The sequence below is a fragment of the Gallinula chloropus genome (assembly GCF_964237585.1).
Source record: "Gallinula chloropus genome assembly, chromosome: 1".
Classification (NCBI taxonomy): Eukaryota; Metazoa; Chordata; class Aves; order Gruiformes; family Rallidae; genus Gallinula; species Gallinula chloropus.
The window spans coordinates 50,417,506-50,555,387 of NC_140085.1; the positions used below are offsets into that span (position 1 = coordinate 50,417,506).

The 137,882-nt window shown below is 43.7% G+C and overlaps 1 protein-coding gene across 1 annotated transcript; it reads right to left on the bottom strand.

Annotated features, from left to right (window-relative positions):
* Positions 1–66,869: 66,869 nt before the first annotated feature.
* GRAMD4 (GRAM domain containing 4) lies at positions 66,870–120,210 on the bottom strand. The gene is made up of 18 exons (XM_084261436.1): positions 120,034–120,210; positions 108,636–108,756; positions 93,447–93,567; positions 85,656–85,717; positions 83,514–83,646; positions 83,031–83,056; positions 82,154–82,245; positions 80,563–80,654; positions 79,503–79,551; positions 78,595–78,666; positions 77,202–77,245; positions 76,968–77,077; positions 75,521–75,675; positions 71,538–71,685; positions 70,993–71,086; positions 69,803–69,887; positions 68,136–68,204; positions 66,870–67,115 (listed from the first exon to the last, which is right to left on the bottom strand). Exons 1-18 carry the CDS (start codon positions 120,193–120,195, stop codon positions 67,014–67,016), a joined length of 1,737 nt encoding a protein of 578 aa, XP_084117562.1. The 5' UTR covers positions 120,196–120,210; the 3' UTR covers positions 66,870–67,013.
* Between the last annotated feature and the right edge of the window lie 17,672 nt (positions 120,211–137,882).

Sequence of the window (137,882 nt, forward strand, 5' to 3'; positions counted from 1 at the left end):
TGCAAGGGACAGGGCATCTGACCTTGGCACGCTCTGCGCCGGTCAACCTTGACATAACATGTAAAGCCTTTCATTTCTGATTAGTGTGTAGTCATGTGCACACCATCGTTTACACTTTTGAGAAGATGCCATCCAATATTGGGAAGCAGTTCTGCAGCTGGGTAATTGAATTCAGAGCAACCCATTCCTGAATGGAAAATTAATAACTTGGCAACCTCAGACTTTACTTTTATTAACTCTTTCGTTAACACTCAAGAACCAATCCTCTTAAATTTTATGGAATAAAGAAGCTTCTTAGGCTTGTAAGAATTATGTTGCTTGTGCATCTTCTCCGTTCACACTCATATCCATATTTCATATCCAGCGTATTTGCCCTGTAAATGGCCCAAAACACCTGCCTTTAACTCTAAAATGAACGATACCACTCACAGTGAGCACTGTTTGCTTGCAGAATGCAGAGATATCATCCATCAGACCTGGGTAATTTCAACATGGCCTGGCCATATAGAAGTTCACACAAAAAAAGTTGGGAATCATGTTGGATTAATGGGCAAAGTGGGTGAATACACCCCATTAACACATTAACTGCGTTGCCAGTGTTGTCGCTAGTAGGCAAGTTGCTCACCATCATAACTTCTCTTCAGGACAGATGAACAATCTGGATATCCTAATAGGGATATAGTTTAGCATAGGATGCGAATGGTTGGACTCAATGATCTTCAAAGGTCTCTTCCAACCATGTTATTCTGTGATACTGTGAAGAAAATCAGGGTGTAAAAAACCCCCAAACCCTCACAGCTCTTACCCCAGAAAGTTAATGGAACTTAAGAAGTTTTATACCCGGAAAAAAATGTTTAAAGCTCTTATCTCAGCATTCAGAAATGTTGTGCAGTCTTGCTTGTGCATCATTTTTGGTTTTCTCTGAGCAACTAGAGCTGGTGTAGCAAAGGTACATGGCAAATAAGTAGAAATATGTATAAGGGCAGTAAAAAAGAAATAGCTTGATTCACTCTCTTAGAATTTATTCCCTGCATTTATAGCAAACTGAATAATCAAGTGAGTAAAGCTGTACTTCAGACTCGGTATAAATTCAGCACTAATCTGATTATACAAGTAATTCTTTTGCAGGGGGAGGTAATATGTTGACTGAGATATAAAACCTGAATATACTGGGAAACAGAAACACAGCACAAGAAAACATATATCTGTGGTACAAATTAATTACAGGGAAGCACGTGCCACACAAAAAAAAAGCCCACCTCCCCTTTCTGGAATAAAAAAACCCCAATCCAAACCCCAGGCATTCAAACTGAGCATGAAATGGAAGTAATCCTGTTTGTCTGGGAAGTATCGCAGCAGGAACTCCGGAGAAAATGGTTGACATGGTTGTCTTTGCCGAGCACTCGCACAGCCAGGGATGCCTTGCAGCCTGTGCACGTCACCCCACTGCAGCAAGATTACCCCTTATGTCTTCTTCAGTGACAAAGGAGAACTGCACAGAAGGCAGCAGCTTTTGTTTTTAGGATTTCATCTCTTTTTGATTTTATGTGTTCAATGGATTTTTTTTTTCCTGACTGCTGTTTTAAGAAACCTCAGACTTCACTCAAAACTTTTAAGGGACATGGATTTGGGTCAGTCCTAGCTGGGATGGCAACCCCACAGGGCAGTGGGCCGGTGAAGGGAGAGGTGTCACTGTTCAGCTGGGCAGTTTCCACCCCAGGGTGAACAGTGCTCTCAGCTTAGGGCACAAAGCCAAACCCCATCGATGGCCTTTTCTGCACATCCCACACTGCCTTGCAGGTGAGCAGGTCCACCCACTCTGGAGGATGCTGTCCTTCCATCAGAACACACTCCTGAAAACTTCTGACCCAGGATTTTTGGCTATGGCCTCACACTTAGTCCCTGATGAGCTTTGGGTGGCAGCAGCACCTTCACAATTTGAACCTGCCACTGGTACAGGCTGGGCAGTGAAAGAAACAGTGTGGGTGGACTGTGCCTTCTGGTCTTGTGGGCTAAAGAAAGAGCCCACCTGCTGAGACCCTTTATTCAACACTTCCTTCAATCATGTACTTCCTGTACGTTCTAACAACTTAAACATATATATGTATAAATACTCTGTTGAGTATTGCCCTTAATCCCAGTTATTTTCAGTCACTACAGTGTTGTGAATCAAAAGAGCCCTATTTGTAGGCTAGGAATAGCTACAACAGCCTGGGGGTTTATATGGAAAGTCCAGTCCAGGGTGGCTTGTCAAGGCATGGTGTGCCTCATCTGTCTGACCCAAGCACTGCTGTGTTACTTCTGCATGGAGCACAGCTTGTCTCCGATGTGCGCTGGAAAATGGTCCTCAGACACCTACCAAGAGACCGTCACAGACCAAAGGCTGGGAAATCAGAAAAGCAAATCAGAAGGAGGATAGCTCTGATCTCAGGTCTGCCAGCTGACAAGAAGGCAGCGGAGCTGGTGGGAGCGTACGAGCTTAAAACCTCAACCCAGTTAGACGTTGATAGACACAGAGCGATCTCCAGAGAAATTGGAATGGTTGGATGGGTGGCAGCGTCACTTGAAGACTCCCAGTCTCACTACTGATTTTCTCAGCCCCTCAAAAAAGAGGAGAAAGTAATACAATAGAATAGAGGAGGCAGCATTCATTAAAGCATTTCTGTATCTGCTCTGCATTTTTCAGGCCTCAAGGAAATCTCTGTCAGGGAAATCTGAGACTCTCAGAAAGTATATCTCATGTAACAGTGGAAACGAGTCTGCAGTTCCACAGAAGGGCTGGATCTGATGATCTCGTATTAAATGTGATTTAACATAAATTATCTCATTAAATGCTCTTCTTATTATTGCCGATCATTGAGCGGCAGCAGATATCTGGGGCACTGCTGGATGGTTCCCCAGGAAGAGCTCAGCGATGCAGAAAATCTGCCTATGTTTTCCATATGTTTTAATGACACATTTACAGTGGTCCTTGTGTCCAGGATCACAGCACACGAACCAGGCTCGTTTGACTCTGCTTCCTGCCTTCTGTCTTGTCCTGTACCTGCCTGGCAGGGATCACACCTGACTCAGGCACTCACTGGTCACAGACCCTCTTCAGAAGACTGATCCACTGCTGTCAGGAACCCACATTACCAAAATAATCATTCACAGCATGACTTCCCAGGGCATTTAGACCTTTGCTTACCAACCAAGGAACCACACTGCAGTTTATCCTAAATTCAAGTGCTATCTAAAGCTCTGAGATGCCTCTATGTTGTGTAAACACCGGTGAGCTTTAATGGCACCTACTAGACAGGATAGGAGTCAACCATTAAATGTTCTTGCAAAATGCTTTCTTGTACATTACTGAATGTCCTAAAAGTTATTTAGATTTCGGTTAATTAATTTTCAAGGGTTTTTTTTAATCTCCCTAATACAAATGCAGTGCCTGTTCAGGACTAGGAAATATATAGGGCTTTATTTTAAACTCTCAGAGGGTTTTTTTCTGTCTTCTGCATTACTCAGAATATCTCTGTTGTGACTAGGATTAAACTACAGCTGAACTGTGCAACAAAATACACTGCAACAAAAATAATGAATGTTTTACTGTAAAAAAAGTTTAAAACCTGTTTGGAGCACCAAGTAGCATCTGCCCAGGGCCCTGTTTTGTGCTGCCTCCTACCTGCTCATCCAAAGCACAGACTAAAAGAGCAAATTGGGAAGCACTCAGTTTCTGCAGTGGTGATGTCTCGCTGGGCCACCACCCTCCTTCACACAAGCTACACAGCAGAACTCAGTGATTTCACAGAGAACCTGCAGGGAGGTTGTATATTAAAATTGTGGTTTCTATTTGTTGCCATTAGTCCTGTTTTGGGCTGTCTCCCTGGGACAATCCCTGTCCCAGGTCCTGCTCTTCATCCCACTGGGTTGCTCAGCCAGGTGATGGGCACTCTCTGGCAGCCCACATAGCCCAGGGTTGCTCCCTGATAGGAGCTCCAGGGTAAGAAGGAGAGGGCACAGGGGTGTGAAAGACAACCTCACATCAGTCCAAGTCAGCTCACAAGGAAAGGGCAACAAGGGCAGATCTCCTCCAAGATCCTCCAAAAACAAGCACTGACCCAAAATCAAAACCAGACCTTGGCTGTAAGGGCTGTTTTGCCCTCAAAAATAATAAAAAATAGAGAAGTCCTCAAGCCCCTGTACAAGCTGTTTGCTCCTCCAGAAGCCAAAGTGGGAAAGTGAGCTAAGCTGCATTGCATGTTGGAACAGAGTTTTCCAGTGTCCTACAGGGACCTGTCTCCCAAACCAAAGGCTTACTGCACCTGACATACACAAGTGTTTCCAGCCCTTGCCAAAGCCCGGTGGGCAGCTCTTCTCCCAAGCAGTTGTGTCCTCTGACTCAACAAACTGGCTCACAGGCTTTGGCATGTGCAAGACATACAAAGATTAGCTTGGTAAGATTATTTGTATTTCTTTACAAACAGGTCAGAAAAGTTAAAAACAGTTACAAAAAAATACCATGACAGTAAGTGAGCTAAACAATTCATCACATTATGTTTTTACATTTATACAGCTCTGCTGTAGTACTACAAAGAGGACCATTAGAAAGCAGTTCATGTCATTCACATGTTAGCATCCCACAAATTCCAGAAAGGGGAATAAAAAGGGGGAGGAATATCATTGGCAGAGCACAGACATGCAAGATCGAGGCAGACCAAGTTGCTGGCAGTCGCTGAACACAAAAGCAGCACTGTAGAAATTTGTGTAATAAAAAAGAATAAAACAGCAATAAAGAATTTGAATGAAAACCAGGCAAGCGTTTCGTTCCCCTGAATGAAAAGTGCTTTTCAAATGTGTTTGTCCTCAGATAAAAAGAAGAGGGAGAGCAAATAAGTGTCATGCCAGCAAAACCACATCAGAGCTCTGAGAGCAGTGCTGACTTCAGGAATAAATGCTGATGTTTTGCAGGATAGAGGCCTGAACCCCTCCACCTTCCTCAATTTTACCTGCAACCTTTTGCTCACATTCCTTTTTTACATAAGGTACAGAAATCCTCCGTGGAGAAAACCAGAAGCCGATGGAGACTCACTGCTGAGTCATTGGGACAACCTCTGCCTCTCTCATCTTTAAAACCTGATTTTTGCAGGGCTGTGTCCAAACTGGCATCATTGCTATTCATCTCACGGCTGCGCTTCAGAACTTTCACCTGCAAATGGGATTACAAATGCAATCATTAGTACAGATTCCCCAAGAAGCTTTCACAGTATTACAATTAGATTTCCCATTCTAGCAGCATCTAAATCAATATGATATGATTAGTTACTCTCGTGGATTACATGCTGCTGTACAAAACCTTCACACACAGAAATCTGGGTAATTTAATCAGGCAGTAATGGATTCTGGGAATGCTCCCACTGTCTAGAAACTTAAAATCATTCTGTCTCTATAATAATTTGCCATTATGTACCTGAAGCTAAATTGCCTGACATACCTGACAGTGGACAGCAGTGATTAAAACAGGTCACATCTCATCAGCAAAAGTGGCAACTCCCGCTGAATTTACTTTGAAAACTGAATTTAAGGGAGAAAAGAAAGAAAAAAAAATTTAAAAATCAAAAAAAATCACCTTTAGTTGTTTTTTCCTGGGGTATAACTTCAGTTTTAAGCTGTCTCTTTAAAAATGTCTGCGTGTGTGTTTGTGTGTATGTGAGAGAGAAAGACAGAGGGTAAGCGCTACCCATTTCTCATCGTTTTAGTCAAGGCGAGAGGAATATATGAACTAATGCTTCTGAGGAAACGCAGCCGACCAAGGCAGAAACGAGCACATAATTTTATTCCTCTGAAGGTTCTCAGCACTGCTGAGCAAGACATCAGAAAGCAGGAACCTTTCTGCAAGGGTCTGGAGAGCAAGGAATCCTTGGCTGCTGTTGTCGGGAGCTCGCGGGGGAGAGAGCAACGCTGCACCCGAACTGCTGAGAGATGCTTTTCAGGAAAGCATTCGCACCTCGTGGCTCCCCCTCGCCTCCCCTGAATCGGGTAAAGAGCTCATCTCTGCATCTCCTTGCTGCAGCAGCTTTCCCCTTCAGCCACCCCAGGATTGCAAACAACCCTGAGAATCAACCCACCATGTTCGGGGCTGCAATGGGGTGGCTGGCGGCAGCGTGGGGACAGCACACAAACCTGCGCGTGGCCGAGCGGCTCCGGCGGGGTTTGACACACTAGGCCTGCGTATTTTTAGGTAGGCACTACTCAGAAATGTGCTCCAGACCATCATTTATCCTACCAGCCTGCAACAGCTTGTGTCTAAAAAAAATACAAGATGTTATGTTACTGTCCAGGACGGCCTTTGGTCTCGCAGCGCTGTCCCATTGAAATATTCCTCACCCGCGGTGCCTGGGGACTCCTGCTTTTGAGGAGGATTTGTCCTTTGGTAAATTGATATTTCAAACAGCCGGCTGGCAAGAAAGGGAAGAAAAATAGCTGTCTGTGGAAACTTTCCTCGGCAATAATTGCCAGTGAACTCTGCCCTCATTATAAAACACTACACAGCTCGCCATAAAAAAGCCCCATGATACACATATACTTTTCACCTCTATATTCTCCATAATGCAGAGGTTCTCCGTCTTGGTTATATTGCTCTGTTCAGATATGCTAACCAGCAGCAGCAGTATTAATCTTCTTCCTTTCCTGGGGACATCATGGTCTCTGTGCTGAGCCAGGTGCTGTGTGCTGCAGGGCTCCACAGTGCCTGGAGGTACCACAGCACTGTCAGAGCCCACACGCCAGACCCGGCAGCACCGCCAAAACCTTGCCAGCACAACTAGGCATGTTAGTCCTCCTGACAAGTGCCTGTTAGACAAATCCCTTCTTAATTCCCTGTTGGAGGCACTGAAGGAAATCCATGGAGGTCATTAATCAAAGGAATTGGTGCCGGTGGCGTTTGGGCAGGAGGAGGAGGGTGCTGCCAGGCGCCCGGTCGTGGCCACCCACCCGCCAATCCTCCACAGCCCGTGGCTGCTGCCGAAGGATGGGGCTGACATTTAATGCAGGCTGGAGATTGGAGCCCTGCATTACTATTAATAAACAATAAAGCTATTAAGGCATATTAAAGCTTGGCGATGAACTTGTCAAAATGGATGATCTATAAATCAATATAAACAGCAGTGACAGGCAGTAATTGAATTCCAGTGGTCCCTCAGCACATGCTAAATATGAAGGGACATGACATGCTGAAAATAAAGTAGGAAAGCTGAAAAATTGATGGCATTAACATTCTCCTGGCGAAACGTGGCATCACTTTGGCTCTTAATGGGGGTCAAACTGTGAATACGTATTGACTTCTTTTAAAACAAGAAAATAGCTACCTAAATCTGAGACTTCACAAATTAGAAATTGCCGCTCAGAAAGTTCACAGCTTCTCTGGATGTGGTTGCCACAGAGCGGCAGACGCAGCCCTCCTCAAATGGGTTCATTAGCAGGACTTGTTGCTTTACTTGGGTAGCAAGAAGGACGGGTTTTTGTGCAATCCAGAAAGCCTCTGAAGTTGATTCATCAGTTTTCATCTTCCATAAAGGACTGGCAAAAGCCCATCGGGCAGGAGAAGTTAGTGCTAGCGTGCTGCCAGGCTCTGGGTGGCTCCATATCTTTCAAATTCAGATATAACAAGACAGACCTCAAATATCAGCAGAGGACGAGAAAATCAGAATGGAAAGAAATTGGTGAGGTCGCAGTGAGCCTTTTAATGGAGATTCAAACGACAGCAAATAAATCACGACAGTTTCTGTGGAGGAAATCAGGGCCTCATTTTTTATTTTCTCTTCACGCGCTCCACTCAGTGAGGAACAATACAGCCTTTCTTGGTTAATTTTTACAACAGAGCCCAGTGCCACAGGAGTTCAGAAACTGCTGAAATGGAGACCCTGGACACATTCTCGGGGACTATTTTGTCCAGGCCACCTAGCCCACAGGCAGAGAGAACCTGTGGTCAAAAATAACGAAGGATGTTTGCATTTCAAGGGTCTTTCTGTGCACAGAAATGGAAAGCTAGAAATATATATATAAATGGTTGTCCATACATAAATATATAAATACATTTATATATTCACTAATATTTATATTTATTTATTATATAAATTATACAATATATTATAAAATATAATATACTTCTATATTTATTAATATAGGAATATATTTTATACACACACGCACACATATATATATATATACACACATATATATAAATGGTTGAGTGTTGACCTACTAATAAAGTCCCAAAATGCTGAGAGTAGCAGAGTGGGGACAGGAACTGGTCATTGGAGTAGAATGAGAGCAAGAGCCAAAGAACAGTGTGCCTGGCTTGGCCACCATTTTCAGGCTGTAACAGCTGCTTAACATGGATAAAATTCCAATATACCAAGACATAAAACTTCATTAGGGCCACTCCACTGTGCACTGAACAAGGGTGATGTTTGGAAAAGCAACAGGATGAGGAGGGCATGTTTTTCTGGGAGTTACTGTGTTGACACAAAATTTAAAATCAAAATGAGAAAAACCTCTAAGAAACAGAGTGAGGAGTATTTTTCTTTTGAATATAATTTATGCTTTGAGATCAACCAAGACTCAGATGACCAACCTGATATTGCAGTTCTGCCATCAGCTTGCTGCGCATGTACCAAACATAACACGAAAGGTTAAGGGAGCCCACGACAGAGAACCTAAAGCTATTTGAGAAGATCTGTAGAAAAGGAAGACATCCATTATCCATACTCTGCATGGGAACCTCAGTCTGGCAAAGCAGGTCTCAAAGGAAGTGGTTTTGCCTGCAGAGATGTGAAAGGCTGGGAGCGCCGGTCGTAGAACCATTTTGGTTGGAAAAGACCTTTATCATGATCAAGTCCAACCATTAGCCCAGCACTGCCAAGGCTACCACTAGTCTCCAGCATCCCTGCCAGCTCCCACACACCATTTCTTTCCCATCCCATCCTCCACTCCTCTGTTGGGAGCCCTGTGCTACCTACCTGTGCCTTTAAACAGGTGTGAGCTGGAAAAACATGATGTACAATAACAGCGCTGGCTTTAATCTACAGGAGAGCACTGACACATCACCCACCAGAACGGATGAACTCACCTTGACTTTGCCTTGAATTTGCATCATTCTTAATTTTTTCTTGTGTGGAGTGTTTTTACTGTCATTTAAAAGGTGAGAATTTAGTCAACTGAATGCAGTGCTGATTAGCTCAGTATTATAATTGTGCTTCATGGACACCTACTGCTTGTATGTCACAGCTCTCCAAATTCCCATTATACTATTAATCTGGGTTTTATGGTACTTCAGAGCTGAAGTATTAAAAAACTATGGTGCAAGTGGAAAAAATCACAGTGGCAATTTCCCAAAGAGCTTGTATGGTTTATTATGCAAACAACAAAAAAAGTAACAAGGGAGCCTGTTTGCAAAAGTCACAGAGAGTCTGGTGGCCTGTAAGAAGGAGGCAAGGAGGGAGAAACAGACACAACATGGCAATATCTGCCTTTTGGACACTGTCTACAGGGTGCCAGCAGCCTGGGTTCAGGGCTACACACTTGTTCTTCAGTGCAGATGGAAGAAAATGGTAGCCCAAAGATAAGTGAAGCTTTGTGAGACTACTCGGTGATTGAACAAAATTCATCCCTCTTCACTCATGCTTCCATTCTGTGGGGGAAGAGAAGCAGCTTTTCATGTGTTGTTTTCTCAGCCACCACATTCAGGGAAGGATTTTACACCCTAAAAGAAACCTTTGGTCCCCAAAGACTCGCACCTGCAGGGGTGCTACAACACAAGCATCTCATTCACTGCTGTATTTGTCCTCGTGGGCATTCAGCCCAGTGTAATCACACCAGCCCTACTTCACTCTAGCAAAATAACACAGAAACCCGCCCTGCAGAGTCAGGGGGCAGGGAGATGCTTCACTGACCTTGTGCTGCTGTGAACCATGTCCCCATCTGGGTGCCCTCTGCAGCATTTTGTGCCCAGGGCCAGGAAAGGGAAACTGTTGAAAGAAAAAACCTTTAAGATGAAGTGACCAACCTTCAGATGAAGTCTTACAAGGAAGCATGATAAATCTGTCTCTGCTTCAACTCTACCTGGAATGGAACCAGGAAACAAGTTATTTTTTATGGGAATGCACCACTTCACTTTGTTATGAAATAATCATCTCTTTGCAGCATGCTAGAAGGAGGTTTCCCTGAGGGATCTCAGGAGTGAGGAAGCCACTGGGAACCATTCCAAATGCTGTAGTTCTCTGGGCAAAGCAAGATCTTCCCCTTTCTATCACCCCTAGCCCACAGTCCTTTTCCAACCCTTAATCTACACTCACATTTAATCATAACGCTTCTCTAGACCAATCCTGCAAGATCCCACAAGGAAAAAAACGACTTCTTGTTCCCCTCCCCCCTTTTTTGTTAATTCTAATGCAAGTCTGGAAAGATTTCTCAACCCACGTTTAGGGTCAGGGTCGAAAGGAAGAAATGTTGGTACTCCCACAGCAGTGAGGCTGGAGGGAAGTTGGAAAAGATGGGCAGAGGCTGCAGAGATGCTGTGTGCTGAGAAATATTTTGTCTAGGTAATGGCTGGAAGAAAAGTAGTCAATGGTTCAACTCCAGCTTGGTTTAGGGTTAGAATTGGTGTTAGGGTTAAGAAAAAGTCTAGAGCATTGTTTGCAGTGGGGCTGGAAAAGAGCAGCAGAAAGATACCAAAGGCTGAAGCAGCAAAGTATTTCACGCTAAAACCTCACCTGTGAGGAAGGAGCAGCTCACTGCTCACCTGCACCTCTGCATCCAGTGACACCTCCTGCCAGAGAAAACACCTCCAGAGGGCCAGGATCCATTCCTCCAGCATCAAGATCCAGTCACAAAGGCAGTTTTCTTTCTGTGCTTCTTGAGGATTGATTATCCACCAACTGCATTCTCTGTAATTCCTGGCCAACAGCCAGTGCCAGCTCTGGCTCCTGGGCCAAACCACACTGTTGGATTGAAAACACACGGCTCAAAAACCCCCAAAACAGAAAAAAACCCCACCAACCACCAAACCCAAACCCCAAACTTTGCTCAATGTGCCTAAAGTGGAACCTGACAAAAGCAAAGTAGATGCTACCTGGACACAAGCTGCACTGAAGTATATTCCTGGTTGTCCCCAAGCCTTGTTATTCTTCACTTGTTTATCAGATCAAAAACAGCAGTTTTGGTGTGACGGGTCTCCAGAGGATGCTGAACTAGAGGCTGCCAGTTGCTCACCTATGAGGTGGCCCAGGTGCAGAGAAGTCGTGTAAGGCTGCTTCTGCCGCCTGCATGGCTGCTCCTGCATATCAAAGACCTACTGACAAAAGCGAGACCTTTGATTCCTGCCAGCAGAAAGCAATTGCAATCTTATTGTTCCCTGGACAAGAGGACAAATAGCTATTTACTGTGAACCGCAGGCTCATTGTAAGAAATTAAATCCTTTTGGTGGTTATGAATGTAAATACACCTCTCTTCTCAAGACCAGACTCGCAGATTCCAGGAATTGTTTCCAGCTTTACATTTTGGGTGAGTAGCCAACTCCAAGCTTGAAAAATGTTCAGCTCAAAGTGAAGAGCACCCTTCCCTTCCTCTCCATGATTGCTAGGCAGGCCAGGGGGAAAGCAGGCTGAGTCCTACTGTGGCAAAACCCTTGGGAGGATGTGCAAAGCCATCTTTTTGATTACATAATGTCTCTGCAAGCCCTTTGCCATTAAAATATGATTAAAAGTGGTGGCCAGGAGGAGTTCACCTTTAGAAAATGACACTTACAAGAAATCACTTCCCAAACAGATAGTCGCCTGAGTCCCTGAGATGAAGAAGAGGTTTGATAGATGAGAAGGCAGTATTAAAATGTCTCCTCACATAAGAAAACAGAACGAGAGCAATCATCAGAATTTATCAGCCAGAGAGGAGCAGAGTGTTTTCTTGGCACTAAAAAGACCCGATACACTAAATCAAAACCGGAACACAGGCTCACGAAAGAAAGAGACAGATGTCTCCACCATATAAATACCATCCAGATGAACTTTCTGGAATGGGGATCGTATTTAAGCACACACCGTAGTGACACCTGAGAAAGACATAACGAATCAAAGTGGAGAACAAAGTTGGTGTCGACACTGGCACCACGGCAATTCGTGAAGGGTAATGGCCCCCCTGCCAACCACACTTGGGAGTTACAGCTTTTTTCTTATTTTGTACCTACTTCTTTGCAAAACCTCAACTCACACTGAGGTCCTCAGGAAGGCAGTTTGAATATAGTTCTTTCTTAATACATGTATTACTCACTTTGATGCTACTAAGCCTATGCAGATGAGATAGCTTCAAAGGTTGGACACATAAGGTTGTTGGGGTAAATGTCCACACAATATTTTAAGGTTCCCCGTTTTCTCAGGTTAGTGTCTTTGGGCATGCCTTGTCCTGAAAGGTTTTAACACCTCTCTTTTGATTATATGCCAAACAGAAAAGCACAACCATAAACTTTCTTTTATGAAGATAAATTGAGTCTTAAATCAAATCAGACCTGAGCCCAAACATGACTTTTGCATATCTGCTGAATATTCACCCATGTAAAGTATTAAACATGACTTCAGTTTCCTAATACACAGATCCTGACCACGTAGGGCTCCCCTGGATGTAGAAGGGCAAGGAGTAATGCAAGGACTAAGGCTTAGCAAAAGCTACCTGCGTGAAATACATAAAGAATGGATTAGCAGCACCTTTTGCTAGAATAACTCAGAGAGCATGCAGGCATCACCAGGAGAGGTCAAATACAAGCCTCTGCTTGGGAACAGGCGAGCTGGTACCGACCGTAGTCGTCCATGTTAACCTTAACCCTAATGCTGATTAGCCTTCTCCCCCTCCCTGGAAGAGCAGCCTGCAAATAGCATCAGGCCTGACCTACTTCTGCCTGCTTAGCTGCAAATCTCAGTTATGATGACTGGAGCCTTTCCATGCTGGGTTCCTTCCAGCAAAATGTCAGACTTCTCTTCCTCACCCTTCAGAGGCATCAAATAAGCCCAAGGTCCCAAAATGTGTTCCTCTGAACAGGGGAGGAGAGGGAGGGACAGGCTGTGGTGCAGGAGGTCACCCAGCACACTGCAGCTCCTTGATGCCTTGTGTGATGGCAGCATCACACCAGTGGCACTGGCAGAAAGGAGTGACACTTGCACGGCATGACTTGCACATCTGGGTGAACACAGCCTGCTTTTTGCAGGCAGGGAATGGCTTTGTGAAGAGACATGTGAACTTGAACAACATGCTTGACAGCACATTTATTCAGTGAGAAGTATTATACAAATGCCGTATGTGTTGAACTCAATTTTAGTGCTTTGAAGGCTGAGAGGAGCCAGAGTGAACAGGTAAGGTCATCAGCTAACTCAAGAAGAAATCTTATTTCTGCAGCTGAAAAGCACTATGTTGGGGTGTTTTTTTTTACTGCTGAGCTCTGCCTTCTGAGCCAGAATATTCAGGGACAGCTAGCTGAACACAAAAACTTTTGTCACTCACCTCTCTGAAGAATGCATGTCACCTCTTTGTCCCAGCACTTAGGAATTAGGCTGCAATTAATACAGTCGTTTGGGGAGTTAGGTCAAGATAATGAATTAATTACTTTTAGAAGTCTGTATTTCATCTCTGTGACTTGACTATTTTTTGTTTAACAGGACTCTTTTTATCCCTCTACAGCCATGCAAATTGAACATCAAAATTAAATTGAGCAGTAGCATTGTCGTCCTAGCTGGAAGTAAGCAAAACCCCCCACCCAATTGCTGCATCATGTCAATATTAGGAATTTTCCTATTAATAAATAACACAGAGGAGAAAAAAAGACTCATCCAAAGTGAGATGTCATAACTAAAAATTCCAGCAAGGTCCAGTCCCTCAGCCCTTTATTGCCATGATTCCACCAATGCAAATGGGAATAAAGGTGCAGACCCTTAACAGGATGCATTTGTGTGCTAGACTGTCGACAATGCTACATACAGTGCTTCATCCTGACCAGAAGCACGAGGTCTAGTTTAAATTTTTCCCCACAGCTAAAGTGGTGCCAGGAATATCAAAGACAATTGCAAACATGTGGAGTTGGGGTGTTCTTTCAATATATTGATCTTAGTATCTATTATAACTCTTTTCTGTTTTGTACAATAACTTGTTTACTAAATCAACACTTCGAAGCTCTTGTTAGGCAGATGCAGAGTCTGGTCTTAGTTTGATGAAGTAGTTGAAAAGCAAGGATGATTCCTCTTTGAAAATTACAAGGGATTTCTTTAAAGGTTTTCAGATTCCTTTATGTTCTGGTGACATAAAGAGCGCCTGTTTTTTATACCATTCCGTCCAAGAAGATTAAGTGATGATGAAGAAATTGCTCATTCAGACAGAAGGCAGAATGTGGAATTTATTACTGCCAGAAAATCTTGGGAAAGCTTTTGCTGAGGCCACTTCTGCAAAAGCAGCAAATTCACAGTGGCCACAGACTTGACAGACAAACTACATCTGAGTAATACAAATATATATTTACGCACTGTTTGCACACAAACCCTTGATTGCATCCTTGAAAATCAGCGGAGCACTTCAGCTACTATAGATATGTATAAAAGGGCTGAATAATTTTATGGCCAACGATAATAGCATTTTTACTTTTGCAAATAAAGGAAACTTGTGTCAGGCAGGAAGGGGATTGCCACGGGCATTAAAAAGAAACAAGCGTGCGGGTGTATGTGTAGCACTGCGTGCTTGACCAGGTTCATAATGCTCAGATGAATACATCATCAAATCTTCTGCTAATATTCAATTTTACTTTCACAGAATCACAGAATTGTAGGGGTTGGAAGGGACCTCAAGAGATCATCGGGTCCAACCCCCCTGCCAAAGTAAGTTCCCTAGGACAAGTCACACAGGGAGGCGTCCAGACAGGTCTTGAATATCTCCAGAGAAGGAGACTCCATAACCCCTCTGGGCAGCCTGTCCCAGGGCTCTGTCACCCTCACTGTGAAAAAGTTCTTCCACATATTGGTGTGGAACGTCCTGTGCTCCAACTTGAGGTCATTGCCCCTTGTCCTGTCTCCAGAGACCACTGAAAAGAGGCTGGCCATTTCCCCCTGTGTCCCACACTTCAGATATTTATAAACATTAATAAGATCCCCTCTCAAGTCTTCTTTTCTCAAGGCTGAACAGCCCCAGTTCATTCAGCCCTTCCTTGTAGGGTTGATGCTCCGGTCCTGTAATCACTTTCATTTCTTTCAGGTGACGGACACTCCGCTGGACCCCAAAGGCAGGTGAAGGTGCTGCCTCCCTGAGCAGTTAGACCCCCAGCACAGGGTGCCAAAGGTTGCCGGCCATTTAAGGCCTTTTAAAGACACAGGCGGTTCGGCACAGACACTTCTCTGCTTCCCCACAGCAGGAATACCCAGGACTACAGCACAGGACTGAAACACACCTGAGACACTTTGCCTGACAGTATTAACTCTGATAATGATGCCTCCAGCCAGAGAGAACATATTTCTCTGTCTCAGGCAGAAATAAAAAGTTAGCGTTTTGAGAGCTTTGCCTACGCTACAGGATATACTAGGCCACAAGCACCGTCGTGCCGCACAGGGCCTCTGCAGTGCTTTGGATGTATGTGCCTATAAATCAGACGCTCCAGAAAGCAGAAGAGGGTGATCTCTCCGTTAGTACTACGCGGTGTGGGAGGCACAGCTCGTTGCGTGGCAGCAGCATGGGCTGTGAGGCTGGGGGCTCCTCATGGGAGCAGGAGTTTGCATGGTTCCTACTGCGGTGAGGCCTCAAGGGCATAGCTGTGTCACCAGACATGCTGCAGGGGTTTCTTTAGCAGCCTTTTCTTCTGCGATTCTGTGGTTCTTTTGCCGTTTTTAACTATGTCCCTCCCCAAGCAGGCGATGCCCTTTTTTCCCCTGCCGTTCCAGCCAAAGGCAGCATGCTGTAGCGAAGCCAGTGGAAAAATATATAGTCATTCCTCTGCTCCTGGAGCTCTGCCAGGATGGGGAGCAGACCTGCACACTGCTTTCCTGTGTCTGGGGAACGCCTGTCCAGAGGACAATAACAGAATCTTGTCAAGGGTCATACTGGAGCTGAACTTTAAACTGAAATTGCTCCCCTGACTTGCTCCAACACCCATGGAAGATCACAGCAGAGCAGCTGATGACTCCCTTGGCACGGGGCTAGGTCTCTACAGTGCAGATGATCTATTTCTTTTCCTAAGAGGACAGCACGAGGCCACTAGTTTAAGTGACTTGACTTAGTTGCTCGTATGCAGAAAGAATTAATTTGCAGTGGCTGTAAAGCAGCAGGACAGCCAGGTGCAATCATGAATCTCGGCAGCTCTTCATATTTATATTAGGCCCTTTGCAGCTGCTCTAGAGGCGCCTCACTAACTCTGAACTTCCCCTGAATACCAAGTGACTATGGCTACATGCAATGCACTGTCCCTCCTCTCAAGAACACACACATAGCAGAAAAAGATAAAATAATCAAAGGAAGCTGTTGGAAAGGTTTTTCTTTTGGAGAAAAAGAGGCGTAAGCTATTATTCTCTGGCAAGAGCAGCGTGTGAGGATGAGTGATCTAGGATAGCCTAGATCAGTCTCTTCTATGGTCAGGTCAGGGCTGTCACGTATCAGGGACCCAGAACAGACAGGTTTGTAACCCCGTCAGGATCTGAGAAGTTTGGTTGTAATCTGACACTAGAAATAGATATCGATGGATTTATTTATATCTGTGTACACATTCAGGGGAAATGAGACACACCAACAGAAAAACTTGTATGTGGTTCTGGGCGTGCTACTTCACTGAGCAAGAGCATGGTGATGGGATACCAGCTGCGTGAACTTCTCAGTTTGGATGCAGCCTCTCCCCATAACTTTGTCACTTGCTGGGCTGGTAACACAACTAAGGCTGTCTGGCCTAGGTGATTTGTGACCCATACACCAAAAGGCTGGCCAAATTTTGTTCGAAAACTTATTTGGGTTACGGACCACACTTGTGCACCTTCACCTATGCTTGTGATCCAGTATCTTCTAGGCACATGTGGGCTATGTGTGGCTTTATTACATCCTGGCATCTTTTGATCCTTGTTTTGCTTCATCCTTGTGCCATGTGGTAGCACACATGGGTATGAAGGAGACAGCCAGACACTTAGGCACTTTGCTCACACGTAGCTGGGGACTGAACAAATGAGTTGACCTTTCCCTCTCTTGAAATCCATCTCCTGATTACAAGTGGTTTAAAAGCTTGCACCATAATATTTTAGTGGCATGTATCATTTTCCTTAGAAGTTTCACAAGGGAAAAGTGAGGGGACAGGGAGGATTTCTTATAATTAGGTAGGTTTTGGGTTCAGATTTGGTATGTGAGACACCCAGGCTCAAGCTTGTCAGCATGTGCAGCATGTGCAGTGAAGAGCTATGTGTGGAGCAGGGCGTTGAACACGGACTTCTTCCAGGACAGAGGACTGCAGAGCCCAGCACATACCAATATCATGCTACTGTCACTAATACACCCCAAATTTGATGTGAAGCAGAATCCAAAAAAAAACCTTAAAAAGATGGTAAAAAGGGACTAATTGCCTCTGGTTAAATGTGTCCTTACAGTGAAGTCTCTGCTTTTCCTCGTGCTGCAGGATGGGATCAGGAGGTCTGGTGGGCATCCTGGTTCTACCATTCCAAACTCCAGACCAGGGAAGGTCTTCAGCCATCTGACCCACCCCAGAACATTCAGATGGTCCAGTTACTCTTAAAAACATATCTGGAGAGGTCTGGGGAAGAAGCCACAGGCTGCAAGCTGTTAGCAGAGAGGGATGGATGGCTGGATGCAGGACTAAGCAGCATGAACCAGCATGGACTCAATCCATATGTATGAGTTTATCTACAACTCAGAAAAGCTAAAGAAAAGTTCAGTGTCACAAAGTCAGGGAAAGCAGCAGCCACCATCACTGAAAAGCAAGCAAGCAATAAATAGAGTAGCTACCTATTCAATGCCCTGGAGACATGCTGCCTGCCTGGCTGGCCTTGGCCAGGAGCCTGCAGAAATGCCAGGAGTGAGCCATGTCACTCTCACTCCTTGGATCTCTGTATTGTCACGTTCAGTACTTAGCTCTATATCAACATGACGGTGCATTTCCTCACCCACGTACACGTCTCAGGTGTGCTTTATATCAAAAAGCTTATGGTCCTGTGAAGGAGCATAGGAAAGTCATGTTACACGTTTGTCCTTCCAACATCTAGTATATGCATCCTTCCCTGGTGCTGTAATGATATTCAGATATGACACATAACTGGAGGACCACTATTTTTTTGAGTGAAAGATGCAAGTTCGTTATCCTGTAGCCAAGGGGACTTATGTTCTCCACAACTATCCCACCGACGTGAGCAGCCTTGGTCTTGTCCTTGTTCTAAGATGGCTTAGGGCGTCTCTGAAACTTTCTGAATAAATTTACTCCATAAAGGGCAAAATAAACCTCAACAGCCTGCAGGGATCTGGAATTTCACTAAATAGACATAAAGAGGAAAAAGAGAAGTGTGTTGTGATGCTTGGCCTCGGATTGTTGCTGTGGCTTAAATCCCCTGCTTAACTAACTTGTGTCATCTGTACTTTTCAGCTCCACCTGTGCAATCATTTGCAAAGACATTATTAGCTGTTTGATTCCCCCCACCCCACCCCCGTTTGCTTCCATAGCAACATCCATCAGGAAGAGAACAGCAGGAGCATATGGGGAAGTTATAAAGCACATTTTCCACAAGAAAAGGAGGCCAAAGCATTTAACAGACAGCACTTAGGTTTCCCTTAGTAACTGAAAAATCCAAAATACCTCTCTTGTTTCAGTATATCCTAGTATTAATTAGGCTGCTTAACGATGTACCAGTGCAGGCTGGAGGTAACACTTGGGTTGTCTTTAATTAATCAGGGTACTGGAACATTTCTTTGAGATTTAAGCTTATTGCCAAAACAGAATCTTGTTACATTTTTGTGTGCCTGTGTTTTACAAGCAAGGCTCGGAGCTGTTAGACAGCCTTTGACATGCTAAATATTGTGGAAGGATTTTTTTGCATAAAGTTCCAAAGAGAAATGCAAGAGCTGAAAATTATCTGTTTGAATAGTTTGAAATTCGTCACCAAGGAATAGCTAGAAACTGTCAGGTCAATTTTAGAATAAGTATATAAAAAAATAAAAGCCTATCTCCTGCTTAGTCATTTCTCTCCTTGCCAGTAGCAACCTATATACCATGCACAGTGATATTTTATTAATGAAAACCGTACTGGTGCTCCTCTTTAGTTTAAAATACAGCCCTTGAAGCTCAATATGAAAATGTGGGTTTGAGGAAAAAGGAAACAACACCTCCGTGCTCCCCAGCCTATGAAGGAAAGATGGAAAACAATTTGTGGCATATCAATGTTGGAGAAAGCTAACAGGTGAGATAAAATAAACCAGACAGCCATCTCTCTACCTCTCTCTGAAACAGTAAGAGTTGTTAGGTCTTTTTAGTAAATCAAACACTCGGCTTGTCTCTTGGCTAGACCCATGTTTCTGCCACTGCGTGCGTGAAATGGAGATGTTGACGTTTTGGGGGATGTTGTATACTGCATGAGCATAAACCTGACAGGGAGACTGATGAGACTGCAGTGTGGGACGCTGGTGGAGATTGAATTACTGGTGCCTGGACAAACACCCTGGAAGATGTTGCACCAAGCAGAGATGCATCCCGCTGGCAGGCTGTCATTTGTCCCCAGTGTGTCTGCTAGCTTGGAAGCATGGCCAGTGCTGGACGTGGGATGAGACACGCCATAATCTTCCTGGAGCCACTGAGAAACTTTGTGAAATGTAGCTACAGTTTCATCTTTCTCTATCTTTATCAATTCCTTGCTTTCCTTCTTCCCACATCCAAGTAGTTTCCTGCTTCACAGATGCCACTTTAGCCTCCCCCACTTTTGTCTCCCCTATCTCCTGTTGTCTTTCCTCTGTGGCTCTTTCTTCACCTGTTCCATTTTTAGAGTGCTCTCCATATCTGCCACCCTTCAGAATGAGTTCTTCCCCATCCAATCCTCCTGCCAATGCAACCACCTCTTCTGCAGCCAGTTTAATAATCCTCTGTACTCCCGCCAGGTGAAATACTTCAGCCCCTTCACAGTCCTGTACATCCTCACTTCCTCCTACACCTCTTCTTCCCTGGCAGTCTACACCACTCCAGTGCCACCTTCTCACCTTCTGCAGCCCTTTCACCACCCAGTCAGCTCTCCCTCCATCTGGCAAGGGCAGAGGAGAAAGGAGAGGAGGAGATGTCTCTCTCTATAGCAGAGTAAACTCTGCTCAAGCATTTCCAAAATGCCTGGAAGCATCCTGCACCCATCACATGATCAAGGCTGCTTTGCCAAATCTGAGACAGAGCCCGGTGTGCCCCTCAGCCACCTCCATCAGCTCTGCAACTACAGCAGGATGCTGCAATGGGACCCTTAAAATTTCACTAAAAATCAAAATTTGCCAAGAAGCTCAAACTCCACTTCTTGGACAGTTATAGGGGAATATCAGTTGCTTGAGGTGCTTGGCCAAACTGAATTAACAAGCTCAGAGCTACTTGGGTACATACAACTCTGAACTGTTAGCCCCCGCTGAAGGTTGGTCTTTATTTGTGTGGAGCTTTTCCTCTGTGAAATAGGTAAACATGAGTTTTTCCTCTTTCTACTCTCACGTACCAGGTCACAAGGATTTCCCATATAGCAATTACACAGCCATGTAAAAATAACCCACTTGCCAATCCACAACCGCAAGTAAAACAGTGAGGGACATGAACTGGTAATTGCACTGACTGTAACTCAGACAGATGCAACATATTGACATTTTTTGGTGGTATTAGTGTTCCTTTTAAAAAAAATCCAACATAGCCCCTCTACCCTATCCCCTGATTTGGAAGGAAGAACTAATTTCTTGCCATTTCATCAGTTGCTTGCGTTTCAAGCAGGAACATCTGAGTGACCCTATATGCAAAGATCAGTCCTGCCTGACGAGCAAAGGGTTACGGTTGCCTGGAAGACTAGCCCTTCCTTAGCACCTGGTCCTCTGATATTACAACAGATCTTCCAAATCCAGTTTCTATTAAGGATGGCATAGGCAGAATCTCTCCACCTAGAAGTTATCAAACACGAAATAAACAGGAAAGCAATATCTCTCTCCCTTTATTTAAAAAGCACCTGCTGCATCAACTAAGTTATAGCACAGATAGAACATGAAAAATAAGAGCTGGCAGAGACTAAATTGGAGAAGCAATATTTCAGTTGGCTCTCCTACAGCAGCCACTCTTGTTGGACTAACCATGAGGATGGGCAGAGCCAGACTCTCCATCCGCCTCGGCTTTCAGAGTCAGCTCTGCTGGTAAATCCTGGCCCAGGAGTGCTTTTGGCCAAGGCTTAGCAAAAGCAAAGCCAGCAAAGCACTGAGCAGCCAAGAGCAAAGAGGCTGAGGCAGCCAAGGCTGGGTAACGTGGCATTCGGTGGGATTCCTCTGTGTGTCTGCAGGCGCCACGTGGAAGAAAGAAAACAAACTGGTTTTGGTCCAGATAAGACCCTGAACTTTTTGCTGCTCCAGAGGGGTTGTAGCCAGCATCTGCTCTTCCCTAATCTGCTATTAGGTATATTTTTTATTTCGTAATGTGAACAATGTGTCAATTTTTTATATATAAATTTATAAATATTACATTTTATATATATAATGTAAAAAGCATTTAAATATATGTAACGTAGCTACAGATAAGATCTTTCGTTTACTACAGAGCCATAGAAATAGAAGAACCAATAGACTTAATTATTAGCAAATTAGAATAAGAGTAAATACATTATTTATACTGATTTTAATACATTATCAGCATTATTAAGACTTTTAACTCTTGTAATGTGCTAAATGCCCTACAGAAAACCACAGGACTACACTGAGACTGTCAACTCTAAGGACAGAATTCAGCTCCAGACTAAATCAAGGTGTCACCATTTAAGCTGCCTGTTTAAGCTCATATTACACTCAAGAGGAGCCTAGTCAACAGACTGAGTGGAGCACACTGATTAAGCTCACTCTAGCAAAGTCACCTCTGTGATATAGTTGCCCAAACAGACATCAAATACCACGTGAGATTCCGTAGGCACCTTGCTGGCATCCTAGAAGTGATCTCACAGGCTTACTGCCGCTTTCTGCCAGCCTAAGCAAGTGTCTCAAGTATCTTGGGACATCTAGAATAACACAAGTGGCTATGTCTCAATAGCTGAGAGAACAATTTGCTCTCAGGGCTCAACTGACAATTTGGTTACCTAAACAGAGGTTTCTTGTGGTATTTGAGATGATCCAAGAATCCGTTTACTCCGAAACATTGACCACACCACAAGGATACAGTCACCCTGTGTGGGATCTGCCAGCCTGGTGAAATCATCTCAGATACATATAGAGCATGTCAAATTGACCTCTGTTAACACAGGCACATAAATCCAATCTTTTTATTGCCTGTTCTGGGGGTGGGATTCCCTAATCACTAGCTGTGGATAGTTGTCTGAGAGAGCTCACTAAGTTTAGAGTACTGGAGTCAGACCCTCCAGAGTATTCATCCTTCAGGACCTGAAGAAGACCCTGTCCTGGTCCTCCTGGACCAGCTTCTACAGGAAAACTGACTCCATCCTGGTGATAAAAGCAGACATTTTGGCTGCTGCACTGTCACTCTAAAGCTGAAATGCTTTAAACCCCCATCACTGAGCCACTTGCCTGCTTGACCCACTGAGCCATTGCCCAAGGCCCCCCTAAATATGAGATTATTGTAAGTCTGTAATGGATAGGCCTGCGATTTGACGGCACGAGCATGAGTAAATAAAACTGGACTAGTGAAGTCTTTTAGGGATCCTTAGCAACCTGAGGGAGACCAGTCCCAGAAGGCAAAGGAAGGACTTGGAGGAATAAGCCGTGCAGTTAAGGAGAAGGCTCAACTCCTTCACTGAAGCTAGGAAATGGGGTATAAGAAAGTGGGGTCAAGAAGCAGAAGAGACAAGTGTCAGCTTTATGAAGAATCAGATCATTGCTTACACTTTGGGAGTAAATAGGCAGGGAGGGCAGGAGATTAAGACTGACAGAGAATCTGTGAGATGCGTGAGTCCTTCACAGCAGCTGAGCCAGGGGTCAGGTAAGCGGGGCTGGGGGCTTCTGCAGGGTAAGCATTGGGTGCAGGGGTGAGGTCAGGGTTCACCCTCTGGATCTAAAGGACACCAGTACTCCTAAGAAGAGTATGCAGCGGCGGAGAGGGTGGAGGGGGGGCTTGCCAATAAAAAAAGAGAAAGGATTGTGAAAAAAGTACTTGCTTTATTCCTGCAAATAAGTCCCAAACTCTCAAATATTCACTTTGCAATTCAACTCACCCTCAATAACCACTCTAAATCCCCTCTGAGACCCACTATTTTTAATATTTTAAATAACTCCGCAAGGATTAAATAAGGATTTAGTGCTTTTATCCTCATATGGATAACAACATGAGGCTCTTTCACCTGTTCCTTGCTGCATTCACTTCTCTTCCTCTCTGTGTGTGACAGCGATGCTTTGTATTCCTCTGCTCTGAAAATTAGCCTCCCCAAATACTGACATGCTTAACAGCTGTTGTTCCTCAATTTGCACAAAAATGGAGTATTATTCCATAATGCCGCATAATTTGCCAACTCTTACACTTCCACAGTCCTGAAATCTTTTTCTCTGCATCAGAAGGTATTTGCATAGCTCAGGTCATATCTAGCCTCCTTATGAAAACCAAATGCAAACTATGCTTGTTTGTTTCTTAATGTATCAGCAGTCTGAAATTTCTGGTATCTGAGCTGGTTGCAAACAACCCTCCTCATCACAGGCGCTGTCCAAGTGCCTTGGATAGCAGCTTTCCTTCTGGGAAATTTTGGGATTTGTCCAGGGTGGAAGTGCCCAGTGAATGCTATGTGTTCAGAAGTCAGAGCAGTACGACCCTGTCTGATGCCTGCCAGCATGGTGCCACCATAGCTGTAGGTGCTCAGCTCCAAACAGAGATCTGCAGGGCACAGCACCACAATCCCTCCATCCACAACAGCTGCAACCCAGGGTGGTGGCTGCTGCTTTGTGTATGATGCCACTGGTGAGAGGACTGAGCTGGGTTGGAGAACAGCAGCTGCTCCTAGCTTTTGGATAAGGTGTGGGGCTGTGTATAAATCCCCACTCACTTCTGGCATTTAGAGCTGTGGACCCCATTTCTGGCCACATCAAAGCTGCCTGCACCTTATGCTATACCATAATCATGTGTTTAAGCTTCACTGGCAGTGAAATGTTCCTGGGAGTTCTTGCTTTGTCGTGACCACCTCTTAACAAAGGGTTTGGTGAAAGGTGTGGCTTCAGCAGGCTGCTCAGGAAGCAGAAACATGCAAAAACAATTTGTCAGGCCATACCCACAGACAGGAGACAAATGCAGAGGGTGGCAGGGGCACAGGATAGGATCTGGTCACACTGCTTGAATGCCACAATGTGATGCTTGGGCTCTGCCCACAGCCCTAGCTGTGGCTAACGCTTCCACACAGCGCTAGCTCTCTTTGCATGGTCTTATCATCAGAGAAAACCAGTCTTCTGGTGTCAGAATTTCTTCCCCTGTTGTCATGGTGGAGGCCCTGCACATCCTGCTATTTATTTAGGTTGCTATATCTCTCAGGAAAATGCTTGCACTGCCTCAAGGCTACTTTGACTCATCTCTGAGTCCCCATAGGTATGCCTGGCTCCAGCCCTGTCCCTGCCTCACAGATGGGATCTGCTGCTGCCACCCCCAGCTCTGCTTGTCTGCTCAGGGGCTGTGGGACAGTGCCCAGTGTTGAGGGCAGACCCACACCAGGGGTTCCCATGGCTCAACTCCTTACAGAGCTGTCCTCTCAGCCCCCAGAGGCTGGAAATGGTGGTGGTACCCAAAAGCCCGTCACCCTCAGAAACCAATGTACCTGAACACTGCACACACAGAAGTTACAAGAGTTCTTCCTCTTCCTTCTACAAAACCAGATGCAAACTGTTTTTCTCCTTAGTTTGTCACAATATGTTGGACTGTGGCCACCTCAGCCATCTCCACTGCTGGTGGACTGCTTGGTCCAGTCTCTGGCTCGGTTGTGTGGCACTGCAGCACATGCAGAGGCAATGCCATCCCCTGCAGAGTCATACTGGGTGTGGGGCTGCAAAGGGACAATCATCTCATGTGATAATTGTGTCCCACCAAGCCACCTTTGGGCTGAGGTGTCTCCCTGAGCTGGGCAACAGAGTTTGTCACAAATGTAAGGAGATACTATGGATGTGCCAAGGGGTAAAAATGTCTCATGGCATTCAGTCCACTTCATTTTTTAGTCTTCATAATGTGTCAGAATTGAATTTCCAGATACCCCCCTCCACTCTGGATCTGACTGAGAGGTTTAATGCTTCAAGAACATACTTTTCTTTCTTGTTCAGATGCAGATGACAACTCACACAAACAACCGTTCTCAAGGGATTTTTGCCCGGAAGAGGTAGAAATCTCAAGCAAACAATCTGTTTTGTAATATCTCTCACTTTCCTGTTCAAAATTCTCATGAGGATATTTTCCAGGACAGTTGAATTTAAAGCTGAGTGCTACCTAGGTTAGGCCATAAATTCAAGTGAGTCCACAAAAAAATTTATCCTCTACCCAACCCCCACCCCCCATTTTAATAATGACTCTGACTACTGAAAGAGAACAGTGCTCTCTGCTCTAGCATCACTGCTTGGTGCTGTGCTATCAGGAGATTTAGGCAGAAATGAAATCAAACCAGCCACAGGGTAAGCACAGCATAGGGCCGACTCCCCTGTGGCCTGCAGTGGGGTCGGAGCAGTTCAGCATTCGGCTTCCTGTGTTCAATACCCATTTCTCACAGCTCCACAGCCTTGCTGTGATTATACACAGTGGGTAAAAAAAGCAGCATGCTGGCCTGGCACAGCCCTGCAGCGGGCAGGAGTGCCCAGAGAGCCTGTGATCTGTGACCGCTCTGACCAGGTCCTGCCTGATGGACACACGCCTGTGGCCTTGACTTCCTGTCTGGGTCTCACTGCAGCTCGACCATGGCATTCTTCAAAAGCAAAACCAACAAAAGCATAAGCACCAGGTATTTTAAGTCATCCCAACACTACATTCACCACCACGACACGGCCAGAGTAAGAGGCTGGGATTTATTTATATTCCCGCAGACTTTGCAGCATGGGAGCTTCCAGCAGGATTGGATCATCTTTCACACATGCCTGTAGCATGAAAGGTACTGAGGCGTGGTCACACGCACAGGGATGTGTAGTCAGAATCTGTAGCTGATGGTGCATATTGGCTCTAATGGTGAAAGCTATTTTGGGGGGGAAATAAGAAGAAATGAGGAGATAGAGAGAGAAAAAAAAAGAAAAAGGAAAAGGGAAGAGGCAGTAACAAATGTCTCAGAGACTGTGATGGGTAAAATGTCTGGGCAAAAAAGAATGGGAAGGGGAACACCAGAGTGTGAAAAAGCAGAAAGGAGGGAAATAGACAGGCTGCAGGAGAAAAGGAAAGTAAACAGATCTGAAGATGAGTGGTCCAGGGCTGAGAAACCTGTCCTGTCCTGGCTTGGTGCCTTTGCAAGTCCTTGCAAAATCGACTAATACATTCACAAGCAAGAGACAGGGATGAGAGAGAAAGAAGGAAACAGTGGATTTTACAAATTTGGTTTTCCAAACCTGTGCTGAGGAGAACTCGATGAGACAGTGAGCAGACCCCCAGGGAAGCCACACTTCCCTGGATTGCCCACTGCTAAAACCGCATCTGAAAGTGCCTCCAGTAGCCCCAGTGAGCTGTGCTGCAAAATAACCAGACACAAGTGCAGCTTGTCCCAGCTGCTGCTACGAGGAGGAATTTGTGGTTTAACACTCCAAACTGATTCCTTCAGACAGGCTTTCTACTCAGCAAAGTGCAAAATTCCCGTGTGCCCCTCTCCGTGCTCCTCCCGTACAGCATTTAAGCTGCAGGTCAGGACCTGCTTCTCAGAAGGGGCATGTATAGCATGTACAATACCAAGGGCTGTTGGTATTGTTAGGGGCCCCTGTGTAATAGTCTGGTTGCATTAAGGAAGAATAACTCTATCATAGAGACACCTCCAGCCCTATTTAGCTTAACAAAACCAATGACTCTCAGTTGGGCCAAAGAGCAATATCATAAGCGCTGTGGTACATTGATGCACATTGGCAGGGCATCCCCTCCTTCCATGCTCCTGGGAGCCCAGAGGTTATAGAGAAGTTTCAAAGATCTGCCTGCAGCCTCCACCTGCAACCAGCACTTTTATCTCAAAGACAGATCTTGTTTCGGTGCCATTTCCTAGAGCTGTCAGGTAATCACAACAGTTTGTGCTCTCCCAACAGATTTCATGGCTACAAGGCTTCAAAATGAAACAGCCAAGCAATGAGGCATTTCTCTGGAGAAGGCAAGTGTTGACTAAAACAGTTCAAGATTTTTACTCACAGTAGAAGTAAAATGGATTGTGTGCTCCTGCCCAGTCCAAAGCCTGCTCCATTTCAACAGAAATACAAAACCATCACCCTGTGCAAAAAAGTAAATGAGACCAAGATCTCACAGAGAACATGAGAGGTAAAAGGTCAGACCCACTAAAATCTGAGGGCACCAAAGCTGCTGTGAAATCCCATAGAAGACAGATTCCTACAGTGCATCTTGGAGAAAAGATTTCCCTGGTTCTTCTGTCAGAGCAGGTGGAAAATACAGAATAACTCCAGTTGGGGCGTAGACCCCTTCAGCACCTAGTCAGATGGATCTGTCCTTGCTGTCAGCTGGGTCTGGAAGGTGGCCATGCTGCTTGGTAGCTGTGTGAAAACAAGTATGAGATGAGGTTGACTGCAATAATGGTTCCTGAAATCTATTAAATCTCTGTGTAGGTCTAGCTCCTTCCTAAGTCTCCTGACAGACCAAGCTCTGGCCCAGGGAATTTGACATGGGGAAATAAGGAGGTCTTCCCAGCCTGTTCAAGCCACTGTCTGGAGCTATCAACCAGATGAGCAGTCAACAGCATTTGATGAACTTTTAAGGTGTTATACCTTGGATGTGTCTGGTTTTCAGCCTCAGGGTCTTTAAAAGACAGAACTTCCCTGCATGAAGGTAAATGGCAACAATGACAATCTAGGAAAAGGGCGATGCCCACAGGGCAGAAGGCTGCATCCAAGTTGGTCGCACCATGATTCCTTTTATATCAACCAGAGAAAGAGGCATGTTTAGGGCAGAGCAGCATTTGGATCTTTCTAGATCTGCCTTACATTTCTGACCCTTCAAATGTCAGTGTGGTCAGATGATTCGTGCCTCGCATGCCTGAAGCTTTAAGCAGTGGTCTGATTCCCTGCTTTCTCTAATGGCTGTAAATCACGAGTTTCTCCAGTGGGAGTCCCTTGGCATGGTCGGAGAGGTTAATCAGTCCCTGTAGCCAGGGTCTTGCTAAATTCAGAACAAGGTGCAAAGAAATACATAACCAGAGCTATACTCATATTTGTCTAGGCAAGATTAGTCTTGACAGGGAAAAACAGGTTTAAAATACAGTAGAAACAGACCAAGTGAAAAACATTTAGGAAAAAAACCCCGATGCATTACTTGCACTTGATGTATTTTAAATGTCTGAGAGTAATGAACTGGCACCTCGCTCAAATGGAAACAAAAGAGGAAAAGGTCTCACACGGGGGGGAGGGTGGGTGTGTGTATGGAGGGAATAATCCTGATGCACATGTTGTTCTCTGAATATAAACCTACTTCACACTCCTGTAGGTTAACACACTCTCTGCGCAAACATCATTACTCTGAAAGGGTTTTATTTATGTTCATACAAAAGGAAAACTTCTGTTGCCCACAAAAGATGAAAGAAAATTAAATGAGATCTGACACAGCCTGCTGGAAATAACAAGAACAGAAAGCGTAAGGCGGTCTCAGTGATAATTTTACCTCTTCATTACAAGTGGTTATCCCCACCTTCCTGGGATGCCCACGCGGTATACGCGCCGTGTTTCCTGGGGATAGCTGGGCATGGCCGTATGTTTGAAGGTAGGATCCTAGAAGTTGTGAAGAAGCAAAGGACAATGAAGAAGAAAAAATCCCTGCGTGTTCATCAAAGCCATCACCTAGCAATTTCTTTATCAGTGAAAAGAGTACACACAGCCTGTCCTTACAGTGCCTCTGGAACTCAAAAAGCCGCGGTGGGGATTAGGGAAAAAAAAAAGTAATCCGCTAGATAAATGTTTACCACCTTTTCTCTCTTCTAACCCCCATGGCCCCCGGTGGTGGGGAGCCCATACAGATCTGTAATGTAAATTGCTTGGCCTCTCCCTCAGCCCGGCAGCTCAGCCAGGTTCATCCCTATCTGCTCGTGCAGGTAGCAGCCTATTTGATATAACTGCTCCCCACTGCACTAAGTGGCCAGGTGCTGCGACAGCTCGTGTGAGCTCTCCAAGTCACTCCGGCAGGGTTTTTCTACCATTATCCTCCCACAGCCCCCGGGGATATGATTAATTCATGGAGCATCACTGAAGGCATCTTTCTGTGGCATATGGAGTTAAAGTGTCCTCTTCACAGAGCTGCCTGGGGACAACTGTGGAATTTGTACAGACAATCCCACTAGGTAGTCAATCTTGTAAAAGCACTGATATTACAAAGTAAATACAAGTGATCTATTTGTTTAAGGTTATTACTGTGACCGACAGGGTATTAAAACAATCTTTCTACTGACAAAAGATATCAGGCCTGCACTCCCATTTGATGTTCCCAGGCATGCTTTTTCTTCTTTCTCAGCCACCGAGCTTTGGGGTGTTCATCAAATTTGACTGATATGGAGATTGGAGTACACTGCACAACCAGTTCATTGAAATTCAATTCAGATATGGGCTTAAATTATAAAAAGAAACCTTAGCTGGTAATAACACTTTGATGTGCAGATGCATAAAAGTTTTAACTTGGACTTTCTTCTGAAACAAATCAGCTTCCAGTCATGCTATTTGATTCATATTTTATCTTTTAATACATCCAAAGCACGAATATTAAACATTGCCCTCTGTGGTCAGGAAAATTACAGTGGGTGCCATATGAAGGCTTCCATTTCATCCTTTTATCAAGGTTGTATACGGAAGCTTCCCAGCAACATGAATATAATGCCCAATGCTCAGAGAAGAAAGGTCAGTGCCTTTATGTCTGGCCTCTTTTCAAAAGCATACCATTTCTTTTGGAACTGGAAATTTCAGCTAGAAAAGGACATCACCTTCAAAGCTGCATTTTGTATTCTGACAGCAGACAGGCCTAAGGAATAAGTCAGCCCTGGACACAGAGAGCATCCTGTACAGGCTCCCCTCGGCTCTGCGTTTTGCAGCCCATGACTCGCTCTTCTGGCTGCTTTCTGATCTGGAACATGCTGTCCTAGGCAGCTCCCCATTTTGCTTATTTATCCATTTTTGCTTTTATTTATGTACAATGAAAGGTCTTGCAAAATCCAATAATGCTCTAACATCACTGGTCTGCTGTACCAAACCCAAATCCTCTCACATCCCAGGAAGAAGAACAACCATTTATTCACCCCTACCCATGCTGGCTTCATTTTCTTCCTTGGGGTGCTCCAGTAACAGGTGCATAACTCTTGCTCTCACAATCCCAAGCCTAGTACTAACCCTAAACTTAGCAGAACAGTAATTAATTATCACCTAACTATAACTGATACACCTGTGAGAGAATCAAGCTTTGTTCTAACTTTGTGGCTCTTGCAAGATTCTGTAAATAACATGTCAAGACTGCACTTCGCTATCTCTAGCCCTCAACCCCAATTCTAGCTTTAAAACCAGCCCAGCAATAGCTCTGTCCCTCCCAGGATTAAACGTGAGGGATTCCTTCATACCAGCACGGACCTTGTTCCTAACATGACGAGCCTTACAGGATCTTACATAGCTTATCACTAACCAGAAAACATTTGTCCAGCTTTTATCTCCTATTTCCACATTTCATGCTTCCTCCCTTGATATTAATCCAAAACATGTCTTTAATCCTAATGGTCTTGTGGTTTGATGAGAATTAATATGCCAGTATAAGGAAGGGACTGAAGAGCCAGATTTATGTTTCGTGCCTTGAAGGGCTGGGGTAAAGACTTTTGCTGCCTTCCTGCCTACCAATGCCATTTGCACCAGAAATAAATACGCAGTGACTCATGTCAGCCCATAGGAGCCTCACAGGGATGCCAGTGCTCAACTCAAACCCTTAATTCTAAGTTTTTAAGCTGCCTTCAGCTTTAAGCCAGACTCACAACCTGCAAGAAGGTGCATCCCAAGGGAACTAGCCCTCACTCTGACCCCTCAGGACCTCTAGATTTCATCTCCAGCAACTCTGGTGCTGTTTCCCAAGATCTGCAGGTGCTGTCTGAGCCAGTGGACTCCATCCAATGCCCAGCCAGGGAATGAGCTAACAATTAAACAATTACATATTCTGTGTCTGTTTAGTTTACTAGTAGAGATAAAGCCAGAGATAGAGTAATAAATATGACCCCGCAGGCCTCAAGATCAGAAAGGATGTTCTTTATCCCACTTCATCTCTGTCTTAAACATAATGTCATAAACAATAATTCTCCTTGATAAAATGCAAGTCATTCAACCCTCAGGCACCAGTCTTGATTCCGGTACAGAGGATTTGGCAGAGTGTAATCATAGAGTGCAGATAAACAATAAATTACTCATTTCTCAGGCCCCTTTTGAAAATATTATTACTGGAAATTAAGTTCTAGGACTGAAAAGATAATTGCAGAATTGTTTAGATGAAAAAGGATGTTGGACCAGAGGTCCTACTTTCTGCGCAAAGCACAGCAAGTTGCCCAGGGCCTTGCCCAAGATGAGACACTTTTACAATTATATATATCTATAAAAGCAAGTGATGCAATTGCTCACTACATGCAGAAGAAAAAAACTCCAAACAATCCCCCATGCCTGGCCTGTTTCTTAGCAGTGATCCCACCTCCTGGCTAGCTTTCCCAGTTATATGCTGAGCATGATGTTATACGGTATGGACTATTCCTTTGATCAGTTAGGGTCAGCTGTCCTGGCTGTGTCTCCTCCCAACGCCTTGTGTACTCCCAGCCCACTTGCTGGTGAAATGGGGTGAGAGGCTGGAATTAACATATATTGGAAATGTTTTGCAGGCAATTACTACGCTTATTTTAATATGGCAAGAGTTAGAATTAGTATTCAGGGTCATTAAGATGTTGGTTGGTGGGGGTACAGTTATGTGCTAGTGGGTAGACTAGGATGAAGGCTAGGCTTTTGGTTCAGGTTAGGACTGAGGACTCATGAGTTGATTAATTGAGTTTTTCTCCCCTGCCTCCCCCAACACGTGCTGGATTTGGTACAGGATAGGCTACCGTGGACTAATAAGTGTTTTATTTATTTATGGCCTTAACTCCATCAAGTGGTTAAACTTTATGTTAGATTTTCCTCAGAGGAAAAAGTCTCCTCTGCAGGCAGAAGGAAACAACTAAACATGTCAGACCAATGTGGAAGCTAATGGTGGTGGGACAGATGGGCTCTGTTTAAGGGTAAGGGAGAAGTGATTCCCTCAGCTTGACAGAAAGCCTGCAGTGGCTGCAGGCAGGAATGAAAGCCGGTATGAAATGAGGCCAATAGATCAGAGCTATTTCTAAGCTTGGTAGTAGCACAGCATGTTATGCAGTGATCATAAAATAATAATAATAAAAAAAAAAGAAAAACAAAAAAAGATTTTCAGCCCCTGATTTCTAAACCCCATATCTATCCATCTATCTCATTCCCTAACAAATGAAGAAACGCAACCAGCCCTAAAGCAAATCAGTCATCTCAGTGAACGCTACTCCTCATCTCAGCAAAGAGGCCTTGCAGGCCACAGCAACAGCACAGGCATTTCCCTCGCAGGAATCCCACATTTGTTACATGACTCACTGTAATGTGCACAACGCCAGTGGCACCAAACTCAGGCAAAGGCTGCGCTTTTTGCAGGACTCATTATTTACTCATTTTCCAGCCCTGGATTTCACAGGTCCTCATGCAAATCTAACTGTGAACTAGGTAGCAGCATCTCTAGTTCAGTAAGTCACTCGGTCTGTTGGCCCCAGTCCTCAATCTTCCCCAGAGACCCTGATGGCTGAAAGAATCCCTAATTTTTCAACACTTGGTTTCTCATGCCTCACTGAATGATGCAGCTAATGAACTATGTGGTATATGATAGATACCTCAGGGTATGACCTTGAGCAGCGTGGTCGAGCTTTGAAGTTGAAGCTAACTTGGAAGCTGGTCGTGCTTTGATTGCAGGGTCGAGCTGGTTGCCCCCAGACAATTCTGCCAGCCTTAATGCTATAAGCCTGCACGTGAGCTCAATTGGCACAAGCCTCTCACCTGAGTTTTGTACTATGAGCCAAGAAATCAATTTATGTTTTCCTTCACCTAACCATAATGACAGTGCCAATCTTAGTGAGCGCTGCCTGGTCCAGGCCTTAAGTATAATTAGCCCATTCTCTTTTCTCAGGGTGCAATTTTAATTCAGTGGGCTTCAAAAGATGCTTAGTAAATTTCTATATCCATATAAAGAAGGCAAGAGAAGCCATCTTTTGCTTTCATGTCATAACCCCCTCATTTAATTTTTCTAGAGTTTTCTGAAAGTTTTCTGTATGCTTCTGGCTTCATAGGGCTTCTTTGACTGTTTCTGTTCAAGCTTTCCACTACTCACAGAGGGAGAGGTGCTGATCGCTCCCCCCTGTGTGATGGCTCCCTGTCCCCTGCCACTGCACATGCCATGTTGCTCTGAGCCATGCTGCTGCTCTCTACCTCCTCTCCCTCACCCAAGATACAGAAGAATAAACAGCTGGCTTCGCCCTTGTGCTTATACTTTTTGAGAAGGTCAAGGCTTTAATTTTTTTCCCCAAGTCCTCATATTCTTTCCTTGAGAATGAAAGGTGAACCTTTGTGGCTTTCTAAACCCAAATATTAATTATAGCATTAGCCCAGCATTTGAAGAACCAGGTGAAAAACTTGGAAGTTAGAGGTCACCTCTAATAATCAAGTGAGACTGGGACGTCTCTGATTTAATTTTCTCTCTTGGTGCTGCACCTTTTAGTGGAGGAAGAGTTTCCCCTTCAGAGTAAAACCATCTTCTGCCTCTGCTAAAATTCAGAGAAGTACAATGCTGGGTCACTGTACCCTTCTCAGCTCTGGGGAAAGGAAGACTTGCACAGTGTCCTTGTTTAGGACCCACAGACATGGCACTTGGGAGAGCACAGGTTCAGGCCTCCTCGGGCCCTGGTGCATCCCCAGGCACACCCCACTGAAAAGCAGCGTGTGGGAAAGGGGGATCCCTACCACATATCAGTCACAGCAGTTCAGATCCTTCACCCTCTGCAGTGTCATTCCTCATTTACAGCTGAATACACCTGAACAATCTAGGTTGTCCATGCGGATGGTGGGTGGCAGGAACCTAACCCACTCATTCCAAGCTGCAGCTGTGGCTCAGGTTAATTTTCCTGCCAAGCCTTAACTGTAATTTAAATTTCCTACACTATTTAAGCTGAGCAATCTGTACTTCAGATCTCTTGAGCATTAATAAAACAGTTATGAGAAGTTTCAGGATAAAAGGTTAAGCCCATAAAAATATGCAACTCATTTATAAAAATAACTCCATCAGGTTTTTCACAGACTATAAAGACAAAGGTGTTAATTTCTGCATTTGTAATAACCTTGGGGCTGATGGTGGTCCAAGTCATAGAAGTAGCCCCTCCTTGGGAACCAGCTGCCCCAAACTTTCCAAATTCTATAGCTAGCCCACAGGCTTTACAGCACAGTTTCAGTGTAGCCTTTTCTACTTTACAGCCCGGGAAGCAATTTGGGAAACCAAGAGACATCCTTGGCCACCTCAGTGTGGCTTCGTATCTCATCCCCTCCATCAAGGCTCAGCACTTGAACTTCTTCCCCGGTACGACTGTGGATCCCAAAACTCTGAGCAAGATTGCCCCCCTTCACAGGATGGGCCATTTCAAAGAAGCCATGTTCTCCATCACCTGGAGATGCTCTTTGCAGGGTCACAGAGACAATCTCCATGTTTCACCTGAACTTGCAGTGCCACCTGTGGGAGATGCTTCAGGGCACATTAGACATCCGAAGCACCCTTGATGTCTTCTGTCATCTGGCATGGGTCAGTTTGTGCTGCCCTGAGATGGGGGAACCACTGGGGCTAGCTCAAATACAGCCACTCAAATACAGCATTGTGAACAACCGAGTAGGGCAGGAGGAACCTGTTCTTGTCTCTCCTCTCTTGGTTGGGAGGACAAAGGCTGCCAGTGTTACCAGATGAATCCAATTGAACACAGTTAAAATATTCCACAGCCATTTATTTTAAGAATTACTTTGCTATTAGCAGCTCCCATTTGGGCTGAGATAGTGAAAAAGCCGAAGAGTGTTAGCTGCCCGGCAGATATATAAAACCAGTGGGGTCTGGAGACAACTTTTAAGCTATATTAAAAACCCTGATGCTTTGCTATTGCTGTAAAATACTATGAAAAATGTTTATGTAGTTCCTCAGGAGCCCAGAAATTATTTTAAAATAAATCAGCTTAAAATAAACCCAATAATTCCTTGTTATACGTGATACCATATTCATCCTCATATAAGCAGCTTTTCTCACTAAGCATTAGCTTGTATTTGCCTATCAATTTTAGAAAGCCTGGTTTCTCTCCATCTAGAAGCCTTTAAAGCCTTTTCCTCTGCAGCGTTTGCTGGACAGCCAGGTAAATGCAAGGCAAGCATACTCCTGGCTTGTTACCGCTGATTACCCAGCTCTGGCCTCTTTTTCTCCCCTGCTAGTTCTGCAGGCCTGGCCTCCTCTGGGACCTGCCATCATTCCTCACAGGAGCACGGGGTGGTGGAGCTGTTTAAGAATGCTTCCTTTCAAGGGGCGAAAGGATGCCGCGCGGGTGGTGCTCACGGTACGTGATGCTATTCCTGCAGCCCTGGGGCTGGCTGCAAATGTGTGATCCAGACTCTACTAAAAATTATTCAAATTTACATCAAAATTGTGCAAAATTGTGTTGCTATGAGCTGTGCCAACCACTGCAACAAAACCCAGCAACAGGGGTTTCTTGCCTGTTTGGCATCTTGGTCACATGCTGCACCACCACTAAGGTCCAAGATATTTGTTTATCTGTACTTAACAACTAACATCTCTGCCCAGTCCACTGCCTTATTCAGTCTAACCCATGACAAAGCATGCTTTAATTGAAATCCCCTCTCAAACCAGTAGCTTAATGAAAGGGAAAAGCACTGTCTCCTCTCCAGCCTACCTGAGGTGAAGGGGAGCAGATAGCCATCTCCTGCAGCACCCCCACCTGTCCACTGCCCTGGGGTGAAAGTGAGGAGTCATCAGATGAGAACAAACGGTAGCTGATGCCAGTGAGAGCTTGTGTTTCCCAGGAAAACATCACCTCATTCAAACAACCATAATTTCATATAAGGCAGCTCACCATAGGCTGGCCATCCTCCTAGATGGATTTTTTACTTCCTATTTGTGTTAAAAACGAGAGCAGAAGCAGGAGAGTGCTTCAAGCACGTACCATGTGAATAGAAGCCGCAATAACAGTACTTAGCTTTTATGTAGTGGCTTTTCATCTGTAGATTTCAAAGCACTCTCACAAAAGGACATTACCATCATTCTCCATGTTCTCCTGAAAGAAAGGACAGGACCAAGCTCACCACCATGTCTCACCAGCCTCCCACAGCTGCCAGCCCTCACACCAGCCTCCACACCACTTGTCCCAGTGTGCCTGAGCTGTGCTGGGTTTCTCCTCTTCACCTCCTTTCCCCAGGTGCTTACTGGGATAGGGACCAACACTAAGCAGGTAGGAGCAGTCTCCAGGTAGGAGATGCTTCTGGGAAACACAGTGCTGAGTAATGCAGGGAAAGGTGTCTCTCCAGGCAGGAGAGAGCTTCTCCGGGTGGGTGGCATGAACAGCTGCTTCTCTAACTCCTACTGGTAAAAAAGGACGTAGACAATTAGTGCCGTGTTAATAAAGCAGACCTCCAGGTTTGTTTGCTGTTTTAAAATAACCACACCATGCACATACATTAAAAAAAATACCCCAAACCTGTACATAAAGGGGAAAATGTAACCCAGTTGCTCTTTTCTATGGGAGGAGGAAGGGATGCTCCCAGAGCCTTCCTTCAGCAGCCAGGTATGCTCCCTGGGTTTGCAGATGCTGCCGGGCGAGGGGTGGCCACGTTGCATGAGTTGTGCCCCTGCCTGCAGGTTTTTCACAGGGACCTGGAATCTGCTGCAAGGTCAGACTTCTTAAAGGTGTTTCGAGACAGTGAAAGGCTGGAAAGCTGTGGTTTGAAAACATTTTAAGCTGAGCTGAGGTACTGAATGAGCAAGTAGCGGCGGGGAGCCCCTGGCAGCTGCAGGAGGATCTGGGCCTGTTCTTTACAGGGGGAAAAATGCATCTTCTGCTTTTCATCCTCATGCACTGTGCGTGCTGTACAACACCAGGATTTCCATGGAGATGGAGGCATTGCATATTGTTGAGGGAAGGATGTGAATTTAAAACAGAGATATGATTGATCTCAAAATGCTGCTCAGGGGGCAAGGCACTGTTATGCTAAAAAGTGTATTTTCCAGCCCTTTGCTACAGCCATGAAGGTATGCCACTGTTAAGTCCTTCAGTACCAAACCCAACAGGCACCTTGACCATGGAACTGCCTGCCATGGCTTGAAAACTATTCAGGGGTAGCGAGGTAGCTGTCTGCCTGATCCCTCAGCTCCAGCTTTCCTGCAATACGATCATTTCCATAGCACTGTGGCCATACATGCTTCCCCTGCAAGGTACTGGGAAGCTTCAGTTACCCTGCAGAGTGAGAGTGCAGGCTCAGCATCCTGAAGGATAAGGCCATCAGATTTGGGGTTTGCAGAAGAATTTAACATAAGGAATTAACAAAAATGGATTATTTATTTTTTTTAATATGGCATCATTCCATTAACTGCCAGAAAATGCAAGGGAAACATATTATTCAAGCCAAATAAGTATTTGGTGCCAATATTTTCTCCTTTTACATCCCCCACCTGCAACTCAACACTTGAAACTAGGAGAAAGTAGAAAGACACAGGAAGGTGATTTGGCAGGTGTTTTCAGCTAATTGTAGCTGAAGAAGCTCTCTCCACAGATGAAGGTCTTTTAAACTCACTCAGGATTGAACAACCTCAGTAATATTAAAAACAATCTGAATTGTGCATCTGCAGAAAAATTGTGCATCTGCCTCGGTGTATCAGTGCAGAGGCACAGTTGGCCTTGCCAGAGCCCTCACACAAATGCTCAAGGAGCAGCTAGCCAGGAAAGCATGTCAGTCTGATGCTCAGGAGTGAGATGTGGAGGCAGAGGAGATGGTCATCTCTACAGAAATAAGAGAGAAGACTCCCTGCAAGAAGCTACTGAGGTTTTCTGATTCATCAGGGAACTAATGTGGCTGCTAAACCTATCACAAGAAATTCAGCATTGTGGGAGGCAAGAAGTAGCCCCTTCTCCCTGTCCAGGGAAAATGGGATCTCTGTTTCTCTGCAGGAATGACTGGAGAAAAGACTCCACTGCCAGCATCATCCAGCCCCACAGCCCTCCCTGCCACCCAGGACAGGATCCCCAAGCCCAGGGCTCCACCAAGGCAACAGCAGTGCCATGAACAGGCTACTGACAGCACAGGGAAAGGCTACAGAGTTGTTGTTTTATTTGGAAAGAGGACCTTGTGAAATGACTTACCTTTTTTTTAGGACTCGAGGTGGAGGGAGCGAAAGGAGGAATTAGCAGCATACTCTGGTGTGTCGCATTTCTGTATGTGATAACTCTAGCCCAGTGATCTTTGGGGTTCAGTGTCCTTTGGTCCACTCAGAGTGAAACATCTGAAGCTCTACCAGCCGTTTCTGATGCTCAGATCACAGCAGTTTCCCAACCCCCAGGCTCCCCCAGCTGCATGGGTCCATCCATGTGTTGTTTAACCCCAGCCACTTGCTCAGTCCCCTTCCAGTGGGGTGGGAGACAGAATCGGAAAAGTGGAAGAGAGAAAATTAATGGGTTGAGACAAAGACAGTTTAATAGGTAAAGCAAAGGCCATGCACATAAGCAAAACAAGACAGGGAATTCATTCCTCAATTCCCATTGGAAGGCAGTGTTCAACCATCCCCAGGAAAGCAGGGCTTTGGTATTTGGTGCCAATATTTTCTCCTTTTACATCCCCCACCTGCAGCTCAACTCTTGGGAAGACTCCAAACGCCCCCCCTTCATCCTTTTTCCTCCAACTTTATACGCTGAGTGTGACGCTGTAACAGTATGACACACCCCTTTGGTCATTTGGGGTCCGCAATCCCGGCTGTGTCCCCTCCCATCTCCTTGTGCACCCCCAGCCCACTCGCTGGTGGGGTGGTGTGAGAGGCAGAAAAGCCCTTGGCTGTGTGTAAGCACTGCTCAGCAGTAACAAAAACATCCCTGTGTTACCAGCACCGTGTTCAGCACACATCCAAAACACAGCTTTATACTACCTACTATGAAAAAAATCTCTATCCCAGCCAAAACCATGACACGTTTTGCCTGTCCAGTTGCAGATGGAAGATGTCACACCATTAATTGCGTGGTGACAGGAAAAATGCTTGTTTCTCCCTGTTCTTCAGACTCCACAGAAAATGAAGCATTTTTCATATTCTTGATTAGACGAATGGCCCACCAAAGGCAATCTTCATTAAAATTCCATATACATAAGTATCATTAAAACACAGAGCTGGCTTGTCCACACATACAAATTTCTCAGCGTCAAATCACGGAATTATAACACTTAATGATGTTAGAAACAAAAAACTTAGTCTGGCAGCAAGCCATCAGGCAAGCAGTGCAGGCCTGAAATTCACTGTAAACTGTTGCTTGGGTTTTGGGATTTATTTTTAACTCTACCCACAATGTCTGGGAACCACAGACTGAAGATTTATTATTGTCATTGTGAATAAACACAGTGTGTGGGAGGGAGAGGACTGAAAAGCACTGGGCCCACCATTCAGTAAAAGGCTTTTGGGACTGCAGGGATCAAACCAGACAAGCAGGTCCTGTCAGGAAGTAGCTCAAGGCTGTAGGAGCCTCCCTGCTTCTATCATTAGCCATTGCCATCTCAGCAGTCAGGTAGTATGACCTTCCTAACCTGGTCTAGGTCCACCTAGAAAGCTATTTAGTTGATGACATTTCCTCAGCTTGGACACTATTCCCAGATCTTGTTCTTTTAATAGGTTGGGATCCTTCTGGTAATTTCCAGCCTATGTTTATTCAAGACCAGTTTATATGTCATACCTAAGTCATCCTTCAGATCAAGCCTCCCTGAGAACCGTTCTCTGAATGTTGTATGGAGCATATTCCCTCTCAGTCCATGTTATACCAGGCTAAACACAGACCCTTTGCTGTCTTCTTGAAAGGACAGCTTCTCCTTTCCACAGGCAGCTGTAATAACAACTGGAGTTCGCAGGCTGTTGTGGTTCTTGTGGAGGGTGGGGGCTGCAGGGGTGGCTTCTGAAAGAAACAGCTAGAAACTCTCTGCAGGCCTGACAGAGCCAGCTGGGTTCAAGGACGGACCCACTGCTGATCAAGGCCGAGCCCATCAGCGATGGTCATAGCACTTCTGTGATTCACATGTAACAGAAAAAAACCCACAAGCAGCCACTTTTTGCCACCAGAGAAGGGAGTGAGAAGGTGGAAGAAACTGTGCAGACACCAAGGTCAGTGAAGAAGTGTGGGATGAGGTGCTCCTGGTGGTGCCAGAGAGAGATTCCCCTGCAGATTGTGGAGAAAACCATGGTGAAGCAGGCTGTCCTTCTGCAGCCACGGAAGATGACTGGGAGCAGAGATCCCACCTGCAGCCCTTGGAAAGAGTCCATGCTGGAACAGGTGGAGACACCTGAAGAATGCTGTGACCCCATGGGAAGCCTGTGTTGGAGCAAGCTCCTGGCAGCAAAACCTGCGCCTGTGGAGAGACCGACCCACACAGGAGCAGGTTTGCTGGGGGGACTTGTCACTCTGTGGGGGACCAGGCTGGAGCAGTCTGGGCCTGAAGGTCAGCACCCCATGGAAGGGGTCCAGGCTGAGGCAGTTGGTGAAGAGCTGAAGCCCTGTGGGAAAGGACTTACATTGGAGAAGTTCATGGAGGACTGTCTCCTGTGGATGTGACCCTACAGTGCAGCAGAGTGAGAGGAATGCGGCCTGCCCCCTTCTCTGCTAATAAGGGCAGGAGGTGCTTTAAGATCTGGTCACATGTCTCATGACCCGACTCTGGTGTCACTGGGTGTGCAGTGCAGTGTAAGAAATCAGAGTTTTCTCTCCTTTATTTTGCACTCAGTCTGTTTTGCCCGGGACGCTAATTGGGGACTGATCTCTCCCTGTCCTTATCTCAACTCCTGAGCCTCTCTGTATCTATTTTCTCCCCTGTCCATCTGCAAAGGGGAGTGATAGAGCAGCTTTGGTGGGCATCTGTCCTCCAGACAGGGTCAAACCACCACAGAGGCATGTCTTCTGGATGCTGGTGATCAAAGCTACACATTTCCCGTGCATAGGATAGGTATGGATTTGAAGGTGGTCCAGAAGGTCAATGCTGTCAGTGCAAAAAGTAGCCTTACTGGCTCAAGTTAGACTGTGATTTACCATCCCATTCTCTTTGGCAAAAATACTTCAATTCCCTAGTGACATTTTCAAATGCAACCAAGGGAATGGTTTAATAGGACAGACATCATTGAGAGCACAGGACAGGGTGGGCTGAAAGCACAAGTCTCTGCATACAGTGCTCTACCACCATCCATGGCTGTGGGCTCTTCTGTTTCATACCTCCCAGGCAGATGATTAGGTCAGCCTTCATCCAAGCAAAGTTTAGGTGCATCTTTTTAATCTATCTCAGTGAAGATTCGGATGTGGCAAAAGAATTCAACATAAAACAAGTTCCAAAGCAAGTGACAGGGGATTAAAATCCAAGCAGAGCATAAACATACAAGGTTAGCATCATCAAAATGAAATTACTTTCTCCTTATTGTTCTTTATAGAGTGCATATTGACCATGAAAGTGAACTGTTTTCTGTAGCATGTTCAATTGACTTCGGGAAACTTCCTTAAATCAAATTGGAAATGTTTTGAGATTTCTCAGGAGAATAAATGAGAAATAAATAGCAAAGCAGCATTTCGCTGAAGTGTCTAGTCACCAGTCATCATTAAATCTGACAGACAGAACAAGATGTTTAGAAAACTTATTGAATATGGTCTGCTATCTAGCTATGTACCAAGGCTTTTATCTGATATAACTCTGCTTTTCTTTATATAAAAAGAACTCTGTTGTATTTGCAACAAAAATATCTGTTTATCCTAAGGACCTTGTTGTCTACAGTATGTTGTTTCTGAGCACTATACAATTTATTTTGTGGCAACACAGTTCTCTCTGTTTTAATATTGCTGTGAAAAATTAGGAACATTGCAGTTTGTCTGGTGAAGGGCAGACAAAAATCTGCTCTTATTTATGCTTGAATAAATCTAAAACAACTGTTGACTTAAGTTGCTCATCTAGATACCCACTGCTGTACCAGAGGAGAAACTCATCCACAGAATGCTCATTTTTTTCCATCATGGCTGTCCCTGCATGGCTGAGCCCAGGGCCCTGATGGATAATATACAAAGACTTTGAAAAAGTCATTGTCCTGCAGCCTAGATCTTCAGCCTTGCTCTGTCCCTAGCTCCAGCCCTTCTCTAGCATGTTACAGAGACTCAGAAACTTCAGAAAGGTTTTCCCCGGGCAGGGAGGTACAGGCCATGACCAAGGTACTTAAGCTTCTTCTGGAAAAATTATACTGAGCTCTTGGCACTCTCTAAGCTTTTCCAGACTTCAAATCATTCTTGCAGTACTTTTCTGAATCCTTTCCAATTTATCAGCATACTCTTTAAACTGGGGATCCAAGAAATGGTCATTTTGTTCCAGTAATGCTCTTGCTAATACCTCACAGAGTGATAATTTCTCTTCCTGCCTCTCATCAGTATTTTCTTCCCATGCAGCCAAGGATTGCTTTAGCATTTTAGTCACTTGGCTGGACTGGGAGCCCATCAGCAGTCAGCTATTCACCGTGAAACCATTCCTCGGCCTTTCCTTGCTGAAATACAGTCCTGAGCCCTATTACTGGTACCTGCAGGAAAACCTCCCAGCGTAGGCAGTTCTGTCTGAAACATTCCAGTCTGAAGCTATAAGACACGTTATTCAAGGGAGCGCAGACCGCTGCGCCATCAGATAACTCGGGACAGCTGCCCTTTATCACCCGCCCCCCTTGCCCCCCTCCCCATCCTATTTTGCTGCCAGGTCTCCTAGGGTGTATGTAAAAACCCTGGTTGCAGGGGACATGGATGAGAATGGGGCCATGAGCAGGCACGTTGAGCTCTGCTGAGAGACTGGTTTCTCAGCTATAGTTACTTTCTGAGATGTGTCCATTAGCCAATTTCTGAGCCTTTTGATAGGGGGTTGCATTGCCTCACGTACAACGTGGTGGTGGTGGTGGTTTGTTGGGTTGGTTTTTTTTATCAGAATGCCATGCATTACCAAATGAAATGCCTGAGAGCCTCGGCTTTGGCAATGCTGTTACTTTTATCAGTCAAACTGCATCTCAAGGTAAAAGCAGCAGCAAGTTCGACAGGAAGACCGCTCTGCACTCATTTGCCTACGCATACAGCAAAGCAATCACCCTGCAAAACCCCGGCAAATAAGAAAATATATTCAGTGATTTAAATTTGGAAAGAAGAAAAAAAACCACCAAAACCCTTTAGTTCATCGGCTTTGCAATATTCCTGAAAACAGAAAGGTTTTTTTCCCCCTTCCTGATATTCAGCAACTCCCATAACATCTGAGACAGCTAATTTCACTCTCAAGCCATTTAAAGCAGATGGATTGTAGTCATGCACAAAACTCTCTAATGAATAAGTAAAACTACAGTTACTTATTATATTATATAATAGCCATTTGTAAAGAACTGATCAGTGAAGCAGTTGAAGTTTCCAGTGTCTCTCTCTGCCTTGCTTTATTTAAATGCCTTTGTCTGCCTGGGTTTTGTTGTGCATTTACTGCCATCCAGTGCCTCCCCGAGATATGGCTCCACCATCTGCCGCGGAGAGCCAACCCAGAGCAAGAATACTTGGTCCTTAACGAATGCGCTGACCTCATTTGCAGGAGGAGTGCTACAGGTATTTTACAGCACTGAGGCAGCGCATCGCTCCGCCGCAGCAGTGTTTTGAGAAGATGCGGTATCAGGCTGTGCTGACGGCTTCCTAATGAGGGGGCTCCAATTTTCAAGCCCTGTGGGTAGAGTTCTGGCTGCCCAGGCTTTGGAGGGGGCTGATTTGAGCTGCTGTTTTGCAGGTGTCGAAGAGAAGAGGTCTCATTAAATAATGGTTTGCTTTGGGTTTGAGATGTTCATCTTTTTTATTTTTTTTTCCTTTTTAAATTCCCTGCACAGAATTTGCTTTTGCATTTCGTAGTCTGCAAGTATTCAGAGCGTGTGCTACTTCTGCTTCCCTGAAAGATAAAGCTCCTACTTGACAAGCCTCCATCTTATCAGGATGATTTCTTGGTTTGGTTTGGGTTTGGAGAAAAAAAAATCACACTTCATAAGGTCTGTACAGGTTTATACAATGTGTAAGAAAGTTAAAATAGTAAAGATTTCCATTTTAAAAGATCCAAATTTTTCATATGTTCATGAAAAGTCAGGTGGGGTTCATAGTGAACGGTCTGTGTAGACAAATATAATCCCAACCACCTGGTACTCCTACATTTTACTAATTCTGAACAGCTTAATTATATGAGGAATAAACTGTCTGGGGCTTCGGAAAGGCCAAACGTGTCACTTCAGATCTCAGGAGGAGATAGGCAGATGATGGACCAGGTAAAATGAGCAGATTAAGGCTGTGGAGATGGGGAGTCAGGCTCAAGCCCGATCTTGGCTTAGTCGTTCAGACCACACTTTTGAAGCTCTGTATGTACCCTTGTTTTGGGTGGGTATGTGGTACCTAAACAGCTTTATGTAACCAGTCACCTTTGTACCTACAGGGTTTACCAGCTGGTAGCATTTTCCTTATTGCAACCATAAAATGCAGTGTGGTGGAAAATTACTTACGGAGAAATGTATATTTGTGCATTTCAGCAGATGCCCATTGTGCCATCGTATGGTGATTTAAGGAAGGCAGAATGAGTACTATACAGTGCTTAAACACATTTTTTGTGTGTGTGTGTGAGGTCAAACCCTGGGACAGGCTACCCAGAGATGTTGTAGGATCTCCATCTTTGGAGATATTCAAAACCTGACTGAATATGGCCCTGAGCAACCGACTGTTACTGACCCTGCTCTGAGAAGGGGATGGACTAGACAGACTCCAGAGGTGTTTTCACCCTCAGCAATTTGTGGTTGCGTGGTACAAGATATAGAAACGAAACAGTATATAGACACAGGAAAATACAGTACACCAACCCCAGTCAAAATCATAGCCCAACAGTTTAATTATGCTCATGAGCTAACTGCTTTTCACTTTCTATTAAGATAATGAACCTCTAATGACACAGAAACTCATAATAGCATTCATAAATATCACATAACTTAATTTCCAATATACTAAAATGTTCAAGCACACGCTTAAGTATCAGAATAATCCTTTACCTTTTTTAACACATCACCTGCTCTGGTACCTGCATTCCAGACCACAGAGCTGGCTAATAAAGGGCAAAACAAAGGTTTTATGGATACTAGAAGCTGTGGTGTGTCCGGGTGAGATAGAAATGAACTACAGGATCGAAGGAAAACCTGGCCCAGGAAATGCTTCCCGGTGCGATCACAAATTCCCATCTAAAACTGAACACAGGCAGCTTGGCTACTCCTTGTATCCCAGGTAAGTTTGGCCTCAGACTGGAAATACAGAGGGTTTTGTGCTTCTACAGCTGTACTTAACCAGGAAGGCTAGCACTCATGAATCAGCTGTCCTCATCCAGTTTTCCTGACGGTCTGGTCCTTGCCTGGCCTAGCACCCCCAGAGGTCACCCCTCCTCCAGGAGCCCAAGTCCCAGCAGGCACAGAGCTCCATGAGCACCAAAGCCTTCATCTCCCATTACCACAAATCCATCCCACATGTAGATCTCCCCACAAGCCTTCCCTTTCTCCTCAAGTAGAAGGGAAAAAGCCTCCACAGCTCTCACCTGCATGAGACGAATACCCACACCACCTCACGCAGCGGCGCCGCAGTGCCGCTCTGACACTGGATGCCAGTCGCTTATTTTCTGTCCCAAAGCAGAGGGAGGCTACAAGGAACTGCAGCGTGCAGCGTTTCAGTGTTTGATTTTGTACTACTGTGTCATATTTTACTTTAGAAGTCATGTTAATTAAAAATCTTTGCCTCAATTCATCTCCCAGGCTTAAAGAATTCTGACTGAACTTTTTATAGAGTCTTTTCCCCTTTGTCATTGTTTCTAAATTCGTGTTTCTTTCAGAATGGTGATTCAAAGAGGTTTAATCTGATTCACTTTGGTTTTTAATTTATTCCAGTTCTAGATGGTTTTACATCCTTTGACGGTGCCTTAAACAGTGATGTCAGGGAAATGCAGTTCTCCTCTAATAACTAAATCTGTCCTGAAGACTTCCACCCTCAGCTAAAGCAAAAAAATTCTCAGACAAGACTTTGCAGAGAAAAAACTTCTTTGCATAAGAAACCTGAACCCTGGGGAGAAAACTGTGTTTTTCTAATCCTCAGCAAAAAATCAAATAAACTTATTACTGGCTATGGCTTAAAATACATAACAGACACATAAAAGAAGTGCTTAAGGTTTGGGATTCCTCAGGGTAGGAAGGAGATTGTTTGTTGGTCTGACTTTTTTCTACACGTAAGGTAGAGTCTGATCCTATGGTTGGATCCACCAGCAGCTCTTCCACCCACGTGGGCCCACATACATCTATACAATGCTCTCAATTCTTGTCTGGTCCCCAGTTGTCCTGAATGGAATACTGAGACCCAAATGAGCTTTGATATTGCTTTGCCCAGAGCTCTAAATGGAAAACTGATCATCTAAGCCTATTTAAAAACACTAAAAAGAATATGTAACATGCTGCATACTGAAATCACAGTCAAACCACAGAAAATGTTTGCTTTTGAAGCAGCAGGAGAAGACTTGGTTTAGCTTTTCCACAAATGTCTGTGAAGTGGGGGGAAAAGAGAGACCCCTTTAACTTTTCTGAACATTGATATCTTTACAAGGCTGTTTGATACATCAGACTTCCAAAGTTTCATCTAACCTGGTCCCACATGCCTATGCTCTTGGTGTCTCAGCTCCCTGTTTCACTGTGGTCTAGTCAGTTATTCATACTGCTGGGTTCGTTGCAGTATCTCACCTCCCTGTTCTCATCCTTAGCTGCTTCTCCTACAGTCTCTAAAGAACCCCTCAACCTATACACCTGCTGACATGAAAGCCAGACTATGCTGCTAGCCCAGTGATGTCCCTCTCTGTACTGCATCACACCGAGTTTCTTTGAGACCTCCACCTCACGTCACCCAGATTTTGAATTCTCCTTGTTTTTTGTTTTTCCTATGTGTTTAGATGCTCTTGTGAGTCACATCTACCCCTCTCTCTGAATTTTTAATTTTGTTTCTAGATCCGAAATGAGCACTGGCAAGTAAACACGAGGCGGATGCTCCATAGCCTAGGCAGACCTGGGCATTAAAACAAGTGAAGGAAAGGAAAAGAAACCTTGTTTTGGATTTAGCCATGGAGAAGGATAACTCTGATGCTTGCTTCTTGTGTGACTGCACCCAGAAATCAATTTGGTCATTTTGCAGTGCCTGATCAGACGTGCAATGTGCTACAGGTAATCCTGGTCTAGCAGGGAATGTGGACTAGACCATCTCCAGAGGTCACTTCCAACCCCTACAAATCTGTGAATCTGTAAATCCTGACAAAAATAAAAATATTCATTGGGCCCAGTCTCATGTGAGAGCAGTCTCGGGAGTCAGCACATCTTCTGAAGGTAACTGAGAAAGTGCAGCATGGTTAAATTCATCACACAGGAAAGTGGTGGATTATATGAATCTTTTTCAATTTGGGAGTTGGATGCCATTACCAAACAAGCTTTCAAAGCTCATCAGTAGCTTTCTGTCAAAAGGGGTTTTTGATTTAGTACGACTGTGGGTAAATGATGGGAGATGTAGTTCCAGCAAAGAGAGGTTCCCAGGCCCTCAACCCCTTCATACATTCTCAGGAGGCCGACAAGGACTCACAGAGGTAAGTGAGAGAAAGCAAAATAAGTTGCTGCAAAATTGGCATGCCTTCCCCAGGATTTTTGCTATGAGGCAGCAAAGCCCGAAGACTAACATTGCAAGGAAAAAGGGAGCAAAGAGGACTGAAACTCATTTCCCCACAGACTGCAGCTTTAGGGACAGGCACGTGCTATAGACCGCAGCTTGAAGCAAAAATGTCTGGATGCTTCCAAATTAGATGGTGCTATTTTGAACAATTTGTTCAGGTTCTGATGTGCACTCGTGTGAATATTCCAGCCTGCATCAGGACAAAACAACAAATGTTGAAGAACTCATTTTTCCCCTTGGGTGAAAAACCTAATTTCTACTTGGCTGCAGAAAACAAACAACCCACAGTAGCTTGGAGGCTTAATTAAAAGCAGACTATACCTGTGGTAAGAACTGGCAAACAGCAAAGTTTTACTGGCCTCTGTGAGCTATCAAAAGAACCCAAATCAGCCCAAACCCAAAACAACCCACCACCACCCTATTTGACTTTGCAGTGTAAGGAGAAATGCAATTCTGAAGAGCAGCCAGGCTTTGGGACGCTGACCTTTGCTGATGGTACCCTTGGAGATAAACCAGGCTAAGGCAAGCACTTAAGTGATGCAGGAGACAGAAAATACTACATGATGCATTTCATGAGGCTGTGTACTGTTTTACCACCAGGTTATGATTAAGACCTAATGCAAAACAGAAAGAGAAGTGCTTTTGAGGTGGTGGAAGCAGAATTTATTACTACCACTGACTGACACAGCAAAGGGATCTGAGCTGGTTTCCCAGCACCTGCAGTGCAGAAAGGGAGCCACTGTGAAGCTGCCCACCTTGTGGGAAGCACAGCCACACTCAGCAGCCATCACACAGGTGGGATTTGAAAGAAATCATGCTAAAACCTGCGGAGCTTAGTTTTATTTTAAAGGGTTGTTTACTGGGAAACTTCTAAGGAAGACCCTCACTTGCTCTAAGGGCTGGCTCAGGCGTACATAGAATGCCATCGGAGCAGAGGGTTCAGCTGTCATTAGTGCACATTCCAATCAGAACAAATAATTAATAGCCCTGAACTGAGCAGCAGATGAGCAGAACACGGTTCCTATCAAACTCTCATCCTTGCCGCCGCTCTAAAACACACTCCAAGGCTCATCCCATTTGCGTGAATGGTTTCTAAATGGCCCATTTGCTGAAAAGTCCCTTTTTGCCGTGCTGAATCTCCCTCCCAGTAAGAGAACCACATTTCACATTAATAGTAATGCCACAGCGAGCAGACCCCCTGCGAGCGTAGCGCTCATCGCTGCTGCGTTCGCCCGCGTGCAATGAAGTTATTGATTCATTACTAGGGAGAAGATGCAACAGCAAATTCTGACTTTGTTCATCTGTTAGTCAAATAAACAGAAGGGGGGGAAGCTGGGTAATTTGGTAGCAGGAAGGCTTTCCTCATTGAAATAGCCCAGGCAATAAATAACCATTCGGTGGGTTCTCGTTGGTTCCCATGATTGTTTCATGTCTGTGACAAAGAGAATTCAGCTGCTATTATGCTTAAATGAAGGAAAAAGAAAAATATGTATCATCTTTTGTACCACAGTCACATGGAGGAAATCCAGGATGCTTGCAAAGAAGGATTACAATGGAAAATAAACCACATACAATTTATTACAGACTTTAATCCTTTTTCTTCTTTCTTTTAGACAAGCTCATTACAGAAGGAGAACTGAATTTCTGCAGTAGCTGCCTTCGCTCACAGGCCTCTGATGAGCAATCAGCACTGTGCACTGAAGCGTGAACTCTATATGTGTACAGAAATTCACAGTTCAACAAATTTCCCAGATCAACCTGGAGATGGAATAACAACAGAATTAGATGTGTTACTACAGATAGTGACCCAACACCTTCATTCTTCATCTTTCATTTGCCTCCCCCTTTGCCTGCATCCTGAATGACAAGCTGAGTCTGTCTTCACTCAGTCACTTCTGTGATGAAGTATTTGATGAAATTTCTGCAGGCCAAAAATATTATGGTTTTCTTTTTAATTTTGATGCTGTTTTTCTTGCGTCGCTATTCACGTAGAAGCTGCATGCAGATAGAAGAGATAAAGGCAAATGTCACATTGTCTAGACTTTGAATTAAAATAAACTTCTTGCATCCCATTTTTTTTTTCATGTAAGAAAACATGTGAAAGATCCTGCACATCTTCCACTTTTCCAAGCAGACTCACTGGGTGATTTTATCTTTGCCAGTGAGAGCAGCCGCAATTTCAGACCCCAACGAGTGGGATAATTTTAGTATCTGTTGCTGAGTACGAAGGAAACTTCTCATCCAAACATACCTCCTCCCCACAACCCACCACCATGCCCCTGGTCATCCTACTCTCTGAACAGCAGCCCCACTCCTTCAGCACGAACCACAGTATCGGGCATCTCCATGACACCCACAACGGGCTGACCCGGCACCTGCAGCCGGCAACGAAGACAACACACCAGTTCCTGTCAGGGTGGTCAGCGGCCTGCTGGGGTAGGCAGATATTGCTATTAAATTAGAAGGATTTATTAGGTCCAGCATTTTTAGCACGTGTTGGCTTTCCCTTCCCTTCTTCAAACAGTCTGCAAGGCTTTTCAAGGTGTTAACTTTTTTCTGTGGCACTGGGGATAAGGACAATGGTGCCCTTAGGGTCATGTAAAGTGAACCTGAAACATGTAGGAGCCTTTTTGACAAGATCCATTTCATTTCATATACAACAAAATATATGAAATATGTACATATATCTATAATGAAATTAAACATATATGCATATGTATATGTGTGTGTGCATATATATATGTATTTTTGTGTGTATATATATATATTATTTTTTGGTGTGTGTGTGTGTGTATATATATATGGTTGGGTTGTTGGGGTTTTTTTTCCTGAGGCAAAGGAAGTAAAAGGTGGCAGTCTCAATTTTGGATTTACTAAAAGCAAATCATATTTCCCTACAGAAGATGGACCCAGGAGCAAGTCTTGGATTACCAAGGCATTGATGGGCCACAAACAACACCTGAAGGGTTTTCAGGAACGTGCTGCTCAGCTCCCATTTTAGCAGGGCCTCTTTTCTAGAGGGGGACCCCCAATACACATCACATGCTGCCAACCAGGCTGTCAGCACGACGTGTTCATGAACACCTAACACATTTACTCACGGGTTAAAGGAGGAAAGTCAGGAAGAAACCACCATAAAAATCAATACCTATCTTCTTTTTCTTTTTCACACCACTTATTACAGCTGGAACAGTGGCAGACAGACCCTACAGCCAAGTGCTGGGACAGGAGTACTTCCAGGCGTGCCTCCTGCCATGCAAAAGCTGCTGCAGAAGCTCTAAACAGCAGCCTCCTGCCTCTGAAATTAAGTTTCCTCACTTATTGGGTGACCCAGGATACAAGAAGAACCCCATTTTGCCTACTTCAGAAATGAGAAAGAATTTGGCCTTGAATAGCAGGTGCCTCAAAGATACTTACAATAACTTTACCTTAATAACCCTGTCTGTCATATCTGGGGCTTCAGACTCCTCTCACCGTGTATGAGTCTTAAGCCAAAGTAACCACAGCGACACCAGCAGTACAGAATCTGCCACTTCATATGTTTTGTTTTATTTTATTTTATTTTATTTTATTTTATTTTATTTTATTTTATTTTATTTCATTTTATTTTATTTCATTTTATTTATTTCCCTAGCTCTTCCCTTTCTCCCTTCCTCTCCCCAGCTGGTCGAGACATTTGAGACTTTTGGTCATTAAAATTTCTTTTCTATATCCTTTAAGCAAGAGATTTTTTTGAGCCACACCCTTGATGTACAAGCTTAGTGAGGATGAATTTATACTGGACCCAGTCCGTAGGGAAATGGCACTGCAGGGTACACCCACCCCTGGATCAGGCCTGTTTCCACACCCCGCTTGCTGCTGCCCAAGGGATAATGGATGTTACTTGCCTGTGCCACCCACATCTCACTGGTGTGGCATCTGGTACCATCTGTCCCCATCTGAGGCCTGTCAGCAGGGTGGGAGCATCTTTCCACACACTGAAGGGCACCACAATTCCCGCCGGCATCGCACCCAGAACCGCTCTGCGCAGCGATCCTTGCAGATGAGAAGCACATTTGCTTTACTCACTAAAGGGATAAATATAATGCTGTCCCCAAAAGACTGAGAGAAAGGCAGGACAGCATCAGCTTCCCTCACTGGTGCCACTCACAGGCTCCTCTCCTGCTTCTGCCCCAGCACCCTGCCCACTGGGTCACCCTTTGCGCCCTCCTCCACAGCCACTGGCCCTGTGGAGCTCACTGGGCACTTCTCATGCTGGCACCAGCGATGCCTTTAACTCATTTGAAGTCCCTATGTCCTGACAGGCAGGGAGGGATCCTATGGAAAGCGACAGGGTTTTCTCCCTGTCTGTCCCCCTTTCGAACCCTGCAGCTGGGGTTTCCTTCAGTCCCCCCTCTCCCTCCCATCCCTGTTCAAATCCCCTAATTGGCTTCCTAATTCAAAGCTCCCAGCCCACAAGCACAGCATCACCACCACAGGTATTCACTTGAAGTGCAGAGGGTGGTGGCACATGGACTCCCACCACTCAGCTTTATGACTGTGAGGGCTTGAGGGGCTGAAAAAAAATTGGGAACAGGTTAACATTTTCAGAGGTTTCTCTTCCCTGGTACTGCTGCAGCAGGAGCAGACTCCTCACAGAGCACATGTTTGATGTCACACCAGTGATGGAGGGTGTCCCTGAAGGTATTTTAATTAGTTCAATCTGGCTTGTTCTACTGTAGGGGATCACAGAGGTCCTATAGTTTTATTGTCACGGAGCTCTGAGCAGCCTGCATCAGATCAGTTTGCCATTAAAACATTAGTAGTCCATAAAAATTGAAAATAAATCAGGCCACTATTCAGTAGATATTGACAATTTCATAATCTCATGAAACACACAAAAATAGCTATGCTAATGACATTGTTATGAATCTGGTTTTCTTGCTCATCATTACCATTTTAAAGTGGCTTAAATGGACTAGTAATCACCATAGCAACAAAGCAGCAGTCAGCAGACTATCAAGAGAATTTGGTGTCTTAAAATTGAATGTGGGTTTTTTACATCTTTTCAATGAAACCTGAGTTTCTTCTGATTTTCAACCAGACAACAGACCAGAAAAAAGGGGGAAAAAGAGGAAAAGAAAATGACATTCTCATGAAAGCAGAGAACAGATCAAAAATCTACACTTCTTATTTAGTGAGGCAAAGATTAAGGGGTGTAAATAGGGGCAAGTAAGAATTAGTATATCAGGAAGGATCTGAGTATGCATTGAGGTGAAGAACACATTCCAGTAGCAGAAAGGCAATGTTACACCTGGGAAAGAAAATAACACGTCTGGAAGAAGATCACAGCGTCTTGCTGTAGCTCAGACTTTGGGATTTATTTTCATAGAAACACAGACTGGTTTGGGTTGGGAGAGACCTCAAAGATCCCTGTGTTCCAACCCTCTGCCATAGGCAAGGACACCCTCCACTAGACAAGGCTGCCCAAAGCCCCATCCAACTGTCCTTGAACACTGCCAGGGAAGAGGCAACCACAGCTCCTCTGGGAAACTGGGTCCAGTGCCTCATAGGGAAGAATTTCTTCCTAATATCTAATCCAAATCTACCCATGTGTAGTTTAAACCCATTACCCCTTGTTCTATCACTACACAACCTGATAAACAGTCCTTCTTCATCTTTCCTGTAGTCCTCTTCAGGTACTGGAAGGCTGCAAATAAGGTGTCTCGGGAGCCTTCTCTTCTCCAGGCTGAACAAGCCCAATTCTCAGCTTGTCTTCATCAAAGAAGTGCTCCAGCCCCCTGGTCATCTTTGTGGCTTCCTCTGTACTTGTTCCATCAGCTCCATGTCTTTCTTGTACTGGGGACCCCAGAGCTGGACACAGTACTCCAGATGGGGTCTCACGAGAGCAGAGGGGCAGAATCACCTCCCTCAACTTGCTGGTCACACTTCTTTTGCTGCAGCCCAGGACACAGTTGGCTTTCTGGACTGCAAGAGCACATTGCTGGCTCATTTTGAGTTTCTTGTCCTCTCCTCAGGGTGGTGCTCAATCCATTCCCCGCCCAGACACTATTTATGCTTTGGATTGCCCCAACCCATCTGCAGGACCATGCATTTGGCCTCGTGTCCTGGTTTCGCTTAGGATGGAGTTAATTTCTTTTCTAGCAGCGGACGGAATGCCGGGTTTGGGAGTTAGAATGGGAGCAGTGCTGATAGCACCCTGCTGTTTCTAGTCGTTGCTGAGCAATTGAGGACTTTTTCAGTTCCTCATCTTTCCCTACTAACAAGAAAGGAGAGGACGCAGCCAGGACAGGTGACTTGAACTGGCCAAAGAGAGTATTCCATGCCAATTACGTCCTGCTCAGGATAAAGGGGGGCTGGTGGGAGGAGGAGCAGGGAGCGGCTCCAGGACGTGCAGTTTTTGGGGGACGGTCGGGTTCCGGGACGGCTCTGGGTGGCACGGCCTGAGTTGCGGGTTCAGTGAGAAACTGCATTGTGTATCAACAGCTTCATATATTTTTTGCTCTAAAGTCCTGTTAGCATTGTTATATATTATCTTTCTGCTATTTTAGTAAAATATCCTTATCCCAACCCACGGGGTTTTTGGTTCCTTGGTTTGGGGTTTTTTTTCCCCCTTTCCCTTCCCTCCACTCCCCCCAACTTTTCCCCCTCTTCCTTTAAAGAGCAGGCAACTGTGTGGATCTCGGCTCTCAGCTGAGGCAAAACGATGACACCTTGCTGGGCTTTATGAAGTTCTCATGGGCCCACCTCTCAAGCCTGTCAACGTTGGCATCCTGTCCCTCCAGCACGCCAACTACACCACACAGCTTTTGCATAAAGACTTTTTCTGCTTCTGCCTCCCTCACAGGCCCTTAAAATGGCTGCCTGTGGTATACATCACAACTAAAACATTGTTATTTTAGTTGTTCCTTAGACACTGGGAACCCCAGCTAATTATATTAGAGAGGAGATGTAAAAACCAAACATAAGTGTGTGCTACCGCCTCGCTTAAAACATTTAGATCTGTCTACAGAAAATAATGGCACTGAAATAGCTATTTTCTGTTGTCTCTTTCCTACCCTTCCCTGTTTTCGGAAGATTTGATAGGCAGAAGCAAACTGAGTCAAAGAGATTGAACAAAACTATTTAAACCCCCCTTTTTTTCCCCCCCTTGCATCTTAAATATTTATCCTTAATAAAATATTGAATCATACCTGCACATATGTCTGACAAACTCTGGAGATAACACTGCTCCTGTGAAGACTGAACCAGCTGCAGACGGGGTCAGAGCGCGGGGATGTTCCTCTGCCACGAGCCCTTCGCCAGCGCAGGGCAGCAGGCCCAGAGGCCCTGGGCCCGGGCCTGAGAAGCGAGGTGGAAAGCCAGGAGGCCAGTTTCAAATTGACCAGATCTTACCCCCCTACTTCCATTATCTTGCCAAGCCAATGAGCACAGCAGGGCTCTGGGCTTCCCCCAAAAGACAGAGAGCTCTTCCTTCCCATAGCACCTGGCAGCAGTTATTGTATTCAGGTAGTAAATAGACAAAAATAGACAGCAGGTACAGGCAAAGCACCTGCCCATGTGTAAGCATTGATTAGCAGCCTTAGAACAGAGGGTTTTGCAGTGCCCAGTGCCTTCCAACCCTATAAAAATGTAGTTGTGAGTATTTTCTGCTCTGCAGGAGCTGTCCCATGGTGTGCTGCAGTTCCACACAGCACCAGTACTGTGCCCAAGACACACATGGCACAAACCCCCACAGGGTTTGGAGCCCAAGAGCAAGAAACGGATGGAGGATGGGTTAGGGGAGCAGTAGGCAGCTACTCCCAGCCACACTGGCCAGCCCTGGGCTGTTTCAGTTACCGATTAAACATGACAGACATCACACCCTTGAAGGCAAAGACCTTTTCCCAGGTATTTCCAGCCTGCTTGCCTTGCAGGAGCCTGAGGAAGCTGAACACATCCTGCCAGAGATGAAGCCTCCCCATCCCTTCCCACCCTGCCCACAGCTGACAGGCTTCTGCATCAGAAGTGTGAGAAATGACCTGACTTCAACTTTCAGTCTCTACCTTGTTCCAAAAGCATTTCTGCATTACAGATCACCTGGATTAGGGCTATGAGAGTTATCATTACCTTGGTGCAAGCCTGGGCACTTCTGTCACTTGTCCTGACTGGGACAAGCTCGAGCATGAGGAGGGTGATGATTCTTCTGGCCAAGAGGAGAACAAAGCAGTGTCTTGTACCCAGCTGCGAGCTACAGAGGGTCAGCATGTCCAGCCACTCTTTGTGCTGAGGGAAGAACGTGAGCTGCTACCTTCCACCCTCCCACAGCGCTGTGGGTCTGCACAGGAGCCAGGAGCTCAGTGCAGGCACCTCCAGCCAGGTGCTAAAACTGGCAGAGCAGAATGAACTGGGCTTGGAAGATTCATCAAAGCTGTAGGCACTGTGGGTGTCCTCTGGGCTGAAAAGCTTCACTGAGTTCTGTCCTGTAGGGACAACTGCAGGGCTGAGTGCCCACCAAAGGGGTTTTAAAGCACCTACATTTGGGATTTAGTCCATCCTGGAGATCCATCCTTGCCAGAAATGTGAGGTTCGAGTGAGTTTGTCACCACTGTGCTCCTCCGTCAGTATCCTGTTGCACAGCATGTCACATCTCGTACCAGGTGCTGAGGTCTCCTCTCACTGGGCTCCTCTGTTTCTCAGTAATCTAACACTATTGCCAAAATGACACTGCTGAAAGCAGAGGAACAGCATCTCTCATCAGGGCTCTCTTGACATTTTTAAGGAAAAAAAAATCATCTAATTTCGAAGAGCAAGAACAAAGAAGTGGCAAAACCCAGGCGCTTCTATTGTGATTTTATATTCTCCTGCAAAAAATGTTACCAGCCAGGATTATAACACAGAGTTATAAAGTCTCTTGGACATAGAATAATGCAAATAACTGGTAAAGGAACTTGGATGATGCATTTTCTCTTGAAGCTTACAGGTCAGGTCCCTGGAGCTGTCACAGGAACCTCCCAACATCAGCAGTGGCCGAGCCATGGTCCATGCTCCAGCCTGGTGCTTGGGAGCTCCGCAGCTCGGGCAGCTGATGCTTTCAAAAAGCAAGGGAGCGAAACCAGAGAGCCAGCCATAAATAGAGCAAACACTGAAACTGCTGGCCCCAGTGCAATGACGCAGATCTGGGTGCGTTTTGACAGGGAGATAGTGTTCTCTTTGCAGGGTAAGGGTACAAGGGTGTAACAGAAGCGCAACATGCCTCAAATGGGAACTCAAATTACTCTTATCTGGGTTTTTAAAGTGTCGGAAACTGTATACGCCTGAGAAAAATCCTCATGCAGGCAGGTGCATGCTCTGGGAAGCCTGAGCTTTCCCCTGGCAGCCACCACTGCTCCTACAACCAGTGTCGCCTCTGCAGGCAGCTTACAAGTCACAGATGAGATTTCTTTTGCAAGACAGCAACAACTTGCTTTCTACGCAGGCTGACAAGCTGAGCCTGTGTCTGCTCACATGTTATACCAAGACGTCTCATCCTCTGAAGCCGGGTTAAGCACAGGTTTGCCTAAGCTGCGCTTTAAAGAGGTGCTGAGCACGGGGCATAAGGGAAAACAGAGCCGGCGTTCTGCCTCTAGGGGGGGAAGAGGCTGCAAGAAATGAGATAAAATAATTCCTGCTAGTTATTCCCTCACACCCTTTTGCTAAAAACGGCACCGCAGCTTCCTTCTGGCAAAACCTCATTCCAGGCCCAACCCTCTGAAGGCTGTGGAGATGGCCTTTCCCAGCAGGTTTAACCAAAAAGTGATGAACCACCCAAAGTGGGCAGGAACCCCCCCAGCCTTGCTGTATCACAGGTTTGAGGTGATTCCAGAGGAGTGTCCCAGTGCCAGCAGCACCGAGCCATGCCACCACTCCTGAGCTATGCCATGGCCCTCAGCCCCCGAGGGAGCATGGGGTAGCTGGAGGCAGCACGGGGAACTGGAGTGGGGCCTAAGGGGCTGCAGGGAGAAGGTCTGTCTCCATGAGAGCATGGCTGCTGTGCTCTGAAAAGGAAGTTCTGGGCCCGGCTGTCAGTGCACACAGCTACACACCCTCAGGGAAAAATGCAGAAAGGAGAAGGTAAAGAGGTTAAAAACCCACAAATAAATCCTTTTTATTCCAGTTTAACAGCATCCATGCTCCTTGCTTGTGATTTTTAGGAGAGTGCATTGCCCTGCAGATGAGAAGTCTTCTGCTCCTCCTGCATGGGTGCCATGACAGCTGCACCCACCTGCCCCCAGCTTCCAGGAGGGACCAGCCTGACTCCACGCAGCGCATCCCCATCCAGTCCACACCGCCAGCAGAGCTGCAGCCTCTGAGACGATGTGCTCCAACAGAGAGCCCTTGACCTCTCCTGGCTCCCCTACAACCACCCCTGCGCTCTGCTTGCAGTGGCCCAAAAAACGAGATAAGCAACTACCACCCCCTCCCTCATCTTCCTTCTGTCAGCTCTGGTTGAAGTTTTGAGAGAAGGTGCAGGGATAAAAATCAGCACTTGAAGGGATCTGATTTAGCAGAGCGAAGGCAGCTTCACCAGCAGCAGCATAGGAGAGTCTAAACATCTGCACCATCAGGTTTTGGACACAGTTAACTTGCACACACAGACTCAAGTTTTAGCCCAGTTTCTCTGCATTGTTCTTTACTACAATAAACTCAGAATCAGCCTTTAATGTTTATCCAATTTATATTCAAATGTTGTCCCTGAAATCTGATGGACATTGCAAAACTGGGAAGGGGAACAGACGCAGCTGTATCGGCTCCCTTACAGCCACCAGAACAGCACCTGCAAGATGCAGGTCCAAGGGCAGCTAAGCCAGCCTGCCTCAGCTTGCTGTGCTGCAAAGGGCTCCTCTTCTCATAGCACTTGGGTCCTCTGATGGGCTCCTGCCACTTTGGGAAGGTCTGGTGAGCCCAAGTGCTGGCAAAAGGCAGGTGGCAGAGGCAGGGAGCTCAGTTTGGCACAAAGCCACTGTTAGCTTAAAGTGTTTAATTGAGCAGAGGCCAGAGCTCAAGCTTTTCCAGAAGGTGTTTACCCAGTTGGACCTGGAGCCTGGCACACCTGTGGAAGTAGGTGTTAAAGGGCTCCTGGCATCTACAAGTAAGGAGAAAGCTCTGTGATGCACGTATGCCTTCACTAAGCAGTCCAGCTTGTCAGGAATATGAAATACACCTACCCAAATAGTAGGAATAGATTTTAAGCATGAGTTAGTCAAGCAGAAAGCCCAAGTTGTCTTGCTGAGGCCACGTGAATTTTTTATGTGCATGTTTATTTCCCTCAAAAGCCACCAAATGCAGCTGATACTCGCCACACAGTGACATCACATGAAGACCCTGATGGTCACATGTGAAAATGGCTGTTAGGGCAATACAGTAAATCCACATTTTTCACATAAAGATTCTTTATACACTTTTGGATATGCCTAAACCCAGAGTCTCAGCATAACTACACACCTCTGAAGGCAACATCTCTCCTTTTCCAAAAGCCCTTCTGCTTGCACAGCCACAGATGGTGGGGGGAGCACACCCACAGTCATCACAAGTCCAGTTCTGGACTCAAAGCTGCCTTTCCCCCACATCCCATCTGTCCTTCCTCCCTTCCAGCTGACACTGCTTCAGTCCCACACCACCCAGACCAAGGCCAGGGCTTAACTCCCCTCTGCTGTGCTTTGCTTTCCGTGGCAAGTGTCCAGAGCCACACATCTTGCGGAAGAATTTGAGCACAGACGCAGTCCTCACCACTCCATGAGCTGCACAGTCAGGGTTGCCTATTTTGGGAAGAAGTCATAGTGGTCAACTCACCACGAGAAACAACATGAAGCTCCACCTACGAGGAGGAAGATGGCTTTCTAAAGCATCTCCCCTGCCAGGAGAGCACTGTCAGCAACAGTGATGCCCTGTGTAACTTTGGAAACTTTCCTAGAGCACATCTGCTAACCAACACCAGCGGTATGTTTCCTGAAAACATCATCTGCATACAGGAAAGCCCTGCATTAATATACTAAACCCCTACCCCAGAGTAAAGAAAGGTAAACACTTTCATCACACACACACACACACACACACACACACACACATTCTCCACAAAGAAATGTCCATTTGATCATTCCCCCCTCCCAACCTTTTTTTTTGCAAAGAGCTTCTTTGGTTCCCAAACGCTTCTCAGACAGCCCCTTTGCAAATTTATAGACTTGTGTGGTATTTTTAGGGAGTATTTGGCTTAGAAACAGCCCATGCGAGTCTTGCTGCTTATTCCTGTTGTGTGGCCAGCTGACATTTGCCAGTGGGTAACGATGTTTGTGGTGAAAAGAGACAATTTTTCAGAAATTGGCCTCAAATTGGAGCACAGGAAGTTCTGCACCAACATATGGAAGAACTTTTTCACAGTGAGGGTGACAGCGCCCTGGGTCAGGCTGCCCAGGGGGCTTGTGGAGTCTCCTTCTCTGGAGATATTCAAGACCCGTCTGGACGCCTCCCTGTGTGACCTGTCCTAGGGAACCTGCTTTGGCAGTGGGGTTGAACTCAATGATCAATGGACGTCCCTTCCAACCCCTACGATTCTGTGAAAGCAAAATCACCGCTGGACATAGCTGTTCTGATTTACAGACTTTACACTTGGAACACTCATTTCCCAAATACTTCCCTGGCCTAGAAAGCTACAAGGAGGATTTTCAGAGCTCCTGACTTATCTGTGAGAGGTTAAAACCTCACCCCCACGCTCAAGAGCAGCACGGAGATGTCTGAGCAAACACCAGCTTAGGTTTGGTCCTTCCCAAAAACCATTTTGCAGAAGGCAGACACTTCTCCAAACATGTTTAGGTTTGGGTTGGGTTTGGTTTTTTTTTTGACACAGGCTTGCACCAGTAAGAAAACTGGCTTTGTTGAGGGAGGATTGCCTGCTCAAGGGTTTTGAGCAGCACCCTCTCCCTTCAGCTGTGCAGGGCATCAGGAGCAAAGGCAGGACATGTCCAAGTAAGCAAACGGAAGCTGCTGAGCAATCCAAACCAGCAGAGAGAGTAATTTAGCTTTAATTTACGCAAAACAGAAGATGTAACAGGTGTGAGGCAGCATTAGTGAACTCCTGTTCATCAGGACATGGTCAGTATTTTCTAAATAATCAGGACAGAAAGTAGGAGAGCATTTTTGTCAGAGGGGGAAACCCTGAGGCAGAGCCAATTATTTACATACAGAAACAGGTACTCATCTTCCCAAACCCAACCTGGCCAAATACAGCATCAAGTTCAGGCTGAATGGGTCAGTGACATGTTCAAAACCACCCTGCCCTTGAGGCACTGTATTACACCAGCTAAAATGTTCTGAGCATCCACAGCCCAGCAAGGACACTGTTGCTGCACTGGACTCTTCCTTTTGCAGTGCCCTGACTTCCCAAACACAGAAAAGGAACCCCTCACCCTCTTTAGTACCTTTTACTCATGAGGTAGGAAAAGTATTTGCAGGGGTGAGATGAGCTAATAATTCCTGGGTAAGACATTCAGCTCATCCTAAAACTACCTCAACAGAGGAATTCAGTGAATGCAGGAGCTCAAGACAAAAGATTACTTACAGTTAACAGCAGAGAACACCCTCTGCTTCTGCACACTAATGCTCAAACCCTCCTTTACCATTAATCCAGGTACTGCAGAAGGCCAGGCTTTTGTCTGCTCATCTGCATTAAGCCAGGATGTGCTGGTGACACCCCACAGATGATGCCAGCACACCCCCTTTCCTTGCACTGGCGTTGGAGTTACACTGAGAGTGGGCAAATGGCTCGTTCAATTCCATTCTACTGTTTTCATGGGCTGTTAAAGCAACCTTGAGAAAGCAAGTGGCATTTTCAGGACAACTATCCCCTCCTCCCGAGTGCCACGCAGCCTACGGCTGAAAGGAGACTGCCAGGCTCCACGCTGTCCTTCCAGGAGGCTGCAGGCAGGCAGGGTTGAATCCAATCTCTGCGAGTACTCCTGCAGATGCAACTCATCTCGTACAAACATTTAATGAAAAATTCATTAAAGTGGCACAAGTGTGAAGTTAAGTATTGTCAGAACACATCAAACACCGGCTTAGAAGCACCACTCATTGCCAGGTCCCCTGCTGCCATGATGAGAAAGCTGAACATGGAAAAAGAACGGAGCAGCAACGCATTCAAGACGGGAGGATCTGTCCCAGACCGCCCTGCTTCAGCTGAGCAGAACACAGAAAGGGGTATTGTAGAGGCAAACAAACAGGTCTGTACAAGGCGACCAGGCAGCTCACCCCTCCTGTCGCATTCCTCATGGCAAAGTCTGGCGTACCCAGCGACAGCCAGCGCAGCGCAGCGAGCCTCCCCAGCAAGCACCGCGGGCTAAGCACCCCTGCTGCTTATCCCCAGCCACCTTTTGGGTTACACAGCTCAGCAGGCAGGTACGTGGTGGTGTCACCAGACTGAAGTGACCAGAGATGCTGCAGGAGGGCAGCCGTATCCAGAGGAGAAACGCTCCTGCTAAGCACGGCTCCCACGCTCCTCTGGGGTATCTGCCAAAAAAGCATGAACCCGTTCCCAAAAACTCAGATGTAGCTTTGATGGATAAGTTACTGAAGTTTCTAAGAAGTGTTAGCACAAAGCATTTTTAGGTTTATTTAAATAAAAATTATAATTTATACAAGACTTTTTAAACAAACAAGATTTTCTTAAAAAATGTACAGGGCAAATCATTTCATTATTTCAATTCTTCATACAGTATAAGTCTTTTGTCAAACAAAAGTTACACTGATAATGAATTATTTACAACTTCAAAATATAGACTCAAACTTCAGACATAAAAATTTTAACATCCATTATATTTCAATGATTAGTAGAAATTAAACATCTGCCAAAATGTACAGAATTCAATAAAAACTACCAGTGTTTTCATACAAGTTTAAGTAGCCAAAAAAGAAAAAGAAAAAAATAAAGAAAAAAAAAAGGTACATCCTTTCATCTTGTTACGAGTGAGTAACATCTCTTTTGTCTTTGTCTGCAGGAACAAGGGTGGGGTTTGGCCGCTGGCGTCCTGTGTGATGTTGCTACTAATAAATAGCTTGTTTCATTCAATCTTGCCTCACGAAAGCTACAGTGCGTGGAAAGGCATGATTTCATACTCCAGCTTGTTTTACCTTTTGAATTCTAATGGTCACCAAGAAAGAAGTAAAGCAGTCAGTTTTCATCTCCCTTTTGTTTTGGTTTTTTCCTCTCCTCTCCTCAAAAGGGACTCCAACTAACTAACGCACTTCTAAAGAAGTCAAATCCAATTAGGTGTGAGTGATCCAGCAATAAACCACAGACATGGGCAGAGCTGCGGATATAAACAGCAAACAGAGAGAAGGACAAGAACATCACCACCTGCTACTGGGAAGTAGCACTTTACACCGAGTGGTAGGACCCAGCCTGTTACTCAAGCAGGCTACACTGAAAAGCTGTGTGGAGAGATTCGGAGTTTCAGGTGAGGGCTTCAGTGTAGCTACACAAGTGAAGTATATATTTACTCACTGCCCCATCATCCCTTACCACCCTCCAAACCTGGGAGGGTGCAGCAGGAGGAAAAGCATGAGTAAACACCACGGAGGAGGTTACCTGCTAGCGCCTCCGATGTTACGTAGGCTGCAGGAGCAGTTCATGTAGCAGGAACCTGGGCACCCCAGCGTAAAGTGAACTTTGCAGAATATGTACATAGGTGTTTGTCACTTATATTACAACACTATTTTGTTTTTTTAAAAAAATCCAGTCTGTTTTCTAACACATTGGAGTGAAACAATGTTGCATTGCAGTTTGCACCAGGGTTTACTGCTGTAAGAATGGCCAACTGGTTTAAGTTCACACTGTTGAAGTGTGGCTTGGGTTCAAAAATCAATACACTGGGTTTTATAAGGAGTTTCTAATTTTTCTGTCCAGGAAAAAAAAAACAAAACCCAATTAAAAAAAAATAAGAGTGTATTGTACGCATTTCATGCATTTCAGTCTGGGAAAAGGCTAATGATTCCTTTTCTCCCTCTCCACAGCCTAGCTATGGTTACTTGTCCTGGCTGCATCGGTGTAGGACCTACAGATCCTCCAGGAACCAGAACCTAGGACAACCCTACAGCTTAGGGTGAACCAGGGAAGGGTGGGAGGGGGAGGAGCTAAGAAGTGCAAGTCGACTGATTTCCTACCGAAACTGCTGTTATGATCAGAGTGAAGGTATAAATTACACCTGAAAAATGATACAAAAATAAGAAAAAAGAGCATGCTCTCTGTAAAAAATATAGTTTTCTGTTTCTTCAAAAAAAAGGATAACCTTAAACACATCCAAGGGATCTTTTCTTAAGACAAAAACAAATGAATCTGATTACAATTTATATAACATTAAGCGGTTTTAATGCCTATTTGTTAACCACACTTACTAGTTAAGGAAACTTCTAGAAAGGAAAGCCAAACGATAATAATGCACAGCAATTACAAAAAGAGATTAATTGCCTTTAGAGTAGGTTTGATGAGAAAAATTCAGGATCAAGGATTTTTTTTTTTTTTTACTTAAGCATAAAACCTGCACGTGTAAAGAGAAGAAACCATAAGCTGTCACGCTACATCCGTGTTAGATGGTGGCAAAACGGGTTTCCCACCAGCCTCACTTAAATATTTTAAGTTTTTGGGCCCTGAGTTACACCTTACCTAAGGAGGTGTTAGAAATGCACCCCTTTTTATTCGGGCCACGCAGAGGCATGTGCAAGTGGTACTCTAGAGGGGAAACTCCAAACCAGTATCTTTGCCCTTACAGTGGATTCTCCCCCATTCTTGTTCATGTTCCTACCCAGGGCACAGAGTTTCACCCTGCCAGCATTTCACTTCACAACACCCAACCAAATCACAGTATTTATTTAACAGTATTTCTTCATACCAAGTTCATATTAATCTCTTCGCATCGTACCTCTTCGTGGCCAGACTGAAAGTTTGTACAGTTTGACTGCCACCTTCTCTGTCACTGCTGCATTAGTTGAGAGACTTTCATCTAGAACTGTGCTCAGAGTTAAACACCCTTTGGTGTTTGTCTCCACACTCCCTCCTTCATTTTACCCCTTTCCCTATAAAGAAAGAAAAATCCTGTTTAAAAAAAGGGAAGAAAAATCCGTGAAATTAAGTCCCATTTTTCATAGGAATTTGTATCTCCTTTTTTTTGGGGGGGGAGGGGGACAGGGACATGACACACAATCATATAATGTCTGGAGACACCCATAGTACTCAACTCAAAAGACATAACAAAGCAAAAGACATAGGGGAAGGCTTGGCATAACTCCTACTGTGCTTTCATGAAAATGCAAATAAAATCCTAAACCTCTCAGATGGGTGCTATTATATAGAGTATAAAAGCTTTCTGATATTAAAGACAAAGGTCAACATGTGCTTTGCTGCTAGAAAGGCCTGAGAGAGTTTAGAGGAGTGCAGCCTTCCTGCTTTACCTGGCAGTTGGGTTTAATCGTTACTAAAATTTAATTTTACAAGGGGAAACACGGCAAGATACCAACGCCCCTCAAATTAGGCGTTGAAAACAAACTGGTGCTTTCAGCTGCTATGTTACAGTGCTATTTTACTACAAGGTAACTCAAGAGGAAAGCCAAAGAAAATAATTGAAAAAAAAAAAGCCATGTCTCAATTTAGTTTAATTATTCCCACCTCCCCCAAGACAAAAAGCCTGCGAGTCTAGTTTGCATCAACATACAAACAACTTGTACATACAATATGTACAGTAGTTGAGCCCTTCTATGGCAAGTATCTACAGAAATACAAATATACGATGCCTAACATTTTAGGAACAACATTTTGGTGCCCTCTTTTATAAAAAGTATCTGCCTGCCTTCCCTCCTCTTTACTTTGGTTAATTAGGAAAGGAAGATATAAACTTTCTCCTCCAGTTCACTGTACAAGCTATTTAAATGTTTATGCAGTAAAAACTGAACCTAACCAAACCAGCAGTACGCATCCTTCTGCAATGCAAGAGTTAGCAAGGAGGAGTTATTTTAAGTGCAGTTACAAATACAGAAAAATTAAGATGATAACACTTCCCTGGTGTTGCTATCAGTCTGAACAAAGAATAATTAAAAACTCTGAGCTGAAGAAAGAGACTTCAGGCCGCTGCAGTCATCATTCTCACATCTCGGGGAAACAGAACTAAGATCAAGGGACAAATGCATCCCTAGTGGTATCAGTGGAGTTAAAAAGGATCAATCTCTTTCACTTCCTTAATTAGTCAGGTCTCCAAGTATCTTCCCAGCTTTTAATGTCAGTAAATAAACATTAAAAGTGCTTAATGTGCAAGGCTAATAGTGATGATAGCACTTTCACTGTTCTGTTTCGTTTTGTTTTTTGTTTTCTTTTTTTTACAAAAACTTTAAAAACAAACATGAAGGCATATATAAAATACACTTGATTTATGTAACAGATAGAATAGAAACCACCAGACAAGAAAAATTATTGCAAAATAGATGAGGATGTTCATTTTTTTTCACTACCAAGTTGTAAAATAAGAAAGTTTCCTTTAGATCTTCTAAGATGCGATACTAGCTCTCACTGCTCGACGACGCAGAGGTTATTTTCACATATTGGTTGAAAATTGTCTCAAAAGCTTCATCTCTGTGTACCATGGCACCAAACACCAAAGGCTAAATAACAGAAAAAAAAAAAAAAAAAAAAAAAAAGATCATGTCAGTCTGGAAATGAGAAACCTGAGAAATCCTTCTCTAGGTACAGATTTTGGCCAAATCAGGAGGACCAGTACATAAACTCAAAGTGCATTCATAAAGACATTTTCTCTACGAGATCCTTGGATACATGGCAGAGTTTCTAAGATCATTTAGTTTCATTTCATCTTCTTGCTAAAACAGCCATAGCATAAAATGCATCAGCACAGAGAATTAGTCAACTCTCTTTCCCCTCCATCTGCTCAGTGTATGATTTTTTCCTGACTGACCTCTGCCTCCATTAAAAATTTCAAAAAATCTCTATCACTGCCTCTTTGTTTCAGCTCGTGGAAGACTTTTAGGTATTCACTTAGAACATTTTCAACATCATAATTAAGAAGTACTTCTCAATATCAAACAATAAATAGAAAGGTTGGTAAAGTGGTAGTATGACTTGGACTAAATTCATCTCTAGGCAACTAATTTAAGATAAGGCCCAGCTGTATGTTAAGAAAAGCTTTGGGTGCCCAAAGGGCTATCTGTGGCTTAAAGAAGTTTAAATCTTTAGCACCGTAAGACAAACAGGAAAACTGCATCTGAGGGTCAGACCCTTCCACCCCAAAGCCTCCTCACCCACAGATACTCTCAAGTCATGGAGCTTTTCGTTCCAGACTGCACAGCACAGCAGCCCCACACTCCTGACGAACGATGATGGGAAACAGCCAGTGAAGGCAGTGAAATAATGAAGCAAAACTTTCTGAATTGTTATAGTGAAATAGTCCAGATGCAGCAGAACAAGCTAAATGTTTAAAAGTCTGAAGCCAAGTATACTGAATAATAGACAAGTGAATTAAATAAAAACAAACACACACCCCGACTCCCCCACCTCCCCAGTAGCATAAAAGTAAGAAATAAAAGCCTTTATGTTGGTGCTAGCCAGAGAAGGAAGAGAGAAAGGGCATGAAGTCAAGCACAGCAGTACAGATACAGCCAGCTACTTACTTTTTGTGTAGATGGTGTTGATACAGCAATACCCATCCCTGATCCCGGGAGAACAGAGAGCACTTTATACTACAAAGAAAAAAAGCCACAGACCGAAGTTATCTTGTGAACAATTGCAAAAGGTGCTGAGAAGGTTGCACAACTCATCACTGGTGCCTCTTCTCAGTCACGACTAACAGACCTCTATTAAAATCAAGAAGAGGACAAATGCTGTTCTTTGACCTCAGAGTCAATGGGTAGAGCATCGTCTGTACAGTGGGAACCTGCCTCTCCTCTTCCTCCCAGGTGCTGCAGGGCAGCAACCTGCTTGCCTGCCAAAACTGGCCCTGAACTGAGTGCCCTGGTACCACTAACAGTGGTGGGAGTCAGCCCAGTCACAGTGCCAGGGACCACGCTGGCAGCTGGATGCTTTGGGCAGGTAGTACACCCCGGCCATACGTGTATATATTTGAGTGGTGAGGGTGTGCTTGCAAGCATCACCCAGAGGTTTCTCTCTTTAAAGGAGCCGCAAGTAAAAGCTGCTATTCCAAAATAAAACAGTCAAACACAGTATGTATAGGTTGTCTTTCTTTTTTAAAGCAAGTCTGTAATGCTAAGAAGAAATACAGATGGCTGAACTGGGGAACATCGGTCTGGACAGTGCTCCACACCCCCAGATAAAACCAGGCATGGTGCATTTTTATGCTTGGCTGCATGATCCTGGTCTCATCTTCATTATAAAAATAATACACAGATGCAAAAGGACCTTTATGGCACTACAGACCTACTAAACAACGAGCCGGCGTTACTCCCAGTATGAAGTTTAAAATCCATCAATATGAATTATTAATTCCAACGGGAATGTTCAAGTTATGCATAAGTAGGCTGCTTTATAGGCACATGATAGAAAGAGAAGGAGCTCATGTGGAACTCTGGAGTTACTTAAGCAGCAGACACATGCACTGCATGCCTTAATCTGTGGCACTCACAGCCACAAGATGTAGGAGCAAGTGTCTGTGCTTAAGAGTAGGCCAAGTCCAGAGAGGGTAACAAAAAGTGATGTTAAACGCCATATACAGTGATGCAAGGAGCCAATAAAGCCACTGGAGAGTGCAGGCTGATGAAATTCAACAAGAGGAAGGATCACATTATACTTGCCATGCTTCCAGCCATCCATCTCTTGCCTGTTAGCAATGGAATCCCAATTTAATGGACCTCCAGCCTGATCCAGTCTGGCTATTCTGATGTTCTATCTTTCTCCACTGACAATAATCCCTCACTTTCTGAGGCACCTACTTTTAAAACTGCGCATCTACTGGTATCAACACCCAAACTACAAAGTTAGTATTACACAGTTCCTGCTAACAACAAATCTTCTGAAAGCCTACAGGACTCCAGCCAATGCAGGAGTTAAGAAACCACACAACTTAAATTTAAAAATTCCTCTGGAGTGTCAGGGTTTAGTAACCTATTTTGGTTCGATGCTCATAGTGAGTTTGCCTGTGCTGCATCCCAATGGCTAAACAAGTGGTACCAGGAAACAGCCTTGATCAAAAAATTACATTTTACTTATAAAAATTATCAAGTGTATGCTTTTTTTTTTAAATAATGTAAGCAGAAAAGCAAACCATGACTAACTGAACAGAAAACCAGCTTTTTGCCCTATTTGCCACAGAAACCAGACATACCTTCTGAATATCTGTTATATCTGTCAGCTTTATAACTTTATTTCTTTTAGATGAGCCGGACTTGGAGCTTTCAAAGCACAGGTAACTGAAGGAAAGAAAATGCTGACATTGATACAATATTCTAAAACAGAAAAAAAGCCCAGCTCTCAATATCCCTCCCCTGTCCCTTCTGAAGTTTGAAATGCCACAGGTTAAAATCAGCTTAAAAAGAAAGAAAGAAGGAGGCACACAATACACAATTCAGCCATGGCTTCTCATTCATAGCAAATATTTGTAAGCTCTAGCCACTGGCTACCTTGCCTGAAAACCCAGAACGTATGGCATGCAAGCACACCAAAAACCATAAAAGAATCTTGTATTCATATTGCTGCATGGCATGGTTAGAGCTGACAAGCATTTTAAAGGCACATGATGCATGTACATCCTTAAACAATTGAAATACCAAATCTCAAAAGGCTTATAAATTTTTTACCATCCTAAAAGAAGATTAATGGAAAACACGGGGTTGGTTTCATGTTATTGTGATGCAGACAAAAGCTCAGATTTCTAAAGGCTGGAGACTGCTCTCCATCACTAGGTGACACTGCATACAGATGAGCTTTACTTCCATTCATTACACTCCAAAGGAATTTCAGTGCAAGACCCAAACAGTAGTGACCACAGTTATTCAGCCGTGGGAGGCTGAAGGGTAAGATATAAAATACAAAAAAGATAAAATAAAATTTTAAAAAATAAAAATCAAGTACTAGTTTTGAAACCAAGGCTTGAATTTCTATTTTCTTTTTGTTGCACATACGCATTCATTTTGTTAAAAAAAAAAAAGAAACTAAGAATACTGGCCAAATGACCATTGACCACAATCCTCCAAATACACTTTACTTCTAGGCTTTTTAATATATATATGAGTCAGTAAGTTATCCACATCAAGAACTTCAGCTACTAACAACTAACGATACAGAGCTACTCTCCATTGCCATGCAAGTCTTTCCAAGGCAAAATCACACCTATTAAAGTTTACCACACCCCAGATTCAGCTCTTCCCTCTCCTATGGTGCTTTCTTGAGGTTGTAAAGTGCCACAGAAGAGGCATTTTTGTTTGAAAACACTGCTAAAGGATTGCTTTTAGACTCAGATTTCTTAATGCCTATTGCATTTCCCTCTGAAGCAATGTGTGGAGTGCAACGACTCACTTTTCTGTGACATAGAGAACTCCATTCCTGATGTAGTCTGTAGGCATCTTCCTGTCTCTGTTAATCAAGCAACAGCGCCAGCCGTTTTCACACACTGAAAAAGTTGTAACAGAAAATCTTAAGTTCCAAGAGACAGGCACTACCCCCAGCAGTTTCCTTATAAACCAGCAGAAAACACTGAAAATTACACTTTTCATACCTAAAACTAGTAATGTTTACAACAAAAAGCCTAAATAAGGTAATTTTAGATACCTGTTTTAACACTGGTTTAAAAAACAAAACAAGCCCAAACAAAAGCCACCCACAGGATTATTCCCTTTAATTTGACTCTTCCATTTTCATTCCCTCAAAAGGGCACACCAGGCTGTGCATTCTTTCAAAGAACTACAAGGGTGTGGAATGAGAGTCACCATCTCCAAGCAAGTCATTTTCATCAAAAGCTTATACCTGTCCATTGCACAGAAAAGGAATTCAACTTTAACCTAATCCTTAGCTTTTTTATTTAGAAAATCCTCTACCAACATAGCCTTCCTGCTGTACAATACCTGCCAAAGGACGCTCATTTTCTGACAGGTTAAAAACTTCATGGAAATTCCCCCTCTTTGTGGTATGGAAACGACTTGTGTCTTCATCTTTGCTTATTCCAGTCGGGGTGCTTGAGCCCACGTAACTTCTGGATGCTGCTGTCTGAAGCTGCAGAAAAATGAACACAATTCCAAAATTTGAACAGCAACATTCAAGCTGTAACTCTTAAATACAACTCAGCTAACCATTCTTCCTAAAAAAAGATAATCTGTAATGCAACGGTTGTCATTAACTGCTTCAATAAATTTAACTTTGGAGTATTGCACTACACTACTGCTGTAGCAAGAGAGCTTTGTGCTCTCTGAAAAGCACCTTTGCAAGCGCTGCCCTTTGATGCACACCCTTTGCAGGGGTGAAAGCACAGGCTGCTAAATGCACCTCTCTCAAAAAAACCATTTTTCCTACAGTAAAGAGTATATCTGGTTAGATACAGCTAAGGCACCACACATGGCTCCAATTATTATACTAGTGGGACTACTGACAGGTAACACATTATCAGTACCTGGCTCATCTTTAAGAGAAAGATCAAGCCTAAAATATTGTTGCACAAAGTAAATTTAGAAAGGAAAAAAAAAAAGAGCAAACAAAGAAAAAGCCACACAAAACTGCATATGCTCATTATGAATACAAATGCTGAAATTGAAAGGAAGTTTCCACGCTAGGATCCATACCTTTTCATGCCCTGACAGCTAGCAGGAAAAGAAACAAACAACACAAATGTGACAGTGACAAAAGAAAAAAAGTGAAGTCTATTTTAACAGCATAATACACAGAATAAAACATGAACTGAGTGACACTACAAGATCTTGCTCAGAAATAAAGTGACTACACACCATGAATGCAATTAAAAAGAAGAGTCATCAGTGGTTAGAGCACACCAGTTCAATTTATTCAGGTTGTGTTAGAGCGGTTGATCTCTCCTCTGCTTTGAAGCTGCATTAAATTTTAAGAGTGTTGACAGGTAAAATAAAATCAGAATGGTTGTCAGCATCCTTGGGTGGGGGGAGGCTGCACGGAGTTTTCAAAACCAAAGTACTTCAGTAAAATCTACTTTTGAAACCGAGCTCCTGAACTGCTGGAGACTGGCCTAGCAAACAAGTCTTGCTTCTGGCAGGATGGCAGGCAGTTTCTCTTGGAAAGCTTGCCTGCATTTGCTTTTTCATCTTGGTGGGGCACCACACGGTTCCAAAGCATTGACGGCTCCGTCCTCAGCGCTTGCCATACACATGCAGTTAAACAACTGGCAAGCTGACAACATGCACTCCCAGGACTAAGCCCCTCTTCTCTAGAGGCCCAAAGCTGCTGCAGGCCAACAGCTTCCACTGCTTTTTTGTTAAAAAATCTGCACGTAAGCTGGCAGCAGGATTAGTGCCAACAAAAGAAACCCAAAGCAAGTGAAAAAACGTGCACTGCAATTGCTGGCTAGAAACCAGATGGACAGAACAGGCACGGCAGAGGGTATTTACCATCCAGCTTTTAGGGTGACTGTAACACAACGATGCCTTGGGGGAAAAGAACACAGTAAGTTGATGTGGAAAGCAAATGGTTGATGATGACTGTACTACTGCTTCAGCAACTGCCCTTCTGCACTGCCCTTAGCAATGAGCGAGACCCAGAAACCAAGGCAAGTAATAGCTTCTCCAACAATTTGTGTGCAAGTAAAAGGTCAGATAATTTTTTGAAGGCTTTCCTGGACAAGTTATTTGGCTCCACATGCGCATAACCAGGCGAAGCTCCATGGTCCAAAACATGCAAAAGGGCATGGGAAGAGGTCTAACACTCTTTACACTGGAATTAGGATTATTCCTGCTCTCTCCTACACTGTTTCCTACCTACTTGTTATATGAGTAACTTTAAAAAAATGAGTACGACATTCCAACCCGTGGCTGAAGATGTAACAAAGTTTTGCCTTTACTTTTAGTCCTTCCTAACACAGGCAACTGTTTCCTCTACCTGTAAAACAAGCTGCTAATTTATCCATAAACAGCCAGGCTTGAGACAACCTATAGTCAATTGCTAAAAAGAAAGCACTACATCCAATTTTAATAAGCCTTAAGTCTAACTGGTAGTGATTGGATTCATACTGCTGGGAGAGCCCTGACTGTCCAAAACCGTCACCAGCAACTGGGGGGTAGAAATACCTGGAGGTATTCCTTTTCACTTGATCTGTCATCAGCTTCTGACAAAGAACTGTTACCCATCAGATACTGTTGTCAGGATTGTTCTCTAAGGACACGGGGTCAGACTGGTGGTACAGGCAATGAATATTGCATTCTGTCTAGGTGTACAGTGTCTTGTATGCTGCTTAATGATAAGGAGTCAAAGCAAACGCATTGATGCTGGCATCAAATGCTTTGGGCTCTGCCTTTTCTAGGAAAAAAGACTGAAAACCTATTTGGTTTCTACCTTTTTGTGGGGGAAAAAAATATTTTTAAAACATCTATTTTTTTATACTACAAGGTTGCCATAAATCTCTCAAGGGGTAAGACAGTTTGCCTAAAATTATTGAGGCCAAGCTATGTTTTCAGAGACATCTGGAAGCAGATAATGCAGTCCTGCACATCCACTCCACGCCGACAAGCCGATGTTGTCAAGTCAGACACAGCAGTAGTAAAACTCTGCTCTACTTGTAAAAATTGAAGCCATCAGGAAAAGTCAGAAGGGATAATTATTCTCTGTGGATTGAAGTGCCACAACTCAGAGCCTCTCCACCTCTAAGGCAGATTAGAGAGACCCAGCAAGAAGCTGCCACAACCACCACAGTATGTGAGTGATAACCTGTGAGCTTGAGAGGCACAGAAACTTTAAGCCGGTCTCCTGCAAGCAAGAGAAGTAGAAGCAGTGGACGGTGTAGTCCAAGCACTCATTCACCTCTCATCCCTTAGAAAATAGGAGGAGAAGACTCTTTGCCAGAGACTGTCTTACTCTTCTACTTCCTTCTGAAATACTCAGATGATGCTGCCATTATTTTACCACAAACTGCTCCATCACCCCCAGAAATCCCTATTTCTTCTGCTTCTTCTCAGCTTAACAACTGAGGATGTAGCCAGGATAAATTATTGCTGAGTGCTGTACATTTTAGTCAGGGAGTTTATGATACTCCATGGATGCAATCAGATATTATGATATAAGAGGCATTAACAAATGTTAAAATGGGATTAGACTGAATATTACAACTATGCTTATTTTTAAATTAATAAACATTGGCAAATTCAGGGATAGGGAAAAGCACAACTTGCTTTTCAGTTACCATGTCAGGCCCCAAAACAAGTTGCAAAGATGCACTGAACACAGTGCTTAAAGATTTAATTGTGAGATTTTAACAAAAGAAAAATTTACTGTTGGGAGTACCAACATGGTGAAAAGTCATTTATCAGCACGATGTTAAAGTGATCTTGTAACAATAACCATAATGCCTACATCTGTAAACTCCTTTATTACTTCTGTTAATGTTTACCCCGTTAGTAAACTGCATATTACACTCAAGGCTTTTTATTTCATTTAATCTTCTTTAACTAACTGTTCTTCAATCTACACAGGCAGCTGAATTTCCAGTGAAAAGGAATTTCTGAGAACAGAGAATGGGAATATAAAAAGATAAAATTTTGACAATAAAGTCACAGAGAATGTATGTTACAGAAATCTATCACAATATGGATGGCATTATTTCTGTGTGTTTAGTTTCATATGATTTCCATTATGTATATATTTAAATACTCATTTAGCTAACAGATTCTTTTCTCACTAGAAAGAAAATCCATATAAAAATTCTGTGAATCAGGAAAATAATAATAAAAAAAGAACTAACATTGACCGTTGGGATTCAATTAACCTTCCTTTTAATCCTTTCAATGTGCTCTAGTCACTGGGGAAAGGGGAAGGAGAAAGGGATCTGATTTTCAGATGTTGGGAACAGAGGAACAAAAAGATTTATTACCCTTACCCGTCTCGACACTGTGGCATTAGATCTTTCTTTGAGCTGAGGATCTGTCGGGAGACTTGTCCAGATGATATAAGGAGTATCATACTTAGCTCTTAGTCTGGGGCATCGTTTGAAGATAAAATCAATAAGAAAAAACTTGATTCCAGCATAGAGTCCTGAAAAAAAGGCCACTTTAGTAGGCATGTTGAAGGGGCATTAAGAACAATACTGTTCTGATCACGTTTGATTCTATGTTTCAACAAGTTCATGAATAAAATCAAGTTCTGTATCTTCAGTCATAGTGCTAAACCATTCTCTTGGTTTTAATATTCTGATTCTTCTTCCAAAGGCAGGAAATTATTTTTCTTTTCCTCATCTGCCCAGAATTCTTTTCTGCCTGTTCCCAGCTCTTTTAAACCACTTATGTAGCTGCTTATTATGCAGAAGAACATTAAATTAATTTAAACATATATTCCTTATTAGCAGAAGCATTCTGAAAACACAATGTATTTCCAAAACAGAAAGCATGTCAGAGTATTCAACTCTACAGCTCCTTGCAAGAATTTAAATGGCAACAGAGGGCTCTCATGCACTACATGAAACTCTGCTTCCAGTCCAGTACATCTGCTTATATTACACAAGCTACTTCCTAGGATTCTGCCAGACTAAAAAGGGCTTGAAATACTCTCTCAAATTTTTACTAAATGCAGTTCAGATCTCTGAAAGTCAAGAGTAAAACAGTAATTCCTCACACTTGTAACTCAATTGCCACATCAAGCAAACCTACATTTATGTTCAAGATAACACAGCTTGCAGTTCAGTGCTACTAAGAGTAATACTCATTGGTCACATCATCACTTGAATGAAAGAAAAAAGAACTTTTGGTTCACGTGATGTGACTTTACATCCGAGAGAAAAGACAGTCTTGTGTTGTAGCAAAGCCCCCCCTTTTCCAAGTTCTCAGTTAAAAGTTAAGGATCTGCAACTCCCCCCACACCCCCCCCCAAACCTGTTTATATTGTCCAGCCTATTCTCTCTAAGCTTTATGAGGTGTCCCTTTAACCCTTTAAGTTTTTCCCAACCCTGTCATCTTCGTGCCTTCTATGTGGTCCTACATCTTTTATTTGCAGGGGCATAGGACCAAAAAAAAGGCTCCCAAAACAGGGCTTCCTGGAATCCTTATAGCTGCCAGTCAGAACATCTCCACTAACAGCTCATGATAAACATCCCCTCTTCACTAAGTGAACGATCACCCAGTCTTTTTCTATTATATTATGTATCCAGAGATCATTTTTAGAATGCACAGGACAAATGATGCCAAGCACAATGAAAATGCTTTAAAAAATCTGCATTATTTATTAATGCAGGGTTTTCTTTCTTGAACTCTAAAATTCTCCCTCTAAAGATCCCGTTAAGTTCTAATACATTAAGTCTAGACTGTAACAAGTCAATTATTTATTGTTTTTACCCATTGCGAGCCCAATAATCCTGTAGGGCAAAAAGCAGGATGCAATAAAAGCTGCCCATAAAGTAATGTAGAGCTTCTGTGTTATTTCTGGCTGGACCCACATGAACAAGCTGAAAACAAAAAAAGAAACAAATTTTTATTACTGAGGTTCCAGACATTGGTCGAGTCTTATTTTACAAGGGGGGAAAAAACCTTCAACCCCCCCCAAAAAAACCCTCATGTCCCATAACTTACTTTTTAATTTTTTCCAGTATGTCTGCCATCTTGCCAAAAAGGTTCTGCGTAAGAAGCAAGAGAATTAAAACCAAGTCCTGCATTATTTTGGAGGTTTTCTCCACATAAAAGAAACCAAAAGAGTTATCACACTCTGTTGGTGATAAGCAATACCCAGAAGTTATTTTTTTAACTCATTTTTAGCCATGTATGTACCTCACAACTGAGCAAATGCAGAACAGAATCGTAATACTCGATGACTTCCATCTCATTTAACACCTTGTTCTATAGCTCCTGACTGACTGCTAGAAGTGAAGAAGCTGTCTGACCCCACTGTCACAACTGTAAGGTGTTAACATCACTGCAAATGTTTTTAATTAAGCTGTATATCTAAGAGTTAAGAGATTCTGTTAGTAGGTCACGGAATGGGAAGTTTCTTCACACATTTTGAGCACTAAAATCTCAGGAAGTGGTTAGTGAGTTCATCAAATGTTGGACTCTCAGCTCCTTTAGAAACATACCACCACCACATATTAAGGATGTAACCTTTGAGTAACTACTTTCCACGCAATTGCAACGACTGTTGATGCAAACAGACCCTGGCTCAGGACTGAGTTACTCATCTATCTTCTCTAAACAATTCTTGCTGTCACAGCACCTCTAAATTTCATCTCCCCACCACATTTCCAAAGGTGTGCTTGTAAGCATATGCACCACCACCACCACCAGAAGGAAGGAGATGAGCCTACACAACTGGGAAAAGAAAGGCAAGCTACTTTCAGCAGCGATGCATCACTAGATGTGGCACAAGGCTGCAGTTCAAGCTGATGGTGGAGTCACTCAGCTGCTCGGTTAGCTCATCAAGCTGATGCTGCTGGGAGAAAACCTTCTCTCACCCTCTCCCACACAAGCAGCAGATTTCAGGGCCGTGGGGGGTGGTGGTTTTTAAAACAAACTATTTTTCAAAGATGCTGTAAGAATTGCTGGATTAAAACAGCTAAACAGACAGTTGAAGGAACAGGGTCTCTTACATCAGTTTTGTGACTAGCAGATTTGGGATACAGATCCATACTCCAGTACAATGGTAAGATTCACCATCTGATCTACATTATCAGCAGCTCATCTGCATATATTAGGGGAAAAATTGTCAGAAGCTGCTTCTGTTCCCCTTCAGGCCTTGCTCAGGGTCATGACTGGAGAACCTTGATTGGTTCTTTGAAGCATCATGCCATTTTAGAAGCTCCAGGCATCTGAGATCTCTACTGCTCATAAGTAAAGATCTCCATACCAGGGAAGTATTGCTCATTTACGTATTTGTTTCCACATGCTGCATGACAAAGCACTTTGACCGCTCGGACGAGGAAGCTCCTTGTTCTAAAGAAGCACCCAGAGGGGTCCAAAAGCAGCACAGTACCTGCGCCTTCTGAGCCACGTCTAGAACAAGCTGAAACTTTTCAGACACCGTCAGGTCCTCCTTCGGGGGTTCCTTGGGTGAGAAAGAGATAACCCATTCATTGCCAGCACAGGTAAAACTGAGATTTTAGAAAAACTTCTCATGACAACACAACTCCTCGATTTCCATGGTGTTAGTCATCACACTTTAAACAGCCTCTGAATTTGCCAAGTTCCTCCCTTGTTTCATATCTGCTGTTTATGCCTATCATTGCTGGTTATCTTTAGTTATCAGTGCTTTTCCCCCATGGAATGTAAGGCAGTGAAAGACACAGTAAGTCTCTGAAGTAAGTCTCAGTAAGGTTACAGTGGTTTTCATTCTACGACCACACACTTGAACTGACCTACTTCTCCGGTAACACAGATCTGTGTATCTGTTTTTTTAAGAAAAGTGTTACACTTATAACTTTATTTATTTATTTATTTGTAGAGGTGATTGGCCTTTTAAGAATGACAATATTATCCTGGAAGCAAGGCCTTGCTAAGTCTTAGTAAAAGGCTTGAAATTCAAAGAACTCTGTCTTACATTAATTAATTACAATACACTTCCCAATTAAATCAGGATATGCAAACATTGATTTCAAAAATGCTACAGAGAAAAACGAAGGCTTCTTGAAGTTCCCTCAGGATCTAACTTGTCCCAGACTGGCATATTTACATTTATTCTGGAAATATCATTCAAGTTTGGAATAATTTATGGTGAAACACCCAAACCTAGAAGATTTCTAAATTTAAAGAGAAGGAAAAAAGTTGCTGTGTCCTTATTTGCACCTCATTCCTTCCTTTTCACAGCTCTCATCAATACAGAGGAAGGTTTTGAAAGTGCAGCTTTCAACATCAGCACACAGGTCAAACTGATCAAAGACCTACCATGGGTTCAGAAACTTCAGGCACAATGCTCCACTGTATTCTCCAACCCCTAGAAGTTAGGGAAATAGTTAAAGAGAGCAAGTACTTCTTCTCCACCTGCCAACATGGATTATTTGTAAGAGGTTACAAAATAGTTTTCTGCAACAAGCACTTAAGGCTTAAAAAACAAAACAATAAAAAAATAAAAGAAAAATCACCAGATCACCACATCAACAAAGAACCCACAAAATAACGTAAGTGGCCAACCACAGACAGCTTTAAAGGCATAGACATTAAAAAAACTATTATATTAGCTCAGTAGCTCCTGAACAGAATCATGTGGGTTTTACAACAAAAATGAACTGCATGCATGGAGTAAATAATGAAGAATGTTTCTCCTTGGTTTTTAGATGAACAAAATCGTATCAACTTATTCTGGAGCCTACATACTACTGTCAATTTTCAAATATAGTGTGAGACAGTATGCATTACTTAAGATATCAGAAAATTAGTTTAAAACATGCACATTAGGATACTTCCCCACCATTTTAAGGGGGAAAACACCATCAGCCTAAAGTAGCATTTTTTAAGGTCTTCTCAGTACAGAAAATGTACTTTTTTTTCTTAAAAAAACCCAGAAAGCATTAATTTTTTACTAGAGACCAAACATACAAATGGAATATACTTGGGATAAAGTATGCAAATGCAGAACTGCAATTTTAGGCCTAGGTGAAACTCCTCTCCAGGGAAAAGCAGGAGGGTTCAATATTTAAGGTAATGTTCTCAAGCTACTCTGAATAATGCAGAATACTTTTATTTCAGAATTTTAAAGCATTGAAGTACTGTTCTGAGAACATGCAGCATCATTTTTGATGACCCAAGTCACAGGAAAAGAAGATAATTACTTAAGACTAGTCAAAATCACAGAAAACGAGCAATAAATTAAGGAATTTGAATTTCACTTGGTTAAACTTAGCTCACAACATTAGAAAAGGTAGCAGTTTATGACTCAGTGCAAGAAGAATAAAACATCTTTCAAGCAAAGCATTACAAGAGAGTAATCTAGTATTTAAGTAAATACCTGGCTATGAGGTAATTTAGGGACAACCTCAAAATTGCTAAAAATAAGAACATAGGAATGGCCCAGCCATGCCATACAGCATTCATGTATATCTGCAGATTAAGAGGGAAAAAAAAAAAAGAAAAGAAAAAGAAAAAAAAAAAGAGATGTGGATTACAAACTGGGGTACAGTGAGTTGTATGAAATAGTTTCCCACTGTACTGCTGGGTTCAGAATCACACAACTCAGACAACAAAAGTTAATAGGTTTTAGCCACCCCATGACAAGCAATAGCAGTGCATTCATGAATGTAAAGTCAAAACTAGAGGACTGAACCAAATCTCCAGAGAGGACACTTTAAAAGTGCTCAGCTTCTTGACACAACGAGTATTTCTAAAACTGCAATTACATGAAGACATAGAAAAAAAAAAAGTAAACCTTGAAGTCTGTGGATCTGCTACAAGACCATGATATGGTCTGACCTCACCTCGATCAGATGCTATAGTAGAAGAGTTATAACAATTAGTGCCTTACAGGGTAATGGGGTAAACTCTTGCTGTATTACTTCAAGTCAACTAAATCCCAAATTTTTACTAAGTTTACAGGTCTTATTGTACCTGTATTTGTTAGGTAAGAAGTGCTTCAAAAGGTATTCTGAAAATACAGAAGCTACAGCCTCCTTGCCAAGAGACATAAGGCATTTTACTGATAACCCCAAAATGAATCACAGACTAGTGTGGGTTGGAAGGGACCTCAAAGAGCATCTAGTTCCAACCTCCTGTCACGGACAGGGACACACTCCACTAGACCAGGCTGCCCAAAGCCCCATCCAACCTGGCCTTGAACACTGCCAGGGAGGGCACAGTCACAGATCCATCCTCTGAGCAACCTGGGCCAGGGCATCATCACCACCCAGTGAAGCACTGCTCAGGCTCCATGGTCCAAGAAGCTTCTGAGCAACAGCTGGAGTTCGTGTTTTCAGCTTTTATCTGAAGAATGGGTTTTGTCAGGAGAGGTGAGAGATAAACCAGTAGATTCTTTAATTAAGAATTAGAAGGAAACCAAATCAAAACTCCACTAAATAGTTATGTCACTTTGTGGCACACAAATGTCCTGACATAGCATAGGAATGCTCAAATTTAGCTCACAGACCTGATGTTTGCACATTCAATGACACTCAAATCAAGGCATTTTGTTCCCCATCAGTAAGCACAATCCTAACGAATGGCAAAAAGCAGTGAAGGTAAATGACTGCTTCTTATCAAACATAGCTGTTATCAGCATTTCAGCCCTACACAAGAGGCTTTGCAGAGGCTGAAGTAACCATCAGATTACAGGAACTGGGAGACAGGAAACAAGAAGTAAGAGAACAATGCCCAGATTGTTCCACGTTACTTTAACAGTAACAAGACTACACTAGAATAAACCCAGAATACATGATTTAAGTAGCTCTGAAATATAACTGAAGTGACAACTATGGCTATTTTGTGTTAAATTACACTATTTGATTTGACTGAAGCCCCTACTCAGATATGGCAGTTTCAATGCATTTCAGTAAATAATACATTTTCAAAGTTCTTGCTACTACTCCTGGAGGGACAGGATAACTTACAATAAAGGCAATAGCAGAAGTGTAGATAGAATACCAGTCTGATAAGGCAGAAAGATTCTTCACAAAATTAGTAACAGGTTTGGCACCTCTCTCTAAACAGAAGCAGAGAAAAAAAATACAACTGTTAGAATTAGCTGGCAGTGGTTAAATCACTTGTAAATGATAACCAAATTAGAAAATCAATAGGAATATTCCAGACATATAAAGGCTTATCCAAATTAAGAAAAATGAAACCCATCAAGGTAACTGACCAACTAGTTAAGTAATGTGGTTCCAAAACCTAAAGCGTTATATTAGAGACAAAGGTTATGTCTAAATTCTGAACCATAGACAAAAATAATCGGGATCCTCCTACAAGGGTTCCCGGGATGACAAGAGGAGTCTGTTCTGAGCCCTGTTCACACCACCCCACACAGGTCAGTGCATCCCACTGTAAAACAAGGAGAATGAGCCTGACAGCCCTCCAGGCACCAAGGAACAACTTGCTGCTACTTGACCAAGCTAGTTTAAAACCAGGCTAACAGACTAGCGAGCAAACAATAAGCAGCTCAGGCATAAGCAGGCGAACACTTATTTTTACCACTGGACAAACATCATGTTCTCATTCATTACATGCATGCTTACACACTTTAATTACCATTACATTTTTAGTTCAGAGATAGCCTATATAATTCAAGGTGAAAGGCAAGCTTCTACCACTGCACCTCGAAGTTACTCTGCTCTCCAAACACTAATCCAGGATTTCAGAATCACTTCTGCTTATGAACTGGCAGAAGTATTTCAACATGCTGTATTTTAAAATCCAGCACTCCTCCCAAAAAAAGGAAACTAAGAACTATTTTCAATTCCAGAAAATAAAATACCGCTATGTACTTACTTAATCTTCTCATATTTTCAGTCAACCTGAAAAATAATAGATAAAACCAACTTGTTAAACAGCCAAGCTGTGTACATTTGGTCCCTGAAATACTGCTCACAGTTGTAAGTTAGATACTTGTGCATACAATGTCATTCTTGCCTGTTACGAAATGGGTTTCTAGTAACTAATACAGCCCAATCATTGAAATGTAAAAGCTCTCCTGTCTAACTAAGACTTTGTCCACAGTTTCAGAGGCTTATGATGGCACCTGGTAAATTACAGAACTCTCATTCTACCTCAGACAGCAGATAATCTTCAAATTTTATGTTTTGGCCAAAGCATTAACAACCTTTGGAGAGGATTCTTTACTTTCAGTTTTATTACTTGTTACGCAAACACTTGCTCAAACCATATAGAAACTCACAAGAAAAAAAGGGGTGTGGGGGGGAAGGCAACTTGTAAAGAAGCCAACAGTTTCTCAGAAACACATTAGAGATTTACCTTCTAGCACTAAGTGGCTCTTCTGTTTCCACTGTATTCTCTTCTGGCTGAAATCTGAAGTCTTCAACATACTCCCCGAATTTGTCACAAAACCACTTCTGGAGTCGTGAACAGACCGTGTGACTACGCTTATCTATGAAAAGGAAGCACCACGTGTCAGGACAATACTAGAAGACATCTTCATACAAAGAGGGTCCCTGTTCCCATGTGCCACGCTTTGGGATGAAGCAGGCTCTATCCAGCCCTCCTGTCCTTCAGCAAGGCTCTCCACAGGCGCCCACGCTGCAGTTCCTTTCTGCCTCTGGACTGAAACTCTGCACTAAGCTGGTAAAATAAGACTAGAGGTGACTCCTGCTTTGCACTAAATACAGCACATGGAAGCATCTTATTACAGAAGTGCAGGGATTACTTAAACAGAATTCTAACAAGAGAATTTTTAGCAAACCCTGTAAAAACATTTGCTGGTTAAGAAGTTCCTCTAAACAAAAGACTGACGTAAATCTCAGCATTCCTATTGTGCTGAAGGGTCACCTCAAAAAACAGCAAGTGCAAAGCAAACCACTCCTGAGCAGAGAGCAGAACAACCACCTTGCACCCACACAAATTTGACAAGAATGGGAGGTAAAAGCTTAAGCAAGGCTCTGTAAGAGGTGATTTTACTATCACCAACCATTTGTAAAGGTTGATAAAGGTTGTAAAGGTTGATACTCTGCATGTGTGCCTCTAACCTGCACTTTCTATTTTCTAAAACCAGGCTGCAGAAATCATGCTGTACATGCCTCTTCATATATATGGAATATATAGTCATAACACTGCCTGGAAAGTCTTACATGGCAAAGTAATAAAGTGATGCACACTTCCTGTATGTCAGTTTCAGTGGAAAAATATAAGCTAGATTATATAAGATTGGTTTATGGAAATATAAGATAATATAGGATTGGTGTATGGAAAATATAAGGGTAAAAGCCTTAACGTAGTGCAGGTGAGAACACAAAAATCACCTTTACCTTTATCTGTAAATCAGAAAATCCCCATCTAGAAGGAACAGATAGACTGTTCTTTGGAAGGTAGGGCAATGCAGCAACGATACAAAGAGAAGACTGGTCACAACTATTTCAGGACCGAACTTGGCATATAAAATTAAGGTATAATTAAAGAGAGGCATGAAAGATTAAATCAGCCAACTACAACAGCCAAAATGATGCTTTTAAGCACGTGAGAAAAAAAAAAAACAATCAGTGCTCAGAAAACAGAATGAAACTATTTATTAATGAATGACAGTTATATCTAGAAAAACAAGGAATTTACTGTCAGTTTACAGCAGAGACAACACTTATATCTGAAAATGACAAAAATATGAAGTAGCTTCCCACATGCTATTTCTTCAGATAGTACTGAGAAAGAAATTTTGAGCGTACAGGAGAATAAAAAATGGCAGGTTGTAGAATCAGGAAGTATTGACATTATAGGAGTACAGGAGAAGCAACTTCAAATTTAGTCCACAGATTTAAAAGCCTGAGGGGCTGTCTCAGTTAAGAGATGTGGGGTGGAAAGCTCAGGTGTACTAAAAGATTGAGCGTCTGCCTGTTGCCTTAGTTCTTTCAGAAATCACTATATTATTAAATTCATTATAAGCATCAGCCTGAGAAATGTAGATGATGGGACAGGTGTTGCAAAAAAAAGAAGTTACTCTTATGCTTACTCCTTCTTGGGAATGGTTTCTTTTTTTTTTCTTTTAGAAAAAAGGAAGAAGCAATAGAGTTAATGGCATAAAAGAGCTTTTGCAGTTGAGAACAAACTAGATCTTTTCTATGTATTACACCTGTTTTCTGGTAAGTCAAAGACTGGCAAGGCATGCAAAAATGGTGAAGTCAGGCAACAGGTTCCATTGTATCCCTAAAGGCTTTACAATACAAAATGAATTCCTCAGGTGTGCAAACTCAGCTACAAAAAGTAAATGCAGAATCATGTACAGAGAGACAAGGGGCTGCTCAACAGTCTTTTATATTTGGCTTCTTCAGAAGCTCGCTTAAGGACCCAGTAAGTTTTTCAGCAAGATTTGGTCTTCTAAGGATCAAAAAGGGGTGAGAAAAAAAAATTCCAACCCAATCAAATTGCTAGTAGAGATCTGACCAAGATTACCTGTTCCATTGGCTTGTGTCTGTGGCTTTGCAGGTTGCTGACCCGCAGGCACCTCTTCCGTCCTAAAAAAAAAGCAGAAACAATGTGAAATGCTGTAGATGAAAAGGGGTTTTGGTGTGTGGATTTTTTTGGGGTTCTTTGGGGTTTTTTTTTCCATTTTACATAAAGGGAGCTCAGAACCTCCACAATTTCCATAGCTGAAGCAATACCACCATGATGAGAGAAAACCAAACTCTAATCCATTCACAATATTCAAAGCATTCACTGCATGATGCACTTAGGGTCCAGGGAAATACCATCTGCTGGAAGGAGAGGTGGGGTTGAGCTATTTGGTGTCATCAACAGCTCCGTTTCATCTTACAACTACTGCATAATTTGGTATCAAATGTGTTGCATTACTCAGGTCTTTGCCTTGTATATTAATTGCAAAACCCACCAGGAAAACTCTTCAGAGTCCCAACTGAAGTCCACACTGCATACTGATAACCACAGTTCTAGAAGAAACCCACAGTTTAATGCATAAGCCTCAAATTCTGCCACTGATACTAGAGTCAAACATCATCCACCTTCACAACGAGTGGAACAGGTGTCAAGAATTATTTGGGACATTATGTGGGAAGCTCCTGAAATGCAGATACAAACCAATTTTTAAAATATCTTTCTAAAAACCTTGCAAATTTTAAATAACAGTCTGAAAAACAGCCATGAAATGTTCTTAAAATGTATGGCAGGTACCAGGCATCACTGGTCTTGTCTTTCAAAATGAGTCAAGAATAATATTCTCACCCATTAAAAGTGAGCAGATTTTGGAAAACACAAATGCTTTTGCCATTCTGCACATGTGCAAGGCTTCAAATTACATCTGCACAGCCTTCAACTGCCAGTCTGTCTCGAGAATACTTCAGGCTTCAGTCCAAAAGTCTTCAGTCATCCTTGTAGATACCCTACAGAAAGGTTTCTCTAATGAAGCAGCAGCTTTGACAACCTAACGCCAGCCACAGCGAGCTTTACTTGGCAGGGAGTTGTACATTGAAAAGATTACTGCTTGAAACAAAAACCATGTCAAGTCATGCCATTTCATTATCACTCATTTATCAGACATTTATCAGAGATGCTTTCAAGCATTCCCATCTTTTGGGACTCAGGGAGGGAATCAAGTGGGATGCTGGTCAGCAAACGGAGAGCAGGAAGAGGGATCCCACTGCACGGGGCAGACTGCAGCAATACCGATGGATATGAAGTTCTCTCTCTTGCTCTTCCTCTAGGAAGCACACTAGGGAAAGACCTTGCTGTCGTGTCTGCACATGGAAAAGGCCATTACTAACGTGTACTGTCTCAACATCAGTACACATGAACGAATACAATGGAGAAACTGAAGAACTAATCATGTCCCTTCATAAGCACCCCCCATAGTTAATGACCTTTTCACACCCTTGTTCATTTCTAAAAGAAATATTTAGAAATAATTTACTGATTTATAAATTATTATGACATCTATCAGTGTACAGTAGCAGAATTCACTGGTTTCTGCTTTTATAGCCAATTGTTTTCACGCCTCTTCAGGATTTTTCCACAGGGCTTCTGTATTTGCAGCAATTCTTCTTTTCAAAAGCCACTTGAGATTCCACTAGTCTATTTTTAACAGCTAAACTTTGATTTCTGTGCATCTTCCTCAGTTCCTATACAAATCACAGATTCCCCACCTAAAACCACTTCCTCTCTTAATTCTTTCCCCCATAAGCTTGCATCTCCTCCATTTCCAGCTCTGTCTCTCTAAAGACAGACAGCAATTCATGAACACATTTGCACAAACTATTCTACAGCAGTGTCTTGTTTTCCTCCATCAGCACATCAAATGGTTACACCATATAGGTGGGCATTTTCCTCTGCCATCTGTCACTGCCACCATGTTTCATCGAAGCAGAAGACACATTTAGGTGGAAAGAATGGAATCATTCATAAGCAGGTTCACACAGGCAGGAGCCAGTTACCCCATCCACTCCAGTCATGCAAAGGCACCGGGGGAGGGGGTGTTACACCTGAACAGTTCCAGGGACAAGGGATGGGATTCCACCACTGCCAACCATGAGGGCCTCAGGCTGGGTCTTCCTCTGACATGCTGAGTCATATTTTTAGAAGCAGAACAGCGTCATTACTCCCCATGTGTCTTGGGAAAAAAGTGAAAAAAAAAATCTCACAAGGAAGGAGTTCTGGATAGCAGCCTCACTGTCTCCATCAGGAGCTCAAGATAGTTTGGCTCTGTCCCTTCTTGGCGCTTTTTTGTTTTGTTTGGGGTTTTTTGGGTTGTTTTTTTTTTTGGCAACATCTAACTTGCCATCTGCCTGTTACTCCTTCCCCATGAAGAACCTGACCTTTACGAATCATCAGGTTAATGACAGCTCATTACTGCACCTGTGAATCAGGTTATAATTAGCCACTTAAGACAGATTTGGGCCAGGAAGCTCAGAATTCATTGTTTAGGCTTGCACACCCACTGGGAAACTCAATCCCAAAACCAGGTCATGTGGAACCAGCTAATATCTCAAGATCACTGACAGAAGTGTGGAATTATCTTTCCTGCAGTTTCTGAACCACTCTTCATGCCAGAGAGCAGGTAAAAGGCTGGAAAACACAAATGCTCCCCCAGAACAGCACACCTGGCTGTGTTTCTGTGAGGGCTTCCTATCCGCAGCAAACAAGCTCCCTGAATTCATCTGGGATCACCTCGATAAAGGGTGCCATTGGTGACCCTAACAGATCCTCATCCTGAGGGTACTACCTTGTGTTTAGGTACCTAGTGATCACACCCATTTAAAACCACAGGCTGATAAAAACAGGTAAGACCAATGACAGCCTGTGGAGAAGCCAAACACAAACATGCCTTTTGTTTTTTTTCTCCTTCAATATAGAGCAGTCAGGGAAGCGTGGGTGTCAGAGCTGTCCATGGCCAGCACGTGTGTACCATTCAAAGATGACCAGCACACACTGATGCTGAGTCCTCTCAATGCTGCCCCACAGAGCAGTGCCCAAGCGTTACTTCTGTAGCTGCAAGTATGACACACAAGTTGTGTGAGCCTGGACACTGAAGGCCATTTATCATAAATCAACGTTTTGGGGTGTGAGCATATTTGGCCTTGAACACAGCTGTGAGTTGAGGCATATGTCACTCAACAGACTCCTCCCAAAAACTGTGTGAAGACCAGACTTGCTGCACACAACAGTTCCGGTGACCGCTGGGATGTTCTCAGCCACACAAACCAACCTTCCTACAGGCTGACTCCAAGTTCACAAGCAACCTTGGAACATCATCGATCTTGGTACAACTGCTGTAGAAGCCAGTCAAGGCTGCTACAAATTTCTTACTGCTCAAGTCAACATTAACATGCGTGTCCCTCCACCAAAAGTACCTTCCAACCTCAGAACTGCAAAAATGGGCACAGAGGAGGTATTTTCACAGCCTAGGTAAAAATCATATCATCCAGGTATGCATGGCTTCTTAACCTATGAAGATGTCATAAAACTGAAACATTTTTCATCTGTTTTGCATCTCCTTCCCATTAAAATACACCAAGCACTTGAGAAGCCTTTGCCCCAATCACGTTTTACATGGACAGTATCCTAAACTCGTCATTTCAGAAACAAAAGGAAAGGTTTCTGAAGACATGTCATCAAGCAAAAGTTGTACAAATGTTTATTTAAAAAGAAACTCTTGACAGGAGCTACGTTACAGGCAGCCTGTCACCAAATCTACTAAGCTAAAAACAGACACATGCAGAAGTACAGCCAATTGGCTATGTCAGCAGTTACATAGGTATGTCAGCAAGGCCAGCGCAATGCAACAGCCAGGCAAGAAACTTTTGACCTGGGTCTCAGGTTCTTGCTACCCAGGCAAAGTCCCAGCCTGACTGGGATCCTTCCAGGAGGGAATGTTTGCAGCCTCCAGAGCAATCTCAAGCTGAGGCGTCTTCTCAGTGGGTAAGTCAACCATGTGGGACACACAGATCAAAGCATCGCATGTGTGGATGGCGATGTCATTTAACAAGAGGTCAGGAAGCGTTCAGCAAGGTAACTGGCACAGAAGGAACAATGGATTATGCAGAAGCATTGTCCATTTGCTCCTCTTAAAACAGTTCACAATGATGCTAATAAAAAGGTTTGAACAAGCCACAGCTTGTTGGTAGGTGTTGTTACAAAACTTCATCTGTGTGATTGAGATAGCTCATGATTTGTACAATAAGGCAGCAACAGCCCACAAATTACACTAAACAAGCATTGCTCACATGGACTATTCCAAATTATTTACGCATTTTTCCACCAGCAAAATGTCATAAGCTTCAGCTGTCTTGGCAAGTGGTGGGATGTCCCACAGTGTGTCTCTGCAAAACTTCATCTGAGGCCACCGTTTTCCTGCATACTCAGACATACACAGAACACCATGATAAAACCACTACAATTCCTCTTCTTCCCCTCCTCCCTGTGCACAACTCAATGAAAGAAGCTCATGGTCTTTACTAAAAAAAAAAAAAACCCCAAAGAACCCCAAAAAATCCACACACCAAAAAAATCCCCAGACCCAAAAAACCCCAATCTAGCTTAACTTATTATTTTCTTCTTGCTGAACATTTTGCAGCATGTATTTATGGAGCCAGACATACTAATCTACTCTACAAATACTTCTGAATACTGTAACTATTAAAATAATTTCTTCCTTCTTACACCACAGCATGAATCATGAATTGGTTTTCATTAGTACTTTACTTCTGTAAGCAAAAGAAGAGTAAATGCAAACATGTTTATATACATATCCATTTAAGGATTATACAAAGAATCAGCTAGAGCTGAGAAGCAGGGCCAGTTTGGTTCTGTTGACACTGGCAGATAAGACTTCCTGCTGTAACTTTGCTTAATAAAATTAAGCTTCCATCAGATGCAAATTTGGCCTATTACATATTCGATTGGGTCAGCCAATGCTTTGCCTGTAGTCCTAATAAAAGTACTTAAAAATGTCTACAGTGAAGTATACAGAGACAAAAAGCAGTGAGAAAGAACTTCACACAACAGAGCACTAGTTAAGGAAAAACCACAGGCAACCTGGTTCTTCTTCTTCTGGGTAAAAACTGGGAAAATCTTCAAAGTCTTTTTTTTGTTGAATACACCAGTCTGTCCCAAAAAGGCTGGAATATTAGCAAGACTAGTTAGAAAAAAGACTTGGATAAAGGGGATAATTGGCTGAACGTAATCCTCAAGTGCAATACCCAAGCTAACAAGGGTAGTGTAATCCTCAGGATATCTACATGGGAATGGAGCATTGAAGCAGACAGGTCATGCTACCTTAATTTAGCAACGACACGCCTGCCAGAGATTTGCTACTGTCCACAATCCAACAAGACACAGATGTTGACACTAATACCAAGAAACAAAGACCTTCAAACTCCTCTCCCTATAGAACACATGTGCTCATAAGTTGCTGCAGGCACTATCAGACCCTCCTGGACCATTTTCACTACTTTGAAATAGGGCAGGATGGTGGGTACCTTCCTACAGAGGAAGGCAGCTCCTCATCCTTCTCCAGGATTCCCAGCAATGATGAGGTAACTCTCCCCCTCCTCTGGTGTGTGATCTAGAGCCTGGGTATACCCGCTCTCAGGAGAATGCCTTAAGGTCTATGGCAGTGGTTTTATGGTATAACCACCTGTACTGTGCTCAAAGGCAAACATGTGGAATTTGCATCTCAAATGACTTCTTCAAGGCAGCAAGTCAGAGAAAGAAGGTATCCTGAAGCATCAGCTTTATTTAAAAATAGCAGAAAAGAATACTTCTTGCTTTGTACTGCTGTTATGGAGCTCACAGGTACTCTCAACATGGGAATGGATCCAAGTTTGTCCTCTTCCACTGTCCCCAGTAGCCCGTTCAACCAGGCAACACCAGTCTAGACATAAAATACAGGCATACAGAATGGCCAACCAGAATAGGCAGTAAAATGTACTCCTGCTTCCTACCTGTAAGAGCAGGAAATGTCAGAAATGTCAGAAAAAAACCCACCAGGTCAGAGTCATTCAGTTCACCTTCACAGTGCATGCTCATGGGGCTGGCTTGGGAACAAGACTCCTCCATAAGAACCTCTGAGAGCTCCTTCCAAGCAAACTTGGCAGCTCAGGTCAAGACTGCATGAGGACCCACCTTGCAGTGAACCAGTGATTTTGGAAAAATATCAGTATGAAACATCAGCCAAAAAAACACCCACTGTACTGAGTACTGATAATAAGAGGCCTAACTTATCTTCTATAGAAAGCCTTGGTGAACCCACACTTTGAAGAATGGCAACTGATGTGATGAAAAGGATGGAGTACTCTTAAGGAGACAGTGAAAAACCTGGAACTCTTCAGTCTGGACAGGAGTAAGAGAGGAAAGGACTGATCAAGGGTGGTAAATAAGCTGAATGCTGAACAGTTATTCACCAAATCTCACAATTCTGTAACTATGGGGCACTTCTTGAAACTGATAAGAAATGTGTGAAAAAGGAAAGAAAAATTGCTTCTTTAGAGTCAAGAGTGAACTTCTGTAATGTACTGGCTCCCCAGATTCCAGTGTTAGACAGTTCCACCTCTTTCAAAAGCCTAAACAAATTCATGGATAGCAGGTCTGCAAACAGATCCTGAAGTGAAGAGGCAGCAATGTACCTTCGGATACTCCAAATACAGAGTTTGTGGATGCTAAAGGAGTAGGAGGTAAACTAACCAAAGAAAGCAACTAGGCTCATGTTTCCTATGAATGGTTCCAATTGCCACTGTTACAGAACACCAGGGGAAACAGACCACTGACCTGACCAGAAAGTCATTTTTTGTTCTCAGGATGAGTACAGATGGTCGTGGTGGTCTGGGAAGAGTTTGGACACCATTGGGAAAATTCGTATACAAGCAAAATGTTTTGCTTGTTTGCTCTTGCTTGTCACCTCTAAGTAACTGGCAGTGTTTATTGCACACAATTACCAACTCAGCCTGCACCATCTCCTGGTTCACCAGCAGTTGATGGTGAACCTCAGATCCTACTGGTCAGCCAAGTAATCTTCACTACTTCTAAGGAAGATAACACAGACAGCTACGTATGCAAGAGGTCTAAGCCACCAGGCAGCTGCTATGCTCTGAATATCTAGAGCCCACACAGCTAAGCAGACTGAGGAGAGACAGCATCAAACGTGACACTTTGCATTACCAACATGGGCATCCTCAAGGCTGAAAGGTACAAGGAGGTGTGTTTCCATTTGTCACTGCGGTGACAAGGAAGGCTCAAACTCCAGTCTGTCTCGTATATTTAGGGTTGTGCTGAGATACTGGGATGTCCTTGCTGCTGCCAGGACAGGAATAACAAGGACAAGGCAGCCTGGAGATGGTACAGGTTTTTAAGAGGCAAAGCATATGCAATGGCACAGCAAAGGCTTTGGCATTCAGCAGCCCACAGTGCACACTGCTAGCTCCAGGCAGGTGAGATCCCAGAGAAAGGGCACCAGAAAAGGTGAAATGAAGAATATCACAATTCAGCAAGTATCAGGACACCTCTGTAACTAGGGCAGTATGTATGGTCAAGTAATTCAGGTGTACGTGGGTGTACAAGAGGTACTTTTACAGGGAAACATAGACAGTTTCTCTCTGAGTTACTGATTCATTTTAATAGAGCCTAGGCTGGAAATGAACGCTTTCACCAGAACTCCGCTGAGATAATCAGAGATCTCAAGTGGCTTTCAGCTTTACAGTGGAGATATTTACCTTACCTTGTTTTAGATATTTCTCTTACCTTGATTTAAGTACTTCATTGACTTTCTGTTCTAGTTCTAATCTCCTCTGCCGTTCCTTTTCTAGCTCCTGCCTTAATGTTTCAGCATTTGTTTCTTCTCTCAGCTTCCTGAGCTCCTCCTCTGTTAATTAAGGGAGAAGAAAAAGATTTAGTTACCCTGAAGTATTTCTATAAGAAAATTAAAGCCTAATTATGACAGATTAGGTGTGGTTTTTAATCTGTGCTATACCAAATATATCCACCAGAAATAAATAAGTAATCAAGGGCTGGAGCAACTTCATGAAAAGCACACAGCTGTATCCTGTGGAAAATGTTTAGCTACAAACGTTAAAGAAAGGAGAAAAACAACTTTAAAGTTTTCTTTTCAAGATGCAATGTATCAAAAATAAGCTCTAGCTATAAGCTACCTTTATCTAAATACAAGGTGACATACCCTTCATTCCCCAAAGAAACATTCATCAGGAAAGGCTGTATTTTGCTAAATTCAATGGTCTTAACATGAATAAACAGTATCTGTTTTCTTCCCCGTGTCTGTGGGTAGGAGAAAGCCAAGCACACTCAGATAAAGTTGTAAGACACCACACAACACCCCACCCATCAATTTCGCTCCCCCTTCCTGTAATTTTATGCAAGTCAGACAGCCTCAATATGAATCTGAGGACCTTATATATTTAAGAACGGGTTATGACAAGAGGAACTAAGTTCAACGGGAAATATTGTCCTAATAGCCCCGTGTAATAATTTATATATAAGTATCTACACATACACATGCATTTACTTATACAGACATATATACACACTCTCAATGCTTTTTTTTTTCCATGAGAACTTAGTATCAACCATTCATAAGGCTTTTTTGTGGCTAACTACCCTTGCTTTTTCATCACTGCCAGTATCCTTGTTCATGACCTTATTTTACTGTAAAGCTACAACGTGGACACTAGCACTAATCCCTTTTCTCAGATCAGTATACAAGAGAGATGAGAAAAAGAAGAAATGGATTTTTTTTTCTTTTCTCTTTAAAAAAAAATAATTACTCGACATTTTGTGACTCTGGGCTGGTTTTTAAACTCAATCTTGAGAGTAAATAATAGAATAGCAGGTGTATTTCAAACCTAAAGCAAACCAGAATAGAAAACAGTTGCTAATTCCACTATCAACACAGACACAGGGGTTCAGACTTTGCTGTTTTACAAGATTTGTACATTATGTTCTACCCTCAAGCAACGTCTTCTGTTTCTTTTCACGTTACCTTGAAAATCTTTGATAATCAGATAATTTCAATATCTGAGCCTCTCTGACTCAAATCATGAGGTGTCTGAGGTCTGAAGCCCCAGTGCAGATATTCAGAAGAACTGATAAAGTCTCCCCACTCTGCTGGAGGGCCTTTGTGCAGTATCTCAGATCATTTTATCCGCTGTGCAAGTTAGGTGGTGGCAAATTATCTGTGTTCCTGCAGTGCTAAGTGGTTTACAGCACAGAGTTAGGAGAGATGGGAAAAAGATACACAAACTGAGAGGACAGTACAACAGGGCAGCTTCCACCGTGAGGCTACAGGTAGGTTGAACTCCACCAAACTGAAAGGAGTGCTGCCACCTCACCACTGATGCTTTCTGAGTGACCCCAGAAAGAAGAGTTGGAGCACAGAAACCAAGTTATCCTCCATCAACTAAACCTGAAATTTACTCCCAAGGGCAGGGACACTTTCGCTGCTGCAGCAGGTATTGTCTCTCCTGTAAGTAAATGGAAAGATATGGACACAAAGGCATACCTATACATGGAGGTGTTCCTAATTATCTGTCCACAAGGAATTCTAAATCCAACAAGAAAACTATGTTTGCAATTAGCTTACCCTACTGTCAAGGCCTCGCCTTGTTCCAGAACAAGAGCATGCACACAGCTGAGGGGAAACATCTGTTGCACTTCAAATGCACTAGAGCTTGTGCAATATGAAGGCATCACAAAAAGTTCCAAAGCTTGATAGGGATGTTATCTTCTCAAGACCATTAATGGGAAAAAAATTCTTCATTAAGCACTGTTTTTTTGAAAGAGGAAGTGACTATGCATTGTGTGTACATAAGAAAACCACAAGTAGTGTAAATTAACCTCAATGTCCTTGAAAGTCTACTCAGATCTTCCAGCTTCCTTAACTCCAATTGCTTTGATTGCACCGCATCTTGTTCTATTAAAAACAAAACAACCCCCCCAGGAACTTGACCACCAGAACAACAAGCAGTGTCAGAGATGTCAAATGAACAAGAACAAGGCAGAACTCCTATAAAACATAACAAAATTTACAGCATCTCATCATTAAGGATTGTCACAGCTTCATGATTCATGGCATTTCCTAACTTTCAAGTACACGACTTCACAATCCACTCCATGAAGACTTCTCTGGCCCCTCCAACTCTCTAAAGCACCTTTTGTTACTACTTTGGCAGCAGTGTGGTCTGGAAATGCAAAACCCCTGTGTTTGGTTAAATACTTTGTTTGCTAAGCAACAGAAACCACAGTGGGGGAAAGAGGGGAGAAGAAACCAGAACAACCCACAACACATTAACATGTTCTTCCTGGCTTTCTTGCCTGAAATAATGTACAAATTAGCCAAGCTGAACTGAATTTACAGAGGACTGTTCTCTAGCTCTGAGGGGTCTTCCTGCAGAATAAGGGAAGTTGGCTAGAAAGAACAGAGGTCACAGACCCGTGAGAAGAGCCTGTAAGAAGATTACACCATGATATCTATCTACTGAACTTTACAGATGAGTATCCTCCTTGACAATGAGAACAGAGTGCTCCTTGGATTTTATCTTCAGACAGGCAAAATTCAAACATCCTCCCCTCTCTGCACCCACACGAAAGGGTCAAGCTTAAGGTCCAAGATTAATCACTTTCCATAATTCCCCTCCCAGATGCATCAATCTCAGCTCCCTGTCTCCTGCTGGGCAAGAAACTGGAAAAAATTAGAGGCTCAGCACATGTCTTAACTGGACATGCAGATGATGTGAGCACCCATAAAGTGACCTGGTTAGCAGGGGAAAATAGCTGAAGAAAACATCTACTGAAACACTGACAGAGAAAATTCAAGCCAGTCTGGGAACCAGGCCTGGTAACCAGAAGCATCTTTGAGAAGTGCAGCTGGCATCTCAGAAGTACACAGCTGGGTACCTAGAAATCAGAAACATCCAGAGATACCAGTGGTAAAGGTAAAAACAAGAACCGTAACAGCAACTTATCATCTGAAAAGGTAAATAAGAGTCTGGAAAAAGCAGAAAACATCCTGAGAAAGTAAGAATTAGTAACTACCATTGGCTGTTCTATCTGCAAGAACAGGAAAACAGTCTGGAAAAATACAGATTGGCCTGAGAGAATAGAAAACATCAACATCTATTGTCTACTCCATGTGAAAAATAGACATTAACAGCATCTACTGGCTGTTAAAGTGGTGGCGTCCTACATCTTATTTCTCTATGACAGAAAAATTACTTAATTTTAGTCCAAAACAAAAGCATCTCTCTCTCTCTCTGAGAACTTCCAGTGCTGAATCATAGAATCATAGCATGGTCTGGGTTGGAAGGGACCCCAAGGATCACAGAGTTCTAACCCCCCTGCCAAAAACAGGGCCAACAGCCTCCAGGCATGATCTAGACAATGTTGTCCAGGGCCCCATCCAACCTGGCTTTGAACACCCCCAGGGCTGGGGAATCCACCATCTCTCTGGGCAGCCTGTTCCAGCACCTCACCACTCTCTCTGTAAAAAACTTCCCCCTAATATCTGAAATAAACCTTCCCTCCTTTAGCTTCAATCCATTCCCCTTGTCCTGCCATTGTCTACCCTTTTAAAAAGTTGATTCCCCTCCTGTTTCTCTGCTCCCTTCAGGTACTGGAAGGCTGCAATGAGGTCCACGTGCTGACTTCTCTTCTCCAGGCTGAACAAGCCCAGCTCCCTCAGCCTCTCTTCATAGTGTAGGTGCTCCATCACGAATCATCTTCGTGTCCCTCCTCTGAACCCTCTCCAACTTTTCCTTTCTTAAACAGGCTCAAGTCTCCACACAACCTTTCTAAAAGATCTTGGACCTTCACCAGGGAGGGTCTGGTTTGTCCTCTCACTTCTGGGACGGTTGGGTCCCCCTTTAGAATTTCCCCTCCCCGATAATCTGGCACCTTCTGAGATCTGTCTAATAAGCTTCATACTGGTATTGTATGTGTGTATCTATGGATATTGCTATTGGAAAGTTTGTTTCACTATTGATAACTTTGTAGTAACCTATAATAACACACACCTACTTAGCTGCTGCCATACTATTAATTGCTGCCAATACCTTATAAGAGCTCCCTATTTTTTTCATACCTATATATATATTAACATTAACAATCACAGCTGTAGTTGCTGGTGGTGACTTTTGTGGTATCTGTATGTTATGGAATCCGATCAACCCAGAGACACCACCGCTATATACGTGCAGGCCAGGTAACTCTTTGGGGCATGACACTGAAAAAATGCTTTAATATCTCTCTAACAAAGTCATCGTGTGTAGAAAAGAGAGAACAACGTGAGAAAAGGCATCAGCAGTGTTTGGACTATGTTAACTTGCAGGAAAGTTGACCCTGGAGGAAAAACCACCATCAGCAATGCGTCTCCCAAGTTACGGAAAAAAATGTATCCATTTCAAGGTTTCTACATTTCAGGTGTTTTTATCCTCTGTCAGGTGTGTGCTGGCTTTGGTTGGGACAGAATTAACTTTCTTCACAGTACCTAGAGTGGGGCTGTGTTTCATTTTCTGCTGAATACGGTGCTGGTAAGAGAGGGATATTTCTGTTACTGCTGAGCAGTGCTTACACACAGCCAAGGGCTTTTCTGCCCCTCACACCACCCCACCAGCGAGTGGGCTGGGGGTGCACAAGGAGATGGGAAGGGACACGGCTGGGACAGCTGACCCCAAATGACCAAAGGGGTAGTCCATACTGTATAACATCATGCCCAGCACATAAAGCTGGGTAAAGAAGGAAGAAGGTGGGGAGGACACACACACATTTGGAGTGATGGTGTTTTCCTTCCCCAGTCACCGTTGCCTGCTTTCCAGGAGACAGTTGAACACCTGCTTGCCCTTAGGAATCAGGGAATGAATTCCTGGGTTTGCTTTGCTTGCCTGCACAGCTTTTGCTTTACCTGTTAAACTGCCATTGTCTCAGCCCATGAGTTTTCTCACTTTTACCCTTCCAATTCTGTCCCCCATCCTGCTGTGGGGGGCGTGAGCAAACAGCTGTATGGGGCTGAACTGTGTGTTAAACCAGAACAAGGGGTAACACAGTGTCACACCTGCACTCAAAGGACTTAATCATTTAAGTTTTCATCAGTTAAATATCACTTAAAGACTTCACAATACAAAAAGTTTAGTTGCTACCACGTAATTGTTAAGAGACAAGCTACCCAGCATTTTGTAGCATCATCATACGTCATCAGCCACTACAGAAATGAAAAATTACAGTTTGCTCCATGGAATACACAAGCTTGTAGGAAATGTTTTGATTAAAAGCGCTGAAGAGAATCTGAACAGCATCTAGAAGAGGATGAAACATCAGGCAGGGAAGGCACGGCAGCAGGTTGGATCTCTAATTCAATACTGCATGTGCAGTAAAGCGGATGTCTCCCTTAATACGGGGATTGGAGGTGGATTAGGGAGTCTCCCAGGAGCTGTTTTACATAATAGCATTCCTTCGTGGGCCAACAGGTACGCTGCAAAATCAAATCCCACCACAGGACAAAATGACCAAAAAAACCCCAAACAAATCTATCTGTCAGAGCACAGCTGGTGACTGTAGGCCGCTGCTTCTAGCTACCAACTCAGTGTAGTGTTACATCTAAGGAGGCAGAATTCAAGACTAGAAATGCCAAAAAGCATACATGTGCTCTGTCATATTTACACAGGGAAACACCAGTACTTAACAAGACAGAAATAACCCTTCTATGTCTCTGTTAATTATGGCAAATCCCCCTACAACCCAAGTATGTTATTTAATTGGTACTAAACGCACCAACTCCCAATCCCACATCATCAAACTGGATCTCGCCAGCAGTGCTGACAAAGCCAGGGATTGGGAGTTTTCTCCGGTGCAGGGCAGCTTCTACCCCTGCCAGACTCCCAACTCCTACAGAAAGCTAGTATTTTAATCTTGTCCCAATTAAACCCCAGGGAAGTGGTCACAGCACCAAGCTTGACCAAGTTCAAGAAGCGCCTGGACAATGAGCTCAGTCCCGTGCTCTGACTTGGCTGGCTCTGCGTGCAGCCAGGAGTTGGACTCAATGATCCTTATGGGTCCCTTCCAACTCAGGATATTCTATGATGCTATGAACTATGACATTACTAATGACATTTCATGAGTCTGAAAACATGTCTGTTGTCCTCATAATAGACACTGAAGAGCTTTTAGTCTGCATCTGAAACACCAGCAGCAAATGGCGGTGCCATGAAAGACAAGGAACAGCTCTACCACCCGTGATAAAACAGAGACATACAAGAACATTGTCTGACCAACAAGCAAGAGATGGAGGAAGAATCCATATCAGAAATCCCTAACCTGTCTTTTTTCCTGCATACAGTTATTTTGCAGTTCATATATCCTCTGGAGACAAGTTCACAATTCATAGCTGTAACTGGAGACGCCTTACTTGTGTACTGTTTGTTACCTGTTCTTCTAACCTCTGAGCCTCCTTCCATGGGGCTTATGTCCTTTTCATCAGTGACTTCAGAACTACAGAGGCTGCCAAAGACTTCCCACAAGTCTATCCAAAAGGCTTCCCATAGAACATTAGCCATAGAACACTGATCACAGACATGCAAGACATGCTATTTCTTTGTGCGACAGGTGTCTGGGAAGGAAAAGGGCTCATCTAAGCCACTGCTCTAGCAGCTCTGCTTTACTAGCTGTGTTTTCCTCTTTAAGTCACTTCTTCAGTTCAGCAACCTTTCATGCTTGGACTTCAACACTTCATTTGGGAAGCACAAACCTCACCTGCTTAGGAGAGCTACTCTTAATGTGTGAAGAAGGAAGAACGTAAAAACCTCCCTTCTCAAGCCCCAAACTCCATGTTGACTGTCTAACCCTTCAGTTGTCTTACACGGTTTGATGGTCATTTCCAGAATGACCAGTTTTCTGCGTCACTCCATAACTTTTACCAGTTAGTGTCATAGCAAAATTCTCCAGATCAAGAGTAAACTTCTGTCATACTTTTTGTATCATTCAACAACTTATTTATTCAGTGGTGAAAAGTCCTAGGTGACAAAAGAAACCCCTGTGTGGAAAAAGAAAAATCAATACCTAAGTGCAAAAAACCAATCCAAATCCAACAACTCACATGATCTGCTACTTCATATGGCTCAAAATGTGTTGTCCACACATTCAGCTACACCACTAATCCTCAATGAATTCTTATTTCCCTTCCTCAAAAACTTATTTTCCTACTATTCCAAAAAGACTAATTCTAAACTCTCTCAATGCGGCCAGAGGAGCCTGTTACAGCACGGGATTCCTACAGGGACACAGCCTCCTTCAGCTGCCTCCACATTCTCCAGCATGGGGTCCTCTGTGGGCTGCAGGTGGGTATCTCCTCCACCATCAACCTCCATGGGCTGCAGGTGAGCAGCCTGCCTCACGATGGTCTTCTCCACAGGCTGCAGGGAAAGTCTGCTCTGGTGGCTGGAACACCTCCTCCTCTTCCTTCTTCACTGACCTTACTGCCTGCAGAGCTGTTCCTCTCACATCTTCTCACTCCTCTCTGGCTGCAATTGCTATTTGTGGTTTTTTTCCTTTTCTTAACTCTGTTATCCCAGAGGTGCTGCCACTGTTCTGATGGGCCAGCGGCAGGTCCATCTTGGAGCTGGCTGGCACTGGCTCTGTCAGACACAGGGGGGGCTTCTAGAGGCAGCTAGAGTCACGCCTGTAGCACCCCAGTACTAAAACCTTGCCATGCAAACCCAACACAGAAGAAAATAATGCTAAAAAACACAGGAAGGTTGTTTTTTTCATTTTTTAACTCAAGTCTATGGATGGGGAGTAAAAGAAAGATACCAAATGCTAATCAAATAAGGGGGGGAGCCCCAAACCAAACAAAAAACAAGTCAACAAAGAAGGAAACCTGAAGGAAGAATTATTCAAGATTTTTGAGGCTTTTTTTTTTTGCATTTGAGAACACCTTTATTTGCCAATTTAATGTTTTTCCTTTGTGGTCAGGCCTCTTGTTTAAGTCTTTTATATAGAAAAAGGGGGAAAAAAAGATTTTGTAATAGTAATATTGGTGTCAAAAAGACAAAAAAGCAGACGTACATTAAAGATTAACTACATTTATTGAGTGCATATCCTAGATCAGCACTTTGGGGGAGTGGATGAATGAAACAGTTAAATATAAACCCCATATTTTTACTCCAGTATTCCTCCAGCTCAGTCTGGTTTACCTGCCCACATCAAAACAAAGAAGAGACCCATCACATTCAGAAACAGTCATGCCAGCTTGCCTTAAAAATCCTTTAACAGAGGTTTGGCAGTTAAACAATCCCTCTTTTTACTTTGTTTATATTTCCATCATTCTGTTGTGCCTCTCCTTGCTCTTTCAAAGGCAGAGCTCCTGCTCCAGTACTTAGAATAAGCACAGATTTTAGGAACCAATTTTTGACTCTCTTTGCATACGCCTACAGGGCCAGAGGCAGCGTGGGCTCTCTCTACATGGATAGGAAATAAGCCAACTCTGATCCAGAAGCAGTGGAGGGAAGGCTGAACCATGATCCTTCCTCAGTGCAATTAACATTCCCCTGGTATGATTTTCCTCACCTGAACAGAAGAGCTTAATGTGAACTGTTCTTCTGTTTCATGTGATGAGACTGATTTACGAAGCACATCATATTCAATAAGATCTTCTTCCTCACTGCAAACGGCTCCAGTCTCCCTTCTCACCACTCCTGCTACATCCCACCTCGAGTGGGAGAGGTTCAAAAGAATTAAGATGTCATTACTATGGTATGCATGAAATAGTTATGTTAACAAGCAATTAGTAGGTTTACAGTAACCTTTTCAGTGGAGCTTTATTGTGTTGTAACAGACACAAGATCACTCCCCCTTCGCTACAGCAAGATTTTCAATTAAGCTTCCTGAAAATATCTGAACTATAATAAAAAGCAGTAACTTACTGAGCCAGATTCCCTTCCCAAAACATTAAGTGGGAAGTTTTCTATTGCTAGATATGCGTTTGCCAGCTTAAAAGTCAGGGAAAGTACTGCTGCTCTGTGAATTTTCAGAATATTCAGAGACTGGAGACACCAGAAGAGTTGCAGAATCCATCTAAAATGAACTGCAAAAATGTTGCCTGTATTGCAGAAACTGTTTTCACTCCCTGTCTTTGGCAGAAGCGAAAGCAGCTATAAACATTTCAGTCTCTGGCTTGGGAATAGAAGCAGGCTCTTCCAAGGCTTTTATGCTACTAAACCAGGAAGGGCAAGTTCCACATGGGGCTCCCAAAATCTCCAGCCTGGTTATACAGAAGGGCCAAGCACAGCAGTGCCAGTTTCCACCCTGCCTGAGCTTTCACACCGGTTCCTCAATTCATGAAGCCAAGTTGGGCACCCAGAAAAAGGCCGAAGTGGGAGCACTCCCCACCCACACAGCACAACGCGTAGGCAGCATCCGGTTGAGGAGCTGAAACAATAAGTCTCTGTCAGCACAGCCCTGCACTGGGGTTAATCAGTCCCACGAAAACGTGGTGTGACAGCACGTGATCCTCCCGGGTTGGGCCCTCCAGCATTCCAGCATCTTCATGCCACTGCTGTTCATGTGCTTTGTCCAATGGAGCAGGGTCTGGCCTGCTGCTGTGCTGGGCTGGAGTCACAGACTTTTCTTCTCCCCTGCCCTGGTCTCAGGAAGCTTGTGCTCTTGGAAGCCAAATCGAGAGTAAGAGCACAACCCACAATTCCCCAAGGAGAGCAGAGTGTTTCAGATGAGAAATAGAAGTCTGAATCCTCCTTTGTCTGTACTGAGGCCTCCTAAGTCCCAGATGAATGCTCTAACCTGCTCATGACTTGCCTCTTCAAGCAATGCTTCCAGGAAAACTGAGCCAGAGCTTTAGAGACATTTGTCTGTCTAGGGAGGCGAGATGTGAACTCAATATACATGGCACACAGTGACAGCATCTCTGGGTATAACCAAAAGGTTTCCTACACCTCCTAAGAAACTCTCCCTAGTTTTTTTAGAAGCCTCTCAATCAGAAGTCAGACCTAGAAAAACTTCAGAACAAAGCAAATGAGAGCGGCTCTGGTGAACAGGCAGCTCTGGTGCAAAGCCTGGACTCACGTCTTTTTCCTGAGGCTTCTCTGGGTACTCAGGGAAAACATTCATGAAGATTTCCCATCAATCACAACATAAGAGGAACTCCAAACGGGACACATGTTGATCTCCCAGGAATGCCCTGTTAATAATGCCTGGGAGTCCAGGATTTTAAGCTGAAATAAAGGAGGCTTAGTGGAAGTAGTAAAAGAGTAGAAGCAGCACAGGATAAGCTCCACTGCCACAAGCAGCCTTGGTGCTCACCAGTGTCAGTATGCTTCAAGAACCTGTGCTGCAGCATCAGGTTCCCTTGGCCAGGCTGGACCACATTAGCAGGGAATGACTACTATGCCCACAGCTGGTATTCGGGTGTCTCAGATGTACACAGCAGCTCTTTACTCTTAGCAGGGTCGTCACCTGCTACACAGATCACCTCTTTATTTCAAGATTTCTGAACCAAAGCTGACTGCAGGCTGCCAGGTGAGTAAGACAACAGCAAAATCGATGTGGTGAAACTATTCCTCTGCTCTTCTCTAGTTCTGCTACCACAGCAGGTGTTTGACCCCCACGTCAGGAGAAATTACACCAAGGGTGTTCTGACACAGTTGGTAATTGGACTCTGACTCAGCTTCATAGTCAATTTGTTGTATACAATTACTACGGCTGTTCAAGCAGGCATTAGTACCTCTGAACAGAACAGGACTTTTAGTACAGGTCTTTTGCCAGTTACAACCACTCCCACACACTTCACCTCTAAGGTTTACCACGTTCTAGCATGCCAGATCTGCCCAAGGATCCTGCATGGTTTTCTAGAGCTTCTACTTTCATGAGGTCTATATTCTGCTTGGTAGCTCTTCTTAAAAAGGGTTGGGTTATTTATATGAAAAAGCAGAAGCCAGAGAACACATTGTGGAGTTGGTCACATACAAGGTTTAAAAAGGCATGTGAAAAGGAAGTGTAGAAAAGCAGAAATTTCAGTGGGAAAGAAACATAACCCCAACTTCTTTTATGATGTTGGTATAAAAAAACCTGAAAACACCAATTTTATAAGCCCACAGAGACTCCTGCCACTGCCTGCTGTACAGAGCAGAATGCAAAACCCTTGTGGGAGAGGTCTTTATTTCCTCCTAAAGCTCTTCATCCTCATGCAGCAGCTGTCTGATTTACCAATTCACTATTAACTCTCTTCCCTCCCTGTCACCTGGTTTGTTTACTCTCAGCTGCTGCTACACCACCTCCTCTTCCCGGAGCTGCTAAAATTAGCAGCACAAAAGGTTGAACATCCTTGAATGAGAATCAGCCGACACATCATGGAAACCATAGCACGTGTGCTTACAAAGCACCTTGCAGCACAAGGGCTGGAGTGCTGATACCTGCAGAACCGCCCCCTGCAAGCAAGCACAGACAGTGACAGGAAGAAAAGCAGAATGTTTACTTGGGTGAGGTGCAGCTCCAGAAGGATAGCACCGACTGTTTTGTTTGTCAAATGCAAGAGCAGCAAGCACCTTTTAATTTCTTGTCTAGATACAACCAGGTTTTGAAATGGAAGCACTAAAGCCACTACCAACCTTAGCATATCCAATCTAACTCCCCCAGCTCAGCAGCTGCCTTTCAACTCTGGCCCCTCAGCTAGCACCAAGGCAGTGTTCACGTGCACCAAGACCAAGGTTATGGTAACACACCAAGTCCTTCAGGAACAGGTGATCCTGATGGCAAGAGCTCAAAGGCAAAGTTTCTCCCCCGTCCACACACGCTCAGAGGCTCACCAAACCGAGCTCTCTGTGCTGTCCATTCGGCAGTCACCCCAGCCTTGCTCTGCAGGAAGCCACCCCGATACTGCAGCCCTGCCAGAGCCAACACGCACCACATGTTCTCAGCATTGCTCTACTAAGGCTCAAGAAGGAGCCATTAGATTATAGAGATTAAGACCATTCCCGCACGGACGAGAAAAGCAACTTTAGCCCTTTCTGCTGGAAGAGTCAGATGATCCCTCCCTTAAGACGTCATTATCCAAGATCCCTTCCTCCGCTGCGCCTCATCCTCCTGTCAGCCTGCAGCTTAAGCCCCTCGCTGGGTTTCCAGTCACATTTTGTTTGCATTTACAGCTGTGCAACTCCCTATGCAATCCCTGTCCCTCACTGCCTCCCCGGGTGTTTACATAACCTCTTTGCTGAGAAAGAGACTCATCTGGCATCCTAGATGAAGACATTTTCCCTGTGCAGATGACTGTTTGTCTCTGGGAGTTCTTTGCTCCAGCTTTACTCTGCAGCTTCTAGAGGCTACAGACAGGTTTGGGATGTGTTCCACTGAAAACACCGGTGAGCCAAACTGCACCGTTTACACGTGCCTACTAATGGCTGGATGGAGCTTCAAGCACACTAGCAGTTTGTTCTTCCTTTGGCCAAGCACTTGTAACTACAACACCACACTGACTTGTAGCTGTGGTGCATATGTGTACATTATACATAACATATAGCTGGGAGAAAATCTCTCCTCTTTAAACCTCCTGGCTAAACCACACACCTATACAAATAACAGGTACAGAAGAGGCAAAAAAAAAAAAATTACAGGATCAGGCTGATGGAGAATAGAAACCAAATACATTAAAAAACAAATTCTTGAAGCTTGAAATATTACCCCCACACACTAGCAGCTGCTTTGGCTTCTGCACACCTAGCTGGAGGAAATGGAGTAAAAGGAAGGGGCAAACAGTTTATGTAAAAATACAATTATAGCAAGGTGTCCTTAGGGAATTCCACAATTAAAATAGTATGCAAATACAGATGAGGGACTAGCCTTCTTAAAACACACCTACTGGAGCAATAGGATTTAAAAAAAATTGAAATAAAAAAATGATGAGGCTTTCTTCCAAGGGCAACTTAAAGTAAACAAGCTACACATTTCAGGAATGCTTTTCTGCTCACCAACAGTTCACTTTTGAGAAGAAAAAAAAAAAAAAAAAGGTAACAAAGCATTTCCAGTATGAAAAAAAAACCCAAAACCATATTAACTCAAAGAGGAGGAAGACAAAAATAGAATAAAGGAGCCATATCCAAAAAGCAAGCTCCTACTTCACTCCAACTGACAAACATAGTTACATATTTCAGTCCAAAATTTTTAATGGGATGCTGTAGGGGAATAAGGGATAAGCTTTACTGCACTTACTTCTCTACCAGTTCATCATTCTTACTCTTGTTACTACACAAAGAGTTACGACCAGTTTGCCAGGACAACACTATAACTGCAACTACAGCAAACCTCAGGCTTTGCTGAAGAGCTCCTGACCTAATGCAAAGGGTTGGAGACAACCAGGACTGACCCAGGCCACCCAGCCAAACTGCCCTGAACTTCCACCCATCTGCCCAAAGTTTACCCTTTGCCTCAAGGTTTGCCTCAAAGGACTGTACAAAGGAAAAACAGCTAAGAGTGACAATGCAGTTGATAAGGTGGTTTTAAAACTACAGCAAGAACCCAAAGACTCACAAATATTCACAAAAATGTCTCCCCCACATAACGTTGCTGTAAGCACATTCTGAGGACTGAGAATGAATTCACCAGCTACAGAAGCATTTGGGAAGCACATCATGCTTTTACAGCAAAAAGCATGTCCTAGTTCAAAACAGAAACCAGTTCTGGGAAGTCCTACTGTTTCTATTACACATCAGAAAATCACAAGTGTCCCACCTAGTTTAAAAAACAATTGGAAACAGGAGCTTAAGCAAGATGTCTTCAGAGATGGAAGGAGAGTATGTGGTAACTCTGTACTTCTCAGTTAAATAAGAATTCAACTAAATCACTGGAACCAGCAAGGCAAGTCAAACAGACCTTTCAGTTTTTGCTTGATATACCCATCATAATACCTCTTCCAGGTATCAGCTAGCTATACATTCTCTCCCAGTCTCCTTTGTGAGATCTCCCTCTCATACACACAGAGGGAAAGAAAAATATCAAAGAAATACTGCCAAATCACAGAATGATAAACAAGTCACAGAAAATTAATTCCAAATCCTTGAGAATATGCTGAAGATAAAACACAAGTCTAATTGTTGGATTATCATCTAGAAATTGAGTAGTACCTATTAGCTTTGTTATTTCTACCCCTTAGAAAATATCTGACAAGCTTTGAACACGTAAAACCAACTTACATTCTGATGCTCAAAAATAATCCATTAAAATGACCAATTTGGGAAGCCACCAAGCAAGAATTCTCACTGAATTATTACAAGAAATCCCTATTTCTATCAAGTGAAAGGGATGCTTGTCTTCCATTTTACTCATTTTAACTCTCTTGTCTTACAAATCAGCAGTTCTCTGATCCGCTGAGACGAAATCCCAAAAGCCTTATGGGTGCCTCTAGCCACACAGACATACACACAAACCCAAACAAGGAACACTTGAAATCTACAGAGACTCTTCCCTGTGTTGGTTAGACCACTTACCCGTAAGTAATACACTGTTAGGAGAGATGTTTCAAGACGTATTACTTGTTGAAACAGCTACCAAGGAAACACATTGGTTGTCCCTTCAGAAATCTCTTCTCTAAAGTTACTACTAGACCAAAAAAAATACCCTACTGCAGCCACATTAAGTTTAATTCCAAAATAACTTGCAGATGTCATCATCAAGACTCAACTAAGCAGCTTTTGTCATGTAGTGAGGTACACAGTGAGGAATGTAATGAGGGAAAAAAATATCCAAGTGACCCAGAAACCCTGGGAAGGCTTTTAAATTCCTCCTGGAGAAGCACCAGCCCATGTGCCACCTGCACTTCAGTACACCTCAACATACTGATGCCAACTTCTGCAGTTCAGAGAAGCCTTATTTCAGCAGGCTGAAGCTATTCCTTTCCACAGAACATTAATGTTACACTGTTGTACTTACGCAAAAAGTGTTTTTCCAGTAAGGCTATTTCCAGGTGACCTTTGATCTCATTCAGTCTGTCAGACTCCGTTCTGTTAAAATCCTGAACTCCCGAAGCCATGATGATGGTCCCTGGACCAGCCTACAAGAAAGCCAGAAGACACTGACAGCTCAGAGGCACTTTTTTGTTGTTGTTTTTCTCCTTTTTGGGTATTTAAACTCATCAATTTACTTCAGGGGCAGTAAAGACACAGTCGTGAGAAACATGCAAGTATCAACAATCCACACACCTCCTATTCAGCATTAAACTACAAAAATAAATGAGTGAAAGCTAATCAAATACACAGCATCTGTCCCATGTGAGTTTACAGAACACAATTCTGCAGACCTCAGGGAGTTACAGAAAACAAAAGATATTCCCCACCCCCCCTTGCCAGTGCTGCTGCATCATCTTTTAGCCTTTCTTCTGACAGCTTACACAGTGTATCTATATTATTCCTCTCCTCTTTCCATTAAATGAGCAATGAATGCAATGTACTTGACAGAATGATGAATCTAGCAGAAGTAATAGTATTTCTAGATATTTACTGAGCTGACAGGAAAAAAACCCCATATTTTAAGTTTTAATATTCATTTGTGGAATGTGTAATCATGAAGACCACAGTATCTCTTCGAGGAAGCCCAGTTACTGCTGAAGGATGTCACTGAGCACCAGAAGTTCATCTTGGTAGGTGAGGAGAGAGAAAGGAGTCAGGAGACTCTGTATCTTGACAGATTTACCAGCACCCCTTGAACAAACCTGGCACTGGAAATACTGCAGAATGCAGGAAATAAAGAGCAATTTGATTAGTTAGGAACAGCAGTGACAACAGTGACAACCACCACCTCCATGAAGCAAGCACAGAAAAACCCCAAGCCCACGCAGCAGAAGGCAGGGGATGCTGCCTTTCTCTCCAAGTGGGCATCTTCAGACAGCACAGGAAGGGATGGGCCAGGGCATCTCCTGGGTGATGCTTGTTCAGGCACTGTCTGCAGTCCCCGCCAGGTACAAAACGTCTGTCAGTGAGAACTGCAGGAGCTTCTCCAACAGCTTGTACTCAAAACCACATTATGGATTACAGAAGCCTACATCTAAGAAATGATCTCAAGACAAAGAGGGATTTATTTACCTATCATAACAATTCCCCCACCCCTTGTTTGAGCCCAAAAACCATACAGGAGCTGTATTGCTTTCAAAAGTCAGCTTGCATGCATTTAACCATGACAGCTTAAATTATATGTATATATAAACTCAACTGATCTACAAGACAGTTAATTAAATGACATTTCCTATGTTTTAGGAAAGATGGACAGAAAGCTCACTGACAGCAAAGCACTTTCACTGTTGGGAATGATTTGTACTTTTAAGATAAAACAGTGTGGAGATACCTATTAAACATCTGTTATCTTGCTTGAGCCGAACAGCTGCTGAGTTTGAGCCTCAGAACATGTCTGTACAGGCAAATTAGCACTTTGTAGGCATTTGCTGCACAGCGTTTACCTGGCACCACCTGGGCTTGCTCGACACAGTGCCAAGCAGAGCTGCTATTTCCAGTCCCAAAAGCAACACACACCCACACAGCGCTCTGCCAACACTGCTGGCTCCGATGAGGAGCAAAAGCCGTCAGCTTACCAGCATCCCTGTGCTGCTTCCCATTTTGGAGCCAGCACAAACCACACCACAGCACAGATGGACAGAGCCCAGGGCAGACCTCACAACGGGAACTGCAGCACAGCATCCTCCTCCCCGCGCCCCACCTGTCCCACTCACACCAGAGGTGCCATGTGCAGTTGCTCCTGCCATTGCTAAAGAGTAAGAGCTGCCTGTTTTCAGTTGGGCATGGGATGGCAATTAAACTCTCTGTTGATTTCTTATCTAGACAGCTAGGTCATATTTATTTACTCTACAAGACTTAGTGTTATCACTTGCCAGACACTTGGAGAGCCCCAAGGAGGAAAGTGTGGCTGAAGCAGCACCCTCACAAGACACTCTAAAGACAGGCAAAAGGGAGGTGTTATTAAAACACAGGCTGCTGCCCAGGTGTTAAAGCATGGCGCTCTATACTGTATATCACATCTGTACAAAAGGACAACCGCTGCTCCCAACACTCTGGGGTTCACATACAGCTGTCTAAAGAAGCAGCACCACTGCTCAACAATAAACAGACCAATAAATAAAATCACATACAAGTCAAAGGGCAAGATGCCATACTCATCAAGAATGCTCCTGGGCTCTGCACATGTTTTGGGTTTGCATGGTAAGGTTCTGGTAGCAGGGAGGCTACAGGGTGACTTCTGTGAGCAGCTGTTAGAAGCTTACCCCAGGTCTGACAGAGCCAAGGCCAGCCAGCTCCAAGAGAGTCCCATCACTGCCCAAGGCTAAGCCCATCAGCAACAGCGGCAGCACCTCCGGAATAACAGAGTTAAGAAAGGGAAAGCAGCCACAAATAGCAATTGCAGCCAGAGAGGAGCGAGAAGATGTGAGAGAAACAACTCTGTAGGCACCAAGGTAAATAAAGAAGGAAGAAGAGGAGGTGTTCCAGGCACCAGAGCAGAGGTTCCCCTGTCGCCCATGGAGAAGACCATCGTGAGGCAGGCTGTCCACCTGCAGCCCATGGAGGTTGATGGTGGAGCAGATACCCACCTGCAGCCCACAGTGGACCCCATGCTGGAGAATGTGGAGGCTCCCAAAGGGGGCTGTGACCTCCTGGGAAGCCCATTCTGTAGCAGGCTTCTGGCAGAACCTGTCACCCTATAAAGAAAGGAGCCCACGCTGGAGCAGTCTGTCCTGAAGGTCTGCACCCTGTGGAAGAGACCCACGCTGGAGCAGCTGGTGAAGAGCTGCAGCCCACGGGAAGGACTCACATTGGAGAAGTTCACAGAGGACTGTCTGTCTACCATGGGAGGGATCCCACTCTGGAGCAGGGGTAGGGTGTGAGTGGGGACAGGAACACAGAGACTGAGTTGAGGGAGGAGAGGAAGAAGAAAGGGGCGAGTAAATATCTAAGCGCATTCAAGTTTTCATCTTCACTGAAGATACTCAAGGTATTTCACCAAGAAATGAGCTGTATTTCAGAAATCCATCTTGAGAACCAGCTCCACTTTTGCTTCTTAGGAGATGGATCAGTCATTACTAAAAGCCCAGGATACCTTGACTGTGCCTCTTAGGAAACAGGGAAAAGCAAAAATGTCTGGGACTGAGCAATACAGGTGAACAGATTTCATTCCTAGTTTCCAAATGTATACATCTGCTAAAGCACTGGACTCAAGAGATCTGAGTGTGGTTAATGAGTTAAACATCAGCAGTTACACATCATTAAACCAACCCCAAAAAGGTTACAATGACCTTCTAAGCTAGAGAAAAAACTGGAGAAGAAAAAATATTTAAAATCCACTAAGTTAAAATGTGAGGCTACTTGGTAAGAATCTAGGAACAAGATAGTGCCATTATCACAGAATCACAGGCTGATCTGGGTTGCAAAGGACTTTGAAGACCATCTAGTTCCAAGCCCCTGCCAGGGATGGGGAAATTATCATGTATTAAAATGGTTCAACCAGTGTAGTAAGATAGACTGATACAATCTTCATGGACAACAAAGCAAATTAGTGAGACCGTAATGTATTAACGAATACAAGTCAGAAGTGCTCAAAAAGCTGAGCATGCCTAGGACAGTGATATGGGAGATATTTATGCAGATGCTTCCTTTGTCCCAGAAGATGTGTTTTTTCATACCAACACACCTCGTTGTATCAAGAGATGTTAACAGGGTAAGAAGATAAGAAACAAGGTCTATACATTTGCTGAAAGGGAACTGTCTGTCTCTTGAGTTTAAGAAGTACCTCTATCTGAAGTGAGCATAACTGACAACTCACAAGTTAACAAATTACCTTCTATTAATTCCAGCATTAATTGGGTAACATTTCTTTCTTCTGTTGCCTCTGCAGGCTAGTTCTGGGACTCGGGCTGGATTAACTACGGTTTTAACTTAACTACAGATGCCTTTTCTTGCTTCTGACTCACACTAAAAGCCTCCAAGGCTTCCACAGATTTCAGTTTTTCCTTCTGCCTCTCTAGCTTTGACAGTATTTGACACAGGAGCCCTCTTAAAATGTTGGCAATCACTATTACTTAGCGAAGACCACGCACAAGGCTGGGTGGTGCTTAGGACATCAGCAAAATGCCAGAGTTGAGCGCAGCGAGTCAGAGCCAGAGGGGTTAAAGGAGGTTTCTGGTGATGACACATCGCCTCTAACTCACTACCAGAGTTCAGAGCTGCTGAACCAAGCCACATCCAGCTTCAGACTTGAAAAAACACACATCTACCCACAAATGTGTTTTTCAAGCCATCTACACTTCAGGCTTCCCATAACAGCACCTCCCAACCTGAGAGTTCTCTGCCTTCCCTCCCCCAGCCCCCCTTCATCCTGAGAGCCCTGGGATTTTGTTTTGAGCGTTGAGTGCTGAGCACTGACACCAACCACCTTCACTGTACAGCCATGGAGAGGTCTAAGTCACTTCTTAACCGAGCAGATGAGGATCTGTCCTCTCCATCTGCTGCACAGCATATCTTCAGCACCACACACAAATATAACTGGCCAACTCCTTCCTTTCATTACTTGCACAACATCATGCACAGATGATTTTTTTTCTCTAGGAATATCTAACAAATAGCAAATCTTCTTTCTAAGTTTGTAATTAACAAAGCGACAGCTCTAAAACATGGAGGATGGGGAGCAGTGAGGACATAGCGTATGAAGCCCAGGGGCATAACCACACAGCCACTTCCCAGGGCCAAGCAGTGGCTGGGACATGACACAAGGAAGAGGTAGTTTAAACCACAAAATGTTAATGTGCATTCATTGGAGAGCAAAGGTGAGGAAAGAAAAAAAGTCGGGTAGGGCCTGTAGCAATAGGACAAGGGATCACCATTTTAAACTACAATAGGGTAGATTCAGACTACAAAAAAGGAAGACTTTTTTTTATCACAAGGATGGTGAAACACTGGAACAGGTTGCACAGGGAGCTTGTAGATGCCCCCTCCCTGGAAACATTCACAGTCAGGTTGGACGGGGCTCTGAGCAACCCAATCTAGTTGAAGCTGTCACCGTGTCGTGGACACACCGCAGTGGGTTGGACTATGTGACATTTAAAGGTCCCTTCCAACCCAAACTATCTTGCGATTCTTCAGTAATGCAACGAACTGCAGAGCTTGTCTAGGGAGGTCAGTTCCCCCAAGTTTCTCAACTGACACTTCACGTGCATTTCCTTACTTCAAACTACAGGTTTCCCCATGGCATTTACCTGCTGTAAGGAAAGGGAAACGCAACAGCACTGCTTCAGAATGAGAAGCATCTGCATGAACACTTAATCCTTAGTAGCAACTCTGAGAAGCATACTCATATTGGCAAGCTCCTAAAACACAGATATACTTTACATAAATTTAAAAATAGGCTAGTGCTAGACAGGTTTAGAGATTTTAATATCTCAACTGTAATGTTTGCACCACGCTTCACACCTTCCAGTGACTGTAAACGAGGTGACCGATACAGAAATGTTCAACGTTTTAATTGAGGTGTTTCAGGAAAAGCCAAACTGTAATGGAACAGCAATTAAATTAATGTTATCTGTACCACAATAACTCAGATTTAATCCTAGCACGCTGTCGGGGAACTTGCATAAGCAGATTAGACTGCTTCCAGCACAGCGTGCCAGGTAAGAGAGCGCTTCGCCTTGCAACGCTCGCTGCCAGGGTAGTTCAGAACCTCCACAGATTTAAACACAAATTTGTTCTTTCCCCATCTCTGCCGAAGGGGACGTGATCCTCCTCTGCCCTGAGCTCATCCATATACCTGTACATAGCTCTGAATGTTTTCTCCCTTTTATAATGTGACAAATGTCCCGTTTTTAAGAGTACATAAATTCATCTATGGCACAAAATGAGGAGACGCAACTTAAAAATGAGGCAAATCAAGCCAGAACTGGCAAACACAAGGATGATCTTTGATTTTCAGGGCACTGACCCCCTCCCTGAACATGTGCATTGCAGAACTTCAATCTAGCAAGAAGGAGCCCAAGGTACATCTACAGAACAGGGAACCACAATGGCACTGAATAAAGGGGACTTTAATTACCAAGCAAGCAACGCTACCTGAACTTCTGATGCCACAGGATGACAAATGCTAATAGGTTTATTATTAGGAAATATAAACAGACCAGGTTACCCCTCTACTTATTTCATGATTGTGGTGGTTTTATAAAAAAATGCAGAGATAACAGTGCTGCATACAGTATTGAAAGTCCTTGCTTCAAAAAAACCTGCCAACCACCTATGGTAAAGAGGCATAGGAGGAAGAAATCTGGGATGCCATTTCGGAACTGGAAGAAGTGCTTATTTTATTGGTTTCCCAAGTTTATTGGTTACCAACCAGGAAGTCATGGCAATGCTGTCATTACAATGTCCAGGCACACATGGAGACCTAAGAAAAACACCCGATATTCAAGTCACACCTGATAATCAGGGCACTTAGATGAGAGGAGAAAAAATACCCATGCAAGCAAACAGCCAGCCTGTAAGTTTAGACAAAAGCAGTTCAAATTAAGAGTGAAGCACCTTTTGAACAAAAAGCCTCAGAAACCACTGAGGAGAATTCAAAGGAAAACAACAAATCCTTCCAGCCTCAGGGCTTTCCTACCAGGACCTAGCTGTGTGCTTTACCCAAATACAAGGTAGGATGTTTATCACTGAACTAAATAGATAAAGCTCAGAGTTTTAAGATAAAGAATATATGATGACCTCATCTACCCATCCTTTCTGTCTTCCCACAAGTTATAAATTTCACATGCGCTACTTAAGACACATGAAGTGTTGGGACTGCTGTATGTATGGCCTGATACTAAGCATGCACTTCTCTTGCAGCTGTGCAACAGAGGATGTTCTTTTCAGATAGTCAGGGTTTCACAATCCCAAGCTTTGATGACAAGGCTTTTTACTCTAAAACTTTCATTTGTGGCAATATTTTTGCATCCAGAATCACAGAATCACCTGGGTTGGAAGAGACCCATCAAGTCCAACTGCAGCCTAACCCTGCCTAGTCCACCTCTAGATCATGTCCTCAAGCACTTCATCTACACACCCTTTAAATACCTTAGGGATGGTGACTCCACCATCTCCCTGGGCAGCCTGTTCCAGTGCTTGACAACCCCTTCAGTCTTCCTGATATCTGACCTAAATCTCCCTGGTGCAATTTTAAGCCTTTTCCTCTCGTCCTATTGCTTGTTATCCAAGAGAAGAAACCAACCCAGACGTCTTCGTAACCATCTTGCAGGTAGTTGTAGAGAGCGATAAGGTCTCCCCTCTTTTCTCAAGATTAAAAAGCCCAGTTCCCTCAGCTGTTCCTCATAGGACTTGTGCTCCAGACCCTTCACCAGATTTGTCACCCTTCTCTAGACACACCCCAGCATCTCAACATCTTTCCTGTAGCGAGGGGTCCAAAACTGAACATAGTACTGGAGGTACAGCCTCACTAGAGCTGAGTACAACAGAACAATCACTTTCCTACTCCTGATAGTTACACTATTCCTGATACAGGCTACGATGTCACTGACACGCTCTTCAAGTTCAGACACACACATAAGGAAGAGGCACCTAACATGAACATTTAAGTGCACTTCTTACCCCTGAGGCACAGTACAGAAGGGCCTTTCATTCACATGACTGTGCCCTGTTGTTCTGATAGACAGAGATCTTTCTTTAATGGCCCTGTAATGATTAATACACCACACTGTGGGGGTGGGGAAGGGGAATGATAAAAAGAGAGGTGCTGAGATGAAACCTTTGCTAAAAGAGTGAGTGACAGCGGAGTCAGGCACATCTACGCACTGTAAATGCAGATAAGGGGACCAGGACTGCATGCCTGTGCTCAGTTCCAACCCAGCAATCTTGCTTTTTCATGCCCATGAGCTCTGTAATCCTTTTAACAGTGAAGGAACAGAGGCTGAAGCACGGTGCAGCTCACGTCTGTCTGAAAAAACATGCAGCCTTACTGCATTTCATGCACCAGAAGCACACTGACTTTTGCACGCTTCCAACAGTCCCAAAGGTATTGACCAGCAAAAAACCAACAAGACTTGGTCTTCTTGTGGTCAGTGTAATGGAAGTATAACACTAAGTTGCTCTGTAAGCAACTTGGATTTGAGTTTCAGTCACTGAATTAAAAAGCACAATTCAACCATATGATCTCAATAAAAACCAGACATTAATTCAGACTCACCCTGCTCACATGACCTCAGCCACTATTTTAACACCGACTTAAACATACCAGCATTACTTTCTTTACTCCTGGCACCTCTGCAGCACAGAGCATTGTTTCTTCTCCCTTCACTTTATGAATATGCAGCAGCACTTCGCAGGTAGATGTCTGTGAGGGCCAAGTGCTAATCCCCCAAAATTCCAGGTTAAATTTATCCCTCATACGTCAAACCTCTTACAGGTTTGCTTATTTTGCTCATATCTTTAATACAGCTGCTGCTCTTACACTGTTTCAGCATCACACTGGGTTTGGAGATCCCAAACATCAGGAGTAGTGGAAAACAAGTCAGATGTTGCTGCTGCTGTCCTCTCTCCCTTTCTAGCTCTTTTTAAAGAACTATACTCAACAATATTCCAAAGACTCAGATCACAACAGCCTTCTTAACAGTATGCAATCAGACATGAAGTGTTATTCTTCAAATTACCTTCTCAGCACACAAAGCTCAACAATTTGAGAAAACAGAGACCATCACCACAGATGTGTAGCCATAAGGCTTTATAACTAGTCAAAACTGTATGTTTACCTCTCTGTTCCCTCCCTGTACCATCCTGAAGCTATTATCCTCCTGAAGAAACACAGAAAATAGCATCAAGGGTTTAAGACAGATCTTTCTCTAGCCTCTGGCTCTGCCACCCAGATTGTTCTGATTAGATACAAAGGGTATTCCCTGCTCTCCACACATAAGAAAAACACCATGTTGGGAGGGTGGCAGCACGGATCAGTCCCTGCATACACAAAAGTAGGTCTTAACAAATGACAGATGCCTTCAGTAGAATAAGAGCAAAGGAAAGTCATTCAACAGACCTTCCTTCCTTGTCTGAGGAACTTGAGGATTTGCATACAATAAGCTTTTTGTGACAGAAAAATGCTCAGTCACTACCTCCTGTTTGTTTCAGAATCATGGGAAAAACGTTCTAGCAAAAGAGTTCCATATTAGCAGGACTGTACGTGATTCCATAGAAGCCCACTTAAATTAAAAAACCCCAATAGCTATAAAACAGGATATAAGCTGCCAACCTGTGATGGTTTGACCCTAGCTGGAGGCCAGATGCCCACCATAGCCGCTCTATCACTCCCCTTTACAGATGGACACAGGAGAAAATAGATACTGAGAGGCTCAGGAGTTAAGGACAGGGAGAGATCAGTCCGCAATTAGCGTCCCGGGCAAAACAGAATCAGCACAGAGTAAAGGAGAGAAAACTCTCTGATTTCTTACCCTGCACTGCACACCCAGTGACACCAGAGCCAGGTCATGAGAAGCGCAGCCAGATCTTAAAGCACCTCCCCCACCCCTCCCTTCTTAGCTGACTTCACTCTAGTCACGATTTCACTCCCTTCTTCCTCCCTGCATTGTGGCACAGGAAGGGGCAGGGACTGAGGGAACGGGGGTTTCAGACAGTTCCTCATGAGTTGTTTTCTGTCTTAGCCTGGGGGTGTAGGGGGGGGCAGGGGTAAGTATTCCTCACACTCTTCCCCTGCTCCAGCATGGGGTACCACCCACAGGAGACAGTCCTTCATGAACTTCTCCAATACGAGTCCTTTCCCATGGGGCTTCAGCTCCTCACTAACTGGCCCAGCGTGGATTTCCTTCCACGGGATGCTGATCTTCATGCTCAGACTGCTCTAGCCTGGTCCATGGGGGAACCAGCAAACTTGCTCTGGTGTGGGCCAGTTCTCCACAGGCTGCAGGTTTCGCTGCCAGGAGCTTGCTCCCACACAGGCTTCCCATGGGGTCACAGCATCCTTCAGGTGTCTCCACTTACTCTGGCGTGGGGTCCTCCACGGGCTGTAGATGGGATCTCTGCTCCCCATCATCACCCACAGGCTGCAGGGGGACAGCCTGCTTCACCATAGTCTTCTCCATGGGCTGCAGGGGAATCTCTCTCTGGCACCTGCAGCACCTCCTCCCCCCCCCTTCTTCACTGACCTTGGTGTCTGCAAAGTTTTTTACATATTCTCACTCCCTTTTCTGGTGGCAAAAAGCAGCTGCTTGTGGGTTTTCTTCTCCTAAATGTGACTCACAGAGGCGCTGTGACCGTCGCTGATGGGCTTGGCCTTGGTCAGCGGTGGGTCCAGCCTTGAGCTGACTGGTGTTTGCTCTCAGGCCTGCAGAGAGCTTCTGTCTGCTTCTTGCAGCCACCCCTGCAGTCTCCCCTTCTTCAGCAGAACCTTGCCACATAAAACCACAACACAACCCCAAAGGAGATGCTTAAACATATACAGTTTGAAGTCTTTTAGTTTAACACTTGTGGTGAGCAAGCCCTCTGCTTCTAGAAGTGAGCTTTCTGACAACACCCTGACCACATTTAGGGGATAAAAACTGCACAGTGAGTTTCCAAATAGGGTGGTATGAATTCTGACTTCCAAGTCACATTCTAGAATACAGACAAATGCACAGATCGTAATTCAGATTGTAGCACTCCAAGCTCAAGGATCCACAGCCTTTTTTTAACAGTTTAAGCAGGATTTATTTAGATTTATTTACTATTTCCCCACCCCCCATTTTTAACTTTTCCTGAAACAGCATCTTTGTAAAGAGGCAGATCTGTTTGAGTACAAGCACCAAAAAAATTAGCACCTGAAGAGTCTTGCCCATCTCCTGCACAGGTTTAAAACAGCTCTATAGTATGGATGCACTACTCGATACAAACACTGCAGTGAAGAACAAGGTGGTGTGACCCTGTAACTCTAATGAAGCCAACAGAAGTCTTATCCCTACAGTGCCATTTGAGTAAATCTGAGTTTCTGAGACTGAAAAGAAGCCTTTCCTTCAGACCCTTTCATTAGTAATTCAACAAAATACATATAAACCAGGCAGCATTTAAAAGCACATCAAGATTCACAAACCTGTCAAACACCACCTCAAATCAATAGTAGGGACAGGGAACCTTAATACTAAGAAATTAATTTGATTTTTCCACAAAATGGGAGCTATTACTGGGGGCTTGCTTCCTAGTCCACAGATTCACAACTGTTAAATCCAAAATACAGGACACAAAAATATTAATTTATATTATTTTCTGCCTAACAACTGTATAACAATGTAATGATGCTTATATCAGGTACTTACAGGGTCTCTCAGCTCTTCATTGTCTCGAGTTGATGTTCGAGGTATTTTCACCGGGATTTCATCTCCACATTCAGTGTCTGAAGCATTTGGAGACTCTGCTAAATCAAGGAACTCATCTCTCTTGTGACCTCTGAACCTTATTTTGTCCAACTTCTTTAGCATGTTCAGCACTGCACTTTTCTGCTTTACCTTAACATGACGGTTGGAGTCTCTGCAAGAAACAAAACATCAAGAGTCATTTCGAAAGCTTTCAACAAACCTGAATGCATGTATTCTAATTGCTAAGTACTTCTACCCATCTTTCAAAGGCCTTGCTGCCATTAGAGGAAAAACATGCTGCAACTTAGCCTTTTAATAGGCGCTTTTTTCCCACCCCCCACCCCACAGTGCAACAGATGCACGGTTTGTTTTTCAGTAGTTGATGATTTACCATCTTCCCACACTATTATGGCCTCTTTCTCATGGCTATTTTTAAAGCAAGCCAGAATGGGCACAAGCTAACAACCTGCACTCCGAAGAAAGATTAGGAAGTCAGTTCCTACCAGGTTACTTGAAGAAAAAAACACGTTTGGCTGATAAGTCTGCAGTCTTCAACTTGCTTATAGTTCTAATGAAAGACATGAAAATCCACTAAGCTTCGCAAGCAATTTTTGAATTCCCAGAAAAATGGGAGCAAAATAGCAGTGAGGCTGTCAAATCTCCCTACTGCTTCAGGCTAAGAAAACAGAGTACCGATGGTTTAATGAAGAAAGACACCAGGCAGATCATGCAGAACATCCCACCAAAAAATAGAGATTGTTGAAATCAACCACAAACCCCATTGCAACACACTGCCAAGATCCTTAAAATTACCACTAACTGACAACCCTGTATACCCTTTGCTAGATTTCTATTACTCCTTTTGAGACACAAAGGAGAATAACTTTATTAGCTATGCTTTCACATTTTTAAAAGTAGCATGATGAAAACTTTCCTGTCAGAGAAACTGCACAGCAAGTATTTTTGCAGAATGTGCAGGTGCCATAGCATCCGGAGGAATAAGAAATGCCCAAGGCATTTCACTTCCAGAGAATGTGACATGAGCAATACTTAAATTATAAATCATAAATTGTACTGGGAGAAGCATTTTGCTTTTAAAAGACAATAGAAGAAAGCCTAATTAATGCATGCAGACTCATTGTGATGGTAGCTTTCCAAGATGCTGCACTGTCTAAGTCCTGACTTAAACCAGACCTGCTGAATCGGGCCAATTCAATGCTTTGCAGGCATCACACTGTACCAAAAGGTCCCAAGGCTCCACCTTTGTTAAATAAAAAAAAAAAGGAAAAGAAAAAGTTAGTTCCTTGGTTCTGCCACTCCAGCAAGCTACTGCTCTGGCAGCTTGTAACAAACCAGACAATTTCCTCCCCTACAAACTTTGTTCCTCAGCTTAGAGATTTCCATTTGGAGGGTGCCGCAATGCCCTCCAAAATGGACTTTTGCGGTGGTAAAGATGCATCTTGAGACACTTGCTCCTGTTGCTACCCCTTTCTCCCCCATAGGGTCATCACTGTCCTCCTCTCCATGAGAGCAACCTGCTCAGCTTCATGGCACACCATGTGCACGAGATGAAAAAGCAAAAGATAGATCCAGGCACGTGTCACTCCAGGCATACAAATAAAGAGCACGACAAGAGCCTTTTGCTACTGGCTCCCGCAGCCTTCTGCACTTGAGGCGATTCTCACCTCCTAACACAAACCTCTTTTCAACAGAGCTCTCCGTCTTTCCCTGGGAATTCTCTGCTTACCCTAACACTTTGGCAGTGACTACACTCACCAAGTTCAAACCAGATCGTTCCCTTCAAAATCTGCCTTAGTTTGCATCTCTGCCAAGGTTTATTAGCACCCTTCACTTAAACACAGAAGTCTGAAACTAATACAAATCCCCTATAGTGCAGCTGGCACACACACCCCACACCCCCCAACCACAAAACTCTTCCTTTATCAGAGATGCCTAAAGTTGCAGCCCCGTGTTGAATATTTCCCTTAAATAGAGAATTGCTTGTGGTAACTCACACCAAGGTTATTCTCTATGAAGAGCTTTTCTTTGAAGTTTTATTACTTGTCAAAGCGAAGTTTAAAATAGAAACACTTCTTGCTCATTCATTGACTATTTGATGAAGAAACTTGTCAGTTATCACATCCAGAAATATCTCTAGGACCTACTATTAATAGCTACTAGAGGACAAATGCTATCAGGGAAGTTTAAACCTCCAACAAGCACAGGCACAATAGTATCATGCTCCCCCCCACCTCAAAGATCTCCATCTGTGTCCATCTATGTTTAAGATACTGTGTAAGCCAGACCTACAGCAAAGCAGTTGTAAACCAAACCCTGTCCATTTGTCATTCATGCTGCCACTGCTAATGACACAGCTACACAAAGAAATAAGGAAGGAGGGTAGAGTGCTCTCCTCTTCTGGCTGGCGCTCAACAGCCCACACCAAAGAAGGACAAACACACATCTCAAGCCTTCTCTTACAGATGGAGAGATTAACTCAAGGCTGCAGATGAGCATCACTGCCCTGAGCACAATCAGGAGTCCTCAGCGTTCTACTGTTAAAGCAACAGGAGTGGGTTCACATGCACTTACCACACAAGAGAAGTGAGAGGCCCAAAAGCATCTACAGACAGAGAACAATCTCCAAGCCTTCCCTTCAAGCTTTGCCTTCAGGCAGTGAAGGCAGAGTGAGACCCATGAGGTGGGTGAAAAGGCCCAGCGGTGTAACTGCCTGGGTTGGACACTGCTCAGGAACACAAGGCCCTAAACTCCAGCCTTCTCGAAGGGCAGTTCCTGCATTTCAGCCTTAGGTCACAAAATAACCTGGCCAACAGATGCACACGTAAACACATTCACAGTAAAACCATAGGAAAACCAATCTTTTACTGATCTAAAAGACGACCTGGTCCTTTAAAAATGCAAATCTGTCTGTAAAGCACTAAGAGAACAATCCACTGAACACACTCAGCTTAAATCCTGTAGCACAGAGGCTAGCAGAAAGAGATGTCATCAGCGTCAATATTTTTAAAGTATTGACCATTAAAAGAGGAAACAGTAAAGAATCATGTTCCTAGGCATTTCTAAGTGCTTTAAATACAAGAAGCTGTTATATAAAAATATCTGCTCAGTTATAATTTAAAAATAATAAGATCTTTTTGTCTAAAAATGGGTTTGAGTATACCAGGCTCCCAGATTACTTACAGTTACATTAGATTAACCTAAGCAAAAACCTAAGCTTGCCAACAAGCTCCTATAGAAACTCATTATCTGGCCTTCAGCCAAATGTACGATCCAAGACAGGCTTTTTATGTCAGCAGCCTGTTCTTGCAACTTTTTCTTTTTTTTTTTAGATAAAGATCAATAAATATGGTGACATTTCAGCAGTTTCAGGCTCACTGCAAAAAAGCTTCTTGGAGACTTTGCATTCCAAGCAGCTCGGGACAAATTTAGAAAAGCTTGAGGAAGCTTTTGTAAAATGCAAGACCAGAATCTGACCTAGAATTAACTTACTGTAAAAATACAGCAACTAAATATCAAAAACATTTGATTCACCATCATCACCATTCATCCCCTCACCCTCTCCCAACTACCTATCCACATCCTGGACCCAGCTGGTTCAGCTCTAAGTTTCAGGATGGTTCTAGCAACTCCCTGTACCAGCAACTTCAAACCAACACACAGTTTCGCACATGAAGAGCTCAGACTGTGAACACAGGCCCACATCTTCTTCTGCATTCTAACTAACCATAGACAAATATTATAAAATCATAATAAAAAAACTATTTTAACTCCATGGCACTGTAAACACTCTCATTTCCCAACACAGAATCACAGGATGGTTTGGATTGGAAAGAAATTCAAAGAGCATCTAGTTCCAGCTCCCTTGGCATGGGTATGGACATGCTCCACTAGCCCAGGCTGCCCAAAGCCCCGCCTGGCCAGGGAGGCAGCAGCCACAGGTTCTCTAAGCAACCTGTATCAGGGCATCACCACCCCCACAATGCAGAATTTCTTCCTAATACTTAACATAAATCTCCCCTCTTTCAGTTTAAACCCATTACCCTCGTCCTATCACTACATACCCTTGTAAACAGTCCCTCCACAGCTTTCCTGTAGGCCCCTTCAGGTACTGGAAAGGCTGCAATAAGGTCTCCCCAGAGCCTTCTCTTCTCCAGGCTGAACAAGCCCAACTCTCTCAGCCTGCTTTCATATCAGAAGTGTTCCAGCCCTCTCATCATCTTCAATGGCCCTTCCCCTGGATGTGCTCCAACAGCTCCATATACTTCTTTTACTGGGCACCCCAGAGCTGGACACAGGATTCTGGGTGGAGTCTCACAAGAACAGAGCAGAGGGGCAGAATCACTTCCCTCAGCCTGCCAGTCATGCTTCTTTTGACGTGGCACAGGAGACAAGTTGGCTTTCTGGGATGCAAGCACACACTGCTGCCTCACATTAAGCTTTACATCAACCAACACCCGCAAGTCCTTCTCCTCAGGGCTGCTCTCAAGACCTCCTCTGCCCATTCTGTAGTTGCATTTGGGATTGTGCCAACCCATCTGCAGGACCTTGCTGAAGTTCATGCAGTTTGCTTGGGCCCACCTCTCCAGGGCAAGTTTGCTGAGGATGCACTCAGCCCTACTGTCACCCTCACAAACAAAGATGTTAAACAGTGCCAGCCCCAAATATAGTAATTTTCTCACGACAAACAAGCTATAAATAAGAATTAAGACTGGAATCTTGCTTCCAAATTATTAACTTGAGCAAAATAAAATCCAACCTCCCCAGTGAAGTTTATTTCTTCATACAAACACCTTAGTGTTAACATAAGCAGCAGGAGATCTTTCCCACATCCAGCACCGTAACAGTACTGCCGAGAGCAGCAAGGCAGACACTGACCCTGTGAGACTGATTTAGGTCCAGCTTGGTTGCACATCAGCCAGATGTAGTAATACTAGCAGGACCTCTGTTGTAACACAGTAAGGGTATCTTACATTAACATGCCTACAAACAAAGACATCCAGGTTTTTTAACAAGGCGGGTTTTATTTCTCTTGTTGCAGTAGCAGAGGTCAAAACAGCAAACCTGAACAGCAGACTGTAAAGATTACCCTGAACTCCCAAACTATCCAGTAAAAGACTAGGTAACGGGGCTTGATCAGTGACAAACATCTGCATTTTCCACACTCAAACCCCCCAGACCCACTAAAAATTAAAAATTAAGGTGGGGATTTTTTAAATGTCATTAATATCTAGTTGCTAAAGCAAAACCTCCAAGGCTGAAGTTTTATTCCTTTTACAGAGGGACACAGAACAGATGACTTTATTTGGACCTAACAGGAAAACCCTCAATTAACCCCCAAGTAACTGTCAGATGTTCAGTTTAAGCAAATGATTCAAGACCCAAAATGTCAAAGCAATGCACGCACGCCTTCCAAACTTAAGTAGAGCAAATTAATGTTTTCCCAAACTTTCACATAAAAATCATAAGGAGATCTTGCACAGCTTTTTGTGTCTACATTTACAGAGAGACTTCTGGAAGGGGACAACCAGCTGCTGGGGAAAGACGAGAGCCAGCCTGCTAGCATAGACTGGAGGGGTATTGGTTACAGGGCGTGCTCCTCCAGACATCCCACCACCCCTTTGTGCCTCTGCTCCCTCCTGCTCTGCTCTTGCATGGATGAGGAAGTGGTTGGCACGCAGAAGGGAGGAGAGGGACTCAGGGAAGGGCAGCACTCCATGCACTGGTGCTGTCTGAATCCTGCCGTATCTTGCCCCAGAGTCTCCTGTAAGTGGCCTTGCTTTGTGGTTTTGGCTTTGTTATTGCATCTGGTTTCTTTTACACTAGAATATGCTGAATCAGAGTATGTGGCCTGGCAGACCGGGCAGAGATTGAAGAGTTAAACCTTCACATGCTCTTTGTTGGAGAAAGGACCCTGTGTCACAACACGGCAAATTTGTTTTCCATAGCTATTAAAAATGCAAACCCAATACACAAAGCCCAACAGCATCACCTCAGCAGCATTAGTCTGGAGCCTGCAGGGCAGTAAAGAGCAGAAACCAACGAAACGCCCCACTACAACCTCATGGATTAAAATGCCATGCAAGAATGCAACAAGGAGCAAAGCAACCTCTAAAGCACCTGTGTTCCTTTTGCTAGAAAAACTGTGATTCAGAGACCTGAAAGCGACGTTGGAGTTGAAGCAAACCTATCACACCCCCAGTTCTCACCCTTACACCCCATCTCCCCTACACTCTCCTTTCGATCTCAAATTGTCTTTCTGCAGAAGTCCAATGTGGGAGCTTTGGTATCCACAAAAAAAAGCAGGCTGTGCACAGATGAACAAATACAGAGACAAAGTCAACACACAGGATGTTTCAGTCTTATCATGAGGTAGGGACATGCAAATTGAGGGAGTGGAAAGTATCAGGATTAGGTTAGGTATTCATCCACTGAAATGCTGCTGCATATTCTCCCCAGAGAGTTTACAGGAGAGCAGGAGCACAAGAAGATACACTCAGGCCATCAACATACTAATTGACGCTGAAAACAAAGCTTAGAGTGTTTTTTTTCCTGGACATGCCTAACTGGAACTGGAAACCACAGCGAGTACATTTCACCTACAACAGATCCACAGTCCAGCTCTATATACTGCTCTGTGCAAAGAGTTCCTTCTTGCTACATTATTTTTCCCTCCCAATTTCTCATTTTAATGGACAGAATCTCATCTCAAGTCACTGTCTGAACATTTTGTACTTATTAATATTTAAAAAACTAACCACAGAAAGATCAACTGACTGCACTTGAGAGCTCCTTGTCTGCTCGGCTTTTCTTCCCTCTGTGCACACACTTCTCCCAAACTGCTCTCCAGAAGGCTCCTATCTGTGAAAGAAGCCAAATCTTCCCCACAACATCTCTTCCTGTGCAACAGGAGCTTGGTTTTCTATAGATGAAGTTGGCACCTTTCAAGAAAACTTTCTATTAAGCTCAACTCAACAAGACACTTAAGCACACAGAAGGGGCACAGACCTTACTGAATGCAGCCCTTTCACAAATGGCACCCACATGAGACATATCACCCATGACTGTACAATACTTTAAGCTCTCTGTATAGAATGATGTCATAATTTTCTATTGGAAACAAGAAATGGCAATACTTTGGGCCAAGCATCCAGTTGGACAGCCAAGAACAGCTCATAAACATTCCCCAAAAGTTATGAGTGTCGTGCAAGTGCTCTCAGTTCCCAACATCAACAAACACGCAGAGCTTGACCTTCAGAGCTCAGCTCTCCCCACGCTCAATCCATCACAGGTTTATCCTGAAATTAGTCACCACCATAGCGTCACATCTGCTAAAGTCTCCCTGCAATTATGTCACCCATGGCCCCAGGGTCATAGTATGATGTAACACATACACATAGCAAACTGCTTTCTGGTTTTGACTAACACGTACTAAAAAGCTCCTAACCCTTTCAGGGTCAGGGGTCATTAAAACCATAGGGACAGACTAGATAGGGACTGACTTTCTTGGGCTTTTTTTGCATAAGAGATGGAAGTTATCCGCTAGGCTACCTATGGTGTGGAAAAATACTATGCTTAGTAGTTCAGATATATTTTCTCCTTGAGTTTAAAGGGAGATAAACCAAGAAAATCCCAACAGAATTATCTTTTTCCTGTGTTTTATGAGCTGCTGTCAGAAGCAACACTCGATTAACATGGGTCAGAAACAAGCATGAAGTTGTGCTTCAGCGTTGCAGGATTAATTAGATGCAGCTATTAATAAAGCATCAACTCAAACAATTTAAATTACCCACTGCCTGGGTGGAGGAAAAATAAGTGGAAAGCTGTGTGACACGCACTACAGTATAGCACAGGGACTGGAGACAGAAGATCAACACACCCATCTCGACCGCCAGTGGTGAGGTTGTCACAGCAACCATAATGCAGTTTCATGAATATGCATTACACTAAAATCTATTTTTTTCCAAAAGAGACTAACGTGTTATTCAGCTTACAACATGAAGCTGCCTGGGAGACAAATTGGGGTTGTACAATAAAAGTGACTTGTCTTCAAAACCTCCAGCATGGCTGCAGCAGGCAGAAGGGGTTAGAGGAAGAGGGGAGAGACAGTGCATGGCCACAGGGGCTGGAGAGTTCTCTTCTCTTCCTGCCTGAGACAGGCAGTTCTTCAGCCACATCTGGCAAATGTTTTAAGCCAGAGGTTCCCAAAACAAGCTGTGCAGCCATTGCAAAGTTTCGGACCTGTGCATGGCATCAGCCATAATCCTACAACCACATGGGGACAGGCCCTTCAGCAGGCCGGAGGAGGAGGTGGCACTTCCAGGGACCCTCCACAGAGGGACTGAGAAGAGCAAGCTGCTACTCCCACTGCTAGGGACAGTACCCAAAGCCACCCCAAACATGTGGGCCTTGGCTCGATTATAACTGGAAAATTGTGAGTTCTGGAGAGGGGGGCACAAAAAACCCCAAACCACCCTCAGAACCAAACAAAAGACTCCAAAACAACCAAACCACACACAGGTACCTATACAAGTCGCACACATACTTATGTAGGTCACACACCAATGTGTCAAGAAAGAAACCTAAGGCAGTGACTGTTTCAGCTGAGCGGCTGTGGGAGTTGTACTTTGTGCTTAATCCCTCACTAAACACCACACTGGAAATATCACACCTCTAAAAACGCACCCCTTCCACCAACACGTTGACACCCTACACACCTCTCTCATCATGAAACCTAAAATTAACAAGCTTTAAGCTTTGTTAAATTATTTCCTCTGTAAACTGGGAATTTCAACTCCCATAACAGGAAGATAAAGCTTTTTTGTTGTTGTTCTTTTTCCTAAAGACACAACATTTACTGTGCCATATAAAGAGCACCCCAAAAACCCTGGAAGGAAAGGACTTTGCCTGCAGAGGTGATCTCAAGCATCACGTATGGACAGAAGGAGCCACCAGTTGCAGCCATGGGGCACCAAGCAGCTGCCCAGCACTTGTGACTGCCAGCTACTCTGCCTGGTAAGCATGGCAGGCGCCCCATAAGAGGGGGAGCCATGTTGTGATAGCCATAAAAGCCTGTCAGCCTCCAGGTGAAACCCTCCCTTACTGGTCACCCATCACAGCCCCCCCTCCCCACCTCTGTACCCCTGCTGTGTACCTATCCTGATCGCAGCTAAGCCCAGCAAAGCCTGAAGCTGACTTGATCACAGAATGACACCAAAGGGAGCAACGATGTTCATTTCTGCCATGGCCTTTATGTCACTTGACCACTCATGCAGTTTATCAGCTCATTGCTGATACAACTAATTTTTGTGTTTGTTTTCTGGCAAGGTCAGCCTAATTGGAGCAGACAGCTATGCAGCCTCACTCATGGTTGCACAAGCAATTAAGGGATCTTGTGCCTCCCTCACAGAAAATGTTTCTGGTCGTGGGCAGAGGGAGAAAGCATCCTTTTACATCAGCCACCTGCGCTTAAATCAGGTTAAACAACTGCAAAGCCTCACCCTAAAGACAGTGTTTATGAAGCTGCCATGAGGCACATTTCAGATATGAGTCCCATGCCAGAGCTTCAATCCTTCCTCTGAAGGATGGGGGAAGAGCTTGTCACAGCTTGGCATTGACTAAAGGCTTTTTTCTGCTTCCTCACTCTGAATTTTATCTACTAGTCAGGCGAGCCAAGGGCAAAGATGGGAAGTTGAACACCACCAGCTCAGCAAGAACCTCCACGCTGAAGAAGGCTAAGGCACCTCAAGTCTGGCTAGTCTTCAGTCAAGGAAGAAGCTAGGGCACAGAAGAAGTGCTGCCATAAGCAAGCATCACAGCTTCTGTACCCTAAAGGGACACAGGGTACCGCATCAGGGTAGGGGGTAAGGATAGGATACACCTAACCCAGGGTATGATAAGGCTACCCCTGTATATATCTCTTCTTCCACTGTTCAAATGGAAGTGCAAGAAGCCTAGCTTGACAGAGCACTCAGAATGAAGTTGGCCTTTTAAAATCTCCCTTGAGATAAATATTTAGAGTCAGAAGTACACATACCAGCATGGGACATCTTAGTCAGACTAAAAAGTATATTATAGAAGGTGACCAGTAAACCATTTAGAAAGTATGACCCTAGTCAGCCCTGAAGGAGAATTTTAATACTATCCTTCCAAGTAAAAAAAAAAAAAAAAAAAAAAGTGCAAGTTATGGAGACCAATGCAGTTACACCTGCCTGATGCTGACTGTATTTTTCATAATCTCAATTGCATGTTCATCATTTTTTGATTAACAATACAGATAAATCAGAATGGGGGTACTGATAAAAATAAATAACTAGACAGTGGAAACAAATGATAATCCAGACTTAGGGAAAGACACTTTGAAAACAGCCTTCCATGGTCTATGCAGAATGTCTTGGCCCTGGCAACCTGGGAGGTAGTGCGATGGTTTTAGCTGGGGTGGAGTTAATTTTCTTTACGGTACGGGGTTGCATTTTAGATTTCTGCTGAAAAAGGTGCTGGTAACACAGGGACGTTTCCATTACTGCTGAGCAGCACTTATACACAGAGCCAAGGCCTTTTCTGCCCCTCACACCACCCCACCAGTGAGTGGGCTGGGGGTGCACAAGGAGTTGGGAGGGGACACAGTCAGGACAGCTGACCCCAACTGACCAAAGGCATATTTCATACCATTAAGACATCATGCTCAGCACATAAAGCTGGGGAAAGGAGGAGGAACACATTTGAAGTGATGGCATTTGTCTTCCCAAGTCACCAGAGCCCTGCTTTCCTGGAGATGGCTGAACACCTGCCTGCTCATTGGAAGTGGCAAATGAAATCCTTGTCTTGCTTTGCTTGCATACGTGGCTTCTGCTTTACCTATTAAACTGTCCTTCTCTCAACCCATGGGTTTTCTCACTTTTAGCCCTCCAGTTCGCTCCCTAGCCCCACTGGGGGAGGAGCGAGCAAGCAGCTGGCGTGGGCCTGAGCTGTTACTGGGGTTAAACCATAACACAGGTATTTCTTGGAGTGGTCTCTCAGCAGCAAAGCACTTCATCTGCTCAGGGTGACTGCTGCTTCATCTGCTCAGGGTGACTGCTTATAGCTCACCCACAAAATCTCCAGAAACAGAACAGAGATATAAAACATCTAGCTTTGAACAATGACTACATATTCCTCTTTGAGAAACAAGTATTTCACCTTGCTATTAAAAAAAAAAAAAAAAAAAAAAAGGTACACATTTGAAGCAGGACGTGACTCACAGGCAGCAACTGCAGCCTGACGAAGCTCTGCTGACCTCCACACAGTGCACGGAGCCCAGCCGAGTGTGCAACCCATGGCCTAGAGAGAAGCCTGCCCCGGCCCTTTCCAACGAACAGCCACAGTGCCGCAGGTAAGCAGCTTCCACGTCTCAACAACATTTCACACATGCCACAGTGCCAAGCTACCTGGGCATTTTTCCCTTATGGCAAGGTTATACAGGAGTTACTAGAGCTATTGGGCAACAGGCCGCAGGCCTACAACTGCTGCGTTACGTATGGAACGGTAAAATGAACTCCCTTACTCTTATTGTTCACAGAGCAACCACAGGGCCACGTTCATAGTCTCCAAATCATTCAGCTACCAGTGCATCTCACTGAGAACAAGGGTAACAGACACAGTACTGCAAGATGGTCTGTCTTGACGAGCTTCCCTCAGTTTGGGAGACCATTCAGCAGAACCCAACGTTAACAGCTCTGTAAGCAAGTAACAAAAAGTTACCACAAACCCACCTAGATGTGAGTTATCAAGGAAAGAGTCTCAGGATGCAGTGGTTTTGTGCACGCCTCTTCATATTTTGTTTCTGCAAGCTTTAACTATTCCACTGCTGATTTTAGGCTCCATAGTATCTATGTTGCAAAAAACAAACCATGAAAGTGCAGGTAAGTGTTTTGAGATGTGTGTCTGATTTCAGTAGTCAGCATACAGCCAATGGAAGGAGCTGACTCATCCACCAAACTCAGCAGCTCTCCAACAGTCATAAAAATATTTTTATAACCCATTTTTTTAAAACTTTTCCCCTCATGACTAAAGTTCAACATTTTTGGTGCATGAAGAACTACAAAGACATAGCTAAGCACATACCAAATTACAACCACTACTATAATTAAGAACCTTTAATTTCCTTCCTATACACTGGCCTTGAGCTTAGAAAGAATGTCTGTAATCCCCAAATCCTGCACAGATCCAAGCGGGAAGCAGTGCTGCTTATTCTGTTCCTTCTCCCCTCCCCTCAGCAAAAACGTGAAAATGCTTCTGCAGTTGTTGCTACAGGCACAGAAGGGATAGGGGAGGAAAAAGAAAAACCACATTACACAAGTCTGTAGTGTTGTAATTCCTCATTGCATTAACTTCTAAACGAAGGGGTATGGAGGATTGTGTAAACCCTGCATAGGTAATGTGTAAAAGGCCACTATGACAGACCACTACACTGCACAACACAGGGCGGGATTTATCAAATTACATGAAGGAATAATGGAGAAATGGCAAGTTTCTTTAGCTAAGTCTGGCTTCAGCCATCAGCTTTATTTCTGGCACTGCCTGTACTACACAACCACTTGTAACAGTCATGTAAACTATTCTCTGAAATTTTATCAGAGTAAAAAAACTCAAGGTCAAGCTCCCACCAGACCGACAGAAACGCGAACAGCAGCTCCATCGGAAAGCAGCACTCCCCCATTCTCACCCACAGAGCCTGTCAAAAGAGGAGAGGGATATTTTCCTTCAAGAGGGCTATCTTCCTCCACACAGCAGAGCTCAGAGACAGCAGAGGAAGATGCGATGACACAGGAAAGCACCAAAGTCATCCTCTAGGTACTGCAGACCCCTCCTCCATTTCTTCCAAGCGCAACCCTTTCCATAAGCCCATCTTCACTGCCAGCACATTTGCTGCAAGCAGGACTGGAACGCCGTGCCCAGAAGACAGTTTTGATTTATGGACTGCCATTAGTTGCTTAATAACGTGGCTAGCTAACTGGCTTCTCTTAACATAGAGAAATGGCAGGGTTGAGGTTGAAAGGCCCTGCTCTTCAAAGCAATCAAACCCCAATTCCTTCATGTTTCAAATGCCTCCTTAGGCAGAGTATCAGCTTTGTCCCCACACTTACCACAGTAATCCTGAATAAAAAAAAAAAAAGAAAAAGCAAGCTGGTGTACCCACACCAGGCAGCAGAGCACCCAACCCTATGAGGAAACTAGAGGAGCCATAAGGAACACAGTGCCAATTCTGCAAGTTAACTCTTTTGTTTATTAAACTTTTTGGCTAGTCTGTCATACCTGCAGATCTTTCATTTCACCTGTAGATTTTAACATGTTTTGGACAGCAAAAGTAAGTAGAATCCTTTGTTATTAAATCTAATCCTTCCAAAAGGCATGTATAGTCTGGCCATCTCCTTCACATGTCTCCAATAACCTTTGTACATGGTATCAACTGTTGTTAAAAAAGCCAATTTTGACAGTATTTCCAACTGTAGAGGAGGTAAGATGGACAGCAGCCCAGAAAAAGGCTGCGGCACACATTCAGCAGTTCTGGCTGGTTAAGCAAGCAACGGGTGGAGAAGTACGAAGGTGAGGTTGAGCAGAGCCTGACCCCTCGCCCCACCAGCAGTTATCGATGGGGAGTGACAGAATGGGTCTTTGACAAGAAATGAAATAACCTCAGAAAGAACGACGGATCCTATGAGTCAGACACTCATAAGGAAATACATGGGAGGAAAAGAAAGGAAAGAAAAAAAAAAAAAAGAGAAGAACCAAACAAACTAGACGTTAATCCAGTTAACTTTCCCATGCATTCCTGTATTTTTTCCCAAATTTTCTTGGTTCATGAAACCCAACTTCATTTCGTAAACAAATCCAAAATAGCTCATCACTCAAAACGCTCAACACCACCACAAAAGAAGTCTGGCCACTTGTAACCCACTTGTGCCCAGCCCAGCCGCTCCGTCTGTGTCTGTCTACCTTCAGCAGCTTGGCACACGTGGCTGCATGTGTGACGGGCACAGGAAAGGGGAGTAAAGATGAAGGTGTGCAGTCATATTGGATGTGCAATTTTGAGTCTTCTTTAAAGCATGTGCAGAGGTGAGGAAAACTAAACAAAAAAAATTGCATCATTGGAAGGAAACATGGAAACGATGCCTTACGTAAGTCTGTAGAGAAGGCACAAAGCCTCTTCCTAACAAGTAAACCAACCAGCTGAGGCTATTACCATAAACTAGCCCAGTTCATACTAATTTGGATGTATTTGTAGGAAATTAACATTTTAATGCTGCTCGTTATATCCTATTGCCTCATCACTGCACATCACCAAAAAAAAATATAATGATACACAGGAGTTAACAGCTACATTTTTGAAGCTGCTTGAAACAACCGGCACAAGCTATCTTACAGCGAGTCTTTAAATAAACCAAGGCACACCGACATACCCCGCTGCCCTCCTCTGCCAAGGGGGAGCCTGCCGTTGGCAGCATCACCAAAGTGGTTACGTGCTCGTGGCATTTCTCCCAAGACAAGCCAGTTCCCCTCGTCAGAGCTGCATCAGCAAGGTTTCCACCGTGTTCCAACCCGAGATATACTGGACACAAGAAGAAGCAGAAACAAGTATCTCTACGAGCTTATTCTTTCGACCCCAAATATGGGGTAACCTATGAATCCAACAGTGTTTGCACTTAATAGATCAGCTCTTCAGTTTATTAACCAAGCCTGTGCAAGCACTCTGATCTACCATGCTTTTGGTATGCTCTATTTCAAAACAAAGTATTTTCTCATCTCAAGATGTCACAAATACACCGTGAAGCCTGTCAGGCTGCTAAAACGATACACGCGCAGTGACAGTAAATAGCAACCTGGTACATCGCTGAGCCTTCAGATGTGAAAGAGATATAAATTAACACAAAGATAGCAGGATGGAGAGTTTAGTAATGAAGTGAGGAAATCAAGGGTGAAGAAATCGGATTATTTTAGTCATCATTTCCCAGACCAAGCAACTTAAAAGCCAGCTACAGGATGGCATTTATGTCTGCCTCTAAGACTGGGACGAGGGCCAGAAGTGCACTACTTGAGCTGACAGGTTTATTTATGCCATGATGACACTTCAGTTAGCAATGATAAAGGTCCAAAGGTCAAAGTACTTTAAGAAAAAGAGCCATATACACACAGTATATCCTTCTGAGAAGTCAGGACTGGGGTGGGGAAGGAAGCAGCAGGGAGCACACTTCCTTGCACGTACCCTCCTGCCCCAGGAACCACTGTAAAAACACTTCAGCTGTGCCTGCTTCAAAGCTTCCTGAGATCACAAAGGAGATGTCTTTAGAAATCACACCTTTCTTTGTCCAACCACTCCTAAGAAATGCTGTGTTTTTCCAAGTCAAACCAGAAGTGCCTCGTAGCAGTATTGAGAGACTGCACCACCAGTTGAAGCCCGGAGACCCCCCAAAAGATCTAGGGAGCTAAAACATCTGGGGGAAGGAGTGGAAACGAAGGCAGAGAGGTACATCTTTGACACTTCTTTCAGTCTCTTAACTAGGACTTCTTCCAGCTCTAACTTATTCCCAGTTACTTCATTAATATTCATGTATTCTTGAAATTTTAAAAACTGAAGTATGGATTTCACTTTTCAAGAAGGATCCTAAAAGTTTAATTACTAATCAGGCTCAAAGTCTGGTTTGGGGACATCAAGCCTTTTGTTTGCAACACATAAATGTTTTAACAGTCTAAAAGTCACAGAAACTTGGAATCCTGAGACTTTGTGCTGAAGACTGCAGGACACAATCAAACCACCAGCTAGCACTCAACTCCCACTAACTAATGATTTGATTATATAATTGTCATCGATGTTAAAAAAAACCCCAAACAACCACGCACAAAACAACAAAGTAAAGAAAAAGCATTATAACACATTACTCTTGAATATTTTAGGGATTCCAAGAGGCTTCCATCTGTGCCCAAAAGAAAAAGAAAGAAAGAAAGAAAGAGAATTTAAAAAAAAAGAAGAAAGAAAAAGAAAGATGGCATCTTTGGATTTCTTTGTTGTAGGCATCTGGAGCCCTCCTTCATCCAGCTTCAAGATCTAGGCAGGCTGACTAAACTTGAGCAGGGACTTGGATGGTGGTACACAGGATTCTCTTCTAAGCAATACCTAAGTCACAGAAGATGAAATGACAAAAACCAGTGACAGGCTGTTTTTCAGGTGAAAAGCAAAGCTGTAGATACACAATAAAGGGATAGTTCATATCCTACCAATGCCCCTACCAAACATGTCTGTTTATGGGATAGTACAGAATCTTCAGGGGCTAAACAGCAGTTTTAATCAAGGACTGTTCTGGGGTCTTAACTGCTGCCCTTGATGTTGATACCTCACAGCACACCAGAGGTACCCAGCCTCCAAGAGCTGTACTCCCTGCTTTGAAAAAAAATAATGCATATATCACCCTGTTACCATCTCCCCTTCAGAAGAGGCAGCCACACAACCCAAAAAACACAAAAGCAAGTTTTCAAGCAAGCGGAAAAGTTTCTGGGTGTCCAGGAATCATGCCAAACAATAAGGTGGGAAAGCTGGGTCTGATTTGTGTACAGCCCAGCCTTAAGGTCTTTGACTAATAGCGCACACATGTACGGAAAAAAAGTTTTCGAATTTGGTATGTAAGTTAACAAGACTACAGAAGAGGTCTGACCTCTTCTTTTAAAAGAAAGAGATGTTATTTCACATGATTACCATATTTTAAGAAAGAAAATCTGCATGCTTGTAGCTAATCTACTCCCAGATTTGGCATCTAGCATTTCCTCCACTGTTTGGAGACACCAGCAATGCATCTGCTTCCTAAACACAGTTCCTCATCTCCTGTTTCAGATAAGGAGCAATCTGTGGTCAGTCATCTGCAAAGTCCAACCCCTTCTCAGCATTGCCATTAAATATGTCCGTCTCCAGCCACTTTTCTTGTGACTTTTACATGAATTTTGTATAAATTTCACAGCAATTAAATTCATAGCTGAATTTAAAGAAAGCTCTAGAAAATGTTGGTCTATGGAACTACAAAGACTTAGTTCAGCTGAAGCTTTTGAAAAGGGAGGAGAAAGTAAAAACAGCAAATCATCACCCTTAAAGCAGACAATCTTTTTTTTGTGTTAGGCCACGTAGTGTTTCCAAAGCTCACCCAACACAATTGTTCAACAGTTAAATACACAGATGAATATTTTTTTGTGCAACGAGTGAGGTCTGCTGTACTTTCATATTAGCTCTCAGATATTATGATGAACTTTTAGCCAGCTGAGAAGAAAACCACCTTCAGGGTAAAATAAACAGACGTAATTTGCTTCAGACAATAAGGAATATGAACTGCAGGGAAAGATTTTCCATTATTTAACAAAGACAATAAGTTGTCACCAACAGTAGACTAATGAGTCACAGACAACAGCTTAATACTTAATGCTTATCTCTAATGAAAAAAAATATTTATGCAATTCCAAAGTATTAACAACAAAACAGAACATGACTTTTGAATAGAACCCACAGTCTCCAACCAGCATAGCTGTGCACATCCAGCTGCAACCCGAAGCGGACACCACACACAACCAGGCTTGCATTCCTCCAGGAAAACCAGACTGAAAACAACAGTCATTGTTTCTCATTCAAAAAGCATACACTGTCCCTTGCTCTGCTTTAACAGAGGGTCAGAGGCAAAGTGAGCTCCAATTTCCTCCCATAAAACATTCCAAGAACTGGTGTTTGTGCCTCACTTGTTTTTAATGCATGCTGTTGAGGGGTAAGCGATCCAGCGTCG

What these genes read in the sequence shown, in the direction of transcription:
- GRAMD4 (XM_084261436.1), bottom strand. Translation starts at nt 120,195, where the DNA reads ATGCTAAAGAAGTTGGACAAAATAAGGTTCAGAGGTCACAAGAGAGAT. An exon ending in GATTATTGGGCTCGCAATGG is followed by an intron (nt 75,676 to 76,967) that starts GTAAAAACAATA and finishes CCTTTTTTTCAG; the next exon opens with GACTCTATGCTGGAATCAAG. An exon ending in ATATAACAGATATTCAGAAG is followed by an intron (nt 68,205 to 69,802) that starts GTATGTCTGGTT and finishes TTTTCTTTGTAG; the next exon opens with TATAAAGTGCTCTCTGTTCT.